Source organism: Gambusia affinis, linkage group LG20 (assembly GCF_019740435.1).
Source record: "Gambusia affinis linkage group LG20, SWU_Gaff_1.0, whole genome shotgun sequence".
NCBI classification, from domain to species: domain Eukaryota; kingdom Metazoa; phylum Chordata; class Actinopteri; order Cyprinodontiformes; family Poeciliidae; genus Gambusia; species Gambusia affinis.
In genome coordinates, this window is record NC_057887.1 from 11,118,115 (window position 1) to 11,239,833 (window position 121,719).

The following is a 121,719-nucleotide window of genomic DNA, read 5'->3' on the forward strand; positions in this document are numbered from 1 at the left end:
TGTTTGAATTTCAACACATGGGGGCAGTGCTGACTTAAAAGTATTTAATTAACATGGATATTTGAATGAGATTTTAAACCTTTCACAAGACTACACATAAAGTCCAGAAATTTGAGGTTAACTTTAAAAAAAAAAAAAAAAAAAAAAAAAAATTAGTATAGTGAAAAGTAAAACAGGTTTTGAGCCCGAATACAAAAACTGTATCTGTCCGATTGAAACATTTTATGAACAAGCATAAAAAGAAAAACCTGAACGCAAGACCAAGTTGGAATTCCCATGCATTTGAAACTGTATGACTGGACAAAATTAAATCTCTATGTAGGTAACCAGAATCTGTTTTGCAAATTGCCTCAAGGTTTGAGCTACTAAACTGGTTCTATTCATTGGTGACTGAATGGAATGTTGCTGTAAAACACAAAGACCATTTTCTGTTTGAGCGTTAATTTATTGGATGTCAGCATAAAGTTTGTCAATTTGTGGCTGGAACAGCTCTTTGAGCTCAGCTCTCTTTGCTTTCAGGGTGGGAGTCAACAGGCCGTTCTCGATGGTGAAGAGCTCAGGGTGAAGATGCACGTCTTTCACCTACAGCAGAGAAGAGAAAGGTAGGTGTTATTAAGCTACTTTGAATCCAATAACCAGATGAGTTTCAAAACTTAAGCAGTTGGAGACTTTTCGGCTTTACGAGTATGACAAAATACTTGAGACTGGTGACAGCTCAAACGTAGAATCTGCTAGGACAAAAAATAAATAAAAAAAATAAATCTTTACCTGCTCAAATGACTTCAGACCTGCTTCTCTTCCTAGTTTGGTCATATCTGTGATTATGGCCTTTTTAACTTCCTGAGAATAAAGCACAATTTGAATCAGTTAAACATGTCTTTCAGTCCACTGAGAGACGCTGCTCTGCTTCCAGTAAATGTAATTTGCAGACATGTACTTCGAGTTGCACAGCATGCCAACTTCTCCAACTGGCAGCTTTTAGTGTTAATGATCACATTTCCTACAGATTCTTGACTTTGGACATTTGTCTAAAACACTGGAGAGAATAAACTTACACATTACAGAAACCTACTGTGTTCTTGCAGAGTTCTTCAATGGAGCCTTGGATGCCAAGACTTTTTGCAAAACCCGGCAGGACATCAGCATCAGGTACCACAATGGCAATCAGACTTGACTACATGGATAGGAGAGGGGAAAAAAAAAAAAAAAGATAGAAAGAAAAACAAACAAAAGAGACAAATTGTTCAGATTAAGCAGCTGGAAATGTACAGCGAGAGAGAAAAAATAAAAAAAATATATCAAGTTACCTGCAGACTGTCTCCATGCACAAACACTTGGGCCACTGGGCCGCAGCGGACATACACATTCTCAATCTTCTCTGGTGCAATGTACTCCCCCTGAGCCAGCTTGAAGATGTTCTTTTTACGGTCAATAATCTTCAAGACTCCACTCTGTCGCAAAACCCACAAGGCAAAACTTTTATAACTTCATAACTCAGTGACAATTTTACAAATAAGACAAGAGGGTGTAGTTCTTTGGAAGTTTGGGGAATAGAGGACAATCAAAAAAAACAACCTTTAAAATTCCAACTGGTTTTATCTTAAGTAAATTAGGAATCAATGCCAAAGGAAAAACTACATTTATAATATTAGTGGTGATATACATGTGAAAATGTGTTTTTGTTTTTTTTTAACCATGATGCCTAGTGTATATCACCACTATTACACACATGCATCACATGGTGTTTTCACCCAAGTAAATTGGGAATGAGTGTATACATGTGCTTTTTCACATCTGAATATTTGTATGGACCACATGTGAATTTTACATGTGGTGCAAGATTTTCACATATGATTTTTAAATGAGACATGATTTTTTCCGTAAGCATCGTGTTCAGGTGACGGTTCAAATTTGGTTCACATTGTAACACTTTCACCTGCATCCTACACACACATACATGACTGATTTCACTCTTCATATTAGAAACTCTCTTTAAATCATAATTTCTGTTGAACTTTTTGCAAAAATCTTTTACAGGATGTCTCTTTTTGTTGTGGCCTTTGAGCTATGCACATTTTTCCTTCCATACGATTATGCATCAGTTTTTGTTGGTCCATCACATAAAATTTCATTAGAATACACAAAAGTTTGTAATTTTAAGACGACAGTATTTTGAAAGCTGCATTCAGTTTGTGGGGAACATCAAACCAATTATATCCATTTTCTTCACAATGCAGGGAAATGAGTGAATCTTACCGGAAGCCATTTACCAATATCACCAGTGTGAAGCCAGCCATCCTTGTCCAAGACCTCTGCAGTCTTTTCTGGGTCTTTCAAGTAGCCCTTAAATACATTTGTGCCCTTAATGCACACCTGTAAAACAATAAAATAAAAATCACAAGGCAAAAAATAAAATCCTGGTAATGTTTAAGCAATTTGCTGTTTTTACATTGTGAACTGTCACCATCACTAAAACATAAGCCCTTAGGTAATATTAATTTTCCATTAGTTTTGTGTGAACCAGTTTTTTTTTTCTTCTGAGCATGGTTGAACAGAAAGGAATACATCAGGCCTCAAAGTGGCAGCCGATTATATTAAAGTGAAACTGTGCGAGTTACAACTTTCATTTTTGGTCTAAAGAACTGTTCTGACTGCTAGACAAGAATCTCTCCAAACTGATTTAATTCAGATTCCTTGTGGTGCAAGACTTTAACATCCCCAGATGTAAACAGATGTCAGATTAACCAACCTCTCCTTCTCCGTTTGAAGCAAAGTAGTTCATCTCTTCCACATCAACCAACTTCACAAAATTGCAAGGCAGAGGCACACCAACATGACCTGAAGTTAATTAATAAATAAATTGTGAATAGGCTTACTTTTCCTTTTGAATCCCACTTCACATTTCTCCCCTGATCAAATGCGGAGCATTTGTTAACTTTACAAGTAAAATGTTTTTTGTTTAAACAAATCTTTACTAAAGATTGTCTTGAACCCAAAAAGGTGGTGCTGCTACCGTTGTTGTTACAGTTTGCTTAGCTACATACCAGCAGTGGCATCTCCTGGTAAGGTGAAAGTGCAGGCAGCTGCACACTCTGTCTGACCGTATCCTTCAAAGATCTGAGAGAACCAGAGAGCAGCATAAACATCTAAACAGGAACCAGCATCAGTGTTGTGCAATTGTTCCTCCTAAACACCAACATTACTGCATCTGTATCCATTTACAGCAAGCTCCTTTGAGATTAGAAAACTTCAAACCCTCAGGATTTATTTACAAATGTTTTAAAGTGAAGGTACAGAGGAGTCATCTCCAAGAGGGTGGCATATTTTGATGCAAAATGTTAGATTTTCTGTAACATTGTTTATTTATGCTTCTATAATAAATTAATGCAACATGTTGACAGCCAATTCAAATGTAAAAGAAACTTGCGTGTGTATTGTAAACACATCGTGAGACCAAACAAATACCACTGATTTGTTGCAGAGCTCTGTTTTTATGTACTTGTGGTAAAACAAACTTTGTGGTTATTGGTCACGGAGATGTGACCGATAACTTAAGAGGACCAACAAAAAACAGAATGTTTCAGAGTAGTCAAAAAGAAAAGAAGCAGTCTCATTTAACAGAGAATGGGACATTTATGTTTGCAGGGGAAAACCTAAGTCTAATTAAGATTCTGTTTACTGAGGATTAAAGGTTTATTACCTGGCAGCCTAGAGCAGCCCTGAGGAAGCTGAGAACAGATGGTGATATGGGTGCAGCGCCAGTCACCATCATCCTCACACGGCCCCCCAGAGACTCCTGAGTTAGGGATGAGAACATTTAGAACCACCATAAAATGTATTTTTAAAAGTACATTTAACAACAACAAAAAAAAAAAACCACAAAACAAACTGCTATTGAGCAAATCTCCTTACATAAAAGTATGATACAAAATTAAAACAATATATGAAGTGAATAACCAAACAACTGTGTATCAGGATTGACAGTTTAACATCTAAAAAGATCATTGGGAACTTTTATAGAGTACAGAAAGTTGCAGGAAAACTGACGGGTACACCAGGCACAGCTATAGAGTGCCCAATTATTTAATGGTAAAGTTATAGGACTATACCGCAAAATGTACAACTTGTGACAAAGCTCAACAGTGGAGGAACGTAGCTGTCACAACATTTTTAACTAACCGAAGCCATCAAGAAACCAGTTTGGTCAACGCCAACATAAAAACAACAAGAGATTTACAATAATCCAGCTGGGATGGAATAAATGCTTTGATACCTCTTTAAAAATCTCTGGTAGAGAAAAGTCTCAACAGGAAAAAAAAAAAACAAAAAAAAAAACAAAAAAACAGTACAAGGACTTCCCTCATGAATGGAGCACAATGCTGATGGATCAGGCCCTCAACTGATGTAATGCAGCCAATATTACAAAATGTAATGGTTAAGAAAGGAGCAAAAACAAAGCCTAAAAACACAAGAATGAGATTTCAGAAACAAGCAGTCGATGTACAGTAAAGCCACTGTTCTTCTACATCATCAGAAGTAGTAAGTCAGTTAAGGAGGTTTGGCTCAGGATGCCTCCTGGACTCCTTCCTTTAATAATTTTCTAAGCAGGTTCCACTGGGTGAGACCCCAGAGCAGATCCTTGCAAACAAAGATTTGGTTAATTCAAGCAAATATACAGTTAAAAAAAAAAAAAAAAAAAAAAAAAAAAAAGTTTGCAAAACACTCAAGGTGTTGCTGTCATTTCCAAGTAAAGTGTCAGACCCAATAACCTTAGCTTCCAGCAGAAAATGGAAAATGTTCTTTATTACATCAGAACTACAACAGGTTACAAATGAAGTACCTGGACTTTGTGGAAAATGAGTTTGTCCCATATGCTGTTTTTCCTGACGATGCCATCCTTCACCTCAGCGTACTTGCTCTCTGCTGCAAAGTTCAGCAGCCATTTCTTAAAGGGAGACGTGGCTTCACACTGAATCTGGTTATAAAGAGATTTTAAAAATTAAAGAAAAAAAAAATACTGTAGCAAAAGTTTAATATCTTTATGAAAAAAAAAAATCCAATTTACTCACTTTGTCATAGATTCGATTGAGGAGTCTAGGCACCACCGGGAAAACTGTGGGCTGCAGAGTTTTCATGTCATCCGGCAGCAGCCGAATGTCCCCCTGGAAGAACCCAACTTTGGCCCCAGCACCGTAGATCACCGTCTGAAACATTTCAGAAAACAGATGCAAGACACCCTCAGATCTTCTGAGCAATCACTGGAGCTCAATAAGACCTTTTTTTCTTACCTGTACAATCCTCTCAAACATGTGTGCTAAAGGCAGAAAGGAAATGCTGACATCCTCAGGAACTGGAACTAAGGAAGACTGAAAAAAAAAATGTATGCTTTACTGGATGAAAAATGCACTAAAATAAAATTTTTAGTAAAGGTCCAGTTTTATTCTCATGTACCTCAAAGGTTTTGAGGACAGCTGCAGCATCAGCAACCACATTCTCATGCGTCAACATAGCCCCTTTTGGGTTTCCTTTAGAAAGGGAAAAAAAAAAAAATTCAGCACTGCAACAGTAATACTTTAAAAAAATCTTAAAATGGAAATCAGGCCAGAGTAACTGCCATGTGTCCTGCTAATCTGAATATTCTGAAAACCACAGATGATCACCTGTAGTGCCACTGGTGAAGCAGACAATGCTGAGGTCCTCTGGCTTCGGCAGCTGTTGGAACATAAAATCAGCACCTCAGGATTGACAGCTTATTATTGCATAATAATAAAAAAAAAAAAAAAAATCTAGAAGCATTCATAACTTACTACTGGCTTTTGAAGGTTATTTTTTCCCAGTGCCTGGAGTTGCCAGAAAAAAAAAAATAAAAAAATTACTTACTGATGTTTTTAAAGTTTACATTTAACTCTGTTCTGCGTTTGGAGAGCATCATTACCTCCAAGTCCTCCATGGATACGATGTTCACCCCACACTTCCTTCCTCGCTCGATCAACTCGGGGCTGAATGAGTCCATGAGCGCAACAGTTTTGAGAACTGGAGTTTGGCCTTTTTCGTGGTTCAGAAGCAGTACTTCCGCTTTCTTCTGGTTGTCACAGAGCACTGTAGAGATCCCAGCTTATGGGAAATAAAAAAAATATATCTATGTATATCTTTTTAGAAATGGTTTAAAAAAAAAACAAAAACAAAAAAAAACTCCAAGGCAGAATATATTCAATTTGCCCTTATAATCAAACTTTCCATCAGCAAATTTACACAAACTCATTGGAAAAAAAAAAAAAAAAAAAAGTAGATGAGATTAAAAGTCTCTTGACAGACTCCTATGGGAACAGAGTTACTGGACGTCTGCTTGTTTCCACAATTAGTAGCATTAGCGAGAGAAGTAAAGCTCCAATTACCTTGGTTGATAATGAAGACGAGAGCCTCAGGACCCAGAGTGTCGTACAGGGGAACTGCTACCATGGAGTACGTGTAACACGCCATCTCACCAATAATCCACTGCAAGTTGATTTAATGAAGAGACAGCAGAAGTTAATAGATACTCGCACAATAGAACAACGAAAAAAATCTGTTAAGACTCCTTTTTACCTCTGGTCTGTTCTGAGCAAAGATGCCAATGAATGTTTCAGAATTGGGCTTCAAACCTTTGTGAAGGAGTCCTGACCCCAGATACTGTGCCCTGTCAGACACCTTCAGAGAAAATAGGAAGTCAGGTTGGAGAGAAAACAATATCGCTATCAATTTTTCAAATACTTGTTAAAAAAAAAAATTCTGAGGAAAACAGCATTTAAAAAAAAGAAAGAAATCTGTCAGACGTTGGGGGGGGAAGTAGTTTTAAAAACTCTGTGAAGAGTATGATAAAGAAAGTGAGGTCAGGATCAGACAGCCTGAAACAAAGTTCTACTTTATCCTTCAAAAATACAAATATTGTATTAAGAGTTAAACGTTTCTCCTCAAAAATAACCTTTTAAGATAAAGTTCATTCAACATATTTTATTTCCTCAGCGTCTGCAGCCTCACCTCTACCCTCATGCTACAGTGCTGATGGGATCAGATGCTTTTTTTTACCCAGAAAGGTCCAGAATAGTGATTTACTGTACCATTTAACCATAATGTTTCTAAATCACCGCCACTGTGCTGTACCTGTTTGTACTTCAGCCACTGGTAAGGCTTCCCAGGTTTTCTGTAGCCCAAACACGGTCCATTACCTAGAAAATAAAATGGTTCTGATGTCAAGTCCTGCCCAGTGGTTTGACTGACCTTTAACTATGCAGCAGCTTTTGTTTTTGCCAGATCATTTGATGACAAGAGGCATCATTTGGTTTGTCTTTATTAGTTCCAGTTTAATCTAACACCATGCAGCATAACTTGTCTAGCTACTAAGGTTCACCGTCACTTCAAGTGTATTTGAAATTCAGTCTGATTTTTAATCAAGCAAATGTACTCATTTTAAAACTCTTATTGGCTTATGATACAAAATCTAAGCTAATTTTACATAGTTTTAAACAATTTAAATACCTGAAACTCTAAGGCCCCTTTGAAAGACCTCATATAGGGTTTTTGCATCATTGTAGCGATACGACATCAGGTTGTTGTTGTCCTCCAACAAGGCTGTTTTTCTTGCACCACCCTGAAAAAAAATGTTAAAATTAAACAAAAAAGGTTACAGTTACCGAAGGGAAGTGTCAGGTCATCACCATCCCGCCTCAGGCACCTATTAATTTATAAAACATTTCTGCAGATCTCACCTTGACCCCCAGAGTCTGGCGGTTGAGGTCGGGTAGGCTGCGGACCGGACTGGGCCGGGCGTTGAGGTAAAACAGGATCGCAACACCGGCCGCGATCAGGGAAATGACCACTGGGGTCGGAAGAGGCGAGAACAGCAACTGGAAGATGACATCCATCATGCTGGGTCAGCTGCGACGGGAAATCAGAACAAATGGTGAGTTTATCAAAATGTTAAGACTGGGATGTATGAGATCAGAAACAGCATATCTAACCTGGGAACGCAAAATTTACACAACACAAGTACATTGCCAGGTTCTCTTTTTAATCCCAAACACTGTTTATGAGAAATGAATAGCTACTTGATGGCATAGCTATAATCCCTCTGCCCCTTAATTACTTTATTGATTCAATGATTCAATCTTTTTGCCTCCCAATCTCAATTTCTCCCTTGTGCCTCACCAAAGTTCTTCAAATCAGATGCGAAACTGTAAACATCTCACAAAAAGTGATTGAAAGAATTAGAATTGTAGGTTTTTCTTGAATTCCAACTATTCAGCCAAATTTCTAAGGATCCATGTCACACTATACAAAGGAGAAGTGTTGAAATTAACAGGGGCATATATACGTTTTGAACCAACCATCCACCAAAGAGTTTCTTCAATTTACTGTTGACAGTTTCTTCAATAACTCCAGGTCAAAGTTAACATAAATTGTGCAACAATTTCTCTTATAGATAAGATGCACCACACATTACAGTGCATGGTTTGCATGCATTTCTAATGAGGAAAGCAAGGCAAATGTACAGTGGAAGGAGCAGCTTGCTTGACTTCACTTTTGTTTTTCTTCTTAATTTGTACCAACACACCATTTGTCAATTTTCTTCTCATTTATAAAGGCTAATGTCAATTGTTGGATGAGGCTTTTACTTTGCATATTTGGCAACAGTTCCTGACCGTTGTTTTGTGTCCATTTGATCAAAGCTATTCTCTCCCTTTACTGTTGTTGAGTTGGAGAAACAAAGATTCCAATGTGTTTATACTATACTCTATCAGTGCAAATGGTAATTAACTCTATTCTAAAGGCATAATGTTCCAAATGCAACATTTTCTTGTAATCCGATAGATCAGAGTGACAGTACCCTAGTCATGGGACAATCATTGTTATACTGAACAACAAATTAGATAAACATTAAACAAAACACACACTAAAAAAAGTCTGACAAACAAAATCTTTATAATGAGCTCAGACATATAGAAAAATAAAACAATAATCTTAGATGCAATGCCTACCTGCTGCTAGCCGTCTCGGGTGTGTGGCGAGTGTACAGATCCTGTTCCTCTGCTCTAAGAAGGAAACGCATCAAGGACAAGAGCTGATAAAACAGCTGATGGACTGACCAAGGATCTTTGAACTTTGGCCAGCATATTACTTCCACTGATAAAAGACAACACGGCCATCGAAATATTCTTGGTTTGTAGGTCTCAATATTAAAGTTGTGCAATAGATTAAGATACTTCAAAGGGTTCTTGTCACCCAACTCTTCTGATTTTAATCCAGAAAGATAAAATATGTTATCAGTGGCAATGACAGAGAGGGGAAAAAAAGCTCAAGATGTTGCACCTGATGAAAGGTCAGTGTGCTTATCTGCAAGTTAGCATGTTCGAAGAACAAATATTTAAAATACTCAAAAGACAAAAAAAATAATAATAATAATAATATTTAGGAACAAATCCATGTTATTTATTATTCTCAACCATGAAGAAACATGCAGCCACATTTACTGAGATGCATAGCTTTAGAATGATTCCTATTAATGTTCGAGCTCATTTAAGCAAACCATCCTCTGCAGATATCAATCAGACGATTATCTGAAAGGTGAAAAAGCACATCTTCAATTAGACTAAAGCAGCAGAGTCCAAAGTCAAGCCTCAAGGGCCGGTATCCTGCACCTTTTAGTTTTGTCCCTGGTTCAACACACCTGAATCAAATGATAGTTCATTACCCACCTGCAGATGAGGTAGTTGCACCTTTGAGTAAACTGTGTTGGAACAGAGACACCAGTTGAAGTCTATATAGCTGGACATCCATGAGTTAAAGTTAAAAAATACCATCCGAAATTTACTGGACTGCAGCCACATAACAAACATGGGGTAAAAGATCTGAGCCAGTTCAAATTAGTCAGTACTAAAGCTCAATATTATAACAGCAAAAAAAAAAAAAGCTAAGGGATAAATTAATAAACATATGACCTGTGCACTAATTTAGCAAAACATGTGCACAGTGCTGATCCTCTGTGTATGTGTGTGTGTGTATTTTTTTTTAAGTTGGTTTCTCTTGAGAGTCAAATAACACAAGAATCTTGATTAAGGGACATTACCTGGTGGAATAAGCATCAGCAGTAGCACCAGCAGCAGGTTGGGATCAGGCTGAGCAGGGCTCTCCTGAGGAACAAACACCCAAAGCCAGCAACACCACAGATGTACAGTCTGCTTGCCTGAAGTAATTAGCGCCTCAAACTGCACACAGGTGTGACGCTCCTCAGCACCGGTCAAGGCTCAACCTGCCACCTCTGCTCTCTGCAGATAACACACCCAGGAGACCTGCAACAACTCTCACCTTGTTTGCTGTATTTACTTATTGGGAGTGTTGTTTTTTTTTGTCTTTATCTGTTCACAGTCCTTCATAAATATGTCCCTTTTAGCTTTTATTCATTTTTGTGTATCTTTTAGCTTGGAATTGAAGATTGTCCCTTAAGACAATGATGGCCTCTCCAATTTGATTTATGGGAGTCAGGGATAGCTAAAGATAAAATCCCAGCACCTTTGGAGTGACCTCTGGTTGTTAAGCCATAATCTGAACATTTACTCCTTTAAATGTCTGTCAGTGATATCTGAAGAGGTAAAGTTAAATCATCCTGTAATAAAACTGATTTGGGTTGTAAGGAATGAGGCAGGTTAACTAGTAAAAATGGGACAATCTGTGCAAAGACAAAAATGAAAATGATATTCAAAGAAAAAAGACATGTAAAGACAAATAAACCTACAGTACGTCAGACACTCAATTTGCATAAAGAAAGATGAAAGGTTTCCATTAAAGAAACACCACTCTTACTTTGGAGGATGCGGCGATGATTATTTCCACTATGTTGTCCTTCTTTGTAAAAAAAATATAACAGACAATTCGCCTAAGTTTATAGGGCATGTATGTTAGTTGTTTAGTAGAAAGTGTGCAAACACAATACTTCTAAAGACATCTCTGTTTCCTGACTCATTTAAGGAATGTTTTCTGTGTAGAAGACTATTAACGTTATAAAACGCTGCAAAGTACAGCAGCTGTTTCTGGATTCCCAAACAGATTTTAAGTGGAATTTCCCTGATCTCCCACTGCATGCAGGGATTTTCCCTCGGTACTCCATCAGTCCAGAAACAGAAACGTTAGACTAATTGCTCTTGCTAAACACGGGGAAGAACAGGACTTGTTTGAGTCACGCTAACTTAATCCTTCTGCACCTCCTGGTTCTACTTATCTCAAGAGTTCTTGCTTTTATCACGTTTCTTTTTTCAAGTATCATTCCCTTGTGGCTCAGTAAAACAGAATATTATTCAAAGTGAAATAATCTCAGAAAAGTTGGTTTAAAAAGTGAAACTCAGACATCACCTAGATTCTTTGCACACAGAATAACATATTTCATGTCTATTTTCGTACATTGTCATAATTATGGCTTACAGCAACAGAAAATCTAAAATTTAGAAAGTCATAAAATTATGTAAAATCTATAAAGAGGAAAGGACCACGGGTTATAACTGCTGCTTTTGTAGTTTTTAAAAATGCACCTTATCCTTCCACTTGATTTTCCATTAATACACTATTCTGCAAAGAATACTGGGCCATCCCTTCAAATCAAAGGTCAAAGGTTAAAATATCCATATTTTAGATGGAGTTACTGAAATGATTCAATTTCAAATTATATTGTAATATACTGAGATGCACCTGTATTTCATCCATCTTCTCATTGCTCCTTTCAGATTTTCACACATTCCCATCTCTGTACTTTATCCATCAAACCTTCCTACAGCAACCTCTCTTTCTGACCAATCAGTGCAAGTCTTTTTCTCAACAAAAAAAAAAAATACTGTCCTGGGTTCTGTACCTCCTACTCTCTCCTCCACCTATTTACATTTTCTCCTCCCTACCCAACTGTCCAGCATCAGCAAGGTTGTTGAGTATTTAAGCCTTGTTCATCCAGAAACTGACAGGATGAGAGCAGGTACTCGTTTTCTCCAGCATGAGCCACGTACTTTTGCTCCACCTCACACTTTTCACAACTGCTGCCGCCATGACCATCCATAACAGCAGCAGCAATGGTACTCCAAATCACAAGCTGCTCATTGCCTTCCAGGCTCCCTGGAACGTGTCCTTCCCCTTCAGTGCTCGCCGGCTGGGCTCGGCCATACAGATAGCCGTGGAGAAGGTGAACAACAACCCCTCCTTCCTGGGCAACTACAGTCTGGATTTTGTGTACAAGGACACCGACTGCAATCCCAAGGAGTCTCTGGGAGGATTCATCCACCAAGTGTGGAGAGAAAACGTGACGGCTCTGTTTGGTCCAGCGTGTCCTGAGGAAGCCGAGGTAACGGTTCGGACCATATTTTTACCCTCATTTTCTTTGTAGGTTGACAAGGAATGAATTCATGTTCGGTTGGTAGCGTGAAATATTTTCTGAAAAGTGGATGGAATATGTTTAAGTTGTTTAAACATGTTTAGGTCTCAAAAACAGTGTTTTGCATTCTGAGGCATAGACTTAAATAAACAAAGCTGACAGATTTAATCTAAAAACAAAGCTTCTGTTTATTTTTTGATAATTTCTTTAATATTTTTTCATGCATTCTTGTTAAGATAGGAAGACAAACAAACTATATGTGGGTCATTCTGCAGGTGTGACCTTATTTTTTCTCCGCTAAAATCAAACCCTGGTAGATGTTTCTAAAAATATATTTTTATATGCTAAGGCGTTTATTGGGTTAAGGAAATTGCACAGAGATGATAATGATGTCTTATTACTTATTTTTTATAAAATTGAATTGATATAAAACACACTAAATCTAGTGATGTGATTTGCATTAATAAATATAGAATGTTTAAATGTAAAATATCCATAATAATATTCTAAAATACTAAACAACCAAAAAAAATCTATATAGTAAAAATATCTTTAATTGATCATTTGTTTGAATCCTATTTATTGGTGGGATATTGGTGGGATCACTTTTTCCTAGACTGCCGACCTGTCCAGAGTGACCCTGCCTCTCGCCCGTTGACAGCTGGAGATAGGATAGATAGATAAGAAAATGGATGGATGGATGGTTGGATTTCTTTTTCCTGTTAAGTTCAAATCAGCTTTGTCCATAAAATATTAATATTAATTGAAAAATGCAAATCATCTTTCAGCCAATAGTTGGACACAGAGAGGAACAGAGGTACTGTAAGTGAGAATAAAAAATAAAAAAACATGGCTTCTCTGTTTACTCAGTCATGTTACACATCAAATGTAACAACATTAATACTGGACTTCAAAAGAAGTCTACGTACATGTAAGAATTAATTGAATAAATTTTTTATTTTGATTGACATCCTTCAGCCTATGGAAGGATTTAGCACAAAATTTGAAAATAATTCATCATAATTGTATAATAATTGGAGAATTTCTTGACCTGCTACGATGAATTAATTAAACTTTGAACGTTTCAGGTCACTGGCCTCATTGCATCAACGTGGCACATCCCCATGTTCGGCTACATGGGCCAGTCTTCCAAACTGGAAGACGGGGAAATGTATGATTCGTATATAAAAATCATGCCTCCTTTTAAACGGATCTCAGAGGTTCTGGTGAAGACCCTGGAGTTCTTCGGGTGGAGTCACGTGGCGATGATTGGAGGGGGGTTGAAGACGAACACCTGGGACCAGGTGGATGCTTTGTGGAAGACTGTGGAGAATCCCCTCAGAACGCATTTCAAATTGACTGCGGAACTGAAGTTTGACACCAGTAATCCTGATCTCCTTTATCAGAACATCAAGTACATCTCGACAGTCGCCAGAGGTAAGGGAGGTCTTCACTGAAACATGCACAACCACAATCACTTGTGGATTTTCACAAACTTAAATTTTCGCAAAGCCGGCAAGAAACCAACTACCTAAATCAACTCTGCTATTTCTGATAGGAAGATGGAACCATTTGTCCAAATACAAACATGATTGTATTAACATACTTGAGCCTGTATGAATAATTGCTACAGTGTTTCAGTTAGAAAAAAAATAAAACTTGTGCTCCTACATTCATTAACACGAACACCTGGGACAAATGTTGGATAATTAATCCACCATGGAAAACTCAAATTAACTTAAAATGATCACACCAGTGATGAGTGGATATAAACTTCTGACCATCATGTCGATTACATTTTCGTTTTACCCTTATTTTTTTGCTTCTTTTCAATACAGCTCTACATTTGTTGTTGTTCCTCTGCAGTAAAACTGTTCAAAAATCTGTTCTCTAGTTATTGTGGTGCTAACAAACAGAGAGGACTCCATGGCTCTGCTGCTGGAGGCTGAGCGCCAGGGTCTGATGAATGGTGACTACGTGTTCTTCTTGATGCAGCATTTTGAGGTCAGTGAAGGAAAACAAATCAACAGCCGGCCATATATTCAACCATACAGACAGCAGAGAAGATTGCATAGCAAAGAGAGGCAGACTTCCCTGATCTTGCTTGAAAATATCACCGGGTAGAAGAGAAACAGTGGAAGGAATCTCTAAGTTCAGTTTATTATGGAAGTCAGATAGACAATAATGTTGTGCTTTTTCTGCATTTCATCTATTCACCCATTGAACATCATGTTCACAACTTAAACAGCACACACTGTATATCTAAATAAATGACACTTTCCCTCAAAGCATGCTATATCACACTTATTTAATTCAGTTTGTTTGTACTGTAACAACTAACAAACCAAAGGAATTCAAAAATCCAATTTATATCCAAAAATAGATGCACATAAACAAGATTTCTTTGATCTTCCTTATATGCATATCAGTTCTTAAAGCAACGACACACGAGAGATTCAAATTAAGTTTTATCATTTCAATAGCTAAAAGGTTTTCTATCTAAGGAAAACCAACTGATTGCACCATCTTACGTTTTCTTTCAGAAAAGAACATGTAGCTACGGCAGTTAGGCATTTTCTTAACACTCCAGACATCCATCATACCCAGCATGCACGTAGCATAAATTCAGAGGAGAGCTCTCCTTTAACAGGAAGAAGCCTCCAGCAGAACCTGGCTCAGATTTAATCTTATCCAAGACAGATTGGTAGGGGTAACATGTTGTCCTCATTTTTTTCCGCAGTTATGAAGTATTTTAATGGCACTAATAAATATTGGTGTAGTATTAATAAAAGTAAATGAGATCCCCTGTCCAACTCATGTTCTGTGTTTCTTACTGTTTTCTTCTGAACAGGATAACTGGTGGAAAACTGCCCTGAGCAGTAGAGTAAACCAGGATGGAACAAAAACTTTTGACATGACATTCATTATTGGTCAGAAGTCCTACGAAGGATATGAGTACTATGATTTCTTCAGACAGGTTTTTCAAAGACTGAAAGGACATCCTTTTTGGAGTAACCTGACATCTGAAAGTGAGGTACGCTGTAAACAGAGTTAGCAAAAAATACTTAAGGATAATGTGACCAATCATATGTGACTATATATATATATTTTTTCTTTTTAATAAATCTCAGGTTAGCCCCTACTCAGCCTATCTCCATGATGCAGTACTTCTGTATGTGATAGGACTGAAGGAAGTTCTAAAAGAAGGAAAAGATCCTCATGACGGCCGGCAGCTTCTGGAGAAACTGAAAATCAGAGATAAAATTCGATTTCACGGTAACTATAAATTCTGCTCATAATCACAAACCCATTGCGCTGTTTTACCAAAGGTTTTGTTTCACAACTATTCAGCCAGCTTCTTTTTACAATAGCCTTTAGTGGATTTCCCCTCCCCGTGTGGTAATAACTGTCTGCTGGATGTCTGCAGTCTTTCACAGGATTTTAATGGTTGTAAAACTCTTCAACTCTTGGGAGCAAATACTCACAATCTGTGGAAAGAAAGCAGAACAAGTAGTAGTAACATAATCTAACACAAATACTGAGGGATGTCTTTTAAATTTGCAGGAGCCTCTGGACTGGTTCACTTTGATGAAGAGGGGGAGAGATGTATGGACTATTCTATTTATGACTTGCAGCATGTAGAAGGCACCAACATGTTTGTACCCATCCTGAATTTTGAAAGTCAAACCAAAAGTGTCAGGTAAAATAAACAAATTAAAATTATTTACACACAATTTAAAGAAAACACATTGATATTAGGGGTTGTGACATGATGAAAAGTGAAAACTCTAAGGTTTTGATACGTTTACAAAGCGGGAATAATCAATATAATTTCAGTCTCTGTAACAGAATCATTTCATCTCATGCAGACCAACATCTATGTTTGCTTCTGTTATTTGGCCAAAAGGAAAGCCACCATCCGACATCCCTGAATGTGGTTTTAATGACGAGCTCTGCGAGTGGCTGGCCAATGGTAAAGTGCAATTTAGAATTGAGACGTACAAAAGAATAATAAATAAGTACATCAAATCTTTTCAGTACACATTATTTACTGTGGTCATTTTCCTGAGACACAGAAATTGCCCTGCTGGCTGTCCTTGTGACCTTCCCCCTCATCGGTGTAGTGGCAGTTTTGTGGATTGGGGTCCTCATGCTTCAAAAGTTTCAGCTCCAGATGAGGCTGGATGACTCCAACTGGTGGATAATCAACTACGGCGACATCACCATCATCAGGGAGCCTTCAGTGCGAGCGCTCAAATAGTTAAAGAATCAAAAAAGATGGAATGTCTCCTTCACTGTTGTTTAGTTTCCAGTTTGTTTGCGTGTCTACTTTTGCCCAGTTTCTGTTATTATCTCCCCCAGGGAAACCAGGGTGTATCTCAGAGCTATACAGGTAGTCACAGCGGGAGCAGCAGCTGTCAGAGCACATTCTCCAGCCACAGTTATAACCTGAGGGACAAAACTGGCAGAGAGCACATCTACACAACCATAGGACTCTACCAGGTGAAACTTTCTCCTGTCGGAAAAATAAATGGAAAGGACATAATTATTTGACTACGATGAGCAAAAATCATCCACTTAAGTTGAGTAATTCCTGAACAAACTGGCTTAGCGATTGATTCTTACAAACAAAATGACTTTGGAAATTTTATGAGAGACTTTTCCAAATTACTTAATCTCACAAAAAGGGAGTATGTGTCTTTCTATTGACATAACTTCTTCTTGTTAACACAGGGAAATCAAGTGGCCATCAAGTACATCAAGAACCCTATAAACTGTAATTTCCAGAAGCCTTCAGTGATTGAAGAATTCAATCTGGTAAAGTTCCTCATGTTCTTTTGGATTTTATATATATATTGTTCTGTGCATTAAGACTAAATAGGTGAATTGATTTGAAATAGACTGAGAAATTTGTAGTAAGCAATTCTTTACATATGTCACAATTTTACATTTACAAACAGGAAAGTAGTTAAGTTTACATATCTGTCTTCTTTCAAAAATATATACATTGGAAAACCACAAAATTACACCTGCTGTGTGCCTAACCATCTTAAATATTTTAAGATAGATGAAGGAAATGAAACATGAAAACCTGGTCCAGTTCTTTGGCGTGTGCATTGAGCCACCGAACATCTGTCTGGTCATTCAGTACTGCAAGAAAGGCAGCCTCAAGGTAAGTAGAAAATCTCAATATCTTCATGTCACACTAAGTTCAGAAGCAAATTAAAGAAAATCCTCCAACATAATTTTATTCTGTTTCTAAAGGATATTTTTGGGTCTTCAGATGTTGATTTGGAATGGATGTTTAAGCTTTCGTTTGCTTATGACATTGTCAATGTAAGTATGTTTATTTTTGAAGGTTCTAAAGTGCCGCAAGCTTTGTAGGGGCTTTGCTAATACCGAGTGTTATTGACATCGTTGTCATAAAAAATCTCTTTTATTATTCAGTTATATTATCTTTGACTATTATTATTTTATTCTATTTTTGTTTTTACTATTGAAATGTGTTTGTAATTCAGGGAATGGACTTCATCCACAACAGCACCCTTAAATTTCATGGAAATCTGAAGCCCAGTACATGTCTGGTGGACAGCAGACTACAAATCAAGCTCTCTGGTTTTGGATTATGGGAGTTTAAATATGGAGGAAAAAACAAGCCCGGTCCAATGGAAAATCCTGATTATGAAGGTAAATCTGACCTGAAATCAAATTTATGATATGATAAAGGAGCATGATATTGCACATGAGGTTACATGAGTTTGTCTCAGATCTGTACTGGACAGCCCCCGAGCTCCTGAGACAAATCAGACTTCCATGTAATGGGACACCCAAAGGAGACGTCTACAGCTTTGCAATCATTATGTGGGAGCTCATGTATAACTCTAAAGGAGGTCCATACCAAGACATTAACCTGGATCCAAAAGGTTAGTTTTTTTTGGTTTTGTTTTGTTTTTTTGGGCAATATAGCTGACACATTAAGCATCAAACATCTAATGCAATACATAATAGAACTTACAGCTTCTTTTTGCAACTTAGAGATTACTTTGTACAGCTAACCAGTTACTGTACGAAGTAACTGGTTCAGACTCAATACTGAATCCACTAAGTATTGAGTCAGTTGACTCAGAATCAACTGAGTATTTTGAAGAACTTCAATGTTTTTCTGGGTACTTTATTAGAACTGAATTTTCAACAAACTTAGTAGTTACTTCCCCACAAATTTCATAATAAACCGAGTGCCATTTAGAAGATACAGGTCACATTTTAGGGTTTACATCCTACTTTTCAAAGCTAACAAATTTATTTTAAGATTTAATAGATAACTTTTCTAGAAATAAACTTTGCTTACACAATAAAATAAGAGTTCTGTTTTGAAACCCAGATGGTACTTTCTTGCAACACACAAGTTACTTCTACAAACAGACGACTGACATGCTGAAACAAACAGGTTACAAGTGCAAAGTTACAAGGCACTTTCCCATACCAGAGAAAGCTGTTCTTTTAAGCTAACAGGTAAATCTCTTGTAATTTATAGGTCATATTTCAGAACACACAGGTAATCTTCTGAAACGTTTTCACTATTAGATCTTTAAGATTTTTTCCATTAACTTTCATTTACACTGATTGTCATTTGGTGAGGGTTTCTTCTGTTAAGAGGTGGCCACCATTATAAATGTAACAGTGTCTACAGTGTCTCATTGACTTGCTCAGTTAATGGGAGAGATGCTTTTAGAGAACCTTGGATCATGTCACACTGACACTGTGAAATCAATTATAAAACATCCAAATCACAAAATGTTTGAAATATTTAATGTCTAATAAATAAAAGTCAAAGAGTTGAGTCAAATTAAAGAAAAAAGGAAAAAGGAAAACCAACTAATTTGACACGTTTACCATTCTTCCTGTCTCTGTCTAAATGTTTCTGGTGAATAAACAGCAGGAACTTTATTGGGGAAAATATTTATCCTTGTAACCTTTTGCACTTGTAAATGAAGCGGAAAGGCAAGGTAATGATGATGGCCCAAGAAAATTAAACAATTTACTGGAAAATCATCCTGTTGTGGAAAAGCAACTCAAAGGTGGGGCATTATGAAAATCCACTTTTCTGGGCTTGTTATTTAGAAGTTACTGAGACAAAAAACTTGTATTTTGTAGGATATCGAAGGGTAATCTGAAACTATAAAAAAAAAAGTGAATTATTCTTGTTCTTTTGTCATTATTATTTCTGTAAATAAACGCGTTGTAAACTTGCATGTTCCAAGAAATTATAATGCAGTTGCGGACGCCTTTCCAAGGGGAACCTCTCAGACCAGTGCTGTGCGAGCAGCTGTGTGATGAGAAGGTCAATGCCTTGCTCAAAGCCTGTTGGAGCGAAAACCCTGACCACCGGCCACCTTTTGGGTCTATACGCAGGAGACTGAAGGACATAAGTCCGGAGAGGTATGTTGCCACATTGTTTTTTTTGTTTTTTTTTTAGCAAAATCCATAGTACAGTTTTGATAATAACTGATACAAACAGAGGATATACAAAGGCTACACACCCTGACTAAATAGCGGGTGTTTGTCATGTAAAAAAGTAATTTCATAACTTTTTTAACATTTATGGTGACATGTTGGCTGTATAATTCAATTCAAACAAATCTGTATAAGAAAAAAAAATTTTTTTTTTTATTTATAAAGGTGCATCAACGTGGTTGCACAAGTATGACCCCTTTCAGTATCTGTTCTATTATTTATCCGTTTCCAGGATAAATAGTGTTTATCCTTTTCAGGATAAATAGTAAAACATGTTTTATAGTTGAAAACCTGTTTACAGTCATAAGGATGTAAATACATGTAAATACAGAATTTGATAGAAAAGAAAACATCAGGATCTGACTAAAACCTCCTAAACATTGTAAAAGAATGCACACCATTTGGACACCATTCATAAAGAAAACATAGCAGCATCATACTCAGGAGTTAGATTTCTGATAGAATTACTTTAAATTATTAAAGGACTAAATACTGGTCAGTTTGGATGCAAACCCTTCAAAATGTTAGAGATGCGTTTAAACTTTTAGTATCTTCATGTCTAAATATAGGCAGCAGCCACATTAACATAAGAATTACCTTCCAAAAAAAAAAAAAAAAAAAAAACATTTTGGAATGAGAAAGCAGATCATCATCATTTTATCTTTTATAGTCATGTGAATATCCTCGATAACATGGTGGACAAGTTGGAGAAGTATGCAAATCACCTTGAGGAAGTAGTGGAGGAGCGGACCAACCAGCTAACAGCAGAGAAAGCCAGAGCAGACAAGCTTCTCTCCAGCATGTTACCAAAGTATCACATACACACACATCTAATCCTTTTATGTTAACTTTTTTTCTAATCAGGACTCTTAGCCTTACCATGTCTCTTTGCCTTTAGATACATTGCAGAGCAGCTGATGGCAGGGAAGTCAGTGGAGCCACAAAGCTACGATATGGTGACCATCTTCTTCTCAGATATTGTGGGTTTCACCTCCATGTGTTCTTCCAGCTCAGCAATGGAGGTGGTAACTTTCCTCAACGAGCTCTACAGCCTGTTTGATGGCATCATCAAGATGTATGATGTCTACAAAGTAAGAACCATTCACTATGCGACGAAAGAGCAGAATAGTTGCTTAGCATAGCATCCAGTTTCTTGACCATGAAACTACTGTAGTAACTTTTTGCTGGTTCTGCTTTGCCGGTAGCATTCACTTAGCTTAAGTTCATGCTACGTATTTGATGATGTAATATGTACTGTAAAACTACAAAACAGAATTTCATTTCCAGTAATGAAATTGATTGGGTATTGGTTGATATAGATGTTAAGTTTAGTATAACAGAAGTCAAAAGTCTAATAAAATATTTAAGCCACTGCCTTACACAAACCAAAAAAAAGACGGAGAGTTGGCATCTGTTATGGGTGGAAGAAATGAAAGGTGGTTTATAAAATCCAAAGGAAAATTGGAGAAATGAGAAGAACAGAAAGGAGCAGGAGAGAAGAGACAATTATTTCATGACTCAGAATTGGGCACACTAAACTGAATATCACATTATTTTTAATAGGGAAATATCAGACAGGGAAATGTGAGTCTGGGAAAGGTGAGACAATTGGACCTATTATTTTGCACTGCAGGAATTACTAGTTTCAGACAAACAAGTTAGTTAAGAATCATAATAGCATAGCTATCTTCAGATATTTTCTAAGTACCGTAATTTGCATAATAGGATCAAATTAATTAATTAATTAATTAACAAATTAATTAATTAATGTATTTATTTATGTGGTCCACACACCTTACCGGTTGGTGGGGGTAGTCAGTTACTTTCCAACTGCCAATCAAAATAAAGGAGAAGAAGTAAATTTGGAACAAACATTTAGCTTAGCTAAGCATGTGTTTCAAAATCTTTGTTGCAACAACTATCATCTATCCAATTTTATCAGGTGGAAACCATTGGTGATGCTTACATGGTAGCAAGTGGCCTTCCTATCAGCAATGGCCCCAAGCATGCCTTGGAGATTTCCATGATGGCTCTGCACTTCCTGGGTGCCATTCAGGTCTTCAGAATCCCTCACAAGCCAGATGAGATCCTTGCAATTCGCATTGGCATACACTCTGGTAACAGACTGCATCAACAGAAACACCTCCATTTAGCTTTTGTATCTTTTAGTTTTGTCACTTGTCAAACAATTTGTATGTCACCATCACAAATCGCAACATGTTTTATGTGAAAATGAGACATAGTTTTTAACAATATTTGCAAATAAAATTATATGTGTGTTGTGCATTTACATTCAGCATCATTAATACTCTGCTTGCCCGATTAATGAGTCTGGTTGGTAGGTCAGAAGTTGTGCTATGCTCTTTCAGGACAATGTATTGAACATTGAATGGTCTCTACGATAACAAAAGCTTTGCGTGTTTTATAACCCTGCTTTGAGCTTCCCCACAACTAATGATCTCTAACAAATCTCAGAGGCCTTCGCTAAACATTTTGACTCGCACTGGGATTAAATTAAATACAGCTGGACACTGTTTACTTATTAAATGACTTCTGAAGAAAACTGGTTCCTCTGGATCTTGATTAGGGGTATCAGACCAAATGAGAGAGATACATATAAGCAATCTTTACGTTCTGATCTTTATTTGTAAAAACACATAAAAAGAAAATGAGACTTTTTGCAATACAGCTATTGTGTTAGTATGCATTGTTAAATGACAGTGCAGCAACTGTTGCAACTGTTTGACATTTGTAAATGTAAACTGAATATTTAGGAAGAATCCCAACACAAAAAAAAATGACTGGTTTGAGTTTATTATTACAAATGTTTAACTAAGGTTTAGAACTACTGGGAAATAACATGAGTAATTTCCACACAAACATTTCTTGAACTTGTCTGGTTCATGTAGGTCCAGTGGTTGCTGGAGTGGTGGGAACCACTATGCCTCGCTACTGCCTCTTTGGAGATACAGTAAACACAGCCTCACGCATGGAGAGTAACAGCCTACGTAAGTTAAGTCTTCGGCAAGTTACACACAATCCTTTTCCACAGATGAGGGAGCTGCAAATTATTGTTTTACTTTCTTGTAATGGAGATGCTCTAGCAGTCTCTGAGAGGGAGCAAAATGGAAGAATTTGAGTTAGCTGCAATTTGGTACATGTGCTAACAAACTGTCTGTAAATTTCATTTACAAGATGGTTCTTTAAAAGAAAGGGAAATGTTTCCCCTAAGATGGCATAAAAAAAACCCACTAGTAAAACTCTTAAACCACCAGATAAAATGTTTTTACCACAGATTATTTTAGGACTGACATTGCATTGATATTAAGGCATAGACTTACTGTAGCTATACCTCAAATTTATTGAATAAGACAACACATTCACAATGAAGTGTTGCACAATAATCAATACATTCCACTACAACAAAGTATGAATAAAATCAAACATTCTATATTTTGCAATTTTAAAAAAAGCTTTTGATACTCACTCCAACTTGAATCTTGATAACAAAACTCAAGATCCTGTTTGTTTGTATGTAGTGCTACCATTTAAACAGTATTAATAAAAGTTTAAAGAGAAGTCATTCAATGTCAACTAGGATCCTTATTTTACATTACCCAACTTAAACTAAAATGCTGCCAATGGTTTGTGTTTTATTTTGCGCAAACATAATTTTGTAATTTTCAAAATATTAAGGGCATTCAAAGGTTAAAGTAACCCCTGGTGGTCAGAAACACAAGCTCACTTTATTTTTCCTTTTTATTCTTTATTATACCTAAAATAATGGTGGTACAGATAGAAAAGAGAGACGTGGATTGATCACTTTTTGTTTGACAACGCCTGCTTGTGCCGTGTTATCTTTAAAATAACAATGACAACAAAAATGTTTGTGCACAATTGTTTGACACCAGATTTGCTGGATTTTAAGAATGTATGAAAAGTAATGTCTGAAGTATCTACATAATAAACGTGACAATATCTTCTAGGCTTATCAGCTTAAATCCTTCTAGAAATTCATTTAACGTATTTTCCAGACTATGAGCCGCACCCACAAAGTTTAAAAAAAACTTTTAAAAAACTGGAAACGTACATATATAAGCTGCACCGGGCTATAAGCCTCTGGTATCTCCGCCACTCTCAGTTTTCCACAAGGAAGCAGCTGAGGGCTGCGTCCCTGCATCTCCAATGCCGAACCAAAGATTGGTTCACGCCGAGTTTACGTGCAGCGGCTATTGATCTGTACTGCCTGATCGATAGCCTTCAACTTAAAAGCTGCATCATATGAACTTCTTCGTGTGGTTTCCATGATGAGGGGTTATGAGTTTAGAAACATTTCTAGCATGTGCTTGTTCTAAATGAAAATCAGCGTTTTCTTCTTTGATTTCCAATTTTGACTTCTAATGATTCACTTCCTGCTAAAGAGCCCCCTGGCGACTGAAGAAAAAAAACACAGAAAAGCCCCACCGGGCTTTAAGCCGCATGGTTCAAAACGTGGGAAAAAAGTAGCAGCTGATGGTCCGAAAAATACAGCACTCTATTTTGTCTAAGAGCTTGACCTCTTTCCACTTGCTTGCTCTTAAATCTGCCAAGGACATAGATGCTGAATAGACTGTTAATAAGTTAACATTTACATCTCGGTTACCAGACAATAGTAAAATTCAAAGGACCTGATGAAACTAGACAAAGTTATTGATTTGATATTACAGATATTTATTCTTTAATGAGTATAAATTCTAATTTGATGACATTCAGATGTATTCCTGTTACTATTTCATCGAGTGATGGTTTAGTAACCCAAGCCATTCTTTTTATTGCATACAGCACTAAGGATTCACATATCTCAGTCCACAGCTGACATTCTTGTTCAAGCTGGATCCTTTGAGTTGAAAGAAAGAGGGGACATTGAAATTAAGGTGACTTGTCAACATTTTGTGTGTGTGTTTTTTTTAAGGTGTGCATTGCTTGCTTTATGAACAGAATACAATTTTCTGCCAGGGTAAGGGAGTCCAGAAGACCTACTGGCTGCTGAACAAAGCTGGATTTAATCCTACTCTGAATTCCCTGAGCTCACTACAAGGCGACAGTCTCAAGGTGCAAATGGAGGTAGGTTGAAAGAAAAATGTTGAGTATTAATCAGTTCCTTATTTTTTTTTTTTTAATGATTCAATTTACAACACAAATTCAACTTAAATTGTTAAAAACAGTGTTTAAATAGAATCAGGGTTTCCAGCACTTTTTAATCATCCACTTCTCATGCTGTAGGATCTATCACTGGCTGCACTGCTTTTAAATGCAGACACATTTTAACAGCAATTGGTCAAAATAAGAGCTTATTTTCTAACTACTGGTAATTCCCACCTCTAACATGCAAAGACATGAGGAAAGGTGCTTTACAAATATGCATTGCATGTGTTTGGTTTGTCTCATGAGATCCTAGAGCATGTCAGAGTACAATCACAAATTTCAGTGTATTTCAATAAGCACTGAAATTTGTGGTGGTACTCCAAAATACTGTACAAAAGTTGAACTGGAAAAAAAATATTTTGCATGGCAACATCTGCCCAGCATGTATAGACTCCTGAATGCTTTGCTCGTTTATATTTTTGCTATTTCTCCCTTCCAAAGAAACAAGAAGTGATGAGATCTACAGTTGCAAGGTCCCAATTACTCCAGCCCAAATCCTCGATGACCACAGTGCAAGTTTAGGTGTTGTAAGAAGAAGCAGGATGGGGTTCACTGTCTCACACAGTTTCACAAAGTGATTTTTTTTCCATGTACTTGTTGCAAGAATAACGATATATTGATGACATCTTCGACAGTAGAAAGAGCCGATATTTAGATGTTTGCAGATATTTACTTTTCTTTTTTTTTTTTACAAGGGAAGCACAATGTATCACCAACAACATTGCTATAGGTGCTGATGCAAGACATTTCTTTTTTACATATTGGTCTGACAAGTAAAAGTATTTCTATCTTGTTGCTGTTTCAGTTTTGGGAGGGGGTTAGCCAGGTGGTATTTTTTGGACATGTGGCAGTAATAGTGATGCAGTGCAGGATTGTGGCATTTTAACTAAAACTAAGAAGTATCATCCAAGGTCTGGTCATTTATCATAGTTTCGACAGGCTCGTGAAATGTAAGTTATATCGGTAACTATTGTAAATTGGCCAAAGCAGCAACCGGATATCGATACAGACTCAAATTGTCATATGGGTACATACCTAATTTCAACTCATATGATATTGATTCTTATAATTCTATAAGAAACATACAGGTATTTTTGAGTCGACAGCAAAAATCAACTCTTAAAATTAATGCTCACTGTGACAAAAAGAAAGCCTCTCTTTATTCTCAACTAAAAGTACAGATAATGAAGCGATCATCTCATAAATGACAGAAAGTTCTGTCCTGACCTGAAGGTTTGTGAAGTTTTGACAGTTTGGTTTCATGTTGCAGAATTAGAAAGCAAGAAAACATACTGCAGAAAGATATAATATTGTGAAATATTGTGGCTAAAATGAATTATGTTTTTTTTGTTTTTCTCTATTGCATCAGCACTTCTGTTTTATCTACCTCATTTATGTTCTTGATTTGGTTGTATTCTTGTGCCTGAAATTTTATTATTTACCAGTAACAAGAAAATACTAACAATAAAGTTTTCTGCCTTCAAGAAAACAGAACAATATTTTCAATTATCTTTATTGGAAATAAAAGTACACTTTTTTATGCCTTTCTAAATATACTAAATGCAAATCAGTCCTTTAACTGGGGAATGTATTCATACGCTCCCTGAGTCTTGGGGTGACACTTTGCTTTGTGATTGAACATATGTTGACGGTTTGCATACTCAACGGATATTTATTGTTTTATATTTTTGATGCATTTACTAAATCGAAGAAAATGTTCACCGCGATCATAAGTGGGATGAGAAGAGAGGTCCCTGAAGAGACAAAAAAAAAAAAAACTATTACAAACAAACTAAGAAACGATGAACAGTTTTCACAACATGTTTGCCAGTACATTTCTTCCCCTTTAAACCCAGTTTTAAAATATAATATTTAAACATAATGCAGAACATAAAAATAAAACACAACAATTAATCTTTGTTGAAATTCAAAAGTTTCATTCTAAAAAATGAAAAAAAGAGAGAAAAAGATAGACCAGAATGTCACTGTTCAAGCACATTTCAGCCAGGTATTGTTACTAACTATGTTTACCTGTTGTGTGCCCATTATTAGAAGACTCGCTGGCTGTTAAGAAATCAAGACAGTAGTGTGTAAATTATTAGCTATTTTATTTTATTTCATTTTATTTCAGTTTCAGTTGGGTTATTCTATTATATAAACATATGATAGAATAACCCAATTTACTGAAAATACAGATAAAAAGATTTAAAGTACCTTTAATCTGAAACTCAGTGGTGAGGATCCCTCCACTCGGTTCTGTTTCTGATGACAGGGACCTCTTAGAGCATGGACTCTTGAGAGAAAAGAAACAATATTAACTTTGGACGATGTTAACAATGAGTTCCATTTAATCTACATGGTGACTAAAAACCCACCTGTTTAGAGTTTCCTTTGTACCATAATAAATCAAACACAAACTTGAAAAAATGCAATATTTCAATTGTTGAATTATGTGTTTTTATGATGTAAATCAGTGGTCCCCAACCTTTTTATTACCGTGGCCCGGTCAAGACTTGGCTTCTGGAATCGGGATGCCCGTGAGTGGAATCGGTTCGTGTGTGGTGTGTTGCTCCTGCCGTGTGGCTGGACACATGAACCGATCGAACCTGTTGTACGTTTATCAGCTCCTGTGATCACAGAGGTTTGGAAAATCGTCCGACAATCCTTAAATCGTGCCGTGTGAACCAGAGCTAAACTCACAAGCTCTACTCCTTTCATCTCGTCTTGTCTTGACCACTGCCCTAATGCTCTCTGACTCTGGTCGCTATGGTAACATTTACATATCCCTTCAAAATAAGATAGAGATGCGACTCAAAAAACGAACATTTTACTTTAGTGAAAATTTTAACTCACGATAATGACTAATGGGAGCCCTGAGCTTGTTTCTCTGCAACCAGACGGTTCCAACTGGGAATGATGAGAGACAATGACACCCGAAGTGTTGCTTATGCACAGGGTGCTTGGTCTCTAGTGGCGAAGCAGTTTGAAGCTTCATTGCCTCATTAGTGAGCCGGTCACCACGTCATGCAGAGCGGGCTTGGAATGTGGGAATCACCTACCGGGATAAATCCATTCTCCTGTCTCTTCTCTGGGCCATTTCCCCTTCGCAAAGAAACTTCCCAAAGACATCTGATCTGTTTCTTACTCATTTTGCTGCTTGTGGGCTCAATGGACCTTACCAAGCTCTGCCCACAACCGACCTAGAAAATCCCACGTGGCCGCAAGTCTCACAAACAAAGCCTCACGTTGTTTCTATGTAAACATGCCGTCTTCCACTTTGACTGATTCTCTGCAGTTTATTTCTGACTCAATTAGTGCATAATTTCTACCGGATTTTCACAATATATCAGCTACTACAATGGACAGAAGCACTAAGAAGTTCATGTCATCTTTTTTGGATGAGATAAAGGTGTTTGAGCCACGCGATGCCTCCAACATTGTGCACGTCCCAGCAAAATGCTTTCGCTCGATGAGGAAAACGGCAGATCCACACACCCTCTATATCAAGGCTGGGTAAGTTGGGCGTTCATTGTTTTGTAGATTACTTTCAAAATCAGTGGGTGATTCCTGTGGTTTGTTGGCAAATGTTTGAGTGTGCCTAGGCCTGATACACTGTACTTGGTGCTAGAGTGGCTAACACGAGTAACAGTTTAGTCCAAAGCCTTTTCTGCTAAATTAAAATCTTTAGTGTATGTCAGATACAGTACACATTGCATATTAATCTGTTTAGCTAACGTAAGACTGTGTAGCAGTCAAGGTGTAGCCTGTCAGTATCAGTACTGCCATTATGCTGTACTTAGCTAACAGGAAGCGTGTGTTTGTGAGACGGCCACGCACGTTATAGCCGCACTACTACGTAGAATGGGCATCAGCCAATGAAAAGCGGCCCCTGTGGTAAGGTCCATGTTGGCGCAAGACATAACTGAGAGAATCCGTTTAAAGGATTTTCAAAATAAAAGACCCTCCTAACTCAAATAATACATAAAATGGAAATATTAAATTATTTCCGTTTTATGTATTTATGTATTACCAATTGGTCCACGGACCAGTACCGGTCCGCAGCCCCGGGGTTGGGGACCACTGATATAAATCACTTTGATCGGTCTTGTTGCTGAAAAATGCTATGCAAATAAACTTAATTAAGAAATGTTTGTATTCCGACTATAAAAGGGGAAGAACATTATTAAAGTCCTTTCATGTTTGTGATTACATATTTGTAATGTACTCACAGGCTGACAGACCAGCCTCTCTGCATCACAGATGTGGACCTCACAGTGAAGCCACACAGTGGACACCTTCTCCAGTCGCTGGAAGCGGAAAGAGTTGAACTTGAATGTGGAGCGGCTGTCTTTGGCGTTATCGAAAATGGTCACCGTGTAGTCAGCAGGACAGCTGGTAGAAAACAAGAATGTAGAGGTTATTACACAAACAAATATCTTCAAGGAATGGATCCTTTTCAAGAGACACTAAATGTGTAGGCACCTGTTGATAATAAGACTCCACCTCTTTCTGTCTGTTGAGTAAGGAGTTGGAGTCGCCCAGCAGTTGTTGATAACAACTTTAAACCTGATGGTTTAAATACAGTTGGATTCAGCATTTGGCATTGTGGATATATATTACTTCAAGTTTAATCATTAAAGAAAATGCTTGTATACCTATTACTTAGACCTTTTGCTTCAATACCGATAAAAACTTCAGAGCCAATTTCAGAGGTGTCAATCACGTAGGGAGCGTCCTTAGCATACAGGAACTTAGAGTTCTATGAAATACAGGATTTTTGGTGTCCTTTTCATCATGCAGTCATTTTAAATGAAAAAAAATAAAAACTCATGCCCACAAAAAAGGTGTTTCCAGAAAGAAATTTTTGTATTGAATTTCAGAAGTGTCGTCCAGGAGAGAAGCGGAAGCTATAATGCGGCAACTCACCGTGAACACGTTCATAGACAACTGTGATCTAAAAGTCCCTAAGCTCCCATTGTTGACATAAACTGTAGCAACTCTAGAAAAAGCAGAGGGTTTAGTAAAAACACTACAAGTCATTGTGTCAGCATGCACAGATGCTTCAGAGTATTTTTGGTTGAATGGTGTCTTGAGCTGGTTCTTACCTCTGACTGAAGACTGCGTTATTTACCAGATAGGCTGCTCGGTACACACAGCTGAAGGTGTAGTTGACTGGCTGGTTTCTGACAGTCAGCGAAGTATCGTTGGATACGATGGAGTTGTAGAAGATGTACTTGGCATCTTTGCCTGGCATATACTGAATTAAAAGAACACCAGGAAAAGCGTGGAATGACCTTATCGTCAGCATTGCTTTTCTTCTTCTGCATGTGCCTTACCTCAGATTGTGTGCCACAGTACGAATGGTTTCTTGGTGTTAGATCTGGTATAATAAAGCGGTAGTACCCTGGGCTGTGTATTCCAGTGTAACACACTCCACCCAGGGACAGCTGGTCTATCTCCCAGCCATAAGGACACTCTGGCACATTGGCAATGATGGCATTAGGAAAACAGGAGACTACAACATAGTCTGGAATACAAATCAAACAGACTTAAAATGTACCAGGTATTCGGTAACAACTTTTGTAATGACCTAATTTTCCACTTTAAAAGTGTACATACTAAAAGAACAGATAATGTACAAGTGTCACAACATAACTTTTTTTTTTTTTTTTAAACATGGCTTATTCTCAGTTTCTTGACAAGAGTTTTGTTTCTTTAATTTACTTTAGTCTAACTTCAACACTAAGCTACAAAAGAAAGACAAAAAAAATCTGCTCTCACTTTTAAAATCAACCCTGAATGACTTTGTATTTTGGATTGAAATGACATAACATGTAAAAAAATGTCAGGAGCATTTTCAATTTTAGGAATTTGCAGCAGTTCTGGATGAGTCTCATAAGAACGTGAAAGCATATATGAGCCTCTTGACAAATCTGGTCTTTACCTGCTTTTTGTGGCGCGCATGTCAGTGCAACAGGTAAACTCAGTAACAGTGCAACAAATGAAGCCATGGTGAGATGCTGCAAAAGAAGATTGAGAATTTGTTTAAAAAAAATAAACATATTTTAGGATAAGATAAAGTCTCTAAAAAAGAAATTGTGTCTCACCTTATGAAGCTAACACCTTTAGCCCGCTGAATGTCAGAGGATCACCATATCTCTTTTGCAGGTTGTCTGTAAACTAGCTCTGAGTCAACTCAAGGAGGCATTTTATACCGTGGTAGATAAGGGTAAATGGCTTTCAATCATTCTCCTGTCTCCAATTTTCCCACTGGCATGACTGGTTTAAGAGGTCCATTGTGGAGCTTTTCACAAAAGCCTTCTGTGCTCCTTAGACTGAAGACTCTTAAATGACCATTAGTGTTACCTATTCTGCAGATTGGTGAAAAGAAATGTCCAAGGTTCATACAATGGTTACTGAAAGGTTTTGAATTAAAGGATGACAATAAAGGATGGGATGAAAAAGACTCAAAGTGTGACATTTTAGAAGTGAAGTCACGCATTTGGTAAAAACGCAATACTATATCAATATTCACATTACAAAAAAGATAAACTGTTGACTGGATAAAAGTTATTTCAACATCTGTAGCTTTCCTAATGCTTCAGCGGTTTATTTTCAGTGTTTTATAAGAAATTCTCTTTTTTATACAATTTCTTTTTTAACACACAACTTTACATGCAAACTTCTAATTTTTGGTGTTAAATAGGTCATTACGAAAGGCACAACTGTCTTATCTGTTTATTACAGAGAACTGAAAACGTTTTTGCCCCCTAAATTTATTCTGGAATCCAGGAATAATCCATTGTGATGGACCGAGCTAAAAACAGGAGGAGTCACAGGACATATTAGAAAAATGTTTGAATGACAAAGATAAACTGAGCTCATAAAAGAGGTGCCACCATGTCAAATTGATAAATTGTTGAAAATAGAACTTTTCTGATAACAAGACAAGATCTCAAAAAGCAGAAAATATTGACATCTATCAGTCTCAGGGGTCTTGGGAAGCCATCTCTCAGTGTTGGAATGCCATCAAACACCAATTAAGACACAATAGGGTAACTAAACAGAATACAATTACAAATGACATAAAACAAATAACAGTACAGCTAAGTTTGGCTAAAATGAAGACCCAAAAATGAAAATCAAAAAATATTAAACTTTAAATACTACTATTTACTTAAATACAAAACTTTTGAGCTCATAAACAAAGAAACTGAACTCAGGCAAAAATATAAACTGTGCCTGCACAAATAAACATGCTGAGCCCTGGCCCCATACTTTTGTCTAGACCAATTAAGACCAAGGCAGGTAAGAGTTAATCTTAAGCAAACAAAATTAACTTTAAGTTGATATAAAAAGATATGCTAACTAAAAGTGTGCACTAACAAATAGAACAAATGTATCCAAATTAACTAATAAATCTTTTTACTGAAACTAAAGTGTTGTGTTTGTATGAAAAAATAAATTGTGCATAAAAAGAGTTACTGACATAGCAGTGTGGCCATGGATTTGGCCATCATCCTAATTGATGAGGGAGAATATCCAGTCTTCAATTCATGACTTCAAACTTAAGCTAACTTGGGATACACAGCAAAATAATAATAATTAAAAAAAAGATCCAAAGCACAGCAGCAGGTAATTAGAGGGGCTCAAAAACAGAAATACAAAATAAAAAAATTATAAGTTCTCATCTGGAATCAGCACTTTGCATGTTTAGTTTTGACTGCCACTTATTTTGATGAAACATGGAAGAAACTAGAAAAATAGTCAAATAAATCCTGTTTTCATGACCTGTATGTGTCCAAACAGAACTAGTGCTTAATCGAGGGCGATACCATTCAATTCTAAATACACAGTGATTTTTCTTTTTTTTACTACACACTTAAACGCTTAACAGCCTATTTTATTTCACCAGTACCTCTTTATGAGATTGTTAAAAAGAGAAACATGCGGAGAGGGTTCTACATCTGGGTCCTGTTGGCCTCCATCACACGAGAACCCTTAAAGTTGCAAATTGAATGGTGTAGTCTCTTATTAATCCCACAGTGGATCAAACAGACATGTAAAGATACTCTAAAATGTGATGCTAGCTCAGTTACGATGAGGCATACACAGAGAGTAGTGTTCTAAAGTTCAGGTGATAGGCCTCTAGTTTTGTACCACTGACTAATATCAGGTTCCTCACAGTCTTGTGCTATTAGATATCACTTTTGTTTGGCCTGGCTTTCTTGTGCGTGTGAAATCTGCTTCCTTAGTGGCCTGTTTTTAAGCTATATACTAGCTGTCTTGTGGTTTTCTTATTGGTCATTCCAGCTAATAATTTGTAATATTGGCTTATGCCTTAGAATGGATGTGTTGCATTGTTTCTCAATTATATTTGTTAAGACATTACATACCTGCTATTTACACCAGACTTTCACTTCTAAGCTTTAAGGCATTTGTTTTGCCTCAATATCAAAACCTACCATACCATTATTTTTTTTTTTGATAAACTCTGAACAATAAGAAGAAAACAGACTAGACACTAAGGTTGTTCACAGAAAAACTGCACTCAGTAACCTTTCATCTGAAAGAGTCGAGCTACAGATAATTAGCATCTAAATGGAGCTACTGGGGGAATGGTAAAGGTTTGACTGAAGAAGATACGGATCTATGAGAGCGTAATGGGACAGCTAGTGTTTCAAGCACCTGTTGATGCTAACAATTGAGAGTTGCTGGATTCCTCCGTGTTATGCAACTGGACCATGGGACCCAAAAACCTGCTTCAAGAAATGTGCTTAGAAAGGAGACAAAGTAATTGTTCATGTCTTTTCTTGCAGAGAACAGTGGGCAGCATTTTGAGTCTGTAGATGTGTCAGGCTGGTAGAGACATACCCAAATAAAAGTTGTATCTGTCATGAAAAGTGTTTCCACAAAATATTTAATCGGGGGTCTGATTACAAATACATACCACACTTTTATTTTTCAATCAAAGCATCACTAAATACACAAAGCAGGTATTTTATGAGAAGGACGTCTTGCTCAACCCAGCTACATGGAGCAGAGTAGTGCTTTTGTAAATATTCACTACATTAATCTAACAGAATCTCTCAAAACAGCATATGGAAATTCTTACATTTATTCTGTACATCATATTTACATAATAAATAGATTGAATCTTGAGGTCTTATGTTAAGGTTTGGACCCTTGGCAGGTCCATCTTGTCCGTTCTGGTTGGTAAGTAAAGTCCCTCCTGAAAGACAAAGAGGAATAAGTTATGTTTTGATTATTTTTCCTCCAAAATAAATTAAATAAAATCTAAAGAATATAGTAAGAAGAGTAAAGACAGTACGTTTCACAACACAAACATATCTCAATAAATTGTAAAGTATGTTAACTAGAGGTGCTGCTTCTAAAATTATCCAACTGAAAAAAAACCCAACAGTTTTATTTCTGTCATTTTAGACATATATTTTGTTATTGTATCAAATGAAAACTTAGCAAATATTTATGCTAATATTTAAGTGGATTTTTAAATATGGGTAAGTAAAACCTTAAGCTTTGGGAACATTTTTTACAAATTTTTTGCCTTTTCATGTGATTCATTGTCTGTTGAGGGAACCACTTCAATTTAAATGGGAGCTCTCACTCTCTGCGGTTCTGCCTGCTGTTTTCCCGACACAGCAGACCTTCCTCGCACGGGCAAATCTGGTTGATGCTGAACGCCAGGCCACCATCAGGAACATAACAACTCTCATCGCGAGCCAGGCGCTTTTTGCACACCATCTCGCCATGATGTCGAGCGCAACACATCAAAGGCCCACAGTCTCTGTCAGCTTTACACCTGGAGCCTGATTCAGAAAACAAAGGAATTAGACAGCAGGTTAACTACGCTTTTGTCAAAATGTTTTGAGACTAAACTTTGCAGGGTTTGTAGGACTTTATGTTCTTTTCAAAATTTAAAATACCAAAGTTCACTATGAAAATACATAGACATTTCTACTGCTTTAAATATGAAGCTCGACTGAAAAAACTTCAAAGAAGGGAGCACGTTAAGAAGATAAGAAAAAAGGACATATAGAAGGAAAGACGCAAAGATAGAAGGAAATGTGGAAAATATAGAAGTAAAGAAGGAAGAAAGGAATTAAGCAGAAAAGGCTACATGGAAGGAAAGGAGGACACAAAGAATGAAAGAAAAAGGACTCAATAAAGGAAAGAGCAAAAGAACACAAAGAAAAAGAATGATGGAAGGACAAAAAGAAGGAAAGGAAAAATGAGGAAAGGAAGAAACTTATCCAGACCTGGAAAATACTGAAATCAAACCTCATACTTTCCTTGAAAAGGTTTTAAGATTTGATTTCATGTTCATATCCTTACCCTCTTGTCCATTGGGAATGCTGCGATGACACTTCCCAAACATGCAAAGGAGTCCACGGACACACTGAGTATCCCTCCTACAGTACTGACCCTCTCCACGTAAAGGCACACAAAGACCAAAGTGACGGTCACACGAGAAACCGCGTCCACAAGTTCTGTCACTGTCGCACACAGTCTGCAGACAAAATAAAATAAACTTTTAAAAAAATTCCTGTTCAAGATGTTTAACGGAGTACTTTTACACTATAACACATTAAAACAAAGGTTAGAAATTCTTACTGTGAGTGCTTTGGCCACAGGAGAGTTCTCTCCAAGAGGTTTAGCTCCATCTTTGGGAGGGCCGTGAGGCATGTTGAGCATCCAGGCCCAAATACGAGCGTCCGTACAGGAGAAACACACAAACAGGAGAACCAGATTCATTTCCCCCAACATCCCAAAGATGCAAAAAGATAAGTTCAGGCTGCCTCAGAATTAGGAAAAGAGAAACTTCAAGAAGGCCCCAGTTTTATTTCTCAGGAACGACTGAGGAGATCCATGCAGTGACACTTGCCATCTCCTCTACCCGTACGACCTTTATAGGCCAACAAAGCTCAACTTCCCCCTCTCTACACTGTTTGTCCAAGCAACAGGGTAGGAGGAGACAATTAGTTTTTGATAGATTAACTTATTGCCTGAGCTACCCCCTGCAGGCAGAAAATACTGGCCAAATGTCAAGTAGCAAAGCAGCAAATGAGGGGAGATGGGGCATTTACAAGAGTTTTTGACAATGCTGCCAAGACAAGCACCACCTCTATGTGGTTATCTCAGCCAGACAAACAAACAAGGAGGACAAAAGAAGACAAATGCATGACATGTTTCACTGCTCTCTGAGTGACAAGTGCTGCCACTAAAGGTCCTGGCCCCGAAACGCTAAGCAAACAGCTCTGGGCCCCTACCTTTACCCCCCAACCCTACCCTGCTTCAGACCCCTCGCTGGGAGCAATTTGGAGAAACACACCCAGCAGACAACCCCGTGATCTCATTAAGAGTAATTACCATCAACCATTAGTTCTCACAGGCAAGAAAGCTGTGAATGCTAATGAAAACCAATATTTATTCCTACACATTTTTCTCCAAGAAGAGGAGAGCCACAGACACTCACTGTAATCTTTCAAGAAACACGCAATGCCAATATAAGTGATGATCACCGCAAAAGTGAAGTGAAAACCTTTCTCCAATCACACTTTGCAGAAAGTCTCTGACAAAGTAGCTTTTTTTTAACAGATGATTTTGTGTTTCAAAGTATCATCCACATATTTTTTTGGATTTCTCCACCAATTTTTTAAAACATTAACAGTTAAGTCCACTCAGTTAATCTCAGCAACAGTAACTTCAAATATTTTCTGGCGTTGAATATTGTGCCTGTTTGGAGATCTTGATAAATATGAACCTAGGTCTTAAATATGGACTTAGGTGAACCCATTTCTAACAGCTGCACTGGTGCATGACAATGTAAATTGAACGTTGCTGTTTTCATTTCACATGCAAATTCTGCTACAGCAGAACAAGCTTCATTTGGAGTTTGTCCCATTTGGCATCTGAAAGGACAGACCTTTAAAATCGGGGTGAACAAAATGGAAGTTCCAAGCATTTCCTTTTAGAGAATCCCTTCAATTCCTGTGCTGTTTTAACACACAGGGCCCCTGGCTTAACATCAAACTGTGATTTCATAACCTTACATAATATTTACAATTGATTCTGAGCCTAACATCAACAGCTACCATGTCATTGTAAATCCAGAGCTGCAAACAATGGCCGCAGGGTCTGTTCAGCCAACATAATCCTTTACTCTGCAATAGGGTTAACGCTTTACAAAAAGATCTGAAAATGAAAAAAAAAAATCACCAAAATCTTTTATATTCCTAAAACCCTGACTCTCAGTCAGAGCAACGGTGGGCAATATTTTTATTTCATCGAGGCCATTTTGGAAATTTTATTTCTGTAACTGCTTATTGAATTGACCATGGAGACAGTATACCACATCCACCATGTATAATTAATAATCTTCCAAGTATAATCAGTCAAAGAAATACTTGCTCTCTTTATATGTTTGTTGCAGTATCACAATTTGTTGAGAGTTTTGTATGTAATATTCTATGTTGGACAACATAGGATGTTACATGTTTTACTTCCTATTCCAGGGATGACAAGTTCACTGTGGCATCAGTGGTTTGTTTCCAGCATATGTGAAAGTAAATATATCTTCGCTGTTGCTAAAAAACTGCATTTGTATTGTCTTTCATATAGATTCAGCAGCGTGAAAGAAACATTGGTCTAAGACTTTTCTCCATGCTGAAATGACAGCGTCACATAGTTGCTGCAGATTTATCTGATTTACATCCATAATACAAATTTCATATTCCACCACATGTCAAAAGTGCTCACCTGATTGAGATGGTTTGAGTTTTTTTTAGCATTATCTTGCTGTAAGTAGCCATTAGAATATGCTACTATGCTGTTTACTGCAAATTCTGACCATTCCTGACCATCTGAATGATGCAGTTGAATTGAGACTTGTAAGACCAGGCAGCAATTTTCCATACTGTCACTGCAAAATGTTTGACACCGTGTGAATTGTATTTCTTCTTGCTGCTGTAGACCATCAGCTTCAAGATTAGACATGTGTTAAGAGGTGATATTCTGTGCCCATATGGAACTTGTTTATTGTAGTTTTTGTGTATTTCAATGAAGTGTGAGCCATAGGAACAAGACTGGTTATAATTTAACTAATTCTCTAACTAAATTAGTATTCAATGTTTTCAATCCATTGTAGTTTTGAATTTACATGGTCTGAGTGTCAGACGTGACATATCAGACAGAAATATTTAATATCTCACCTCCGGTTCTTAAACTAATGCCTCAGCTGGCTGCCCATTCTTTTATTATGTGTACAACAGCAATGATTGCTGTATGCAAATCTGTGTGGGGCAAGATAACAGACTTATCTAAAGTACATTGCTGTATTTACTTAAATTATAAAGAAAGTGGGAGTATAAGCCCAATGTTTTGCTGGATAAGAACCACAATGTAATTAACATTATCTATACTTATGTTCTTACAAACTTACATTGTTGTTGAAAGTCACTATTTACAAGAAGAAATCCAGCTTTATTACTGGATTCCAAGAACGGATAAAGGTCTCCAATCAGTGGTCAATATTTCCTCTCAGTGTTAATGACTCTGCTAATGACGCTTGTAATGAATGTAAAAACTGTCAGAATCAACATTGCTGTCAGTGTCGCATTAAGGACTAAAAGAAACAATAGCTAAGCTGACGTCTCTTCATTGTAATGGACCTTTGCCCCCTGTGGACAGCTCTCAACAACTTACAATTACTTACTTACCATTAAGACGCTATGAGACTGGGAACGAACTGAGGCCCAGTGTTATCCCAGTTTACTCTTAACCTTAACAAGAACTAGGTTCCCCTTGCACAAATGAATTGTCTGGCATTTGCAAAATACCTAACAAGTGTTTTGTCCACTCCAACGTTCTTCACATAAACTGCATTTCATAAGTAGCAAAACTCCAAAAAGGAAGATTAAAATCAGACAAATTACTTGACCTTATAACTGTTTTCACTCGGGACATACACATTAGCTGTAACTTGCATGTTTGTGAAAAGGAGCTCAAAGGGATCCAACTGGATAACATTATGCCACCCTAGTTATTAGAATTTTATGTCCTCAGGGGAAAATAATGACACATTTCCTCTGAATAAGCTTCTGTGAACATTCATCTCCACATGACATTTTTATATTCAGTTCTCGGATTTGTTTTTTTTGTTTTTTTAATGATTTTCACTTCCCACATATTCCTTGTTTCCCGTTTGTAGTGTATTTCTTTAGCCAACCAGTGGGAAACCAAAGAAGGCAGATGGCATTTATGACATCACATTGCAACGTGTCTGTTGCTGCTACTAGAAGAAAAAAAAAAGTATACTACATCCTGGTAACGTAGTATACTCTGGCAGAGTGGTCATTTGCATTAAGTATTGTGACAAAGAGTTGATTTAAAGACTTTGAAAGACACAAGAACAAAGAAATTAGTTATTTTGCTCAAGGCTGTAAGGACAACAACAAAGTTCTTCTTAATGGTAAGAACATTTCACTCTAAATAACCACCAAAATGCAGACTTCCCAGGAAATCTTTACGGGTTTCTCAAACTGCAGCACACACACTTAATGTTTCTCAGACACTACACAAGAAAAATGTTCTGCCCAGAATATGAATCAATAACAAGCTACAAGAGCTCCCTAACCATGGCTGTAAGAAATGACGCAAATGTCTTGTTGCCCTGGAAAAGAGAACACATCTCTCTGTTGCTATGAAGAAAATGCTGGGATTTCATCATTTTGCCACGTCGTGCTTTAGAATATTCCCCCAGACAGAAGCTTCTGGGACTCGCCAGCAGCTGAAGCAGAAGATGGAGCTCTACTTCAACAGACTTTGTTCATGTTTAATCTTTAAAGAAAAGGACGACTCCCTCGTAAACACAGAAAAACAACACAGAGAAACACAGACGTGTTTGTTACCCTCGAAAATGTCCTCAATATTTTAGCACTTAAATGTATTATTCTCATAAAACAATTGGCTTTTATAGTTTGCTAATGCAGCAATTTTAGCTCCAGGAAAAGTTCAACACGATGCTACATTAAAGAGCTGCAGAACACTCCAAAATTAGACAAATCATTTGCTCAGTAAAAATACTTAAGTTAGACATTACTACCCTAAGATGAATTTGGGGTTCCATATTATGTTGGTGTAAGCTGTTTAAAATGAGTTTCTTGTTAAGCTTAAATCATCTTTTCTAACCTGCTTCAAAATGGAAAAACACTGAAAGGTTTGAGTTCACCAATAATGAGAAACAGATCTGTTTCTCGACGGGTCGAACAAAGAAGAAGCTATTAGCTGAACTGGAGACGAGGGTCCCTGGGAATGAGTCATCAAATCTATCACTGTAACTGTTTCCCAAGAAATTTTCTGCAAGCTCTGCTAACTTCAAAAACAGCATGAGTTTAGAATTAGGGGGGGGATTCTTTCCTAAGCATCATAAGACTCAAAGTAACCAGGAAATCCCAACATTAATGTTCAATAAAGTCTTATGATCACATTTTTCTAATCATCATTAAATCCCAGTGCCAGATTCCACACACTGATGGCAAATTTGTTGTTTTTCCCCAACTATCAAGTGAAATTCTCTGAGCTCTTGCCCTCCTTTGAACGGTGCTATCATCTCAATCCAAATAAGTGCAAACAACACAGTTTTTTTGTGTTTTTTTTTGCGGTTATTGAGTGTATGTTATATTTTCCAAATAAATTTACACTTCAAACCAATTCCGCAAGGGTTCATTTCCAAATTTGGATTGAACAAGCGGATCTGTGCTATAAACACACATTAGGGCCCATTTTCCATGATGTAAACATTTGTTTCCCCAAACACACTTTGCTTAAAATGTAGTAAGTCGATTTAGCAAAAGGTGTTTATATAAATCTATCCGGGTTTATAATAAGGGGAGTGGAGGGAACAACACCACCTTCTCATTCAACAGCTTGTAGAACAGTTCATCTCGGTCTTTACGGTCCTGTTTATAGGCCCTGTTTACATGGAGCCGCTCTTCATTAAAACCACAACATTTTTGCTGCAATCCACATGTCCAGAAAGCTTTACAAGTCTTCCGGGATCGGAGTGTCTCACATCGGAACATTTGAAAGCCGGTCTCAGAGTGGAACGTTGCGGGAACAGCCTCCGCAGAGGTGTGAAGTATTCTGCCGGTGTGAACGCACACATGTGCTGAACACACAGCTGCAGGGTTTCGTCTACAATTGCACGGCAGATAACAAGGCAGAGCTTTGGATAAATACGCAGTGCATTGTACGAGCAAGCACTTACTCTCCCCACGAATGGCTGCCATAGGAGATTTATGAATTCCACAAGCATGCTGGAAAGAATCAAAGCAACACTACAAGTATCTGTTTAATTAGAGAATATCATAATGACATGAAATGAAGGTCAGAAAAGTCAATTTTACATGATATCCCCCAATTACAGTGATTTTCTACATTATGCTCATTGTCCTCTGTAGGGGAATGAGGATATGAGATTCCAGTCGATAATACCTTGCAGCATTAGGTCAATTAGAAGGTTAAATTTGATTACGGGTTCTAATTAGTCCTATTTTATATATATATTGGTGGTCTCAACCACAGAACCAACGCTGAAAATCAATCGGATGGGCCCCATTTTAAAAAAATTCTAAATAAAGAATAAACTGCTAATTATTTGGGCATGTGTAAAAATCTGTCATTTTGCACAGGTAAGAAATGGATGTAGAAAATAGCCAAATGGCAATGCAAGCATATGAAAAGTGGGTATTAAATTGGCAGAGGGCTTTATTAAGATAGAGTTCCCTGAATAATAAATGAAAAAAAACAACAAAAACAACAATTTAAACTGATTCTTGTAACCAAACAACGTACATTTATGTAAACCTAATTAGGCGTGCAATAAAAACACCTAAATTGAGAATAAACCAAGGTTTTCAACAAGACGACTGCATTCAAATAAAAACACACCCTTGTTGATTATTTTTTACAGTGTTTTATATGGTCACATCCAGCAATGTTTCTTTGTTCTAACTGACATGCTGTCAGGACCAAGATTATTAACTAATGTTGGACACAATTGTGCATTTAACTCATGTCTTAAGTTTCATGTAAAAAAAAAAAAATTTAAATCCACTAGATAAACAGATTCCAACTTGGACAGTCAGATGTTTTTCAGTAATCCTGTGGTGAGTTGCAGGAATAAATCTTTTTTTTTTTTTTTTTTTGCACTCTTGTCAGTTACACGTGTCTCTGATATACCCTGCATCTCGGAAACTGTGTGCAAACACAGCTGAAATACTGGTCATTAAATTAAAAGCTAAGGTCAAAGTTTATGGAACAGACAGAACCTTTCTTGCATATTTTGTCATTAAATTCAAAGCACAGAGCAAAGTTTATGGAACAGACAGAACCTTTCCCGAACATTTTATCTCAACGCAATTAACTGGAACCACATTGAAATGTTTTGAGCAAAGTTACCAATGAGTCATATCAAAACAGAGCAAACACTAATCTAGCATTTCAACATTATTTTGGTAAAAGTAGTAAGGTGTCAGCAAGTGCAAGGCTCAAGTTTAAAGACAAATTCAGCCTGTTTAGAAACAAATGTTTTATCTAGATGAACTTGTCTTAATTGATTTGAAAAACTGTCCCTTTCCTATGCTTTGAATGTTTGTCAGTCACATTTTAGTGATTTAGAACATCAAACCAATTTAAACATTAGTAAAAAAAGAAGCACCACAGGTATTCAGAGAAAAAAAATTCAAACCTACAGTGCACCTGTGTAAAAAACTAAATAACTCATCCAAAACACACCAGTTACCTACTTCTGACTTGCTGAAGAAGAACAAAATGAAGACTTTGGAGTGGCCCTGACAAAGTCCTGACCGTAGTCTTATTGAGATGCTGTAGGATGACCCTAAAACGGTTGTTCATGCTCAAAAATCCCCAAATATTTTTTTTACAGCTGCAGAAAATCAATTGCAAGTTATTACAAATGCTTGATTGCGGTTGTCAATGCTATGAGTGGCCCAACATTAGGTTTAGGGGACAATTACCTTTTCACACATTGTATTCTTCCTTTTATTAAGGAAGAATATGTCTTATTCTTCCTTAATAAAAACATATTCATTTAATACCTGCGTTCTGCGTTTACTTGTGTTATCATTGACTAATATTTAAATAGGTTTGATGTTCTAAAACACTTACGTGTGACAAATATGCAAAAAAAAAAAAAAAAAAAAAAGGAAATTAGCAAAGGGCCCAACACTTTTCCACACAACTGTTAATCATCCAGAAACAAAAATTCATCAGGCCAAGAAAGAAATTTATTTTTTTGTCTTTGTTACTAGTGGTGGTTAACCTGATCTTAACACTGAATTACATTTAGTTCTCAAACTTGGAATCACAAAAATGCCTTATATTTAATGCCTCATATAACGTTATTGTTATTAAAACGTGTCTTAATAACAATTACAGATGTTCTAAAATCCATCCATCCATCACTTATACATGCATATTCATGCAGGGCTGCAGGTTGAAAGATTTCTCTCTCCAGTGGTCATTGGGCTGCATCCTGGACTGGTTGCCAGACCACCAAAGGGCAATACAGAAACACCATGCACACACAGTCATGCCAAAGTGCAGTTAAAAACAGACTAAATGCTCTGACTGTGGGAGAAAGCCGGAGTACCCAGAGAGAACCCACATGTGGAAGGAAAACACGCCAAGATATCAGGCAGGGATTCAAACCCAGAACCTTTGCTGCAAGGCAACAGTGCTAACCACTGACTCTGCAGCCCACACACATTAGAACACTGCATACATGTTGCAGAGCTGTTTATGCTTCCTGTTATTTTAATTTGTGTATATTTCATCGATGATTTCTGCCAAATGTCAAAAGTATCTCCAATTCAGGGGTGAAGAGCAACAAAGTCATCTCAGTCTTTGTACCATTGTTAAAGGAGACATGTTTATAGAGTTGCCACATCATTACTGACTCAGCAGGGCATTTTAAATGTTGGCAAGACTGTTAATGGATAAATTTAGCAAATCTGTTTTAATGTACTTTTTACAGTAAAGGAAATAGGCTAATTACTCATCTGGAATAAATTTATCTGGTTTCTGAGCCAGTAAAATATCCTACGTGTTTGTGTTGAAAGGAAGGAAAATGAACATCATGCAGGGAAACAAGACCCAAGGTATTTTAGACAATCAACTAGAAAATTTCGGAAGAAATTTAAATGGGGCCTGCCAAAGCGCATGCGTCGGTCTGGACCCGGCGTTCCGACGCTGAAAGTTAGCGTCGACGCCATAGAAAGCTGCAGCGCGATCGAGAACGTAAATATGGCTGGAACTCTTAATTCATTGTCATTCTTTTTTCTTTTTTTTTTTAAATACACAAGGTGCAGAATTCCAGAACACTGTCAAAGGTCACCATGGACAATCCTATGATGTCACAAGACGTGTTGTGATGTCACTACAGAACTTCACTTGAAGTTCAGTCGATTAGTTCTCTTGGTAGTCAGAAAGCAGAAGGTCAAGTGGAGACAGCTTCTAGAGATATCACTGTTTGGATCATTTGCAGCATATTTTCAAAACGTTTTTTGAGAGAAATGGAGATTCAGATGAAGGAATTCTTCGAAGAGGAGGCTCAATGCCAGGAAGATGGACGGAAGAACAGTCAAAATCAGGATGCCGGTAATTCTTCTGAGGAGGAAGTTAACAGACTAAAGACTCTCTTGGATGCAGAAAGAGCCAAATTTATTGAGGAACACCAGAGAGCAAATGATTTGGAAGAGGAGCTGCAAAGAGTAAAACTGAAGCTAGAAAAATGCGAGTTTAATGGAAACGACGTTGACTTATGTAGTGAGGCAAACAAAGGAACGAATAAACTTCTTATGGAAAATAAAGCCCTCCAAGAAGTTCTTGCCAAGCTTGAAACCGACATTGTTAATCTAGCAGAACAGGTGGAAACGTTACAGGAAGAGCTGGAGATAGAAAAATCTGCTAACACTCAAACAAAGACAAACAACAGTTTTTTTAAGATCCTGAAAGGTGAAAATCCAGCTCAGACTACAGAAATAAAGAAGGCCTTGACACTGCTGAAGAAGACGTCTGCAGAGAAGGAGAGACATCTGAAAGAAGAACTGAAAAAGATGACAGATTCTTACCAAGACTTACAATCCAACTATGATACTTCTGTTAAAACCCTTGGACAACAAGTGGAGTCATTACAGATGAACCTTAGAGACAATGAAGAAGCACATGCTGAAGTTTTGAAAATGAACCAGATGCTTTATTCAGATTTAGAATCAGAAAATGAGGCTCTTCGTGGACAATTGTCATCTCTGCAAAATGCCACCACAGAGAAAGAGACATGTCTCCAGAGAGAACTGGACCAAATGAAAGAGGAAAACCTGGAAATGACCAAAAAATTAGAGACAGATGTTTTAACCCTTAAAAAACGGGTATGTTCGCTGGAGCGGGAGCTGAAGGATGACAAAGAAGCTCATGATGAGATGGCAAAAATTAACAAACTGCTTTATGCACAGTTACAGGCAGAGAATGAAACGCTTCATCAAAAATTGGATTCAACGCAAGATGCTTCCAAAGAGGCAGAGAGATGCATCCAGAAAGAGCTGGACCAAGTCAAAGATGCGACTCTAGAAATGGTCCAAAAATATGAAGTTGATATTTTAGCCCTTAGGGAGGAAATACAATCAATGGAGCAAGAACATAGAGACGAGAGATATCGTCATGCGGAGGTTGAGATAAGGAACGGGAAGAGAGCAAAATTCCTCCATGCTGAGAAGAACCTGCTGCAAAAGGAACTGGACGAAGTGAAACGAAAGCTCTTCTTAAACGAGGTAAAGCACAAAGAAGAACTGGATGCATCGACTGCTGAGATTGAACGGCAACTTGCACGCAATCATCAGATCTCAGAGGAGCTAAAACAGAAGGATCAGGAGATTGCAGAAGCAAAGGCTCCCCTCCCAGTGAAGAAGTCATTAATGAAAAAGTTTCGCCATGCTCTGGGTTTGAGAAAACCAGAAAAATGGAAGAGAAAGAAGGCATCTGAAGAAACCGTGTAACACTTGTTCACGTTACAGGTCAAAACCTTATAAGCTTAAGATATAAGCTTAAAGATTTAGAAAAGAAGGCATGATGCACAGTGGCGCAGTTGGTAGAACTGTTGCCTTGCAGAAAGAAGGTTCTGGGTTCAATTCCAGGCCTTTTTTCTGCATGGAGTTTGCATGTTCTCCCTGTGCAGGTGTGGGTTCTCTCCGGGTACTCCGGCTTCCCCCCACAGTCCAAAAACATGAGTGTCAGGTTAATTGGTTTCTCTAAATTCTCCTTAGGTCGGTGTGTGAGTGTGTGTGCATGATTGTTTGTCATGTTAGAAGGGGATGAAAGGATGAAGGGATGGAAGGATGAAGGGACGATTTAAACCCTAGTGGCGTTCTGGACTTCTGTGCTCGTCATTAATTATCCGTGACATCATGTTCAATCATAAGGGTTGAACATGATGTCATATGTGCTCTTGACAACAGAACCCCAGGCTGCAGTTGGATGACTGACTTTTTTGTGGTCTCATCTGATCTGTGGCTGCAGGTCTTGGACAATCGGAGCATTGCCAAACAGACATTATGCCAACACCCTTAACAGACCATAAAGCAATTGTACTAACTTTAAATAGACCACCAAAACAAAAAAAGAGAGGTGAATATAACTTCATAGCTGAACTTCCTCTTCCTCCATTTTGCAGAGTGCTTGATGGTGTTTTTCAAAAAACTCAACATGATTTTGCGGTTGGAAGCCATATAATTGACAGTATAACACTTGTCTTACTACTCAGATTTAATATCAGGAAATAGTTTTATTCTCTTTCTTGACTTCCATGAGCGATATTGTCATGCAAAGGTTGAGATACGTCCCGGTAAGAGAGCCAAATTCCTCCAGAATGAGAAGAACCTGCCACAGAAGAAACTGGAGGAAGTTAAACACAAGTTCTTTTTAAAAGAGGTAAAATAGAATAGAAAGTAGAAAATTTCTTAAGAAATTTAAACAGGGCCTGCCAAAGTCCCCGTCGGTCTGGACCCGGCGTTCCGACGCTGAAAGTTAGCGTCGACACCATAGAAAGCTGCAGCGCGATCGACGGCATGAGGAGAATTGCGAGAACGTCAACTGACACGGACTTGTCAGGTTAGGAAACTGCTCAAGGCAGTTTCCTAACCTGAGAGAAGAATATAATGCATTCTAATATTATTGCACCGCCTATGGTGGTGCAATAATATTAGAATGCATTATATTCTAATATTAGAATGCCTATGGTGGTGCATTAACCTGAGGGGAGTTAGTCAGTCACTGCTCTCCTTATGCATTGCTATGGGCAGGCCCCAATAAATGTCACTATTTTTAAACTCAGTAAATAAAATTTTAATTTGCTTTATTTGACTTTTCATCAACTTTCATTTGCCTTTTCTGTAGAACCTTGGCATTATAATGTCAATTCCAGACTGAGCTCCAGGGAACATAGAGGACAAACAAACCCGAGAAAACTGAGAAATATTTAATAGTCGCAGTAAAAACCCATAACAACCTTGAGATTAAGGAGACCACACTCCATACACTGGCTGCACTTGTTCAAAGCTCATCTGTTCATGTGCAAATACAAGCTTCAGTAGTTGCCAGACATTAAAAAAAAAAAAAATAAATAAATAAACTACATAGAGTAGCACAACTACAAATTATTTTTAAACCCTAATGTTTACCTTGTTTAAAAATATGTTTTCATCAAAACTGGATCCTCCTACATTCCAGCCCACAGAAAAATTCAGAACCGAGAGATATGGTGCTGCAGGGGTTTCAGAAAGGAAAACAGGAAATCCTTTGAAAAGACCAACAAAAACAATGGAATTACATTAGCAAGTTGGCAGAGCCAGGGATGTTTCTATTCTATGAGCAACAGTGCTAAAAATTAAATAAAGCAATGACTAAAATTAAAAGATGAGTCACACTGCTGCAATGAGAGACAAGCTGAATTATCACAAACACACTGAAGTTCCCCGTGCTTAATTTTGTTGCTCTAATTCTCACCACCAGGTGTGAAATAATCTGTACTTGTAAACAGTTCACAAGAAATCCTAATTATCTTAGTACTACAGTGAAATAAAACACTTTCACTGCCATTGCAAAAGGAAAGTGACTTAAGAATTTTTTTTAAAAAGGCATTAATTAAGGGTTATATCTCTTACACATTATGTTGAAGACCAAATCATGTAGGTAGGTTACAAATGTGAAAATATGAAGTCTAATGTCAATGCGTGAAGTCAGAGAACCACAGAAGCAATGCATGCCTGAAATAAAGAAATTCACAGCAGGAGTATAAATATTGCGAAGGGTGATGCCTGAATGGGGAACAGCTGGGCAAATTAACTGATGAAATACAGCTGTGAGAGCAACAAGAGCCTGGCTGAACAGTCATTCATCTGTCATCATGTCCATCCATCCATCCATCCACTTGGCCAATTTTGTCTGATACTCACTGGGAATGTTTGCACTCATTTTTTAAATATTGGACAAATAAATCAATGGAGAACTCCTTAGATCTGATCCCGTACGAATGTCCAACATATTGGAATTAAAATGTGTAGAAAGACACAATTTAACTTAAGTATAGACTTTATTTTCCGTCTATACTGACGAAAGCATAATTAAAATGTTCTTAAGAATTTGTCTCACCATTAAAAAACTGTTTTTTAAAACAACCCACAGGGGAAGTACTTTTCAAGACGTGAGCTACGGTTTCAGCCGTGCAACAGTTTCAGCGTGCTTCCACGTGGGGGAGACATGCACATTCCACCAAACACTCTTTAAATTAGAGCAAAGTAAAACTGAAGAAATGTCTGAATATGTCCTTATTAGAAAAGTGTTGCTCAAATCTGGAACACTTTCTCTGAAACGGTCAGGAATTCAAGCACAGGGAGAAAAACGACAGCCTTAAGAGAGAGTGGGAGTGGAGAGAAGAGGAGAGGAGAGACCTCACACTGAAGCTTCCAGCTGTTTATCATCTCCTTTGCAACCATGGATTCATCACCACAAGATTTACTCTGAGGGCCTGAAGAGGACGCAGGCTAGAGAAGGGAGATAGACAGAGGAGGGAGAAAAGCAGGAACCCCTGGGTGAAGTGAGGAGAAAGCAGCTGTGAGAAGGAGGAGAACAAACAGCAAGGAAAGGTAGGGGACAGCAGGAGCGAGGCGTCCGTTTTTCCACGCAACACAGGAAGACAAACGGAAAAAGAAGGAGAGGGGCGATAAAAGTAAGGGACGGAGGGAGAAGAGCTGTCCTGACATGGGGCTTTGTGCTGTTCTTCTCATCTGTCTATCCCAGGCTGAGCTCGGGAGAGTCTGGGCCCAAGAGTGTAAAGGTAAGCCAAATAACTTAATATTTTAACTGACTTCCTGTGAAAGCAGACAGTTCGCTGCTGCAGAGGACAGCTTTAAAAATCTCTGGAAGCAGAAATAAAAAAATACAACAAATACTTGATTTCAAACTGCCACAACCTCGGAAATCAGGTCTATTTTAAAACACCCTTTGAGACTTTTTGTTGATTTGCATATATGAGAATTTGCCAAGGGTTTACAGGTCCCAGCATATATTTCCTTCAAATTGCCACGATAAGCTGCTTGTAAGGCTATGCTTAACGTCAAGATTTTGCTCCAGAAACAGAAAAAAGTGTTGTGTGAAATATTCTCTGAGGTTAACCAGTAATTTCAGGAATTGAGGTTCACTGCAAAGGAAGGAAGCTTAGAAGGAGCAGCATCCGAGCTGATCATTATTATATCTGCAGTTTCTTACTGTTTTGTTTTGCTGAATTTCATAATAAAATCCTCACCTGTTCTGTGCATTGTGCTTTATACTCCTCTCTCATCCTGTCAGCGAGTGTCAGTAAGTGTGTACATGTGCATGCATGTATTTCTGTTCTCCTTAGAGGTACATTATTTTTAGCCAGCCCCCGTTCCTCCGCTGCTGTTCCTACGCTGACAATCAGCGGTGCTCCAGTTTTTCTGGCCTCTCCTGTAGTCCCAGTTTCTCTGATCAAGGGCCCAGCTCTGCAGAGGACGACCCAATGCACAGAGACACCCCCTCCACATATACAGAACCTCGAGAAAGTTCATAACTCTTAAAGTAGCTCACTGGGATTTGATGTGGTGGGACAACACAAAGAAGTGTGCAATTCCGATAAAGAAAGACGATACATAGTTTTCAACATATTTTACAACTAAAAATTTCAAAGTGTGGCATGCATTGCTTGTTGATATTTTGTAGAAGAACCTTTTGCTGGAGTTCCAGATGGAAGTCTTTTGAAGTATGTCTCTGTCAGGTATGCATATTTTGAGACTGAAATTTGTGCCCATTCTTTTTTACTTAACCGAAGTCAAATTGGATGATGTGCATCTTTGAAGAGCAGCTTTCAAGTACAACCAGAGGTTTCAGACTATAGACCTGGACTTTGATTTGATCATTTTAACACTTGAACATACTTTGATTGTTATTTCTGGCTGTTTGCTTAGAATGGCTATTCTGCCTCAAGTCTCAAGTATTTTGCCACCTCCAGCATGATTTTGCCCAGGATTTTTCTGTATTTAGCTCCATCCGTCTGTTCATCAGCTCTGATCAGCTCCCTGAAGGTCCTCAAGAAAAGCATCCCGTCAGCATAATATAATCACTCACCATGTTTCACTGAAGGGATTGTGTGTTCAAGTTGATTCAGAGAGCCGTTGTCCACATCAGGCGTGGATGATGACACTCAAATTTAGTAACTAGCATATAAAGATTAAATTGCACTTCTTGCGGTTTTACATCAACACTGACTTTCTTCAAGAACTCCAGATTTGAGGATTGCACAACTATTGTGGAGTGCATGACTAACAACCTGTTAACAGATTTTCCCACCACAGTTGGGGATTTCTCCAGGTCCTCCAGAGTTACCATGTGCCTCTTGGCTGCTTTTCAGATAAATGTTCTTCTGGTCTTGGCAGATTTGCAGCGGTGCCATGTTGCTCCTGATTTTTGGATAATGGATTGAACAGTGCTCTGTGCAATGTTCAGACCTTGGAATCATGCCTTATTGCTGAACCCTGCTTTAGACATCTCCATAACTTTAATCCTAACCCGTTTGTTGTGTTCCTTGGTCTTCTTGATGCCGTTAGTTCACTTATGTTCTCTAGCAAACATTTGAGGCCTTCACAGATCAGCTATACTCATTCTGAGATTAATTTATCTACAGTCAGACTACTGGGTGACTTTTGAAGGCAGTTGGTTGCTCTTGATTTTTTTTTTTTTTTTTATGGGTATCAGAGCAAATGGCATTGAATACGTGAGCCCCACTTTTGAGATTTTGTATTTGTTACATTAAGAAAATCATGCATATTTTGTATCTGGTCCAGAGTACTTCACTACTTTGTCACTTGGAATCTTGAGGAAAATACACTTACGTGTGGTGTGATGTGAAAACTTTAAGCCAGTATAAGTAATTTTAAAGACACATTGAGACAAAACTGAAATCTATTGTGCTTTCTAAACTAATGTTATTGCCAGCCAAACCTGTGTAGTTTTTACAAATGCTTGTCTCTTAGTTTGATATATATATATATATATATATATATATATATATATATATATATATATATATATATATATTAGTGTCTGCTACTGACATTGCTAATAATAGGTAATCAGCTGAAATCCCAGTAATCAGTAATTGATTTCTGTCCCTTCACAGATGACTGCAGTTTAAGCTAGATGTCTTTTACAAATCATTTAATTCTCCAGCTGGGTAACAGAAAAGCGATAGCAGAACTGGACTGAACCATTAAGACAGGCTGCACATCTGCAATTGATCAGCCGTAAAAAATGCAACAGTGAAAGGTTCACCAGAGGGCAACTCTCTATGCACCAGTTCAGGCAGACTGTCTCGTTTTACTGATACAGATAGGCCTTCTGATCGTTGTGATTCGGCTGAAACCATCTGATTCGGCTATCATGCTTGGTTTTTCAAGAATGTTCCGTCATGCCCTGCACATGCTAGTCATGTGTGTTCGAACTGATATCCCGTTTGCGAGTTAAAACGTTGACTTTATTTGAAAAAGCTGTTAGAATTGCAAGAAGATGGAAAATGTAGTGCTGCACTGCTTTCAGCTAACTGCTAACATGTGCACGGCAGTATGCTGTAGTAGTCTCATAGCAATAATAGTTTATTACAGTAAGCACATACTTTTATTGTGTTGCTAGTTGCACATCAGCAATAATCATTATGAACCTCCTGGGCTACCAGGAGTGCCATCTGATCTGCAGACATTTGGCCTCACACCAAAGTGTGACACAAATCAGAGAAAAGAAACAAAGCAACAGGCTGAAGTTTACCATCACTGGAGGTCTTTCTTTCCAAATTAGCTTAAATGTATTGCTCTCTGTTGATAATTTTTCTTTAGTGTCTTTCTTTAAGTTAGAAAGACACTAAATATAAAAACACAAGTCTTGTCCTAAATTCAAGAGCAGTATTCTAGTAAATTGCTCCTTTCTACTGTTACACCAATGTGCAGCTGGCCACCTTGATTTATCTGCCGGTAATAAAATACTAGTTTTCCACCTTGTGTTTATGCAATCAAGACTTCAGTGGTTTGGCAGATAGGATTGTTATTGCTTGCAGTGCCTTCCACCTTTATGGGCACTCCTGGTAAGGATGTGTAAAAAAAAAAAAAAAAAAAGCTAATTTTTATGATTGAAATCTCAAACTGCATAATTTACCAAAATCCAACTGTGAGTGTATTCATTAATTGTTAGGATTATTACAGTGTCACCTGTTATTTCATGGGAGGTATTAAACAACATTGACCAATGATTTGTCAGAAAAAAAGTGAACCTCTCTTTTGAGGTCAGATGTTTAGCCATTGCCTGCATAGTTTGTGTGGTAACAATAGGATGAATTTTGAGATGAATAGATTGGAGCCTTGTTTGCCCTAATGTTACTCTGATCTGTGTACCTCTTAATTTATTGGCCTGTCAAACTCTCTCACCAGTGGTTATGAGACATGGGTAATGATCAAAACAATAAGATCAATAAAGATTTTGATAGATTTGATAAGGGCAACATAGTGTTTTTCCTACTTTAAACTATCTCATCTGATAGGAATGAAAGGATTACTGCTCTTAATGGTTATAAAGCTATTACTACTACTATTTAATTATTATTCATTAAATTAGGATGAAAACTGTATTTAATTACATTTAAAAAATCTAATGTTGCATCAAACACATTTTATAAGATGTGCTCTGCCATTAATCTCTAATGTGCAGCAACTGCTAAAGCAATCAGCAGTCAGTATGAAACTTTTATAAGGAATGTTTTTTACAGATTTGTGTCTGAATAAATGCGCCGCTTCCAACCAAAAACAACCAATCAGAGCCAGGAGGAGGGGTTTAACGCTGTCACTTAACGTTAAATGTAACATACTCGCTGCTCAATGTGCTAATCGGGCAGAAACAACTTACCATTAAAGGCAAATCATATATCCACCATCATCGGTGGCCATACTGGCTAGCATGAGTATTCACAACAGGATCTGCTGACAGGACAAAGCTGTAGCGGTAGCAGAGAGCGAGGAGGAAAACAGAAAGAGGATGAGCGGCGCCACAAAAGAGTGTGACTGGCAGGTGCCAAGACCCGCCTCCGGGCTCTGATTGGTTATTTCTAGTTAGAATTGAGAGCACTGGGAGAAGCCAGAGGAACTTGATTGTTTTTCACAGAATATTTGTCTTACGGTAGAGTTTGAATAAAATTTAATTTTTAATTTTTTTATTAAAGTTACATACTGCAGCTGTGAGTCTTGTTGCACTTTACACATGTGCAATGAAGGCTTTTTGAAGTTGGAAATGTCGTGGCTAGTCCTCTGTCTACAGCAGCTTCAATATGCTAAGAAAGGCAACTTTTAATCAGATGTCTGCTGTAGTCAAAGCTGCTTATTTCTTTGTTTAACTCATTACCAGCTTGTTAGATTTCTGGGTACTAACATACATGTTTTTGGACTGCGGGGAGGAAGCCATGGTACCCAAGGAAAACATGTATGTTTTCACAGACTAACCACAGAAAAAAATTTAACCTGATACTTAAAGATATCTGATACATAAAGATACATTATCTTTATGTGCTTTCAACTATGATACTGTGCAATCATCGTCACACTTTTCCACATAAGATTCCAAAAAGATAAGCCTGACATGAGTAGAGTTATATGTTGAAAAAATTACAAAGCTTCTCTACAAGATTCTCTTGATTGTTTCTACTGAAACATAAATCAGAAATTTTGCAGGAAAAAAGGACTTCAGTTCTGCTTTAGGGATTAAATCTGAAAGTAAACAGCAGTTATCAAAATACCATTTATTTGATGATTTATTACCTGTAGTTTAAATTTATAGTTGTTTTAAACGGCACATTCTGATCTATTACTGCTCTGCACCCATTTGCACGTTGGAATCCCATCCTTAGCATTAAAAAAAATGATGATCATCTCCAAATCAGAATAGAAAACAGTTCAGTTCATCATTTAAATCAGATGGCTTCTAAACTCTGAGTGTGATTGATTTACACATTTGTGGACGTCATTTTTCCATCTTCTCTTTTTGGTTCCTTATCATTCCAGCTGCTCGTCTTTGTGATTGTGTGTTGTGGATACTGCTGTTTCTGAGCACACGGTGCCAAATGGATTCCTCCTACACTACGAGCTCCAATCTGATTTCAACACTTATCATCATTTTGAAATCTAAAACAATACACATAATCACCCTTTTAGACACTAATAAAACAGGAGTATTGTGTACTGCAATGTCAAACTTGTAGGTAACTCATTGCAATACAATTCCCAAAAGTAAAAGCTACTGAAAGAAAATTACTGCCACAAGAATCCAGATTGTGTTTTTATCTTCAGATTGACTAATATCTCCACTTCAAAATGTGAACAGTGTGCAATGACCTTTTGTCAGCAAAAATACAGGCCCTTTTGTTTTCTTTTGATAGTTCTGCAGATAATTCCAATTTCCCTTCCAAGTGCATTCCTTTATTCCCTGTTCCCTCACTTAAATGTGTTGTGAATTTACTGATAAAAGATTACTTTCAGAAGGAATACGTTTGGATAAAGGACGCTGTCTAGTTGACCAGACTGAAAGGCCATCAGGTTTTGTGTTAGTTTAGGAACATAAAAATCCAGTTTTTGTTTAGTCTTCACCAGCTGGGGTCTGGTTTTCACATACTGCTTTCAAGTTAAACTCACTAGCCAGTTTATTAGACACACACCAGAATGGACGCATTTGCCTTCAAAATTGCCTTAATTCTTTGGATTCAATAAGGTGTCAGAGATATTTCTTCAGAGATTTTGCTCCACACTCACGTGATAGCATCACAGTTTTCTAAGCTACACATCAATGGTGTGAACCTCCTGTTTTGTCACACTCTAAATGTGCTCCATTGGACTTAGATCAGGTGTCTGTTGAGGTCATTGGAGTACGGTGAACTCATCCTCATTTTCAAGAAATCAATTTGAGATTATTTCCGATAGTTTTGCGGCATTGTGTTTTATCTCGCACCCATTATAAGCCAGGTAAGCTGTGGTTAAAAAGGAATGGACATGTTCAGCAACCAAACTGGCACCGAGGGTTAACGTTTTATTTAATGACCACTGGCCTGAGCTGTTTATACAAGAATGGATACATGCTTTCATTTTTAACCAGATGCTGACCCTACCATCCAAATGAAATAAATCGGACCAAACAACATTTTTCTATTTAGTTCATGCCAATTTTAGTGATCCTGTATGACTCTACCCTCAGTTTTCTGTTTTTAGTTGTCAGGAGTAATATTTATTATGGTCTTTTACAGCTGTTGCGCATCTGCTTCGAGGTTCAACGTGTTGTACATCCAAATATTCAGCAAACCCTGGTTTTAACAGCAGGTTATGCGAGCTGCTGTTATCTTCCTATCATCTAAGACTTTTGTCCTCTGACCACTGACATCAATAAGGCATGTAATTTAGCTTTATGATTTAGGTGTGTTGGAGCAGGGATGCATCTAAAAGTTACAGGACAGTGGGTTTGAAGGACTGAAGTTGCAGACTTGCTCTATAAACCCACAAGATGGCTGTGTGTCAAAGTTTTAAATGGTTATTAGATTTTGAAATACTTTTTCTGGCACCAACAAACATGCCATGCTGAAAGTCACTTAAAACACCTTTCTTCCAGTTCTAATGCTCAGTTTGAACTTTAGTAAGTCATCTTGAGACCGTGGGATTGGCTCATTCGCCATTTCTGTTTGCAGACAAATAAATGGGTGTACTTAATAAAGTGGACAGTGACTGTCAGGCCTATAAAGTTGATCAGATGTTTATTAAATTAACATTCTGAAAAAGAAACATTAAACAGAGATTTTGAAGAAAGCCAGAGCATAAGGTCTGGAGTGAATAACCAGAATGTGTACATTTATAGCTGCTGTATATGGCTGAACATGCCGTGTCCCACTTTGATGCGAGTCCCAACACCCACTAGATTTGTAAGTCGGTTGCTGCATTGCAGACACATCTGAGGAGGCCGATAAAATGGACACCGCTGCCACGCAGGTGACTCAAAATAGCTAATGCACATTTGTAATCACACCATATAAGCCTGGAGGATTAGAGCTTTGATTCCCAGTTAGGTCAGCACTCCTGGCACACAGAGATATGTTGGAAATCAAAAAAAAAGGGAAAAATCTGGCATTGTGCTGCTGTAAAAGCATATATCTTAGCCACATTGCCAGTTTTTATGAGTGCTCTGAATGTAGAGAGAAAAAAAAAAATCATGCATTTAATAGCAGCAACATCACAGAGTGCATATTTACAGTGCACATATTTGCAACTTACCAGCAGAATTGTTCCATCTGTCATTTGAATTATTAGGCTTCCAGGACTTGATTCCGCTGCACCAGGATGTTTTTATATTTTCAACAGTTTGCACATTCTCCATGCAGCGTCCATATGCACATGTGTCTGCCAGACCTCAAGCTACTAAAGTCTTATCAAGTCTAGTCAAAGAAGGGCTCGTTCTTGGTCTTTTCGTAGATGTGTTTTTGATAGAAGTTTCCCCAAGCAGTAAGATGGATTTGGGTTTATTTCAAAGCAAAAATGAAGTTCAGTCCCTGCAAAGTTTAGAAAACCACTTAAAGAAACCCTTTAAATGAACGCATTACTATATGAGGGCCATTAGAATATAGTCAAAAGGAGTCTTTTGAAAGAAAGTGACATATATCCTGTAAGAAGAAATTTACTGTGCCTGATCTACCACTTTTAGTGTCCGTTCTTCTTAAAAGTCCACTTCATCTTTTTTCTGTGTTGTTTGACATCTTCAAAGTTCTTCAGTGACGGTGAAGTGTGTCAATCTGACCCAATTAGGAAACCTCATGCTCTGAAGCTGGGCAAAAAAGCTTCCACTGTATCATGATCATACAAGACTTCTCATTAAAGTCTTCTCCCCTGAGTCCATGGCAGCCTCTCTACATTTCATTTTCTTGTCCCATTTTGTCTCTTGGAGAGCCCTCATTATACTAATTTACCGGTTTATTGTATTTTATTTTATTTTTGAGTGTCCCTTTGTTCCTTTTAGATGTGGAAATTAAGTGGCAGGAACACGGTGAAACAAAGAGTCATGCTGTAATATTATTTTCAGATAATAGGTTTTTTTTCCTAACAATCCTTCCAAATAGGACATGCTTGTTCAATTTGTTTTCAATTGTCACTTGGGAATTATCTTTCATACTTTTGAATTTTTAACTTTAATCTGAATCTGATCTGAATCAAGTGCAATACATATATTTGTTTATATAGGACAGACACTATTTTCGTGAATGAAAAATACCTTCATAGCTGGGCAACGGGCAACCTCGTCTGGAAATGGGAAAATGCGACACCTTTCTGGATCCGGGAGAAACAGGGTTTTGTCTTCAGGCCAGGAACTGTGCGAAAAGGCAACAAAAGACCATCTTCACAACACCTGCAAGAAGAAGAGTAGAAGAAGAGAGATTGGATAGTGTGAGCCTGGTGGCAAGTGAGGACACAATCCTAGGCATGCTGGTTCTGAGCTTCATAATACTATGGGTTTGGATATAGTATCTGAATATGATGTAAAAAGGTAGTTCAGTCATGGGTTAATCTTTAGTGATATGAAGAGAATCTCCGTTATCTAAGGGGGAGCTCGTAATAGAGTCTTTAATTCTCTATATCGAAAGGTGTCAGATAAGATTGTTCCAGTATCTGATCAGCATGCCACCTGGGTGCTTCCTTCTGGGGGATTTCTGAATATGTTGAACCAGTGGACACCCCAGACCAGCCCTGGGGTGTCCACTGCACTATGCCTGCTCTATGCCTGCAGAACAGCAGACATAGTACCTGCTGGTGTGCATGCACTATATTTTCCTTTAGAGCTGGACACGATCTGAATGTATACTGGTTTTAATTTTTGTCCTGCTCTCTGTCAGTACAAAATATCTGCAAATTACCTGAAGTTGATAACTGCTTTCTCAAAAGAAAGGATTCTTCTGCATGTCTGGCTACAATGTTAGCTTCAGTTTAAACTTGTTTTCCCTCCTTGTTGGAATCAATCAAAGCAAAGAGTGTTTGACAGTAGCTGCAGTTTGACTGTATATTTTGCATCGCCCTTCATTTACCATATGTGTAGCATTAGACTTAAGTGATGTTTTAGGGATACACCTTATGTTGAGAGAAATCTCACTAAAGATAAACCTACAGAGTTTAAGTAAAGCAAGACACATATCTTCTAAATCATGCTTAGAAGATATTTCTAAGAAGATATTTATGAGAAGAAAAATTATGCTACTGCAAAGCTTTGGCAGATGCTTTGCTGTAGTGTAGTTAAACCCTTTCATCTTCTGATTGTGGAACCACAAAGCTGCTGGTCTACAACATTTCTCCAGACTTCTGCTCCTCCCTGAATAAAACATCACATAAATTTTTCTTTTAATTTCTCAATTTATGCCATGGAATTCAATGTAAACTAAAAAGCATGAGCATAACTGAGTGCCTTGAACTATTGTTCAACAATTTGTTGTATGTTCCAACAGGTAAAACCGGAAGAGTAAGGTTGACGTGGGAAAAAGTTTCCTTTTGGAGCAAACCTTGTACATTTTTTTTACACTAATATTCTTCAAGAGACACAACAAAGCTGTGTTTTTCTGTTGCTGTTTTTTTTTTTTTTTTTTACAAACATACAATCTTGTTAAGACTGGAAAGACCAAAGACCAGAGTATCACCAAATAATACAGTGAGCACATTTTAAGTGGTACACACAGGCCTACTCCAGGGGTCTCTGCCTCCAGATCTCTAGAGCCTCTGTACAGCAATTTTGAGAGGCATCTCAACTCCACCACTTCTAAACTAAATGGCTGGATTACTTTCACAGCATGTCATTTAGTTTTACAGAGGCCTGGTAATTAGCAAATAATTAGCTTCAGGTGTGTTGGAAAAGCCATGTCTCTAAAAGTTTCAGGATAGATGCTCTCAGGGATCAGAGTTGGGTATCCTAACCGAAGGAGGGTACCCAACTCATTCTTGTCATAACCACACGCACCTCTGTCAAAATTCATTCAGCCAATTTATCAATCAACAAGCAGCACAAATAAGTGAGGAAACTAAATATAATCCCTAAGCCTTTCAGTGAACACTGGAGAGATATTCACCCAGTAGGACCAGTGGTTGAATCTACTAGTCTTGAACGATGAGTCATGGATCTGTCCATCCATCCATTTTCTGTTCACCCTTGTCCCTAATGGGGTCAGGAGGGTTGCTGGTGTTTATCTCCAGCTACGTTCCGGGCAAGAAGCGGGGTTCACCCTGGACAGGTCGCCAGTCTGTCGCAGGGCAACACAGGAACATACAGGACACACAACCATTCACACACACACTCACACCTAGGGAGAATTTAGAGAGCCCAATTAACCTGACAGTCATGTTTTTGGACTATGGGAGGAAGCCGGAGAACCCGGAGAGAACCCACGCATGCACAGGGAGAAAGACCCCGGGCCGGGAATCGAACCCAGGACCTTCTTGCTGCTAGGCAACATCTCTACCAACTGCTCCACTGTGCAGCCTCATGGATCTGCTGGAAATAAATCTAAGCATCCAGCTACAATCTGTTGAGCAGATGTCATGAAAATACAAACTATTGTTGGTGGTCAGCAAATATTTTAATCCATACACTGTAGTATTTTTTAGAATCTGTTTGGTGCATAAAAGCCTTGTTTCGACAAAACTAAACAGCAAATATCTGAGGCTTGAATGAGGTCAATGCTACGTTGTTAGGTAAGATGTATTAGTTAAAAATGAATCATGACCCATTCTGCTTGACAGATGGAAAGATATGTCACTGTGTTTTGTTTTGTTTTTTTCTCCATTTGTGCAGTTTGTTGCTAGAAGATCTGTAAACGTAGATTTTATTTTTCCTGGGAAAGTTGGCCCATAAGTGATCCATATCTTGGTAACTAATAAAGTCCAGATGTGAGCGCAGGATGTGAAAGCCAAACTTGTTTAACGTGAATCCTTCTGTGTTGATACAGTTCAGTCACTATAATTCGAGTCTTGTTCTAGATGCATATAGAGGGACTGCTCTGAGGACGGATGGAGACACAGCCAGTTTTCAACGAACCAGGGGAGACCGGCAGAACCAACACAAACACAGAGAAGCCCGCAACGCACAGGCTGAAGGAGGAGGAGGAGTTGATATCAGTCCCCTTCCAGACAACATGACCCGTATAGTGGTGAGATGCTCCTAGCCCTGCATTTTGAACATCCATTTTCTCATAAATTATCTAGGAATTGGGTGCATAATCTTTTTAGGTTTTCCATTATGGGGACATTCCTCAGAAGGCTGAGAAAAGCACTGCAGGAAATTACTAAAAATACTGACCAGTGATCCACCAATCAGTTGGCTAGAGAAGTGAGAAGTTTTCTCAGGTCAGACCTGTCATCTGATCAGCAGGTCAAAATCTGAAAAGTTAACAAATGCATCAAATAACTTGCATTATTTTCTGTCTTTAAATACATAAACAAACATCATACAAGTCAGATAAAGATCAGGTTGCTTCAGAAATAAATTGGTCCATTTTCTGTTTAAGCTTAATCCTGTATAGGGTAAAATAAATCATTGTGCATCACAAAAACGAAATAAAAGACAAACAAGATAATCTACAAACAACATCTATTAATTTATTTAAAGAACACAATAGTAAAAGTGTGGTGTATTCACACAATTTTCTGTTATGATAGTGCATTTATTTATAGGAGTATTGCAACAAATAAGACAGGGTGAATTTAGAATCCTACTTTAGCTCTGCTGCCCACTTCTGGTTAAATATGTAACTTTATGGAAACTTTACAAAAACGATTCACATTTCAACAGCTTAAATTGAAAAATGAAATCGCAGGTGTCACCTTATGCGATGTCTAATTGAAGTATAACTGAATGGTAAATGGGGATTATACGTATCAATCTTTGAAAATGTGATAGTGTGATGAAAAGTGAGGTGGCAGCTTTAAACTTTGATCAAAACCATTGATATTTAAAAAAAAACAACATTCTGCTATTAACAATAAAAGGTGGACAATATTGACAACTAAAAATTAAAGAAGGAAAAATTTTCTCTTAATTTAAAAGAATAACTACAATTATTTGCTAATTGACAAATGAAATGAAAAATGAATGGAAAGATCTTAATTTTAATGGAGATACCAAAGATAAAAATATCACATTTCTTCAGTTATCAGCAGATTAGTACCCTCTTTACTTGGAAAGCTAAGACTTCGGTTAAGCTAATCTTGAAACAGCTAATAAATACCTGCTTCATTCAATCTGTGCATACCTGATGTGGTTTAATTTGTGTCTGATGTGCTGGACTCATCCTTCACCCCAGTCGGCCTCAGTAAGATTCAATCCAAATAAAATACACCGTTTGTTCCTCCCTTTCTTTTCATTTCAAATTGAAAACAGACAAACTCCTCAACCTGCCAACTTGCACTGTTTATTTTAAGCGTGGTCGCCCACCAGAATGTGTAGCCGTGCAAATGCATGGTTGTAAAAAACTCACTCAGACAAGTTCACAAGAGCTCCTGCTGTTCTGTTTCTGTTTGCGATTCCTGAGACATAACGGACCTTATTTACCTAGAGCCACCATTTTGTTCTTATGTGATATTAAGTTGTTAAAAATACAATGTTTCTTAAGTATTTATTGAAAAGCACAAATCAAAAAAAAATGTCAATGTTTATTAAAAAAGAACAAACAAATATATCTCCTACTGCAAACATATTATTTAAGATATCCCAATTTAATCTAAATTAATATGTAAATTATTATTCCGAATACACAAACTTAGAAATACACATTTAGTATTAGTTATTAGTTATTACTCTTCTGTTATTCTGATAATGTACTACAAGTACGTCAAGCTTAAAATAGCTGCCTAATTAACTGGGCTATCTAGTCAAGTTACCAGTCGGCCTCCAGCTACTTAACAGAGATGCCACTCATAGTTTCAGAAAACATTAATAATAGTGAGCAGTGGTACTCATTTCATTTTCTCAACATATATTTCCAAGCAAACAAACTGCCTTCTCTCATCCAGCTGACTAGCAGTGTTTAGCAAAAGTATATTACAATATATTACTGCATTCTCCACTCAAAACTTCCAAGGACTTTCTCTGGCATTTCTTTAGAAGCGGCACAAACCCTAGAAACAGTCTGATGGGAAATTCTAGTGCTACTTCAAAAACCAAACTCTTTAAAGCCAGGGTTCTGCTAACCAGCCCAAACCACCACAAGTCCAAACCAGGGTTATTTAAGAAATCCGTCAGCTGTGTATATTATTCATTTCCCCACCTAGAAAATACAAACACCACCCACAAAAAATAAATAAATAAAAAAACAGGCCGGTGTCAGGCAGTGAAGATGAATGCTAAAAGTGGGTCGCTTGCTGTATGTGGAGCAGCCGGAGAGGTTGGGAGAGCTCTGCATTTAACTGCTCCACTTTCTGAGCCAAGACTAAACCCCAGAACCATTGCTCTCTGTCACCTTGAAGTGCACCATACATTAATAATGCCATCAGTGCTGGAGATCTGTGCGGAGACATGAGGTATGTTGACGTAGCTATTTGTGTAAAGTGTACACAGCTCCCCCATGTGGAGTTCAAAATTCAGAAGACAAATAATAAGAAATCATAATTAGTTTACAACGAAATTCATACAGAAGTTAATTTCCTAAAATAATTCAGCCTAAACCTGCTTTAAGTAACTTCAAAGAAAGCAACCTTTTCGCTTAAATTCAAATGATTTTTTTGTTTGTTTTCTTTCAGGAGGACTCTCAAAAATACTACATATGGGAGAGTTTTGGTCCAACAGACAGAAAAACTGAACTGTTGTGGGTTGACCTGAACAATCTGCATAAAAGTCAAGTCAGAATCCACGGCATCCTGTCCAACACACACCGACAGGCTGCGGTGAGATGGCCACATCCTCATGTAAATAATTTCCTCCCGTGAGTTCAACCGGAACTGAGACTTTTATTTTTCAATTTTCACAGAGAGTGGCACTCTCCTTTGATTTCCCTTTCTATGGACACAACATAAGACAAATTATTGTAGCAACGGGGGGTAAGTATGATGTTGCTGTAACGCCAAATGTCAACAAATGCATGGTCATACCTGTGATAAATGTTTGTTGGGTGATTCATCCAACAACATTAAGTAGTAACACATTTCAGTGCTTAATGTGAGACTTGCTTCTTTCAATCTGTTCTCATCGTAAGGGTTCATGTTCATGGGCGAGATAACTCATCGGATGCTGACTGCAACACAGTATGTAGCGCCCCTTATGGCCAACTTTGACCCCAGCTTCTCTAAAAACTCCACAGTGAGGTATATGGACAATGGTAGGTAGGAGTTTTTCAAAGAGACAGATGATGCTCAAGAGCTTTTTCAGATCCTCTAATGGCTGGACTTGTTCTTTGGATGTGCTCAGGTACTCTGTTTGTGGTGCAGTGGGACAAGGTGCGACTAAAGGACAGAGAAAATGAAGGACCCTTTACTTTTCAGGCAGCCCTCCACAGTAATGGGAGTATTATTTTCAACTACAGAGAGGTAACTTCAGGACTTCAACTCGTTAGATTTCATTTTCTTACTTAATGCTTAATGCTTATGCCAAGCTTCAGATATTTTGAAGCTAAAACAAACCATTGCCGTTTCTTTGAAGGTTCCTGTACCAGTGGAGAAGATTAACTCCACAGAGCATCCAGTTAAAGTCGGACTGTCTGATGCTTTCATGGCAATCCTCCCTGCTTCACAGCTCTCAGGTACTTTCCTAATCATGAGCATTCATAAGCTTACTGTTTACACAAAAGCATATAGTGCAACTCTGCTTATCTTTTAAAGTTATTTTCTGATACCAGGCTTTTGCAGGCTGATTAAGAGGGTCACCAAACCAATCAAAGCAGCTACCTTAAACAAGCTCCAACATTAGCATTAACATTAGGGCTGCACAATATAAGAAAAGCAAGAAATTGTAATAATATTGTTAAATGTAGCTATTCACAAATGCCATGACTGAGCTAGAGGTATTTTTGCAAATAAGGACAGGCAGAAACATCAGTCTTGAGATGTGCAAAGGTGACACCCTAGAAGACGTGAAGCTTTGATTGGAGAAAAATATGGATCAAGAAAGGCTATCTATTTGACATGAGAATTGTTATCATTCATCTTGCAGATGCAAAGCAGCGTACCATCTATGAGTATCATCGTGTTGAGATTGACACCACAAAAATAGTCAGTGGGTCTGCCTTTGAATTCACCCCTCTGCCGAGTAAGAACTGTTTTAAATCTGACTCTGTGTAATGGCACAGCATCATTATTCTATGTTCTAACTGTGGACTCCTGTGTCTGATTCCCCTAGCTTGTCTACAGCACACATCCTGTGAACTCTGCCTAACATCCAACTTGACAACTGGTTGTGGATGGTGCAACACACTCCAACGGTGAGTTAAAGCACAATTTATTGATTTTTGTTGCCACAGAGATCCAGTTTGTTCTAATTTGATTGTTTTTCAATTTCAGATGTTCTGATGGCATTGACCGGCATAGACAAGAGTGGCTGGATTACAACTGCCCTGAGGAGGTGAGATTCCCAAAGAGTCATTACATCCCAGAGGTGAGTAGGGTGTGTATCGGTTTATTTCACTCCTGTGTGTGTTAATACAGTCTAAAGGTAAATGTGAAGACTACAACCCTATGCTGCCTGAGGCAACTATGAGCTCGTTCAATAACTTGTCCCCCGAATCAACAACTTCCTTAGCAGACCTCGAAGAGCAGCCAGTCACTAGAGGTGAGTAGGTGTTTTGCAAATTTTAAGTATACGGCAGGAGGTGCAAAGTGTGGAGAAAGCTAAACCACTTTACACCTGATCTTAGTCTGGTCAGTCCAAACTGACCACATGATGGCATTAGAAATCCGACAAAATGAGAAGGGTCTCCTAAAATACATCTGTAAGACTGCAAAAGAAAATACTTGTACTTAATGACGAATAAGACAGTGGAAAGGGAGGAGGGAAAAAAACACATTTAAACCCTGTGAATATATTTAAAACCAATGAGAGGCATAGCTGTTCAAAAACAACTTCATACTTCAGATCATTATGGTGATGAGCTCATAGTGATTGGTTAAAAATACATACTGAATTTTGCATGAAGGATTCCTTCGCTAAGCTCTCAAAACACAGGAGCAGGTTAAAATTACAGCTTAGACTGGCCCACTTTACAGTGGAGAGGACTTTGTCCAGAAACCTTCCTACATTTAAAAGGGAAGTTTCTATAAAAATCAATGGCTGGGGGAGTCAGGAACTTAGTACTGGGTAGCAGAGTACTGGAATACAAGTCAGTAAATCAGAGCATCATAAAAATTGACCCAGCTTAGTACTTGAGGTAATAAAAAAAAAAGTGAAACTCATATATAGACTCATTACAAACAGAAATAATTTCAATTGTTTGCACCCATATGTACACATCAGTAATGTTTCTCTCAATCTAATTTATTCCACAGACATATTTTTAGAAAAAAATTTTTTTTTTTCTCCATATTCTCAGATATAGAGCCCAGTTCTCCTAACCATAGGGGGATAACAGAGAACACAGCCATCATAGCAGGGGTGGTGGCTGCCTTAGTTTTGCTGGTAACGCTGACATTACTGGCAGTTTACTACATCAACACACACCCCACAGTTGCTCCACCATTCTACCTCATGCAGGTGAGAGAAAAATAAATAAATCCAACAGATTATTAAGAACAAAATTATTGTTTACTGATCATCAACTGTTGTTGTCTCTTTTCTTTTTTTTTTTCTTTTTTTTTTAGCGACGCACAAATAACTACTGGCCCTCCATGAAGTTTCGTAACCAGAGCTGTCACTCCACCTACGCTGAAGTCGAACTTGGCGTTCATGAGAAGGAAGGTTTCATCGAAGCAGAGCACTGCTGCTAAATGTCTGGAACTTTTAAAGGGAGCGTGCCATCTTAAGCAATGTAATGGTACAAAATAAGGAATAAAACACCAACAGACTTTCAGGCAGATTATTGACACGAGATGTCCTTACTCCAGTCGTTGTGGCTGGACAGTGTTTACTGTACCTGCTCTTGTAGCTCTTCCCAGCTTTCTTTATTTGTTTTTGCTGTCCTGCCATCACACAGCCATGTGATCCAATGGTTGGGAGGTTTAACAAGATGAAGATGATCTTCTAGACCTATTGATGGAAATGACCGTCAGGGAATGAATCGAACAAGCCTTTATACTGCAAACCAATGTACAGCTCATCTTAATCTGTGTTTTTCATCATCCATTTTATGGAGTGTTTTTGTTTGATGAAGCTTCTACGCAAGATTTGACTGGTTCATACTGATGCTATGTGGACTTCTCTACAACAGATATCTAGCTATTCAAGTGATAGTGAACTTATTGAACATCTGAGATTTTTCTTGACAACTATTGTATGAATGGATTTTAGAGTAACCAATGTATGAGAGTTTTCTCTAAAACTTTCTGTTTAAGTGTCTTCTAATAAAAGCTGCGGGACAATGTGGATCTTGATTGCATGTTTAATGAAAACAAGGACAACACATTTATTACTCAGACATGGAGCAATATGAACAGGTGAGTACTGAAGGGAAATGTGTTTTAAGATAGACAAGCCTGTAGGATAAATGTGAGCCTTTATGGAAATCTAAGCTTTGACAGCTAAAGGTTTACTTGTAATGCACATATAAAATCAAGTAGGCTATTGTGAAATTCACACAACCTTCCCTTGGATATAATTTTACAGAGATAAATTACAAATCGGTAAAATTACATCTACGTAATTGTTTGAATAACATGGAATAACAATATAACATGATATAAAACACAAAAAACCTGATTTTACATATTAACCCCCTTTAATAGATTTTTAAACACTTGGCTATATTTTACTCAAAAACAAGACTGATTTGGGTCCATCTTGTTCCACCAGATGAGGCAAATAAGCACAATCTGAAAAAAATAGAAACAATGATTATAATGTATTTAACTAAAGAACAAATATATTCTTCATGATTACCGAGCAGTTTTTCATAGTCCTGCTTCTTTACTACAGCATCTAAAAATTGGGAGCCATACTAAAAAAAACAACACATTTTTTTAATGTGTTTTGCTTATACAAACATGCAGCCTATACTGTACTATTTGGATATCACAATTAGATATGAAACTACTTTAATGCTGCTTTCAGAAGTGTTTAGAAATGGCAAAAACGCATCTGATCGGAAAGCACACATTATTTGATTTTGCAACAGAAATGCACCTGGCATAAATATTTATTGGTATTAAGAGCTAAAAAATTCATTGGGCCCTTTGTAAAATGCTACAACAAATTAAATATGAGTTGTTTATGTAAAAATAAGAACAAATACTGTAAGTGTATATTTAGTCAAGCGTCTCCCGAAGAAGATTAAGAACTCATGCATATTTTTAAAAACAGGGGGCACCCGGATTTGAACCGGGGACCTCTTGATCTGCAGTCAAATGCTCTACCACTGAGCTATACCCCCGCGCTCCTAAATTGTCAAACCACGTGTTTAAGATACTACGACACCATCTGGTAGTTATTGCTGTGGTATAGTACAATTTCCAAATATATGTATTTCTTACGTAAATGTATATTTTACCTCGTGCTCATCATAGAAATCACTTTGACTACATTACTGATAGACACGTCGCGTCAGCGTTTCCTTCATATTGTGAGTGGCAATTTTGCCTCAGAAGACAGCACTATATTGTCGAACAATATACACTCCCAATAAAGAAAAACATTGCATTTCACATTTAACTCATTTTGCTGATTACGTTTTACACACTATAATCATGCTAATTATAGTATCTATAATTATTATCACTGAAACAAAAGTTAATCTTTCTGCAAATCGAAATAAGTTTTGAACGATAACATGCTTAAAATACATTGAAACTTACCTTAATTAAACTCTGTCAATGCATCAAACAAAATCTATTTCATATAATTCAATTGTAATAGTTAATCCGTTTTGCATGTTTCATCTTTTTGCCCGCGTTTCACCAAAAATGCCAACGTTCGGTGCGAGAACAACATGGCGGACTCGGTTGTTATTATGTTGTTTTCCAGCAGATGGAGCCATTTAGTCACAGAGGATTAGATTTTCAATACTACGGCACAACCTATCCACTTTTCGAATACATATTTTGATATTACGTTCTAAGATGCTCTATTTGCATGCAAACTGTCGTTACTTACTGTAAGAACTCAATAATAGTTAGCTATGATAAATATTTCAAACACGTGATTGATTGAAATTCGTTTTCAAAATAAATCGTTTCTCTTAAAATTAATTTTTCTATATCTTCTGTAATAGATATAGAATATTAGATTTTCCTACACTTAAGTATATATATTGTTTTTCATCTGGGATCTTCTTGCATCTTATCGTCACATTGTGTTGTGTGTCGCCAATGCAGCTAGTTTTGTGTCATTTATGTGCATAAAATACGACCTATATGTGTACATTAGATATACATCGTCCAGTACAAATTTGACTACTCTTTTAACCGCTTGAATGGAGATGATGCTGCATTCAGGTGCAGGGGGAAAAAACAAGTCAAATTATTTGTTGTAATCGACCAATAAATTAGCCCACAATAATCCGCAATATGAGTAATGCGACATAATAAAATATAGACATTAAGTTCAAATCCAACCAGCGTTTGTATTTGATTATAAAAAATTTAATAATTGCAGAAAAAAATCCTAATAATAAGAACTCTGAAACTAGTGCTGGTATTAATTTATGCTTTTAATGGTCATACAATTTTAATGATATCTTATAGTCCTCCTGCTAGTTTTGCATTCTCATAAAATGCGGTAAATTTCAGTCTTACGAGGATAAGTGAACGCTCCAGGCAGATTTAACTCCTCCTTGACATCGGGTGTAGTATATTACCAGAAATGTCTTCATACAAAACGCAGGAACAGTAACTGTTTTTGCTGCCCATCAATGTTTCATTAAAAGGTTTTGCATTATTATTTTTTGATCAGAGATTTTGTTGTTGTTTAAGTGTGAAGAATCGCTGTGCTGCCATGAATCCACCGTGTGGGAGATGCAATAAGCCAGTTTATCCAACAGAAAAAATAAACTGCCTTGATAAGGTAAGATGGAAGTCTAACTTTATTCTCTTATGACTCTGTTGTTCAGAGCTGACATTTGTTGACCCAGTCTTTGGTGATATTCTGAATTTGATACTCTTATGCCAATCTCTGCATCTCCAACGAAGTGCTTGAATAAATCAAATAACTCTAACATACAACTTTACTGTAGGGATAACTTCTTCCTTTAGCTGTTTTTGGACACATTCAGTTTTGCTTGTTATTTATAATTTTAAATCCGGAGAAATGTTCTTTGCGGGATTGGAGTTTGATCCGGATGGCTTTCTATATTTGTCACAAACAATGCACCCTGAGGGAGTACAGCAACCATGTCCGGTTCCTCAAAAGCCTCTAGAAGTCAGTAAAGTAAGAGGGATCATATAGCAGGTACAAGGAGACAATATCATAATTTAAAAAAACAATTTTATTGTTACTGAAGGAAGAGTTTTAATTTTTAATGATGATGATGATAATGTTGAACGTGTTGTTTTTCTAGAGCTTTGCAAACCTTTTTATTTTGCTTGCCCCCCAGTACTGGCACAAAGGTTGTTTCAGCTGTGAAGTCTGCAAGATGGCCCTGAGTATGAACAACTACAAAGGCTTTGAGAAGAAACCCTACTGTACTATGTGAGTGTATTCATAGTGAACAATAAAAGTTGAAGACTATAAGCAAGTAATTTAAGTTCTTGAATAATTTCACAATACCTAAACGGAGCAGAGGCTGAATACTCAAGAATTGAAAGCTGGAGTTGTTGTACTCGTTCTTAGACTTCACTCACGTTCTCTTTTATTTATAGTTCACCAGAGAGAAAACTGATATTTTAGTAAAAACTTGGCATACAAGTGAACATCGGTTGAAGGAGGATACATCTTTCAGGCCCTGTGTTGGTCTTTCACGGGATTTATTTTCCTTTTAGTTGTTTTGAGAAAAACAAAAAACAGTCTCAATACAAAAAACAATATCGTATACTTTTTCTTTGACTTCTTAATTACGCACTAATTATTTGTTGGTCTATAACTTCCTTTGAACATATTTTTAAAATGAACAAGTTTAATATTTATAATAAAATTTATATGAAGGATGAATTATCCCAGTCAGAAAGCTAAGAAATCACAAACGTGAATAATGACACTTATGTATATGTATATGTATATGTATATGTATATGTATATGTATATGTATATGTATATGTATATGTATATGTATTGGAAATAAAATTTATTCACAAAAGAAATTTCTACATGCAATCATAGATAACATTTGTTGCTAATCAAACTGCCTTCTATTTCCCAGTTGTCTATATCTGCCCATATCTACCTGTTTAGTCCAAAATAGCAAATTTGAAGAAATCTACAGAGAAATTTGTAAAGGCTTCAACTAACAATTACAAGATTATTAACTAAGTTTATTTGATGAATAACATTTATTTATGTTTCCGGTCTCTCTCTTGAGTTTAAAGAAAGGGGCTGATTGCTTCCTTTTCAGCTAACCTAATACTGTATTATTCAAGGATTTAAAAGTTTGGAAGAAGAAGAAAATTTAATTTGAAGGAGGACGACCAGAAGTTCTGCAAATATCAATGCAATTCCCATTTCTCAGCATGACATCTTTTCTAATGGTTCTGCCCATTGGATGTTTATGTGATTTCTCACGTTGGATTCAGAACAAATTATTCAAACTGGAGTTATCTCCCCTTGGTTAAAGAAAAGCCATGTGGGAATAGTGCACGAAGTACCAAAGTTCAGATGTTTCTGAATCTTTCTTAGATTCCCGTCATTCACACGCCTACAGTTATGACGTATCTCGACTTAATATTGATAATTTTAGAAGATTTTCCGAACTTCTAAACAAGAACAATAGTGTAATTCCCTTCAATGTAGCATGTTGAACGACTCTGTGGGACAACACGTTAATTTGACCTGTATTAAGTCATGGAAACTTAAATTTATTACCACCAATTACTTTGGTGGTAATAAATGTGCGTGACGGGTCAGATATTATGTGTTTATATGCACTTCAATATAGATAAACTGAACTGAATCTTCTAACCCCAAAAAACAAGGTCATGTATTTCTTCTTAACTTCTTCTGTGACTTTAAATTAATTTATACAGAAAATGCATGTGAATTTACTTAATTTATTCAACACCTTTAATGTTTTGATTTTATGTATTCATTTATTAGGCATTATCCCAAAACCTCCTTCACCATTGTGACCGACACCCCTGAGAATCTACGTCTGAAACAACAGAGCCTGCTCAACAGCCAGGTGAGACCAGGCATCTCTCATCTCATTTCATTAGTGAGGCTTGCTGTAACTTTCTCTTTTTAATCGTCTCACTCGTTCAGCTCCATCTTTGCTCCAGCAGGTAAAAGCAGACTTATCTTTCAGTTCGTCAGTGTTCTCTTTAACTTGTCTTCTTTTACAGGCCGACTAAATCCTAGATTTTTGCGTCTTAGCTGCTGTTAACATTGACAGATTTTCTTCCAAAACCCAGTTTATGTCAGTGAACTGCTCTTTAAGCCCCTCTGTACCTTCCCTGTTCTTAAGCTCTAATCTAATCACACTGTTCCTGCCAGCTAATTAACCTGAGCTCAGGGATAAGACCTCCAAGTCACGCAAATTCAAAAAGATTCCCTTGCAGCGTAACTTTGGAGACTCTCCTGTCTCGCAACATGATTAAAAACGCTATGTCCATTTAAGGTTGCGGTTTCATAAGACTGAAAACCACTTGTGCTTCTCAGTTACAATCTTTTAAATTGACACAGAGGATAGCTGGATGAATACTCATACACTGATCAGGCAGTGTAACATTATGCCTAACAATGTGTTGGTCCGCCCTTAACCTCCAAAATAGACCTGACAAAAAACATTTAAAGTTGATCATAACACTGTGAAACTCACTTTCACCAACATAAAAGCCTAACATGAACTGATGCAGTGGTGGAAGGGGCTAATCTGAAGGTCATCTGAGGGTACTGCATTGAGTATCAAAAGGATAAATGAGTTGGCAGTACAGGCACACAGCTGGTCCCAGTTCAGCATGGTGTGGCCCTCCACTGGTCCTGAACACAAGGGGAGTCAAACAGCTGTGGGATCCTCTCCAGCAGCTGTCCGTCTGGAGATGCCTGTTGATGTCTGAGACGAAGAAGGCTTAACGCGGGAAGAATAGGAGAAAACTTGAGTTTAACATTATGCAAGTGGGGTAGAGATTTATGGTCTCTAACCATAAATCTCAGTTTGTTTTATTGGCATTTTATGCCACCTTGTGATCAGGATGATATGCAGTTTTTGTTTTTCCCCTCAAATAGTGTTTGTTTGTAGTCCTAAAACCTCTTCACCTGTTTGTTTTTGGCCCCTAAGTGCCTTTCACTAAAATGTGTTTCATTATGATTTTATGTGTTATTTGTCAAGTTGTAGCCTGAAATATATATATATATATATATATTTATACAAAAAAGCTCAAAGTGGGGGGGAGGGCAATTTTTTATTTTATTCAATTCCATCTCAGCTTTAATTCACCAGAAAACATTCTGCCAAGATTTTAAAAGCTCTTTAACAAGAGGATCAAAGACCGAACCACAGGAATGGCTTTAAATGAAATTGCCAACAGAGGCATAGAATAAATAAAGAACTGTGGCAACTAGAGTTTTAGCGCTATACACATGATAAATATTTTTGACCCACACTGAGGTTTACTCATGACTGCTTTTTGGGAAGAGCGGACAAACCACAAAAGCCTGTTCAAACGATTATTATTTTCATACCAGCTGCAACAACACAAAGAATCCCAGGAGGAGATCTATTTTGGTTACAAATGAGTCCTAAGAGCCAAGTAAAGTAATTGTTGTCATACTACGAAGCCATAAGGATCAAATGTAAAGCCGAAGAGTTGTCCTTCTCTGTTTCTCTGGACGAAGCGGATCGCGTCTTTGTTTATAACCATAAAAGTCTCTGCAGTTGAACTCACTCGCAGCGGCATATTCCTCATAGCAAGAACATGACTCATTTGTGTTCATGCCTTTGTTGATGTGCGCGTGTGCAGAGTGCAGGGATCTCAGATTTTTAGTTTCAAATGAACATTTCGACTTCAATGTAAAATGTTCCCCGCAGGGAACTGCGACAAATTGGCACTTAGATCACAGCTCAACTGTGTTTTTCTCTGCATTCATCATCTACTTCAATTATGAAATATTTGATTTAGTTATGCTTTTGTTGGCATTCCGATGAATACGTTCATTTTCACCACTAAAGGTTAAGTTTTGTTTTAATAAACCCTTCATTGGGGTTACGGATCAAGTTTTGTAAATGACAGGCGAATTGCTTACAGTTTGTTCTTAAAGGAGATAAACCATACTTGCTTCTTTTTTTTTTGCACGTACTTATATTTCTCCAGAAATATGTGAAAAAAGAAAAAAATTAAATTTACATGACAATATATCTGGTGAGAAAGTCTGGAGAACTATTTCTTCAACAAATTCAGTTGAAAAGCCCCTTTTGTCCCACACAATAACAATTTACATGAGCAAAAATGTTTGAATTTTAATCAATTTTTATATCACTAAATGTCACAAGTCAACCAAAGTTCTTTAAGAAATTAGAAAAACATACAGCAGACCAATGGTATCGTAGAAGTTAGCTGAAATCCATAAATACTTAAGAGCCCCTCTAAAAGTGCCTAATTGTCTATTTTAATGATTCAAACACCAGATATGTTTGAACCATGTAGCATATTACACTAATATAGTTAGTATGCATTCACCGTGGAAACGGCATTACTGCAGAAGTTAGCATAATCTTTTTTCATTCTTGGGGCTACAGTAAATCAGTGCCTGGGAAAATAAATGGTGCTCCTGGATTTATATACACTAGCCAATCATGTGTCAACATTGTGACTATGTATTTTAGCTTCCCAAGTTCCATTTGCTTTCATATATTTTAAGATATTTGCTATGAAAATAGGTGAATCTGCAAATGCTGAGTTGTGAACCTAACCTGAACTTAAACCCAACTGTGGGTGTGCAGCCTGTGTATCCAGTATGTTAGATAATAACTGCTCGTATCTACTCCGCACAACTTTGTGTCAAAGAAGCCGACTGTCCCACTTGATGTTAGCTGGAAATAAACTTCAACAAGATGAAAATAATACTTTCAATGTTCTAGAGGAGAAAGTATTTTATAGTAAAGGTAAAGGTAATTTTATTTATGTAGCACATTTTCAGCAACAAGTGAAAGTGCGGATGCTGAAGAGCTTCGTGACACTTGGCAACAAATAAAGCAGCTTTTCATCTGAAAGCCGATCGGTGTTTGCAGGCCCTTTACAAGGAGGACTTTGAGAAGAACAAGGGGAAAGGCTTCAGCGTGGTGGTTGACACACCAGAGATGCAGAGACTGAAGAAGACGCAAGACCAGATTAGCAACGTGAGTGCAGTTTTTACTTTAACACCAGATCTTCTAATCCACAAACACATAGTCAAGCCAAATGCCACCCAGGATGGTCGACGTAGGAAGCAAAACTGAAAAATAAAGTAGAGTTCAAGTTTGACCTTCTTTCCAGGTCTAGTCATGTGTACTTCCAGACTTTGTTTCCTGTCTTATTCTCTGGAATTGTCCATTCATCACCTCCTTGCAGTGTTCGGTGTTAGTAGATTCCATTTTCATAGTGAGCTTTTGTGTTAAAACTTTAAAATGGCTCACATGCACAGATTTCTGAATGAAATCTGTGCGTGGAAAAGTGGAATCTTGACATGTAAAAAGTGCAGGAACCCTGCAGATGGCAGCGAAGGAACTCAGAGTGCAATCCTGCAGAATCACAAAGGCACATTTCTGACATTTCTCCTCGTCCGCTGTGGAGCAGCTGCCCTATATGGCCAAAATCTCTCAGCTGTGGACATAAACTAAACTGCTCTACACACACACACACATGGACACACACACTTTCTCTTTTCTCTCATGAGAGCATTTGTTACAGATAGGAATGATGGGTATTAAGCTGCATGTCAAAAGGCCATAATCTTTTTTTCCTTCTCCTTTTTCTTTTTTCCCACATTGTTCTGCACGTTCTCCTGCAGATCTTTAACTATGGCATTAGCTCCCTCTTCATAATTCTCCTTACGCTCTCTGTAGGCTGAAGCTGCCGCACCTGAGTTACAGTGCAAATATTTTTGCTCTTCTTGCCATGTCCTAAAATGGTGAACTGTTCACACTAAAGCAAAACCTGCCGAGAGGGAAACAGTTCAGTGTAAGCATTTACTGCCCTCTTGTGGATTAAATGTGCATTTGTTTGTGCAGATTAAGTACCATGAAGAGTTTGAGAAAAGTAAGACTCGAAGTGATGCGCCTCCTCCTGAAAACAGACAAGGTGAGATGTTTCTGTTTGTTATGACTTTGTTTTTTTGTTGTTTTTTTTTAAAAAAAAAAAAACAAGCATCGTTATTTAATGTCTGTGTCTGAACAGAACAAGAATTGCAAGCATCAAACTCTGAAAGATCCAACCAGCCTGCTGGACAGATGCGCCAAGCTGTCGTGTCGCCACCTACTGGAGGGGTAAGGCAATAACATCAGTGTGTGTTCAAATCAGAGTGGGAGGCTATCAGCTGATCTTAAGCAATCAAATAATAAATTAGACTGTGAGACTGTTTCTGCAGATTTCATAGTAAAAGTATTTATCCTGCTATGAATTTCTCATTTCATCACAATGTTCAATATAATTTCTTTGGATTTTTGGGAGACGGCCCCAAAAAGGTGCGTTAACAAAATGGTACGTGGTTTTTACTTTAACAATAAAATCTGAAAAGTGTGGCATACAATTAATCTGAATCTGGCACAGCTTCAAAATTATGCCATGGTTACTCAAAGAGGATTAAAAAGAGAAGGAGCCAAGAGGCCCGTGGTAACTCTGGAGGAGCTGCAGAGATTCACAACTCTGGGAGAATTTGCTGACTGCCATTTGTAGCGCCTTTCAGAAATATGACCTTTATGGAAGATAAAGAAGAAAGCCACTGCTGCAACAAGGCTATGGGACTTCCACTTTTCTGTAAGCCATGAAGGGGTTTAAGTAAATATGTGGAAGATGATTAAATGAGACAAGGGACATTTATGGGCCTATTTGCAAAGCAATCATGAGGCAAAAATAAACACTACACATCATTCTGAGCTCATCAGCCACAGTCAAATATGACAGCACTGTGGCGTGTGGATGCTTTTCTTCAGGATGGACAGGGAAGCTTGCCACGAGTTGGAAGGAAGAGCAAACTTGGTAGAAAACCTTTTTGAGGTCAAAACATTTAGAAATCCATCCCAGAAATGTCAAGCAAAACTGTCTTTGCTTATTTGAACATCTGTGGGTGTGCACACCTGAATGAACATTGTTGCAACAGTCTATCCTCTTTTCTCCGGTAGGGAAATCAAATGCAAATCAATCCATTTCAACTCAGGTTTGATGTTGCATGCCATGTCTATTCTTCCCAATCTCACGTCCTTCTCTCATTCAGAAGCGTTACCAGGCCTTGTACAGCTACGTGGCAGCAGAGGCAGATGAAGTTTCTCTGCAGGAAGGTGATCTGGTCTCGGATGTCGAGCCAATCGACGAGGGCTGGCTGTTCGGATGCAACCAGCGTACCGGGAAGAGGGGAATGCTGCCGGCCAATTATGTCCGACCTATTTGAGAAACTTTTAATATACATGTAAACCAGGCAAAGCAGGAGGACAAACTTCTGTAATGTGGATTTAGACTGACTGCTATATGTTGAAGAGTTTGTTTTTCAGGCAATTTGACTTTTGGTATTTTTCAGTAAAGTGGAACTGCTCTCTACCCTCAATAAAACAAAACAAAAAAGAAAAAGTAAATTTCAATATAATATTCAATTTAACCACAGTTGCAGGCTGTAGCTTCATGATGCATTCATTTCTGAAATATAAGTGTTTATTTTTGCTTAAAACTTCAATTTTGCTTCTCTGCCAATCTGTGCCTTCTAAGGTTGGAAAAGAAAATAAGAAATAAAAGCAGCTTTATTCAAAAAAAATGTATCATGTCACAGTAAAATTTTACCCAAACATTTTAAAACAAAGACTTTTTTTTTTTTACAAATCATGTTGAAGTTAAAAAAACAAAAAAACAAAACCAAAGCACCATCTTAAAGTCATCAAAAAAAGACCTGCCACGGACAAAAATGATCGGCAGGGATGGAGGTAGAGTTGCTGTAAAAACAGTCCTTCACGCTGTAGGCGTCAGCTTCATGGCAGACAAACATGCAGCTCTTCTGCTGATTTTTTTATGTAGCTTTGACGGCAACAAGTCGAGTCTGAAGAGCTCAGAGTTTCTGCTGATGAAATCTTCACACAACCTGGAACAAAGAAAGTCTATCGATTAAATGCTACATATGCTCAGAACAGTCTACTCTGCTTAAGCTGTGAAACAAACAGCTAATTGTGAGAAAAAGAAATTAAAAAGTAATTTTTAAAAAGCTAATTTTTTTTTAAAGAAATTTGAAGACAAAGGCCAGCAAGAGCTCAATTCCTGGAGTACATAGCCTATGACGATAAAGATTAATCTCAACTTAACATTCATTATAAACAAATATGTGAAGGAACTAATCTGCCATATATACTTAAACTGTTATAAACTAATGCATAAATTATTTCAGATGGTTTTTAACCAAAAGCCTTTTCTGGGATGTAAAATTTGACCAGATTCACATCAGGCTTAAGAAAAACAGTCTTTATAAAGTTTTTGTTAAATTTCTATTTCACATATAAATATTGTTTGTTTTTTTTTTTGCCATTCTATATTTTACCTCTTGTTGAATGCATGTTGGTCAATTTTAGACATTCATTTGATTTATATTATGTAAACACTGACCACATGCTGGATGATTTCAACACTGGCAGAAGTAACTTTCATTGTTCAGGGCGTAAAAAGTTTAAAAATAAATCTTTAATCTGACTTGTACTCAAACACAGCGTAGCGTGATGCCATTATTAACCAACAATAAGCTCATTAGCTTAGCTCCAACTCCTCAGTTGCAAATGGACCAACACAGGCTGAGGGTGAAAGCAGTAAAGGCTCAGCTTCCCCTCAAATTTACTGTACACAACATGCAGGGGTGACAACATACAGAGAATTGGAGGCCAGGCTGGGATTTTATTACTGGGTTTTTAAGTGAGGGTTTGCAGTACCTGCAGAGAGAGTATGGCTGCGTCTGGAAAATTAAAACATCCCTGCAGTGATGTTGCTTTGGAGCCCTCATAACAGACACCTGGAAAAGGTAGAAGCATTAACGCCTCATTACACATTAAGCATTTGAAAACATAAACTGTATGAGCAGCAAGGGACAAAAATAAATAAATAAAAATGACATCTGACGTGTGAGGCACGACTCAAAAGAGAATGCATACAAAGCTCAGCGGATCAAACTATGGTTATGTTTTTCACTTTAGAACATGTATGTCACTTAACACAACAGACTGCCTAGTTTATTAAAGATGTAAAAATCTAACAACATAGCTCATAATATGAAGCATTAAACCGCTTAAAGTGAATTATGCAACTGCTTTGATTTGCTGTTGATGCATTTGTTATATACATGTTGTATACATTTGTTGATGCTGTGTGTAAGGGGTAAGATATAGTTTGCATATATGAACATGTTGTGAAACAGGAGAAATAAGGTTGGGAGTTGGATCAATATTTTTTCCACATACAGAGTCCACAAGGACGCAGAAGTCACTGTTTCCCCCAAAGACGACAACATCACCGTCACTTCCCAGGCAGGCAGTGTGGCAAACCCTGAAAAAAGAAGGAAAAACTAACAGAATCTTTAGCTGAAAGTCTTTAGAAAATGGTTGATAAAAAGTGAAAGAACCTGACAACCAGTTTTTGGTAAATTTACTATTTTATACCTTTTCAGCCATTAGCTCTCTGGCAGTATCCCTAGTAATTTGCTTCTTATAGATTCAAACTGAAAGACTCAACAAATTGAGGACAGACATCTGGCAAAAGAAAATAAAAATTTTATTTAATGTTAGTTAGAGCTCAGCTAAATGTTGGATTCTGGAATTTGGGAGCATTTTCCCTCCCAACTGATTAAAGCGATCAGGATCCCAAGTGCTAATTCTACAGAACTGAAACTGTCCAGGAAATCCTTCGGAGCAAACAGATCGGTTACCTGGGCTTATCTTTGTGTGGGTGCTTCACCTTTGTCCACTCTCTCTTCTGTGTGTTAAACAACCAGGCATCATCTGGAAGTGATTTTATAAAACGGTGTTTTGCAGTGAACATGAAACCCAATCAGAAGGAAACAAACTTTACAGTCCTCAAGTTAGTCAGACTTACTCAGGGTTTTCCCATCCATGCCGAGGCCACCGTATACGAACAGAGTTTGGTCCGACACAGAGTTCATAGTGTGCATGAAGCGCCCCGGGGGTGAACCATAAGGCAAGTTGTCACTGAGTAAATCAGAACAACAAAAAAAGGCAGTTAAATTATAAGATGGGCATTTCATAAAGAGGTATAGTCAATCCATATGAGCAAGAAGATATTTACAATCTACTCCAAGTCCAGGTCTCGAGGTCCAAGCAGAAAATGTCCAACTCTCCAGTTTCCTGCAAACAAAAGGACGGTACATCATTTTTGTGGGCCACTGAAACACTTTCTTTTAGCATCGAGCAGAAATGACCAATCTACTGCTCTAACAGATGCATTTTTTGTTAAATAACAGGAACTTTAGTGGGGTCTAGCTTTGGTTAAAAGTGACCAAGTCAAGTTCTAATTTGTCTCAAAGTTTCTAGAGGTGACAGGGAAAGACATGGGCTCAAAGAAGAACCATTTATCACAGGATCTGCATTTGTGGATGGGGCCCACTGTCCCATCACAACAGGAAAGAACTACTGAAACAGGAAAGGGCTTTACCCAAACTGTCACTACCAGGAGGGAAGCCTTATCCCATACAAAGCTATCTGGATCATCACAACATGTTGTAGCATGAAAGTTTTTCCTAGAAGGACTAGCTAAAGAATGTCTGCTGCAATGAGAAGATTGCTTCAGTTGAGTTTTTCCAGTTGCTTTGAAAAAACTCACCTCACCACCAGTGATGTAACCTTTGTGTCCTAGTACGGCGCTGGCATGGCAGCCTCTGGGAGAAGGAGCAGGACCCTGGATAAGATTAAAAGAAAATATTCATGTTAACATTTAGACACCAGACAGGCAGAACATGCACATATTTTTGTCAGACATTGATTAAATTCACTGCTAGGCAGCAAAACCCTTGAAAGTACTAGAATTATGGAAATTATAGCCATGCTGTTACAGTGTATGCAGCCTGTTTGCCTTCTTTACATCCAACATGGAGACTTCCAGCTGTTCATGTGCAAAACAAAACAGTAAGACCTTTGTTGCAGCATTTCATCTGGATGGTTGTGTAGCTAACGAAAACACAAGATTTAGTTTCTCAAAAAATTGGAGTATCACCTTAGACACACACTTCTTATTTTTCCCCCACAAAAAATTAAAAATCCAACAAAAACATTTTATGACAGATTACCTGTCCGCCATTTGGAGTCGGCTAACGCACAACATAGTCAGGGGTGCATCGATTTTAAAGGTAGGGAATGGGTCATAAATTCATATAGTCAGCAAAGGGGAGAAGGAAATATTTTCAGTGAGGGATCCACACAGAGTCCTCATCACTGAAGGGTAAAGTAAAAAAAAAAATAATCTGTTTTTATTTTAGCTTTTATCTCTTTATAAGTTTAGTCTCCTCTGTCGACAGGATTGTGCAAAGTTTAAATTTGTTCCACAAAAGTTTTTGTTTTTTATCCCAAGTTCTCCACAAAAAAACTAAGCGTGATCCTCCATACACAACACACACACAAAAGACGACTTCAAGAACCAGAATTAAATTTCATCTTCAGGCACTTCATTACTAAGAGCCTGATGCTGTCTTAGTAATGCTTGCAGACAAAATAAAATTTTTTTAACCATCCACCATATTCCACCTCACCTGAGTCGCGGGTGCGCTCCACGTAGAGGACTGCGTGTCAAAGACGCAGACCTCGTTGTTCCATCCCCAGCACCGAAACAAAGTGTTTCCGATCATTGCCTAGAAGAGGGAGAGAAAAGGGAATCTTGCTTAAGAAAAATAATCCAAAGCAACAAAATGTTGAAATTTGCCAGGCTGGGTGTTTACCCAGGACATCTCTTCTACGATGAAGTTTGATGATGATGTGTTCTGTGCCTCTGCTACGGTCTTACAGCCATATCCCCCAAAGTAGATCAGTCTGCAAGAACAATAAGCTGCAATCAATAAGGAACACTGAAAGAAACCCAACTGAAAAACAGCCTTTAAGCAGTCTAATTCATCCCTTAATGGAATGTAAAACAGTAAATAAATAAATGGTGGAGTGTAAAGAACTGGTGCTGCTCATGTCACCGAGTGCAGGATCCCCTGAGTAAGTTGATTTATAGAAAAATTGGGTGGTTAAAAATTTCAACAGATTTACTGCACACAAAGCAATAAAATTTTTTAGATGTTATTTATGAGGAGTATGGCTTATAGCTAATGAAGAGACAAAATTTTGCCTCAGAAAAAAAAATAGAACACTGCATAAGACTGATGAAGGTTTTTAAAACATCAATGATACACACACTTGTCCAGGTGACATTTATTGACAACTCGGAAAGGTGAGTGGAAGGAAAAAAATGAATGAAAAACCTGAAAGTGCACAAGCAGAGACAACCTCAGCCAATTCTGAAAATCAAGAGTAGAATCCACAAATTAGAGGAAATGAATAGTTAGGATAGTACTGCAAAATAAAACCATAAGATACAAAAGATTATAATTAGTCATTTTGTGGACATTTTATGTCTTTTCACCACTCTCCATGAGATCCAATCTCTTAGCCAGACAAAATCTAAAAAATGTTTTAATTGCGGGCATTGAGAAAAGGTTAGAGTACATTTAAACAGCCCAATTATATTATTCAAACACTGAAAAATGACAAAATACTGTAATCCACTGCAGTGAACATATCACCCACACCGAAATTGCTGTGACAGTTGAGATCTAGAATTAAATTTATTTAGGCAGCCATATCTTCTCCTGCATCTCAGGTCAAAAGTCAATGCAACTATCCAACAGGAAATTTTTGTAGCCCTTTATGCTTTCTTCTGGTGACGAGCTTTATGGAGGTGGCACCAGCACACATTGCTCAGCATATAAACATAGAAAAACCACATCACTATGTTGGAAGAATTGTAAAGAGGAACAAACGACAGTAGAGCCAACAAGCAATCTGGGCTTCCTGAACATTTCATCAGCTACTACAAGCTGATCACTTGCATTCCACTCTGATGTAATTCACGCCACTAGAGGCCCCATTAAGGATCAAGTTCATTCACTATAAGGAGACTTTCATAGGTTGGGTGACATTTTCTTGCCTTTATTAGCAGCAAGCTGCAACAGGAGGTGGAGTTGCTACGGGCTGAACTGACCTGCCTCTGTGCACCCAGCAGGAGTGATTGTCACGGGGTGAGGGCGTCACTCCCTTTGTGTCGGTGACTCTCGTCCAGGAGAAGCACGGCTGAGCAACGTCCACGCTGAACATCTGCAAACAGAAACGGGCCGCATTCCTCGCAGTCAAATATTTAGCTCTAAATTTTACAACTGATTTAATCTTTTAAATCAGTCAAGTCCATTTGAGCAAAAGCTCTGGACCCAGCCGGCGCTTAATCTCCACTGTCAGCACAGTCTGGTATGAGATTGAAATGACCGCATTTCTTAACCAAACACACGGAACTTGTAAAAACCCACAAGGCAAACTTCATCCAGCTTTTTCAAACATCATTATGAAACTTTACCGACTGGATATAGATGCTACAGTTAGTCAGGCACCATTTCTAGCAATCAGAAACTTCTCTGGATTTCTGTGACTTCTATGGATTTTTTTATTTTAACCTGCAAATGGGAGACATTCACACTTTGATGTCCGAGCGCCTCACCTGGTTGGAGTATCCGTCAGAATCGCATCCTCCAAAGATGTACAGAGTGCTGTTAATATTGGAGCCACAGAACCCAGATAAGCCTGTGGGACTCTCTCCAGTGATCTCCTTACGCTCCCTATTTCACCAAAAAGAAAAGGGTTAAAGTACGGTAGTCATTGCCTAGGGCTGGTTACAGCTTTAGCAAAACTGACTGCAGTTTTCTGAACTGCAAAGGCAATATTTTTTCTGATTCTACAACCAGCCTTTTCAGTCTCTGGTTTCATTTCTATCAAAATGAAACCTCCTGGTTTGCATTCCTAACTTTAAGGTCAAAATGACACAGCTTTAACGTTGGCTGCTGCATGGCCTTGAATCTCACCACTTCCCACTGTCCAGATCACAGAGGCATATCTCACTACTGGGCAACACAACATCCTGTCCAGCAACTACCTGCAAGGAAACAAAGCAAAGCCAGTTAGACAGACCTCAATGTTCCTTTTATCTTCTGAGAAAGGTTACAAAGATGATGCAAGACTGAAGTGTGCAGTGATTCCGATATGGTATCAAGGATACTTTGACACTATTTATAGTGTGCAAGATATGCATGATTCATCCATTCTCGCACTTTTCACTAGTTTCAGTGTCAAAGGATCACAAGTTCCATGTAAATTTCAGCTTCCAACTTGCACTAGTTTCAACGATCATTTCTGCGTCATTTAGAGATGCTTTTAATCTTCTTCCAGATCAACTCCTTTTCATGTGCAAATCTGATGTCAAATATACTTTCTAATAGTCTCATAGACCACAATGTCAAATACTTACAAACACTTGTAAATACATACGTACAAAAAAATTTTTATCTGCTAAGTTTTAGTTAAAGCATGCTTTTACTTTTTACCATCACTCCAAAAGTGTTGTGTGAACATTAAGCACTTTTAAAACTCCTAATTTCTGACCTAAATGGTCACCTTGATGTGATTTCATTAATTTAATCTTCTGAAAATTGCTGGACTACAATACATTTCAATAGTGCATAAAGTAACATAATATACAGCTACAAAATGTACAGTTAAAAGAGACCACCAAAGACTAAAAGAAGATTCTGTACGTTTGGGATGCTCAAGTCTAGTCCTGCTATTCCACAACTTTTAAATGCATCTCTTCAACACAATGGCTGAATTTCCCCAGCAGCATTTCATTCAGCTCTTTAGGAGCCAGGTAACAAGTCATTCATTTGATTCAGGTGTGTTGGAGAAGAGTTGCTTCTAGCGGTTGCAACATCCCTGCTCCATAAATGCACTACTGTGTCATCAGTATATTGGGGAGTGTATATTTTGTGAAGATGATTTATTCATATACTGAGAAAAAGAGAAACGACAACTCAAAGTTGATCTGTTTATTCCAGATCTATTCATCTGTGCTGGGGCAGCTGTGGTGTGGTGAACGGAAGGGACATGAAGGGTGGGGGGGTCGGGAAGGTGTTAACAGCACAACTGCGCTTCTACTGATGCTACAATATATACTCCACTGAAACTTATAGAGACAGGTGTGCAACGCAGATAGGATACATCTTACTTAATCCCCCCCAAAATATGCAACATTTAAATTCAAAGTATTCCCTAAACACCCGACGTTGCACACTCCTGAATATTCGGCAAAAATAATACCGAGACGCATTTATAGTTCGTTCCTCCTACCTGCACAGGTAACCAACACCCGCCGTTTCTCACCTGGTGACCTCCCCACACATACAGAGTGTTGCTGTGTATGAACGCCGTGTGGCTGCTCCTCTCCAGCCGCTTCACAGAAGCCTCCCTCCGGGCTAAATCCATCCCCGGTCGCGGGCTCTGCGCTGATACACCGCCCAATGCGCTCAGTTAAAAACAAGTAAAAACTGCCGTCAGTGGAGAGGATTTAAAGCTGAAATAAAAGGCTTAGAGAGACACCGACAGACTGGTGGTGGCTGCCTGCGGCTGAGAGAGAACAGCTGACCGTGTTAAAGAATTTGGCTAAACGTGTTTTTCAGGCTTGCTCTCCTGTTTTATACTCCTCCCATTAGGGAGATATTTAACGCAAGCTCACCTCTGCAGGCGAAACCATGCTGCGCGCAGGGGGAGTAGATCTGAACTCAATTAGAAAGAATCCCTCATTTTAATGCTCTTTATTGTATTGCTGAAGACTACCAGATAGCTCTCAGGTTCATCTTCTAAACTAATAATGCTATCCGATATTAGAAAAACTTTGAAAACAACAGTATGGATGTAAATACCTGTTGAGTTTGAGTAAAAGTTTTGAGATCAATAACAAAAAACTCAGATAATTTACAAAATGTATATTTATTTATATCTATATATATATAATATAACACACATATATATATATATATATATATATATATATATATATATATATATATATATATATATATAAATGCCTTTATGTAATTAAAAATAAATAAATAAATAAACATATTACTAAAGAGATAAAACCGTATCAGTATGTATCTGTCTCTTGGTCACGCCCAGGGCCTGTGGAACATAAATAAACTCATTTAGTACGTCAGTTTTGCCAAGCAGAAAGCTTCAGTTAACCAAAGTCAGCTTTTATTTGACATCCAACATTTAAGTTTTATTCATGGTGCTTTCCGACATAGAAGCAATTGCCTACATAATGAAGAAATGACTTTACCAAACGAGGTAAAATTTGAATTGCTTAATTTTATAAATTTTCAAAATTAAGACATTTAGCAAATGTGGATGCATTTGTTTGTTAATATTGATTATATTTAATTATGTAATAAAGAATGTAATTTTGGCCCTTTGATGGACTAGTAATCTGTCCAGGGTGTAGCCCCTAGTGACAGCTGGAGATAGGTACCAGCCCCCCTGCAAGGACCAGTGGGTATAGATAATGAATTTATTAAGGCAAAAATAAATACTGCAATTATTTTATTTTTACAAATAAATAAAACTATTCACTGAGATTGCATTTCATTTGTTAATGCAAATTGTTTTTACCAATAATTTAAATCATCACATTTAAAATATTAACATTTAATCGGCACCTTCAGATCTCCATAGGAATAGACACGCCATTGTTATAGCGACTCAAATTAATGAGCCCATAATAAACACAAGCTTTCCCAATTTCTCATTGCAATAGACTTTTATTTCAGTATGGTCATTTATACATCACACGAGATAAAATAAGTACAATCTGTCAAAAACAGTAGTGCTGTATTTTCCATGCTCCTCGTAAATGCAATACGTTATGCATATATCAAAATTATTTTTTTGTTCTTGGCAATTTTGAGTCATTTACTGGTATTTCAGCACACTAAAGACATTGAAAGAAAGTAGCAAAAATTGAGAATATACAAAAAAAATCAAAACAAAAAAAAAAGTTTGCGCAGTAAGAGAACTAAAGATATTGCAGCTACATTCTGGAGGAATATCCAACTTTGATAAAGTGCAAGTATGCTAAATATCGTAAATCAAAATCAACTCAAGATCTTCTGCATATTTATTTACGGTACTTTATTTAATCTAATCCAGAGTCCAAGCACCAAATCAAACAATTCATAAATTTAAGTAAAGTATGATAAAGAAGAGTTATGTGTCCTAAATTAAAGAGATTTAGCTAAATGATTTTCATTACAATAAATTTAATGGTTACTGTTCAACACAAACAGCTTTGTTCTGCATTTTGGCCCTGCGATGGCTTTAAATCAACAGGAAATGATTGAGTTATTAGAGTGGCAAGCTTGAAAATAAACACAAGGCACAACTAAGATCATTAGCTCATTTCAAGTCCAGCTTTTTAATGGTTTCAAATATTTCATCCTCACTACTGAGCATCATATCAGGACAAACACTGAACGGAGATTAGCATGTCAAATAACAGTTAAGAGAAGTGAATTTGACTCAGTGAAGGTGTACAAGTGAGTTGAATATTCTTTGTGGCAGGTGCCGTCACCTCTGTCCTGCATTTTTCTTGATGCCGTGGCTGAATCAGTGTTTGTAGAAGTAACAAATTCACTGGTCATTATTATTTGGTTGCATCCATTCTGTATGTTGGCCTCTAAATAGTGCAAAGTTTTAGTCACTGTAACGTGGCGACCCCTTCATCGCATCTCTTGTCAGTGTTTAGTCAGTTGGGAAAGGCTCATTGTTCTAGTAATTGCACTTTAGGTTACTTCTTATAAAAGATCAACTTCTCTTTTTCGTTAGCAATTAAATAGTTCAGTGGGAGTCCTGTAGATCTCTCTCCAGGTATTTCTTCATTCGCTGACAGCGAGGACAAGAGTTCTTTTCAGTCTTGCAGAAAAGGTGAAACACTGCTTTACAATCTTTACATCTGCACCAAAAAAAAGAAAAGCATTGAAAACAATTTGAGTTAAGAAGGGCATTTACACTCCCTGAGGAAAACAGGTGAGCTTGAACTGAAAACCTGAAATCATGCAACCTTCAATTTAACTCAGAGAACAGATAAGGTAGGGAGAAAGTGGTGGAGAAGTCTAATGATATACCTGGTGGTGCTGTTGAACTGGAAGGGGAACAGGATGTCATTAGAGTGGCATATCTGACAAATGAAACCTCGCTGTGTGCACAGGTCGCTCAGATTCGATTAGAGGCTCACCAGAGGTCAGGAACCCAACTCCATCTGCATCTGACTTTCAGCAAAAGCCCAGGTCTGCTGGGGCTACAGATGGGTGGAGAAACATTAAAAGATAAAGAAATAACATAAAACAATACCTGTCTTAAATCCTGAACACTGTACAGGTGCCTTGACTCCAACAGATAAGTTCGCTGTCCCATTCTGGAAACAAGACGAAGATGAAGTAAACATTAAAATAAAATGCAAAATGAAATAATCATATGTCTGAATTAACCTCAAGTTACATTTTACTGGACTGAAAACCATCAAATAAATGCCAAAATCAGGTCAGAGTGAAAGTAGGCCCTGATCAAGTCGCAAACTCACCTGGCATGGAGTTTCTTGCAGGCTCCGCTGCGGCAGGTCAGCAGGTAGTCGCCCAGCAGGCGCAGCCTCTCTCGCAGGCTGTGGGCCTGAGCCATGGATTCTGCATGGCTCATCAGATCAGGATTCAGCAGCTCCAGGTTCATCAGAGGCTCCCTCTCTATCTGAGCCAACAGACGCAGAGCGTTCTTTGACACCTGAACAGAGAAAAACCCATAAATAACACATTCTAAGGAAGGAACAGATTTTATACATCACGGCAGGCCATGCAGCTTAGCACAAAAAAATTCTAAATTATTGACTTCTCCACTACAGAGACATTTAAAGTTATGCCTGACTCTTAACGTTTCTAATTGACATTTTTATTTAAAATTTTATTTTAACGTTTTCCATCTCTTCCTTTTCAACGCAGTTCAGGCTGATAGCTAACAATAGTTCTATCCAATAGAAATATGTATAAAAAAAGGAAAGAAAAGCTTAAAGCAGAAGTCCTTTGGAGAAGTAACAAATCAGTCCCCCACCCAAAAAAACGACCACAGTAGCCGATGACCATTTGACACAAAAATGTGTAAAAAAAAACAAACAATAAAAAAAACCCCCACCAAGTTAAGTCAGATAACGTGAGACAATTCATTGTTGTTTTTTTTCATTCTTTTTTACGACTTATAAAATCTAACAATTCAATTTACAAACAAATGCTTAATTTAATGAAAGTCACATTTGCCAGATTTCTGATGGGGCCATTTCCTGTATAAAAAGTGATCTGAATAACTTTCTTGTACCTCTCTTTGGGTGAGATCCCAGTTGTGCACCATGCGCGACGGGATGATGGTGGTGTCCCCCTTGTGGCAGGCCTCACAGTAGTACTGGCCTGAAAACTCACACAGCCGGGCTCTTCCTCGGGACGGGCCAATCTGCTGATGGCAGCCTGTGAATGATGCAGTCACAACACGTTCAATTGATTAACATTCTCCAATCAAACACACAAGGGATCATCAATAATGCTCAGTAGTTTACATTTGTTTTTGTTAAACACAGAGCCTAGTTCACATCACATTGGATCATGTCAAATCTTTTACTACTTAGGAAAACAAAATGTAAGACTTTTTCCTTGTAGGCAGCTGAGAAACAATCCGCAGCAGCATGAGCAAAACATGCAAACGTAAAAACAAACCTGAGCATTTAAAGCTCTGAGCGTCCAGTCCCTTTTCTGATGGAACTGTGTAGAGGTGTGCCAGAAGTGGTCCATTTTCTTTCAGTCTATGTTGCACCAGTCTATGCAGATTACCATTCACTCCAGTGCTCCAGACTGGAGGAGGTTCCTCAGAAATTACATCCTCTCCGCTCTCCAAATACGAGTCCAAAGCTCCACGGATCAAAACCCTCCAGGACCGAGCCTCCTCGGGATTCTCTGCTCTGAATCTTAGCGTCTCTCTCACTGTAAGGACTTTAAAAAAGGCTGGTCCTCCCAAGGAGACATCTGGAACAACATCCCTGATTTCAGCAATGGGATGGTTTAGCCACAACACCTTCCTTTCCTCCTGTACCCGAAAGCCTTTCAGGGCCTCCAGAGAAAGGGAAACAACCAGAGGTGCCCAAGTTCTGGCTTCAGAATCTTTGGAGAGATACAGAACAGCTTCTTTGAGAGCATCCCTTTCCAAGACAGTAGTTCGAGACCAGTCAAACTCCTGGACAGGAGGAACCGTCTCGCTCGAGTCAGAGGACGACAAGCGTCGCTCGGGGCTCGAGAGAGCAGAGGAAGCAGATGAAACTGAACGCTCATCCGCTCCATTTTCCGCTCCATTTCCCTGCAACACTTCCCAGTGCTCATCGTCGTGTGGCGTTGGTCGGCATTTGTTTACAGCCTCAAATATACGGTCCACCCAATCCTCTGCTTCATCCTGATTGGCTGCTCGGAGGTAAAGCCGTTTCCCCGGAAAGGCCAATTCGAATCGGCCCTCCGACGATGTGATACGAATGTCTTCGCATCGCAGGAGGGAGCAGTTGTCGAAACATTCGCGATCTTCCGCATTCAGGTACATCCGGAACTCAAAGGGTGAGAGTTCGCAGTAGTAGTCGCGCCATATTCCCATTCCGCCTCGTCGCTCCAAGTGGCCGAGCTTCAGCAGGCCTCGAAAGGGGTTGGAAAGCCCTACGACAAAAAAACAGAAAGAAGAGAGGCTCAACACTTACTCCTGAAACCACTGTATAAAAAAATAAAAACATGTACCTTTTTTCTTGATGCCTGACATTAAATCGGACAATTTTTGTTCTTGTTTTAGATTTAGTTTGAATTGCCGAAAGTATTTCTACTTGCCAAATCCCTGAATAATGAGAATCTACTACAGAATTACTTTCTCCAAATCAGATCTCCCAAACATTAAAATTACTGTCCTTAAAGAATTCTGGAAAGCCTAAATGGTCTCATGGCTTTGTAAGTCTCCTATAGCTTCACATTTGACTTTAAATCGTAGTCAAACACACTGTTTCCACGTATGACATCATGAGAAAGTCCAAAAGTATCAACAACTTTTGGTCAACCTTGAAAGCAATTTCCAGATTCCTGAAAGTCTCAGGTTCACCTGTTCAATCACATGCAAACATAAACACCGTGGGAATGACCAGCCATCTAACTGATCAAGAAGTAGGTGGGTTCTGTTTCCTTGAAAGTTTTTAAGTGTGTGCATCAACCCAAGAGCAAAAAAAACAAAAATCTTGAATATATGCTGGGTGAAGTAAATCAGGAGGGGTTGTCATCAGTAAACAAAATCCTGCACATGTCCTGTAATCTGATGAAAGTAAAACGGAACTTTTTCACCATAATAATAGTTGTTGGTATATTTGGAGGAAAAAGACAGAAGTACAGGGATGATGGTATTATGTTGTTGGGGTGTTATGTTACAGAAGGGACTGGTGGACCTCACTAAAAAGATGACAGAGCAGTAAGAACATTTTGTGGAAATTTCTAGACATCAGCCACCTCTGTTAACCTCACTGAAAATGACTGGAAAAGGCCAACTAATTCCTGGGATTTCATTTTTTCAACTGAATGTGCAGCCGACTAACACAGGTGACGTCTCGCAACAAAAACTTTCATCAAATTGTATTGCAATGTGCTCACTCCTGTAATTACGAAGCAAAGGTTGATTTATGGTACAAGGCCAGATGGAATTTACATTGGACTATTTTAGTTCAGGGTTTGGCTCCAATGTCATTCCACAGATTCCATTGCTGTCGGCTTTCTTCACCCTTTTGTTGGAGTGACAAAAAATACAACAGCTCCATCCACATGTATTAGTACAATTGGTAAAGATGTGTTAAAAATGTATCTCTCTTTTCTTATAATTAAATAATTTAATACTGATTAAAAAATAGAAAAAAAATCTAAACTTTAATATATGTACATTTACTTAGCTATGTGTCAGTGCCATAATTACAAACACCCCTAACAATTTCCAAAAGACAAAAGCAACTGAAGTTTGTTATATAACAATAAATACTTTTGACAATGAAGTTTTTTTTAATCTTTCAATTATAGTTGATGACATCCCGTTTTTCTTAGCCACACTTAATTTGGAAAAGTCATGAACATGGCATTTGAGCCAGGTAGGTGTGACTTAAAACACAGGTAGGTGTGTGTTGATCAGAAAGTGGCTAAGATTAAACAGATCCTTAAGTAAGCTTGCTAAACTGGACTGTTTTGGTAAAAAAAAATGGGTCCTGAATGTAGATGTACTGATATGTTTGTGACCTTTGGGGTTTCAGTTACTAAAACTGTGGAAAATACCTATTTGTCTGCGATGGACGACACTGGGAGGAGACTGGGAAGCCTTCAGGTCAGCTGTGGGAGACACCTCCTCATTATCGGGCACCTCTGCCAAATCAGGCTTGTAAATGTCATCCTCAGAAATCCAAGAACGCGAGTGCTGCAAAACAAAAATATTTTTATTCTGAGTTATAAAACTGTATAAAACTGCAATGTCCCCACAGCTATTTGAAAAAGAACCATCCACTCAGCATCATGTGAAGAAAACATCAGGACAGACATTTGAGCAAACCGCTGCGAAATTTGTTCCCGTTAAATCATGTGTCTGAGGTTTGTTTATGAAACTTTGACAAAGTGCATGCATATTTGTCAGCCCTGTCTAACTTTGGCAGAACTGCCAAGGTGAAGCAACAAAAGCACAACTTCTCTGTTTTGGGGAAAACGTTACAGCACGTCCTGCAGTCGTCTCTGTTTGGAGAGAGATAACATGAAATAAAGGGTTTAGACTTTTACAGCAGTTATTCTAGAGTGCAACAGAGTAAGTTTCTGTCCTGCCACAGAAGCAGTTTCATTTCTGATCAGCACGGTGATAGCATGCCGACTGAGACTTTCATGGTTTTATCAGCAACAGGAAGGTTTTTAGGGAGATTTTGTTTTGTCCAACAGACTAAGACTAGTGAGACTATTCAAAATCTTCTGGAGGCAGAACCAACATTTTCCATGTTTTTTCAGGAGCTATTTTGATTTTTTTCACCATGACACACTGACGTTCCATAAATTACAGTCAAACATCCTGTTTGCCATTTCCTCATAAACCAACAGTGAGCAAAGCTTATTTTCAATAAGTTTTAATTCATTAAAGCTACGATACTTGAATATGGATCCATCTGAATTGATAGTTCGTAACATGAAACAACTTTGGCACCTAACTTTTTCATTTCCAAAGAGACTATCCTTTTCTTCCTGATTCAAATGACCTGCTAGAATTTCTTATATAGGCAAAAATAAACAGCTTAATTTTTGTTTTTTTTTGTTTTTAAAGTACCGTACTAAGCGCATTAATCCTAGCCTCTGAAAATAGCGATGCCTTTCTCACATTTTGAACTGTTGGTTCATATAAAACCACCTGCAGCTACCGAGAAAAAAACATGATTATTAAGCTTATTCGCTTTATTCCCTTTAAAATAAAATAATCAATTATTAATCATGATAATGTCCAATGCTACATATGCCTGTCAAAATTATGTTTGTGGCACTGCTTTCATCTTGTGAAATAATTATGTTAAAATATGTTTATTGTGAAAAGCAACTCAAAATAACAATAGATGCATGTATGTATATATATATATATATATATATATATATATATATATATATATAAAACACACGATTTAGCTGGAACAAATGTTATGTGCATATTTTAAAGAGAGACTTGATATTTGTAGCTTTACTTTATCTGTGATTCTCATGTGAGATTATTTTTTGTTTTTTTAGTTTCTTACTGAGAATGAATCTGTAGACAGTTTCCTGCTGATGATGCTTGTTGAGCGTTGTGAGCCTTTGCTTGTTTGTGACTCAAAGCTTCTCTTCTCTGAAGCACCTGTTTCCTTCATTTCCTGAACTGGCTCTGCGCTCTTCGGAACAACAGCCACATGTTCTTCTTCCACAGGCTCAGAAGGTTTGACAACAGAGATCACAGCTGTGTCAGAGCATAATTCAGAAGAGGAACTACCGCACATTTCATGTGCTGCTTGGACATCAAGTTGTTCATCACAGGATGGGATCTGGTCAGAGGGTGGAGGTGGCTCTGGGTCAGGATTTTGGAGTTGTTCTTCGGGGTCTTGTGCCGACATATCCTGACCCTGGTTCTCGCTGTCTGAGCCGCTGAATGTTGTGCTCTCCGAGAAAAGTTCGCCTCCTGTGCTGGAGACGAATGAGTCTTCACGCATCGAGTCCTGACTGCACTGTCCACTCTCTCGGAAATCAGACTGCACACTGAAAAAATACACAAGTCAGGGCAGATTCAGTTAACATTTAGGATATAATTATATATGTATACTGTCAATGCTGTCACAAGTTTGAATATATGGAATGACAGAATATATATGGAATGACTAGCCTGGGAGTAGTGAATAAAAGTCAATCTGACACAATAAAGTAAGTGTGTTGATTTTGATAGAAATTAGGACAGGCTCTGTCATTGGAAAATAGTATATTATACAAAACTTAACCAAAAATTAGTGTAGGTTTCAAAAATATTTCATTTCATACTTAAATAATATGTTTTTTATTTGTTTAGAATTTGAGTTTTCATGTATACAAAACTGCTAAATTATGTTGTGATATTTTGAATTGAAGTGCAATAAAGTTTTTCAGAAAATAACTGCAGTGTTGTAAGTCAACATGACTCTTTAAAGTTAATGAAGACAATCCAAACTTTCCTATAACATTGTATGTAAATGAATTTTTACGTACCGGTAGATTCAGTCCTCTATGTACCCAAACCAGGTTTTACAGAAAATTTTAAACATCTATTTGTAATACTGTGGTTGAACCGATTCAATTTTTTGTGGACAGACAAGCTTGAAGTCATCAATGTTTGCGTGTATTTTTTAGGGAACCCTTCATGCATGTTGTATTAAATTCCAGTATTTATCATCTCTCTTTATTAGATTGAGGAAGTTGCATATACAAATAATTATTGTTGAATATTCAGCCAATCCAAAAAAAGAGGTTGGATAAGTTCCACCTCACCCGCAAGATTTCCTCTACTCAGCTTCCACATCTCAATAAAGTTCCGTAACATTTGGCTTGGTAGTTTTGTTGCTTAAAATATCACTTAAAAGTTGCAATCACCAACCATGACAAAAAACAGAAGTATTCATGTCTGCTCTAACATTTAACCTGATGTTTGAGTTGATGGCTTATTAAGGAAAATGTTTAGTACCTTTAAATAAGTATGTAAACAGGCTCTTTTAGCTCCATTTTACATGTGATGGTTGGTTGATTTCCTTTGCTGCCATCACAGTGAGTCCAAGTCCAGTTGGGATTCTGAATTTGACAATATGTGGAGCTGAGTGAAGTGATCTGTGTTCAAGATCTTACAGTTTTCCAATAGAGTGGTCCATAAATTGTCAACTAGACATGTGGAGAGCTGGAACACTTCTAACAAATGTAATGGAATCAAAGAGTATTAATTTAATGTTGTGCCACTTTACACAATCAGGCTACTGCACTATTATTAGTTTCACCCCTTAGAGTCTAGTTGATTGTATAATCGTGTTAAAGGTGGGCTTTTTTTAATAGTCTCACATCATTGCAGAAGAATAACTTCTTTGAACAGAGTTGTATAAACACTACAAATGTTTGATTGATTTAGATAATTGCTGCTCCTTTTAGTTTTGCCATTCCAAAAAATGTTATCAAAATAGGTAAAACTTCCACTCTTCCAGTTAAATGCCTCCCTAAACCTCATTCTTCCACGTAACCAAGGAATAGCAAACCAAACATACTCTTTCTGGTGCCTTTTGGTGTAGTTTCTGACAATAATGGGGGCGTCCAGGTCGCCTGAAGACCACTGCTCTCCGTTCAGGCTGCGGGGGTCCTGTCCCTGCAGGTAACTGTCGGAGCTCAAGCTGGAGGAGAGCTGGGAGGACCCCGTGGTGTCCAGACTCAAATTAGATGAGTACAGCACCGCCTTTTCTCCTTGTAAAACCTCTCCGCCAGGAGGAGACATCGTGTTGACTCTCTGCACATCCATTGCATCTGATGAACTTGATGACTGAGACGCAGTGTCCCACGATTCCTTGCGGGGGGCCTTCGAGGCAAGTTGGCTTGCACCATTGAGCATGTCCGACTGGGACAGTGGGCAGAGTCCCGCCAGAACCAGAGGTGTGGTGGTCCATTCGTTAAGGACAGCGGACTTGTAGGACAGGTTGAATGTGAGTGAGGCCAGACCCTGGAGGTAGCTGAGCAGAACTTCTCGCTCCTCTGCATTCAGGAGCAAGGCACTGGGCTGATAGTGAGCATGCAGCTTGGAGTCCTCCCGAAACAGAGACGCGAGGTAGCACTCTAGAAGGCCGTGGTTCAGGGCCAGTCGCAGCCACGCTCTGCAGCGGCCCACCTCTGTGCCGAGGTAGCTGATCTTCTCCAGCTCCGTGATCACGTCACTGCAATTTTTATTTTTTATTTTTACAAACAGGTGTAAGAATTTTTCAGATAGCAACTTTTTTTCAATAAATTAATCTGTTTAGTGTTTTCACATTCAGTTGTGAATGATTTACTTCTCTATTTCTGCTTACCGGTGTGTGACCGTCTTGAGGAGGCTCCAGAAATAAGGCTGAGGGAGGACTCCTCGGTCACCCTTCCTATTCCGGCCTCCAGCTTCGGAGCGGATATACTTGCTCTTGATCCCATGAATGAAAATAGCCTCCAGAGCGGAGCAAAGGAGATTAGCATTCTCGTCTTCACTGGTGACCACGGCGTCTGATGTCACGTATCGTTTCTGGAGGGCTTTAAGAGACTGGGCCAACTTGTCTTTGATCTAGGTGAGAACATAGAACAGACAAAAACATCAACTTTTTCCCCCCCTGAGATAAAATCAAAATTATGCTGATGTGAGGCAGGTTGCTTTACATCCTTTGCACAGAACTGTACTCTGGATTAGAGTTTGTCAACAAAGTTGTACTCTTATAAAACCCAGGCCACAGGTTTTCTAATTCCATATCTCAGCTGACATAGACGGAAGGAGATCATAACATTATAAAATCTAAAGCAATGTTGCGCAACACTTTGTGGAAAAAGCGGATTCTTTTAAACAGCTTTGAAATCGGTGACAGCTTTTCACTCTGAGCACTGCAGAGGCTTCCTGCTGCTCCTAAAAGAACACTTAATTTATGTTTGTTATTTCGAAACATACATCTTGCAAAAGTATTCATACGGCTTGAACATTTTAGTCATTTAGCTGCAGGTATTTTATTGGGATTTAATGTGGTAGACCATCAGAAAGTAGATCAAAATGCTGGAAAAGAGGGAGAGAGTATACCTCTCTGATTAATACTCCATCAATTTAGCTGGATACTTTGAAGTCAGTGAGTCATACCAACATAATACATTACTCTTTTTCTCTGCTTCATAAAGAGGTAAACACAAAGAGTTTATAGAGAGTACCCTATGCTATTTTGATGAACCTAATAAAGAAAAGAAACTAAAACTGATGCATCTGCACACTGCAAAAGACACTAATGGACTGAAGCTGCTTTAAAGATAATATCACAGCTTTCCTCTTTAGCAGATCATTAACTTGTTTTTAATCCACACAGTGAAATATCTGCATACACTCCACTGCTACATATGACATGCAAGAGCAGAATCATAAAATGTTTACATTTATGTTGAAATAATATCATGGTACTGAAGCCGAATTACAGAAATACAATGGAGTTATTCCTGCATAAATAGCAAGTGCCCATCACAATAAATTCTGCTGAACAACATCTTTAACAAATGAGAACTGTCACATTTACTCAGTTCCCTTCTGACAACTAAAATAAACCCAAAGAAGGTTTTCTTTCTCACAAGAGAGGATCACCGTGACCCTGTTGGACAATCAAAACTTTATGCCCGGAAAACATGGAATTGGGAAGTTCAACACGGATTGCACAAGTAAAGAATATTTCTGACAAAAATGTGGCGCATTACAAAAGCATTAATCAAAAAAAAAAAAGGTCAAATATTTCCAAATCAATAAATATGCAGAACTTTGCCAAAAACAAACTTTTTAGAAAAATGCTGTTGAAGTGAATATGCTTCATGAAGCGCTGCGTATACAACAAAGTAGAAATAATACTAAAACCCAGCTTAACCACAAAGTTATGAATGCTTCCTGCTATCTCACACAAGCGTCACTTCGGATCTTCACAAAAAATAGTTACAGACAGCATGCCAATTTAAGGAACCTGTAAAGTAACAGTGAATAAATGACTTAAACTAAGAAGATCAGAGATTTCACTTATGTTGGACAGCTTTGGAAAAAAAAAAGAAAGCAAAAATTTTTTGTGAGCTATAGTTTCATATAACAAATGACAAAGTATAAAGTATATCTTTTAGTTGGGTTTCATAAGTACAGAAACCTCTGTTCTAGAAGCTCGAGGGTTCCACTGTATCAATAGAAATCAGAGACAGCTCTAATTTTGGGTTGTTTTTGAGAAATCCTTATTTTATTTCACCATAATACCTGTAATGCAAAGACAACGCATTCCTTCATTTATCACAAAAACAGCAAAAAATAATAAACTTTTGGTATGATCAGTTCTTACAGAGAAATCAAGATAACCTAGCAGTTGTATTAGGAAGTCAGATCGATGCATTTCTGCTTGAAAAATGCATAGCGGCTCAGTTAGATAAGCAGTTCTGTGAAAGCTATAAGCAGGAAGCACACGATGCTACTAGTGGATAAAAACTTAACTATCTGTATGTTATATTGGTCACACTGTAATGAGAATATGGGTTCATTCTAAGAATTATTGACTAATCAAAGACTGTTCTGACATCTCTTATGATGTACTTTTGCAGCATTCATTAGTTATCAACTTTGCACCCAGTAATGTTTGTTTAACAGTGTTTCTGCTGGTCTCAGATAACATTTGAACCTTTTAAAAATATTTATAGGGCAATCATGATTTAAAATTAAGACCAATAAGTGAATTCTCAAAAATAAGTGAATTGTATAACTTAATAACTTGTGTTGTATACAGTAGGGATGCTCCAATCAGGTTTTTGCTGCCGATTCCGATAACCCATGAGGCCGATCTCTGCCGATCGCCTGGATTGACTGTTTATTTTCCGCGTTAGTTATAAATGACACTATGTGATCTGGCAAAATTTTAAAAATGATCTGGTAACAAATTCACCTAATTAACGTAAACATACAACATACTTGCAGGTAAGATACAGCAGCTACTCAGTCAAAAGAACTGAAAAACCTGAAACCAATTAAACAACATTTAACAGTGAGATTCTCTGTACCCTAAATTATACGAGTCAAATAAGTCTCACAACACTGCCTACATCAAATAATGCCTAGTAAAAAAGGGAAACAATCATTCAAAGTCAAAAGCAGGTTGCATCAAAATAAACAATCCTAAGTTAGAAAATCAAAACTTCCTAAAACCACAGCTAGCTGATTAATGCTGGTTCTGATTGGCTGTTTCTGACTGAGCGGAGTAATTCTGCGGAACACAGGCGGAGGGAGAGATCGATTATTATTTACTTATTTTTTCACCTGCTAAATGGTCATTCTGGATGTCATTTTTTTCTGCCTTGAGCCTCGATCTGGCCTAAACTCTGTCAAGTGCTTGTTTATTAATTGTCATATTAGATTTGTTGGGTTGATGCATTTTGACGTGCTTCACCTCCGAGATAATTTTCTGTCGCAACACACAAACTTCCCCATTCAGTCTCAGAGCGTTATAGTTCCACACGACAGACAGAGACAGTGATCAGCGATCACCAATCATACACTTTTTCACGAATTCTGCAGATTCTGATTGGTGGTCGATGATCGGCACATCTCTAGTCAGGGATGAGAGTAGTTTTAAATTCTTGGGGGTACTATGACAAATGTGCAAATGTCATAATTGCACAACTGCTTCTTTGTGTGCTTTGGAGTTTCTGTGCTGATTAATTTTTTTTGCGAAGCGATAAAAGCTGGGTAGCTCTTGAACTGCTACAAAATGGAGCTGTATTTCCCTCAGCCCAATGTTGAGATCGAAAGATGGCAGGAGACCTAAATTCTGAACATCATGGCACGATGTGCATCCCAGTTTTCCATGTCTGGCATATAACCATTCATTTTAGTTTTTAAACTGGTTATATTGATCCTGTGTCCAGAGGGATAATCAGTAGGCCTGGCATCATGACCTGTTTGTTCCAAAGACCTTGCAGCTTCCACTTCATCTTCCTAACATGGTGCCTTCTCACCTCTGACTTTCATACTGATAGGAGAAACCACAGTGCACTGTTAAGATAAAAGCACACCTTCAAAAGTTGGGATATTTTTCCTCCAATAGGTTTCTGAGGAATCACCTCAAACCAGATGTTGGACTGGATTTTATTTAAATGTCATTTGTGAATGTTGGAGCCTCATTTTCAACAGTGGAGCTATAAAGATTGAAAAAGGTTATCATTTTGCAGAAAGTCTCATCAATCAATATTTCCACTAATTGAGAGACAAGAAAATTGTTTGATAGAGGAAAAGCCTCAGAATCTGAGCTCAAAGCGAGATGCCCAAACAATTTTATATATATATATATATATATATATATATATATATATATATATATATATATATATATATTAGACAATTAATTAAATTTCACATAATTATCGTGGTAGTCAGAGGAGAACGTGCTGATCTCAGCGTCCAGGCGCCGCTCAGTTTGTCACCTAGCGCCGAGATCAACTCCAAACCTCCGCGATCGACCTATTGCAACTCTGCTCTAACAAAGTACAAACAGTTCAGAAACAATATGAAATGGGTGTTGGAACTATTTATGCTTTATTTCTTTATCCATTTGAATTTAGTTTGTTTATTCTTAAATGTCTTTATTATTTACAGAGTTTATTTGCAGGTCAATAATTGTTGATTATTTTTTGCTTTATTATTTTTTCTTTTTTTTAAAGTAAGACAAGAAGAAATGTGGGTGTAAAGGACCAGAAGGCATTTGGGTTTGGGCCATATGGTTGTTACCAGAGCAAGAGGGGTAGCAGACAGAACAAAGGAAAGTTTGAACTCTGTAATTGCTTGCTGAAATGGGAAAATAAATCATCCAAAACAATCAACAAGTTTGGACATTGAACCTTCTTTTGTCTTCGTACAGAAACTTGCCCCCAGTGCCTTAGTATTGGCTTGATGGAAATTTTATTGGATGTTTGGCTTGACAAACTATTACCACTAAACTGCGGAAAGAGGCTACTTATTAAGTGATTAAATTGTGTATTAGATTGTTCTTGAAAAACTTATCAGTCACAACTGATTAGTGGGTGCATTCACAGCTGCACAGTGCACCTATGGATTTTTTACAGCAGACAGCCGCTCCCTGCTCTTGCAGGAACTGCATATCCCCGCTAAATCTTTTAGGGGTATGCAGTACCCAGCCGTACCAGCCTACTTTCACCCCTGCCTCTAGTATACAGCTAGATTTTGCAGACAATTTATTTAGTAGGTTTGTAAGAAAGGCTGAGCATCGGATGATAAATTTCTTCTGACAGGTTTGGTTGTTGCCCTGATTTAGGGGTGCACAATATCTTTGTCCTGAATTATTATAGTTTTATCAGAGTGTGAAAGCACCCATATTAATTCATCAGAGGAACATACTGAGTAAATGACTGTTGCCAGTACATTTCAATAGCAAACAAAAAAGAAAAAGCAAAGATATACCAACTTTAAAAGTAACAGATCAGTTGAAATACGAATTGAAAATCTGGACAGTTTAAGGTGTTCAATTGAGAAGTTTATATATGAGACTTTGCAAGACATTCAAGACATTCCAGTGATAACACAGCAAATAAGTCATACTGAGACAGAAGTCCTCGTAAGGCTTCCCGAATGTTCTCGAGCATAATTAGAGCAACAAAATTTACAAACGGTTTTCCTGAGTGTCACAATCACTTCACAAGAAGCAGCTTTAAAAGAAGTGAGAGAACATTGACATCAAGCCTTCAACCGGATATGAAAATATTTTTGATTTTTACCTGTTTGACATCTTTGGCCTCTGGTAGAGTTTCTGGCATCTGTGTGGCAAGCATGGCACGTCAAGGGAAGGTTTATTCTCACATGGCACCTTAAAACACACGAAAACCAAGTCTAAACACTCACTTACAGTAACTGTGGTTCACCAACTGTCTCAAGTACATCTGATATCCAAATTTACTAAAGAAGAAGAGCCGGTTTCTTTCTTTTAAATCACTTGTTCCTGGTAGAAGACTATATTTGTGTTTCCTTATCACGGGACTCTGCACTCTTACATTGCTGCAGTTTCATGGTCTTTGTGAGTAACCGCTTTGTAACTGTCATGTGAGGCACTGATTAATGACAGTGTCTTTCTGCAGGGAAGTAGCTACAGAAGCTTCAGAAATAACTTCCTCAATCAAATAATAAACTCTGTGAAATAAAATAAAAAATTGATTTAATACAGCAAAGCGAGTTAAATTTCCAGGCTGGATTAATTATCTGAGCTACATTGCAATCACAAAAAGGCGCAATTCCAATCAACTATAGTTTATTAATCCCAAAGGGCAACTAATGAGACAACAACAGAATAGGAAAGTGACCTAAAAGGTCTTGCATAGTTTTTCAAATAAATAATAGAAGCTTGTTTAAACTGGTTCCACATATCTGTGTTCAGCTATGTGACTTTATGCATATCAACAAAACAGAGAAAGTCGCTTACTAAACCTAGAGAACACTAAAATACTCTGTCTAGTCTGTGGCCAACATACTAAGGACGTTAGGCGATAAAAACATTGTCCTAGCTGTAACCTACAAGCGGCTTTAGAGCTGCAAACCAGCGTTAAATTAGCACATCGGTTGGCTAACTTACCGAAACAGTTTGGCTAACCTCTCTCCAGACTCCCCAAAACACGTCGGTATTCTTCGGGAACTTGATGTAAACTCACTCAAAGGACATCATTTTACTAAACGAATCTCAGTCCGTACAGTTGTTTTCCACAGTTTTCTGTCAAAGCACTGTAACGCAGAAAAACACACACCCGTAAACCTCTAACACAACCGACTCCTCCTCCTGTTGCAGTCTAACCGAAAACCGATGCATCATGGGAAGTCAAGCGATCTGTGATGCCTTCAATGAACTTCCTAAAAGGAGTAAACCTGAGTGCCGTGCACGAGAGAAACATTTACCTTTTAAAAACATTTTGAACATGTCTACTATCTTCTATGGTCAAATACACTAATATCTTTTTACGGAATTCTGTGGTGGAACTAGAATTTCATGTCTTTATTATGAAATTTATATTTATAGTAACATTTATATGTTACTATCAACCACGAGCTCATGGTTAGTTTAACAAACCTACAAAACATTCCTATCCTCCAAACTTGGCTGCTTAAATAAACTAAATAAGCTAAATAAAGGTTTAATTTTAAAATGCACGATGATATTGAACTATATTGGAAGCGACAAAGCAAAAAAAAAAAAGAGTTACTTTTTAAAGATAATAGAACCTTACGAGTGACACCTAAAAGACTCACCTGAGCTGCATTGTTTAAGGGGTCAAATGAATAATCTGGAGAATGTGGCAATTTCTTTTATATGCTTAATTGGCATAAATAATTACTATAACATTTGTTACTTTTTTGCCCTAGAAATTTCTTCTACTTTTATGAGATTCTGATTCTTTTGCAAGTGGGAAAAAATAATTATTACAAAAGTTTATTGTTATAATTTATTAAGTGCTTTCCATAACTTTTTCAAAGGGTTGAGGTCAATTTACTCTGATCCCCAGAACCAGAACCACATGCTCTCTCTCATTCTGGCTGTGTAAAGGCAGACATCTGGGGTTTTATCTTTATTCTTTTTCCTCTTACATTGCCACAGCAACCCAACGTTTATCTGAGTTCATGTTGCTGGTTTGTTGTTGTTTCTCCTCCTGATCCTGTAAAACATTTTGAGTTACCTTGCTGCAGAAAATGTGCTGTAGAAATAAATCTGCCTTGCCTTAGGTCAGGCCAATAGGCTTTGCCGAAAAATGCATCCCTCTGCTAACATGGAGAAATAGAGTTAAGAGTGAAATAACTTTTTGTTCTATTTACTGCTGGTATAACTTTTATATCAATAGAATAATATTTGGGGGAAATATAGGGCCTGCATATATTGGCAAAGTAATAATTTGCTATGCCAAAAAATGCATTTAAGAAATGAAGAGTTAAGAGGGATTTCACCTTTTCTACGTAACTTGTTCTCTGAGCTACTGCTGTATAAGCTCTGTGACAGGCAAAAACTCATTTTGTTGTACTCACGCTCGACAACCTAAATTTATCTAGCATTAATAATAAATTAAGTCATCATTGCTTTTTATCAAGTATAAATATCTGTCATATACTAAATAACATACTGATTAGATAAACACAAGATGTTAGTCAAATTAATGAACGTACGCTTATTAAATAATAATTAGGTATAATGATGATAGATTAATTAATTTATTGTTAATTAGATAGGCGTTAATTATATAATAACTACAAGAGATTATCTATAAATTTGACTGTGGCATATTACTATTTGCTAAATAAGAACCCCAAAATGTTGAAAGTTATTTTTAAACTATTTCCAAAGTTAGGTTTTGAAGCTTGGTTGCAGGTTTGGCTTTAGCAGTATAAGTATGAATTATAAAGAGGAACCATTAATGTCATATAAACCAAAACGAAGTTGACAACAAGTGTCTTGGGATTAGCATGATCAACTCATTTGACTTTGGCCTTAGAGATATCAATAAAGTAGAATAAGAACTTAAATTGTTCAAATTGGAACTTTCTACAATTATAAGTCTAATAATATTACTAACTTTTACAAAAATGACACATTCATTCATAATAAAATTTATGTAAAATTATCATCAGCCCTCCTGGATGATCAAAACAACAGTGAATCAACATTTTAGTCACACACATTTTAGTCACAGTACATTGTTCTGGTGCAATGTACCCAAATTTGTCAGAATTTTGCCGTCACGTTTGCAAGCAAATATGATCGATTAACATCAAAACAATGTCAAACATTTGCTTTTCCAAATTCCTTCTCCTCGCGCAACGTAATCAGGCTTATAAATGCGGGCTCATCCCTTTCGGATTCGTAACACGAGCTTCCGGTGTTAACCCAAATTGTGTGCCACGTGCTTTAAATATCCACGAATTATCTGTGATCGATCAAAATTAAGAGAACATAAATATTCTTTAAATAAAGTAATTAACAATTGAGTGTGGTGACGTCGTTGCCGAAATTTCTAAGTCAGACACTCACTTAAACTAAACAAAGACCTGAATATCTAACACCAACAAACGATAACAAAGTCGCAGGGTATTGACAACATGATATCAATAAAGCTCAATAAGCGCACACTTCACTGTATTTAATCTCTATATAAATTATAACAAGGTATTATTTTTCTTACCACTTCACATTATGTAATAGTTTGTCTAAAAAAAACCCTAACATCATGCGTTTAAGTTTGGAGTTGTAATACAAACGATGTGGAAAGCTGTGTCAGTATGGATTTTGCAAGTCACTGCACATTCCGAAAAGGTTTCGTGGTAAAAGATTTACAAAGTCGCTTTTAAGCTGAGAAAACATTTCCTTGATTAGGAGATCATTTTATTTTTTTTAATTTGTTTTAACAGTGTATTATGATTATTTTTAAATGATTTACAATGATTTGAAAACAAATGGAAATACATAAAATGCCAACATAGATAATAAATAAATAAATAAATAAATAAATAAATAAAAGTTATTATGAAAGGTAATAATGCAAAGTAATCAAAAGATGGGAGAGATAAAATAAAAATAGAGAAATTTCACAAATAATAAAAAATATCAGTGTCTTCACAGTCATAAAACACACAATAATTTTGAAATAAATAAATAAATTAATTATGCGACATGTATGTTCAATATTTTAGTTGGAGGGGAGCAGAGAGGAAACCAGGTGGTCTGCTTTCATTAGACAGACTTTGACTTCCCTCCTGATCAGCTCCCAGGCGTCAGCACTGTGGCCCTGAAGACACAACAATGTTATGATTACATTATGCAGTTTTGAAACATGACATGCTTAGTAGCAGACAGAGAATGTCAACTGACCATTTTCGCCAGGATTTCATTGGATAATCTCTTGAAATACAAGTGCAGCTTGGTGTTCCTCTTCCTCATGTGGCTATGGCCTTTAATCTGAAATAATTAGAGAGAAAAAAAAAATCCAGGTTTAAACATTATGTTTTCTAAATTTGCTGTGAGATGTGTTTATATTAAATTGTTATGAAACGTATCCAGTCAGAGTCGAGGTGAACTTACACAGGAGTGAAGCTCATCAGCCTGTTTGTTGACAACATTGAGAAAGTTCTCCACTGTGACCTCCTGCCATGATGAAGAGCTTTGATCTTCCTCAAACAGGGCAGAAACCTCCTTCAGGATGTGAACTGCGAAGGAAAGTTTACCTTCAGCCTGGAACAAGAGGAAGAATAGGAAAACTATGAGATGACTCAAAGAATCATTGCTGGCTCATCTACAATAGATCATAAGCAGCAGCTGTAGAGGACTTACTGATGCTTTGGATGCCTGACTGTACAGATGATCAGGGAAGGCCACAGTGTTCTCTTCATCCTCAGTGCTGTTCGTAATGTTATTCGCCTGCAGCACAAACAGACGCACACGTCACACATTAAATACATTTTTACACATTAGATGAACTACAAAAAGCCTTAAAATCTGGTCTCTTACCATCATATCCAGCAGATTCAAAGAGTTTCCGCTGTACTGTCTGAATTTATGCTCCATCCACCTGCAGCTCAGCGCGGAGGAGAACAGACCGAGAAACACACAAGCGAAGAAAATCCTGTTCAGCATCTTGACTTTGTCTTTTAATTAAACAATAAATCTTCTTTGTATGCGAACTCTGATGTCTCCTGGTGTTGTTGTGTGGACGCAGAGCCGCAGCGCAGCTTTTAAGCCAAGCCAGCCAGATTTCACTTTCCAGATTCACGTTGGGAAAAGCCGGCGAAGGAGAACGGCTTTCATGGAGGTAGAAAACGAACAATTGTTTACCTGTGGTGTAAATCCGTGTGAACGAGTGAAATAATCTTGCCAAACAGGCTGTGGTCTGAAACAGTTGAAACATTTCAGATCACAAAAGCTGGAGTGAACATTTCAAAACAAGATGAACGTGGCGACTTTAATTGAAATACATTTATAGGCATGTTTATACGTCAATTAGCCTGATAATAAACCCAACTTTGTTCTTGGATTTATTCAATATCCATTAGAAACAACTATTTAGATACTAATTTCTAAGGTACGGAATGAAGTTTCCTAAGATAAAAGTTACATGATCCAAACTCGGGGTCAGGTAAGAAACAGAGACAGACAGCGGTGTGAAGTAACGAGCTAGTACGTTTAATACGTTTCGAACCCGTATTTTGTTCAGGTGCTGCAGGACATTTGGTACCGTGTCAGATCCTGACCACCTCATTAGCACAGGCAGTGAAATTGTCTGAACTTTCTTTCATTGTGTCTGTATGTTTTTTTTTCTTTTTCAGTAGAAATATTTTAAAAATAGTTTTTTTGTTTTCTTTGTTGTTGACTCTTCGTTTTTACATCTAAAAAAAAAAATCTTTATCTACCTCACCCTGGAGAAAATGACGTTAGATAAGTAAATGTGTAAAAACACGATAAGTGTCAATTTCAAACATGAACTGAATTGTTCTAAATAAATAAAACCCATTTTTAGAGCTGCCTTGGATTAGTAATAATTGGAAAGTTGGTCAACATATTTGATTTGTATTTGCTTGATGATTTTGATGATGACGTTTGAGAAAATGTGACGTTCTGTATATTGCTTGTTGCCTAATTTATTACTGCACTATGTTTTTATGATGTAACACACTTTGAACTGCCTTGTTGCTGAAATGTGCTGTGCAAATAAACTTGACATGAGTTAGATAACTGATTTCGACATGAATGACAACACAACTAGAAGGTGTCTCGGAGTTGTTTGAATTGCATCATTCCTCAATGTGAATGAACTGATAGCAGCGAAACAGGGAAAGTTGGAGAGAAACTGAAAGCGGCTCTGACGCTCACTATGATATTTCATCTTTGTTTTAGCTGGAACAAGCGGCTGTGGGCATGCTATTCTCAATTATTCGCAATTAAATTTAAACTTATCTATCTCGCACTAATAGCATTTTTTAGCGCAAGCTCCTTAGTATAGCCACAAGGTTAAATCAACTAACATTAACCAAGAAAACAAATAACAGACTTTACCCAACAAATATCATTCAGCAAAAGCTTGCCATAAGACACACAACTCTGTAGGATCAAAAAACTAAAGACTTCGTTTGTTAATTATTCAATTAGTACTTTCCCCTGTCTATTGTAGAATATTAGTAGTTGCGACTATTTATTAAAATTTCCTCCATGTGCGACTAAAAAAACTAAAACAATTTCCATTCTATAATAATAATGGTTATTATTATTATTATTATTATTATTATTATTATTATTATTATTATTATTATTATTATTATTATTATTATTATTATTATTATTATTATTATTATTATTATTATTATTATATACATTTTTCAAACCTGAAGTCGGCCAAATTGACCTGAAAACCGCAGGAGTGCGGTTTGGTGAAACATTAAGAAAATGAAATGTCTTCGCACTGGTTTAAAAGCTCCGCTGTGGCTCTGCGTCCACACAACAACACCAGGAGACATTGGAGTCCATACAGAGAAGCTTTACAATTAATTTAAAAGACAAAGTCAAGATGCTGAACAGGATTTTCTTCGCTTGTGTGTTTCTCGGTCTGTTCTCCTCCGCGCTGAGCTGCAGGTGGATGGAGCATAAATTCAGACAGTACAGCGGAAACTCTTTGAATCTGCTGGATATGATGGTAAGAGACCAGATCTTAAGGCTTTTTGTAGTTCATCTAATGTGTAAAAATGTATTTAATGTGTGACGTGTGCGTCTGTTTGTGCTGCAGGCGAATAACATTACGAACAGCACTGAGGATGAAGAGAACACTGTGGCCTTCCCTGATCATCTGTACAGTCAGGCATCCAAAGCATCAGTAAGTCCTCTACAGCTGCTGCTTATGATCTATTGTAGATGAGCCAGCAATGATTCTTTGAGTCATCTCATAGTTTTCCTATTCTTCCTCTTGTTCCAGGCTGAAGGTAAACTTTCCTTCGCAGTTCACATCCTGAAGGAGGTTTCTGCCCTGTTTGAGGAAGATCAAAGCTCTTCATCATGGCAGGAGGTCACAGTGGAGAACTTTCTCAATGTTGTCAACAAACAGGCTGATGAGCTTCACTCCTGTGTAAGTTCACCTCGACTCTGACTGGATACGTTTCATAACAATTTAATATAAACACATCTCACAACAAATTTAGAAAACATAATGTTTAAACCTGGATTTTTTTCTCTCTAATTATTTCAGATTAAAGGCCATAGCCACATGAGGAAGAGGAACACCAAGCTGCACTTGTATTTCAAGAGATTATCCAATGAAATTCTGGTGAAAATGGTCAGTTGACATTCTTTGTCTGCTACTATGCATGTCATGTTTCAAAACTGCATAATGTAATCATAACATTGTTGTGTCTTCAGGGCCACAGTGCTGACGCCTGGGAGCTGATCAGGAGGGAAGTCAAAGTCTGTCTAATGAAAGCAGACCACCTGGTTTCCTCTCTGCTCCCCTCCAACCAAAACTCATGAACATGGCCGAACCTTTAATTTATTATTTAAGTATTTATTCACCTATGTATTCCTAATTTTATTGCTTCTGCTGTAACCAAAGCTAGTATTTCCTTCTGTTTCTTTTTGTGCAAATAAAGATGATTTAAAAAGTCAAACTACAAAAATTACTGAGTTTTATTCTATCGTTTTACTTCAGTAGTATGGAAGAAGCCTTTCAGTTCCCCCAAAATGAAAACAAAATTGCAAAGAATTGTGCAACTAGAATATTTAATAAAAGAAAATATGAATATAACTGACTAAGTCACTCCAAAAGCTTAATTTGTAGATTTTTGACTGATTCTGAGGTGGAATTGCTGGTGTGCTGAGGATTACTGTCATACCTATGGTTCGCTGAGGTCGAAGTGACGGCGTCAGGATTTTCTAGATGAATTTACAATTCACACTTTCAGCAACTCATTCAAGTCCTGAAGCAGCAAAGCCCCAAACCACCTCGCTGTCAAAAATGTCTGAATGTCAATATGAAGTTTCACTTTTGTCTCAAGAGTCCACGGGATATTTTAGTTAAAAGTCTTGTGTTCCTTTTGATCAACAGTGGTTTTGCCATTGCAACTGTCCCTTGGTTGCCCTTCTTCTTGTTGAATCATATGCAGTCTGTAGTGCTTTAGCTGTTGCTATGGGTTCTTTTAAAGTCTCCTGGATAAGTTGTTGATCAGCCCTTGGAGAGATTTTGGTAGAGGTGACTCCTGGGAAGTTCCACCGCTGTCCCATAATTTGTGCATAACGTGTGGCTTTTTGAGACCTTTCAGCCTAATTCACGTTTTGAGACAGGTTGTTTTTTAAAATAAGTAGATACGCTAAATTAGTCATAAAGCTTGGACGCATTTTCTGTTCTACCAAAATGGTTAAATGTCCATGTCCCTACTTGGATTCATCATAAGACTCATGGTTTAATGGGGTGAGAATCAAAAACAAAGAAGTACACATATGTGGTTCCGAGATAAGCTAAAACAATGCTTTTTACCAAGTAAGTAATTGGTAAAAATACACTTTTAGTAGTGTTAATCTGTTTGCTTTAGAATTGATCAGAAAATATATTTTTCCAAATTTATGTAATCACTTAAAGCTTAAGCAAGTTACAACTGCATCCAGAAATTTGGTAATTAGGCCTAATGTACAGTATTAGGAATAGATTGAGAATTTGATTTTGTTTTAAATATTTCATTGATCAAAATAGGTTTATTAATTTTAAACTATGTTGTGAAAAAAGACTGGTGCCTGACTTTTGAGTAATAAATTTTAACTCTGTTTTTGCAACAGCTTGACACACTTTAAAATTTGGCTCATTTTTAATGTCATTATTTCAAATTTCAAGCTTTGTTAGTCTGGATGCGGGGTCGAATCAATCCATTTACTGTTTTTCATCACCAGAGGGCGCATGAACAAATGTATTTTTTTATTTGAAGCCCACTTAGATTGATTTCTTAAAAATATTATCTCTTATATTTGCATTTATACTGTAAAATGTGTTATTTTATTTACATTTTCACACTTCGCACACACGGTAACAAAAGTAAAACAAACAAAAAGTTGTTCATAAATTGAATGAATGAATGATGTTGAAATTAATGCGCCGAGTGCGACAATGTTGTGTAATTTGGGGTAATATGATTGAACATATTATATTTATTCTTAAAAAAAACAACAAAAAAAACCCCCCAAAACTTTTATAGAGTCTGATGGCTTCATTTTAACTAACCAGAAACTAATGTAGTTGGCCAAATCTGGAATTCAAATGTAAGCAATTGGTCATATGTTCTTTAATCTGATCATGAAAGGTGGAGTGATAAACTATTCGTCTGAAATAATTATGTTTTTTTCTTTTCACACAGCGTGTTTCAGATGGGACAATGTGAAATGTCGCCGAACGATTCCAAGAAAGGAGCGTCGACGCGCGTCACACAGCCGCAGACGCTTTCATTTCTCCGCAGGAACTTCCCGCTTATGGCACCTATGGGATTGTAAACACACCTTGTTGGTTAGCCACACAATTTTTTCTAACTAAAAAAAAAATAAAAAAATACATGTTTTGTTTTTCCTTTCACAAAACATTTTATTGACATACTATGTTTACTCAGGTTGGCAGTTTCACATATAACACAAAATAAGACATTGCTATAAGTAAAAAAAACGAACAAACACTAAATAAAACATTTATTTAAGAAGCTCATTTTTTATTATGTCATAATTTGGACTCCAAGCCTTTTTGAGTGCGTCCTGTAGTTCCTTCTATAAATATTCAAATTAATCATCAATTACGTTTTGCTAATTGAATGCGAAACGTTTTACTGCTGAGGTGAGAAATTGACGTTCCGAGTTAAGCTGCACGTATTTCGAAAATGAAATCTGTGCGCCCTAATTTAAAAGGGTCGCTGCAGGTCAGATCCACCAGAACACCCGGAGACATCTGGAACTCATTCATATTGAAAGGAAATTTGTCTTTACATAAAAATAAATAAATAAATAAATAAATAAAAATCAAGATGCTGAGCAGAGTTTTCTTCGCCTGTATTTTTCTCTGTCTGTTCTGCGCATGCTCTTCGCTGAGCTGCAGGTGGATAGAGCATAAATTCAGACAATACAGCACAAACTCATTAACTCTGCTGGATATGATGGTAAGAGACCAGATTTTATTTTATTTTTTATGTATTTAATATTTGATAAGTTCAGAGTATTTGCTGATATTTATGTCTTTTTACGATGCAGGCTTACCATCACGTGAATCAGGACCCTCTGGTGAACATTGCGCCATTCCCTAATCCTCTCTACCACCAGGCTTCAGGCGCATCTGTAAGGCATCTACAAAATCACAAATTAATGTTTATTTTTGATTATTTGCATGTAAAAACCTGTGAATGGTCTCCTCCTTGTTCCAGGCGGAGGCTAAACTTTCCTTCGCTGTCCAGATTTTGAAAGAGGTTTCTGCCCTGTTTGAGGAAGATGACAGCTCTTCATCATGGCAGGAGGTGACAATGGAGCACTTTCTCAATGTTGTCAACAAACAGGCTGATGAACTACAGCTCTGTGTAAGTACAATTCATTTGTAAACCTTTGATTTATCTTGTGGCAGTATTCACACCCGATTTTGACATAAAGTTTTGTCACGATAAAACCACATGTCTGATTGTACAATAATGTGGTTTACACGATAGACCAAAACAAAATAGCACCTAATTGTTATGTTGAAGGGAAAGGTTACAAAATGACAAATTAGCCAACAGGTTTTGATGGGACTCTGTGACTTCAACGTTTGCAGATCTACAGACTAAGATCTATTCCAATTAGTTTTTATAAGACAACCTTACCTCAGTCAAAGTAGATAGAAGGTCACTGCAAATGAGTTTCACATCTTGCAGTGCCTTATTTGAAAAATTTGAACATTACTGAAAAATGTATTTATTTCTCTAACTCCATTCACAAAGTAAAACAGTTTATATGGCTTACTTTCACATTGTTAGTTTTCTCACACAAGTATCATTTATCCATATTTGGCTAGAGGTAAATTACAAATAAGACTTCTTATGGCTTCCTTCTTTCAACAATGGCTTTCTTCTCACAACTCCTTATTAGGTTTTTCAATGACACAACAAATAGTTGTGCTGTTCAGAGATTGTCCAATCTCAGCTGTGGATCTCTGCTGCTCCTCCAGAGTTACCACGGGTTTACTTTACTTGCTAAATCGTGGATTTCTGAAGGCAGTTGGTTACACTGGATTTTACTTCAGAGTAGAGAGGCTCAATATAAATGCACAACACACTTCACACGTTCAGATCTTTGTGTGTAGGAACATTTAAAAACCATATATCATTTCACTTTTCACTTCACATTTTAGTGCTTCTTTGTGTTGGTCTATCACATAAAGGTCCAGTAAAAATGCACAGAAATTTGAAAATGTCATGAGGTAAAATACATATGAATACTGGAGCTGTTAACCCCACATAAACAGAAAGATTAACCTTAAACTTTTTATTAAGTAAATATTAATTGTATTACTTTCTTTGTTTTAGGCTGGGACCCCAAGAAGGCCAAACAGGAGGCTGCACATGTACTTTAAGAGACTCTCAAACACCGTGTTTGGACAGATGGTGAGTCTCCCTTTCTAATTAGGTGGCTAAACTTGCCACCTGTTTTATTATTTTTTCTTTGAACATAATCAACAGTTTAGATGTGTTACTTATTCCACAGGGCCACAGTGCTGAAGCCTGGGAGTTGCTCCGGAGGGAAATCAAACTCCATCTAATCAGAGCGGACCATCTGGTTTCTTCTCTGTTCATCTCTAATTGAAACATCAGCTTTTCCAACAACGATCTGTTTATTTATTTGCTTATTTATGCATCTATTTATTGCTTATTTTTGTATTAAAGAACATGGAATTGACTATCAAATATATTCTGAGACACATTTTTTAAATATATGTATTTTATTTCAAAACAATAATAATAAAAAAATCACCCTTTGAAGCAACCTGAAATCTGTTTTCTGTTACACACAGATGTTTAACATGAAGTCAGCCTCGGTGAGGCTTTAATGGAGAGCAGTTCTATGCTGATATCATGTGACAAAATGGTAACAAAATGAGATACAACAAAGTTTATCAAATAATTATATAAAGCACCAAAAAAAAAAAAAATCTGACAAAATTTCAGATGTTAGAGCAAACAATTTCTTTCACAATCAACACTAACATGTATAAAATTATCAATGCAAAAATCAGCCAAAAGCATGCTACCTGAGATTACAGTGTTCAGGTCATTAATTAAAAGACTGTATTACGGTTTTGTAAAGAATCATTTGATCATTCCTAATCCAGAATCTAAAATGATGAGACGGATCAAACTTGGCTTTACTGTTCCGATTTTTAAAAAACCCCCCATAACATTTACAAACCCACCCCGGACACAATTCCTGCATTCAAACAACTACCACCAATGAAGGTTCTTTGTTGTTGTTTGAATTGTGCGGATGTCCTTTAAATTTAGTTAGCAGTGATATTACTGTCCTGCTGGGTCACAACTGTCTGCTGCTGTTATTCTGTTGGGCAAATACTGGAAAATGTAGAAGTAAACTGTTTAAGCATATGACAAAAACTGCACCATTCTGGGGAAAACACAGATATATTCACACCCGACAGGAGGCTTGTCTGTCTGCTTTTCACTGCACAACTGAAAATTATGAATATGTACTCCACATCACTGGGGCAGCAGGAAATGTCGGTCTCACTCCCATGGGGCCTCGGCTCCTTCAACCCGAGCGTACGCCGTGAGATCTTCATAGAGACCTCCTCCACATGCCTCAATGGCCAAACCCTGAAATTGGGGATTAGATTAAATTAATCCACTTGCATATATGTGTCTGAATCCAATGTTTATTCAAAAGAGCCGACCAATATCTAAGAAAGATTTTTCTTTATCTTTGAGTACACTTTTATTTGCATGAATGACTCAGACACAAGAAATCCAGCTGGTAGGTGTCAAAAAAAAAGAAAAAAGAAATGCAGATATTAACAACAAATATGTGCATCAACTTTGATGACCTTTCTACAAAAGGTCATTCTGGGTTTTGTTTTTCATTTTGTTTTTTTCCAAGAAAATGACTCAACGATAATAAAAAGTCTACTTGGGATTGACCTACCCTTCAGCCCATGTATAAATCCCCAACATTAAACATTGTCAAAACATCGCAAAAGAAATAATAAATAAATAAATAATACTGCTAACCAAAAATGTTTTAAGACTAGTCTGTAGTTTTGGACAAGAAATCTAGAATACAATACAATGTGATGCAATATTGTAGAATAAAATTAATAGAAAAATGTATATAGTCTTTACATTGACCAAATCTTACAAATAAATAATCATTAGTAATAACAATAATATAGTTAATTTAGAATTCCCAGGAGTATTGAAGCAATGTGGATTATTACAGACTTAATTACTTTCACAGAAAAATTGCTGTATTCTCAGCAGTTCTGAGTTATAGCGTCTTATCTTTATTTTAGCTTATGTTGCATCAGATTTATGTTGCATTTTAAGAAAAACAGATAGGATAGTGTAATTAACAACAGCAGTATTAATTAACCAGAGACAACAACCACTCAATCTTAAATTAAAATATTGTTCTTGGCCTTAGTGGAATTTTACATTACAGTTACTGGTTCATATTTAAATGAGCAATGTGCAATAAATGTAACTAAATTTAACCATTTAAAACGGCAATTTTACTCAACAGTAAGTCTGTAGATCCCTAATGTTTTATAGTTTTACTGTAAAATTATATATAATTGATGCTTAATTGGATTATTATTGTTAGTGACTTCTCTTTACCTCAACAAAAAAAAAAACCCTACAGTGTATTTCTTAGTCTACAGATACAAATTTTAATGTTACTGTGAATCAATACTGGCGACAGAGAAAGCGTAGCCAACAGACACAAAGCTGCCAGCAGCTCCAACAAAAGATGAAGAACAAACAAAGCAGTTGTGGTTAAGAGGTTAATGATGCAGGGAGACAGAGCTTCCTGTTGGCTGTCAAGATTACACTTGTACTTGTTATGCAAAAGAGGCACATCTGTGAAGAGTTTTGAACGTGACATGGCTTTATTAAAAATTAATGAACAAAGGAAATGTACAACCAGGTTAGACAAACCTCATAGATGTGGTCAGTTTCAGGCTCTTCATATAAGCTGTCGCTATCTTTCACCTGTATGCAAGGGAAGAAAGCAACGACGTTAGATATTTGGCATGACATTAATGACTACTTTAAATAGATATATCCATCCATGTATTTTCAAAAAAAGAGCTCTATTTTGTGTAATTATTATTATTATGAAGAAAAGAGAACCTCTGGAGCACAATCAAGGACAGAATTCATAAACAAATGCCTCCCCCCAAAAAAGGAAAAAAACAACAACTGGGCACACACATCATTCAACTAGACATAAACCTACACATATATCTTGTTTTTAAACTCCAATGAAGTTCACTTTACATTTCAGGTTGCAACAAAACACACTACAAATCATCTTTACAGTAAAACACTTTTCATACACTTACACAACACCACCATTGAGTGACCCTGACACTAGATTAAATAGTACCCCTAGTTGTATTAATCTAATTTGTATTAATCTAGGTAGGCAGAAGTACCTGAGTGTTGTTGCTAAATACGTCTATCCCTTTATGACCAGATCTTCTGATGGCTACGGCCAGCAGGATAATACATAATGCCACAAAGCTCAGATCATCTCTCGCTAGATTATTGTCATAATAAAGAGTTCACTCTACGCCAGTGCCCTCCAAAGTCTCTAGATTTCAATCTGTGATGATGGTTATATGAAACTACCAAATTAAAAACTGTTTTTCTCTTTTTCTAACCTATTTACGTCTGATTGTTGGGGGGGAAATAATAATTTCCCTTATAGTGCATATGCTTTTGTTGTTGAGTTAAGAACAGTGTGATGAAAGCAATTCGTACCAGATTTTGTCTACGCAGCAGATAAGCACCGATACAAACACCCAATAGCAGGCCCTGCAGGACAATAAGGCCATCCTTCATCTGGCTTCTGTACTGGGCTTTGATGGGGTCTAAGGGCCCTATCAAGGAGAGAAAAATGAGAAGTTAGAGGTGTGTTTTGACTGTGTATTATTTATAACGATCACAAAGAGTCTTGTCCACTTACTGACTACTTGTACTTCAGTTCCTGGGCCAAAAGTGCCATTTACTGAGCAGTAATACACTCCGCTGTCCTCTACTTTGAGGTCCATGAAGTAAAGCAAAGCGTTTTGGATCATAAGTCGACTTTCAAACCGAATCCTTTCATTAGGCACAATCTTATTCTTGTCTGCGCCATATTTGTCAGCTTTGTGCCACTCCACTGTGCCTTTCAGATTTTTATCTGAGACTAGGCAGTAAATAGGCGCTGTCGCACGAGTTCTTAATCCGTAGAACCTGGGTTTCTGGGTGATCTGCAGGGCGACTGAGCAGACAACAGAAAAAGTTACAAGAAATTGAAAAAGACAGAGTTTGCCATTCCACTTAGCCTCAAGAGATCTGTCTCATTTTTGTATACAGTTTACTTGGGCACAAGAAAATAATTTACTTGGGCAAATTTTGTATTTGGATATCTAATTCTTAGGACTAGTTATCGTCTGAGGTAATCCTGGTGTAAGCGCTGTGAAAATGTAAAGTCCAAGTGTATTTTTATGCTTCTGACATGCAATTATTCTGGTTGTAAAAGTCCTAACCTGAACTTAGGAACTGAGGGAAAAATGACTAGTGACTGCCAAGATGAATAATCAGGGACCTGAGGAAAAATAAACAGAGGGAGTCCGAAACATTAGTAACTACAACATAAATCACTTTCTAAATACACAAAAAAATACAAAATACAACTGAACTGACAACTATAAATAGAATGCCAGAGGAGACAAGAAAAAATAATTTTAAAAAACCCAAAACGGTAAATAGCTAAAGAAACTCAGAAATCCAAGACACTGGGCTTATATCTAATTTAATCCAGAGAAACAATAATAACTTGAAGCATCGATTTAAAAGCTTTTTGATCACCTGTATTTAGTCCTGGGATATAAGCACCTGGGATAATTTGTCAGTTTAAGAATTAATCAAAATTATTTGATTAATTCTGTTGAGAAAATCCACAAGAATCCTCTATCCAAGTATTGGGGGTAATTTTTTCAATTAATGTGAATAAGAAAAAGATGACTAATCCCATATGTATCCACTTTTTAATTGTAAAAAATTACCATTTCTGATAATTTAAAACTAAATTTGTTTTACCAATGTTCAACCAAATATTCAATTAACAGAGCAGTTTACTAAAGCAGCAAGACTTGTAAGCAACATCGATGTTCAAAGCTTATTATTAAAATTAAGCATTTTCTGAAACAATTAAACAAACAAAAAGTCTTGCAAAAGTCCATGTTACCAAAATGGACTTTTTGGTAAAGTCCATTTTACCAAAATGGTAAAATGGACTTTTGCTAAATTGTATTTAGCAAAAGCAAAAATACAAACATTTCTCAATAAAATTATTTTACTCCATAAATGATTAGTTGTTGAATGGACTCGAAAGCATGAGGACTTTCTTTTATGTGAATTCTTTAAATGATAACTTGACACAGATATGCATGATGTCTAATAGTTCAAAGAAAATGATGCAAGTTTTATCCTGTATTTTATTTACAGAGTGAATCAAAGCTGAGGAAAACAATCACCAATTAAGTGACAATAAATACAACAGAGTTTGTAGAGAGAACAAAATGAGTTCCTTGTTTCCCTTACAGGATAAAAAAGGCTTTCAACAAAGTTCTTCAGTTACTGTAAAATAATTTTTAAGAAGCTCATCAACATGACAATAACATAATATTCTTTGTCTCAGACAAGAACTTCCTCTTTTCTCCTCCAGATGGCCAGGAAGTAACGGTAAAAATAACATGCAAAACTCCTGTGTGCCTGGTAGCTGTGGTTAAACAGACCAAAAAACCTGATTATATGACATTGTAGTTCTAAAAACACACAACTATTACTGGAACAAGATTAATTTTGCTAACATTGATCACAGGTGCTGCAGAAAATTACAGGTCCTACAAGTTTTTTCGAGTTTGCTAACAAGTGAAATGAATCATGTGACAAAAGTTTATAATTACCTGATATACTTATCAACACAAATCCAAAGCATCCAGCTAGGGTCCAACGCATGATGACATGCAAAAGGAAGAACTGACTTAACAGTTGACACCGCGAGTGAGTGGAAGTCTCTCTGCAGTCTGAAAAAGAATTAAGCCGTTACTGCAGTGGGTGTGGAGTCTGTCTGACAAGCTTCAGCCTCATGCAAATGAGGGAAGGAGAGCAGCAAACCAAAATAACTTAGAACAATGCACTTTCAATATTACAGCCGGAAAAAAATAAGTTCCTTTAAAACTCAAAGTAAATTATGATAGCCTTTGAATCTAGGAAATCTAAAAAACAAAAATGTTTTTGAGCCTTTTGGTGTAGATAGCAACTTGACTTTAAGTTGTTTTGACTGGCAATGAGTCTTTTACACCACTGTGGAGGGATATTCAGCCTCTTCTTTGCAGAATTATTTTTAATCAGTCACACTGGAAGGCTTTCAAGCATGAGTGGCCTGTTTAAGGTCAAAGCCTCTTAATCACAATCAACTTTGGCCTCTGACTATTCTACTTCACGGTCTTCATGATCATTTTGTTTTAGCCATTTGGAGCTGGAGATGCTGGCGTGCCTTGGATCATTGGCCTGCTACAAAGGTCATTAAGGCATGAAGTATTTTCTGTTTTTCCTTTTGGCCTGTACAATCTATCACTGTTAAAGTATTCTTTTAAAAAACAACCACATTGCAACAAACATTTTGAGTTTCATAAATATTCACTAAATATTCTATGGTTTAAAGCTCACTACTACAGTGAGAAAGTTGGTGAGGTTTGCCGTTTGTTGCGGTGGAACACGTTTAAGGAGGTAAGGTGTTCTGATAAAGTCATTAGGGAACTACAGCAAACAGCAGATGTTATCAGATGCAATCATTTTAATAAACTATGTTGATATAATTAAAATAATTAGTTCAATTTATTAAAGCTAAATAAGTAGTAATATGTAGAAACAACAGAAAAAATGCTAGGAGAATAACACAGAGTGGTCTTGAACAACATGATTGTATTCCTTTTGGCACCTGAACTTCGCCCTACAGAGGGAATCCCCCTGTGAATGCATTTCCTTCATATAACGTGAATGTGTATGTATGGGTGTGCATGCAAGCATGCAAGCAGATAAAAGAGATAGAGCAAAGACACCGAATCATATATCCTGAACAATATATAGACTAGTTATTATCTGCAATCTGTGTTTGCAGAAAGACATGCTTTACCTAAATATTTAGTTGCTTATTGGAATTCATACTGTCATATTCAACAGCATTCATCAACTTCACCTGGCATGTATCACATTGCACATTTTATTAATATTGTGCGCTCCTGTGTCCTTTCAGCATTTCCTGACAGAGAGCAGGTTCTGGCCAGCCAAATAATGATCTGAACCAGTTTAGCACAGTTCTGGACAAACCCACCCTCTTCTCTATCTGTCACCAGCAGCATGAGGTATCCAGGCACCATATCCTCCATGGCTACCTCCTCTTCTTCCTCTCCTAAAAAGCTTTTATAATTAAAACAAAGTACTGTTGCCAGGGTCCTGAACAAGAACACCAACCCCTGACATGCGGACAGTCCAAAAATCCCATGTAAGCAGTTAAGAATCCCATAATCATCAGAGAACTACTTGTTAAGGAACTAAGCAAGGGAAGACAGCATCTATTATCTATGCTTAAAAGTTGGGAGCTATTATCAGTTTTTTAAATCGGTTATTTTTGTGTTACATTATTGTTTTACTGCTTCTCTCAAGCCATGCTTGGACTATTTGTATACAAGCTTGCCTTGCGTATGAATTCTGGCACAGAAACATGTTTACCTGAAAACTGGTAGGTTTGTTATGCAAGAGC

General features: G+C 37.4%; 13 protein-coding genes, 1 long non-coding RNA gene and 1 other non-coding gene across 20 annotated transcripts; 6 read left to right on the plus strand and 9 right to left on the minus strand.

The window, feature by feature from the left end:
- Nucleotides 1–424: 424 nt before the first annotated feature.
- Nucleotides 425–7,904, minus strand: acsl5 (acyl-CoA synthetase long chain family member 5). The gene is made up of 20 exons (XM_044102329.1): nt 7,746–7,904; nt 7,516–7,627; nt 7,141–7,205; nt 6,586–6,687; nt 6,396–6,495; nt 5,936–6,114; nt 5,808–5,840; nt 5,661–5,712; nt 5,452–5,525; nt 5,289–5,366; nt 5,070–5,204; nt 4,841–4,975; nt 3,701–3,796; nt 3,045–3,117; nt 2,750–2,838; nt 2,257–2,373; nt 1,308–1,451; nt 1,073–1,174; nt 769–840; nt 425–582 (listed from the first exon to the last, which is right to left on the minus strand). The coding sequence occupies exons 1-20, from the start codon at nt 7,902–7,904 to the stop codon at nt 445–447; spliced, it is 2,055 nt and encodes a 684-aa protein (XP_043958264.1). The 3' UTR covers nt 425–444.
- Nucleotides 7,905–12,010: 4,106 nt separating this feature from the next.
- gucy2g (guanylate cyclase 2g) lies at nt 12,011–26,616 on the plus strand. 3 transcript variants are annotated; one of them, XM_044102326.1, is made up of 22 exons: nt 12,011–12,355; nt 13,474–13,822; nt 14,280–14,389; nt 15,237–15,419; nt 15,517–15,661; nt 15,950–16,085; nt 16,255–16,358; nt 16,462–16,628; nt 16,748–16,888; nt 17,120–17,203; nt 17,454–17,558; nt 17,651–17,722; nt 17,905–18,073; nt 18,154–18,309; nt 19,648–19,825; nt 20,571–20,711; nt 20,799–20,991; nt 21,843–22,017; nt 22,810–22,908; nt 24,722–24,813; nt 24,896–25,003; nt 25,526–26,616. In XM_044102326.1, exons 1-22 carry the CDS (start codon nt 12,011–12,013, stop codon nt 25,604–25,606), a joined length of 3,333 nt encoding a protein of 1,110 aa, XP_043958261.1. In that variant the 3' UTR covers nt 25,607–26,616. The 3 variants fall into 3 exon arrangements, with proteins under 3 accessions (XP_043958261.1, XP_043958262.1, XP_043958263.1); XM_044102327.1 differs by having other exon boundaries at nt 12,047–12,355; nt 19,681–19,825; XM_044102328.1 differs by having other exon boundaries at nt 12,047–12,355; nt 16,510–16,628.
- A 6-nt stretch (nt 26,617–26,622) lies between these two features.
- On the minus strand, nt 26,623–31,146 carry tectb (tectorin beta). The gene is made up of 10 exons (XM_044102331.1): nt 31,029–31,146; nt 30,421–30,611; nt 30,190–30,341; nt 30,011–30,083; nt 29,740–29,843; nt 29,567–29,650; nt 29,314–29,476; nt 27,299–27,377; nt 27,116–27,148; nt 26,623–26,838 (listed from the first exon to the last, which is right to left on the minus strand). The coding sequence occupies exons 1-10, from the start codon at nt 31,144–31,146 to the stop codon at nt 26,765–26,767; spliced, it is 1,071 nt and encodes a 356-aa protein (XP_043958266.1). The 3' UTR covers nt 26,623–26,764.
- Nucleotides 31,147–33,850: 2,704 nt separating this feature from the next.
- LOC122823082 (dickkopf-related protein 3-like) lies at nt 33,851–36,322 on the minus strand. 2 transcript variants are annotated; one of them, XM_044102332.1, is made up of 4 exons: nt 35,720–36,322; nt 35,441–35,615; nt 34,713–34,914; nt 33,851–34,316 (listed from the first exon to the last, which is right to left on the minus strand). In XM_044102332.1, the coding sequence occupies exons 1-4, from the start codon at nt 35,870–35,872 to the stop codon at nt 34,256–34,258; spliced, it is 591 nt and encodes a 196-aa protein (XP_043958267.1). In that variant the 5' UTR covers nt 35,873–36,322; the 3' UTR covers nt 33,851–34,255. The 2 variants fall into 2 exon arrangements, with proteins under 2 accessions (XP_043958267.1, XP_043958268.1); XM_044102333.1 differs by lacking the exon at nt 33,851–34,316 and having other exon boundaries at nt 34,709–34,914.
- An 8,251-nt stretch (nt 36,323–44,573) lies between these two features.
- On the plus strand, nt 44,574–46,260 carry LOC122823083 (CAP-Gly domain-containing linker protein 1-like). Its single transcript, XM_044102334.1, has one exon. It carries the CDS (start codon nt 44,701–44,703, stop codon nt 46,177–46,179), a length of 1,479 nt encoding a protein of 492 aa, XP_043958269.1. The 5' UTR covers nt 44,574–44,700; the 3' UTR covers nt 46,180–46,260.
- Nucleotides 46,261–48,848: 2,588 nt separating this feature from the next.
- On the plus strand, nt 48,849–67,296 carry LOC122823084 (plexin domain-containing protein 1-like). 3 transcript variants are annotated; one of them, XM_044102337.1, is made up of 14 exons: nt 60,248–60,486; nt 60,587–60,681; nt 60,772–60,941; nt 63,529–63,672; nt 63,756–63,825; nt 63,981–64,103; nt 64,193–64,311; nt 64,424–64,523; nt 64,934–65,029; nt 65,120–65,201; nt 65,281–65,341; nt 65,425–65,548; nt 66,306–66,466; nt 66,574–67,296. In XM_044102337.1, exons 3-14 carry the CDS (start codon nt 60,927–60,929, stop codon nt 66,697–66,699), a joined length of 1,221 nt encoding a protein of 406 aa, XP_043958272.1. In that variant the 5' UTR covers nt 60,248–60,486; nt 60,587–60,681; nt 60,772–60,926; the 3' UTR covers nt 66,700–67,296. The 3 variants fall into 3 exon arrangements, with proteins under 3 accessions (XP_043958270.1, XP_043958272.1, XP_043958271.1); XM_044102335.1 differs by lacking the exons at nt 60,248–60,486; nt 60,587–60,681 and adding an exon at nt 48,849–49,514; XM_044102336.1 differs by having other exon boundaries at nt 60,248–60,681.
- A 929-nt stretch (nt 67,297–68,225) lies between these two features.
- On the minus strand, nt 68,226–68,297 carry trnac-gca. The gene has a single exon. It is a non-coding gene; the product is annotated as a tRNA-Cys (tRNA).
- Nucleotides 68,298–69,691: 1,394 nt separating this feature from the next.
- On the plus strand, nt 69,692–77,947 carry LOC122823087 (LIM and SH3 domain protein 1-like). Its single transcript, XM_044102339.1, has 7 exons — nt 69,692–69,925; nt 70,455–70,549; nt 72,107–72,191; nt 75,237–75,344; nt 76,215–76,284; nt 76,381–76,469; nt 77,417–77,947. Exons 1-7 carry the CDS (start codon nt 69,857–69,859, stop codon nt 77,588–77,590), a joined length of 690 nt encoding a protein of 229 aa, XP_043958274.1. The 5' UTR covers nt 69,692–69,856; the 3' UTR covers nt 77,591–77,947.
- On the minus strand, nt 77,557–85,943 carry LOC122823085 (kelch domain-containing protein 1-like). The gene is made up of 13 exons (XM_044102338.1): nt 85,632–85,943; nt 84,281–84,351; nt 83,920–84,037; nt 83,413–83,525; nt 82,109–82,199; nt 81,923–82,021; nt 81,001–81,075; nt 80,467–80,525; nt 80,257–80,369; nt 80,090–80,162; nt 79,626–79,710; nt 79,101–79,180; nt 77,557–78,268 (listed from the first exon to the last, which is right to left on the minus strand). The coding sequence occupies exons 1-13, from the start codon at nt 85,731–85,733 to the stop codon at nt 78,139–78,141; spliced, it is 1,209 nt and encodes a 402-aa protein (XP_043958273.1). The 5' UTR covers nt 85,734–85,943; the 3' UTR covers nt 77,557–78,138.
- Nucleotides 85,944–87,047: 1,104 nt separating this feature from the next.
- On the minus strand, nt 87,048–88,535 carry LOC122823088. The gene is made up of 2 exons (XR_006369278.1): nt 88,430–88,535; nt 87,048–88,257 (listed from the first exon to the last, which is right to left on the minus strand). It is a non-coding gene; the product is annotated as an uncharacterized LOC122823088 (long non-coding RNA).
- plekhm1 (pleckstrin homology domain containing, family M (with RUN domain) member 1) lies at nt 88,536–103,493 on the minus strand. The gene is made up of 11 exons (XM_044103139.1): nt 103,418–103,493; nt 103,249–103,323; nt 102,401–102,489; nt 96,949–97,190; nt 96,160–96,816; nt 94,150–94,642; nt 92,669–92,807; nt 90,056–91,033; nt 89,664–89,809; nt 88,885–89,078; nt 88,536–88,719 (listed from the first exon to the last, which is right to left on the minus strand). The coding sequence occupies exons 3-11, from the start codon at nt 102,452–102,454 to the stop codon at nt 88,536–88,538; spliced, it is 3,087 nt and encodes a 1,028-aa protein (XP_043959074.1). The 5' UTR covers nt 102,455–102,489; nt 103,249–103,323; nt 103,418–103,493.
- A 2,846-nt stretch (nt 103,494–106,339) lies between these two features.
- On the minus strand, nt 106,340–107,283 carry LOC122823089 (interferon a3-like). The gene is made up of 5 exons (XM_044102340.1): nt 107,158–107,283; nt 106,981–107,067; nt 106,732–106,881; nt 106,522–106,608; nt 106,340–106,438 (listed from the first exon to the last, which is right to left on the minus strand). The coding sequence occupies exons 1-5, from the start codon at nt 107,281–107,283 to the stop codon at nt 106,340–106,342; spliced, it is 549 nt and encodes a 182-aa protein (XP_043958275.1).
- Nucleotides 107,284–109,207: 1,924 nt separating this feature from the next.
- On the plus strand, nt 109,208–110,157 carry LOC122823475 (interferon a3-like). Its single transcript, XM_044103140.1, has 5 exons — nt 109,208–109,333; nt 109,424–109,510; nt 109,610–109,759; nt 109,880–109,966; nt 110,050–110,157. Exons 1-5 carry the CDS (start codon nt 109,208–109,210, stop codon nt 110,155–110,157), a joined length of 558 nt encoding a protein of 185 aa, XP_043959075.1.
- A 2,522-nt stretch (nt 110,158–112,679) lies between these two features.
- LOC122823091 (interferon a3-like) lies at nt 112,680–114,480 on the plus strand. The gene is made up of 5 exons (XM_044102343.1): nt 112,680–112,811; nt 112,903–112,986; nt 113,073–113,222; nt 114,204–114,281; nt 114,382–114,480. The coding sequence occupies exons 1-5, from the start codon at nt 112,680–112,682 to the stop codon at nt 114,478–114,480; spliced, it is 543 nt and encodes a 180-aa protein (XP_043958278.1).
- Nucleotides 114,481–114,602: 122 nt separating this feature from the next.
- On the minus strand, nt 114,603–119,987 carry cd79b (CD79b molecule, immunoglobulin-associated beta). The gene is made up of 5 exons (XM_044102341.1): nt 119,861–119,987; nt 117,874–118,170; nt 117,669–117,787; nt 116,841–116,894; nt 114,603–115,502 (listed from the first exon to the last, which is right to left on the minus strand). Exons 1-5 carry the CDS (start codon nt 119,910–119,912, stop codon nt 115,413–115,415), a joined length of 612 nt encoding a protein of 203 aa, XP_043958276.1. The 5' UTR covers nt 119,913–119,987; the 3' UTR covers nt 114,603–115,412.
- Nucleotides 119,988–121,719: the final 1,732 nt, after the last annotated feature.

Excerpts from the sequence above, each read along its gene's own strand:
- acsl5 (XM_044102329.1), bottom strand. The coding sequence starts at position 7,904 with ATGATGGATGTCATCTTCCAGTTGCTGTTCTCGCCTCTTCCGACCCCA. Across the intron at positions 7,206-7,515 it reads AAGGGGCCTTAGAGTTTCAG|GTAATGGACCGTGTTTGGGC; the intron begins GTATTTAAATTG and ends TTTATTTTCTAG. Across the intron at positions 5,205-5,288 it reads TGTTTGAGAGGATTGTACAG|ACGGTGATCTACGGTGCTGG; the intron begins GTAAGAAAAAAA and ends GAAATGTTTCAG.
- gucy2g (XM_044102326.1), top strand. The coding sequence starts at position 12,011 with ATGAGCCACGTACTTTTGCTCCACCTCACACTTTTCACAACTGCTGCC. Across the intron at positions 18,310-19,647 it reads CATTAACCTGGATCCAAAAG|AAATTATAATGCAGTTGCGG; the intron begins GTTAGTTTTTTT and ends GCATGTTCCAAG. Across the intron at positions 22,909-24,721 it reads CATGGAGAGTAACAGCCTAC|CACTAAGGATTCACATATCT; the intron begins GTAAGTTAAGTC and ends TATTGCATACAG.
- tectb (XM_044102331.1), bottom strand. The coding sequence starts at position 31,146 with ATGTTTATTTTTTTTAAACAAATTCTCAATCTTCTTTTGCAGCATCTC. Across the intron at positions 29,477-29,566 it reads TGGAGTCTTATTATCAACAG|CTGTCCTGCTGACTACACGG; the intron begins GTGCCTACACAT and ends GTTTTCTACCAG. Across the intron at positions 27,149-27,298 it reads CACTGAGTTTCAGATTAAAG|CCAGCGAGTCTTCTAATAAT; the intron begins GTACTTTAAATC and ends ATTTCTTAACAG.
- LOC122823082 (XM_044102332.1), bottom strand. The coding sequence starts at position 35,872 with ATGTTGGGGGAAATGAATCTGGTTCTCCTGTTTGTGTGTTTCTCCTGT. Across the intron at positions 34,915-35,440 it reads CATTCCCAATGGACAAGAGG|GCTCCAGGTGTAAAGCTGAC; the intron begins GTAAGGATATGA and ends TTTCTGAATCAG. Across the intron at positions 34,317-34,712 it reads AGCAGGCAGAACCGCAGAGA|GAGGGACTTTACTTACCAAC; the intron begins GTGAGAGCTCCC and ends TTTGTCTTTCAG.
- LOC122823083 (XM_044102334.1), top strand. The coding sequence starts at position 44,701 with ATGGAGATTCAGATGAAGGAATTCTTCGAAGAGGAGGCTCAATGCCAG.
- LOC122823084 (XM_044102335.1), top strand. The coding sequence starts at position 49,439 with ATGGGGCTTTGTGCTGTTCTTCTCATCTGTCTATCCCAGGCTGAGCTC. Across the intron at positions 63,673-63,755 it reads ACACACACCGACAGGCTGCG|AGAGTGGCACTCTCCTTTGA; the intron begins GTGAGATGGCCA and ends CAATTTTCACAG. Across the intron at positions 65,342-65,424 it reads ATTACAACTGCCCTGAGGAG|TCTAAAGGTAAATGTGAAGA; the intron begins GTGAGATTCCCA and ends GTGTTAATACAG.
- LOC122823087 (XM_044102339.1), top strand. The coding sequence starts at position 69,857 with ATGAATCCACCGTGTGGGAGATGCAATAAGCCAGTTTATCCAACAGAA. Across the intron at positions 70,550-72,106 it reads AAGAAACCCTACTGTACTAT|GCATTATCCCAAAACCTCCT; the intron begins GTGAGTGTATTC and ends TTCATTTATTAG. Across the intron at positions 76,285-76,380 it reads TCCTCCTGAAAACAGACAAG|AACAAGAATTGCAAGCATCA; the intron begins GTGAGATGTTTC and ends GTGTCTGAACAG.
- LOC122823085 (XM_044102338.1), bottom strand. The coding sequence starts at position 85,733 with ATGGATTTAGCCCGGAGGGAGGCTTCTGTGAAGCGGCTGGAGAGGAGC. Across the intron at positions 80,526-81,000 it reads GTTACATCACTGGTGGTGAG|GAAACTGGAGAGTTGGACAT; the intron begins GTGAGTTTTTTC and ends TTTTGTTTGCAG. Across the intron at positions 79,711-80,089 it reads CCACACAAAGATAAGCCCAG|GGTTTGCCACACTGCCTGCC; the intron begins GTAACCGATCTG and ends TTCTTTTTTCAG.
- plekhm1 (XM_044103139.1), bottom strand. The coding sequence starts at position 102,454 with ATGCTTGCCACACAGATGCCAGAAACTCTACCAGAGGCCAAAGATGTC. Across the intron at positions 97,191-102,400 it reads AGGCCAAAGATGTCAAACAG|ATCAAAGACAAGTTGGCCCA; the intron begins GTAAAAATCAAA and ends GTTCTCACCTAG. Across the intron at positions 89,810-90,055 it reads TCAGAGCTTTAAATGCTCAG|GCTGCCATCAGCAGATTGGC; the intron begins GTTTGTTTTTAC and ends CATCATTCACAG.
- LOC122823089 (XM_044102340.1), bottom strand. The coding sequence starts at position 107,283 with ATGCTGAACAGGATTTTCTTCGCTTGTGTGTTTCTCGGTCTGTTCTCC. Across the intron at positions 106,882-106,980 it reads GTCAGGCATCCAAAGCATCA|GCTGAAGGTAAACTTTCCTT; the intron begins GTAAGTCCTCTA and ends CTCTTGTTCCAG. Across the intron at positions 106,609-106,731 it reads CTGATGAGCTTCACTCCTGT|ATTAAAGGCCATAGCCACAT; the intron begins GTAAGTTCACCT and ends TAATTATTTCAG.
- LOC122823475 (XM_044103140.1), top strand. The coding sequence starts at position 109,208 with ATGCTGAACAGGATTTTCTTCGCTTGTGTGTTTCTCGGTCTGTTCTCC. Across the intron at positions 109,334-109,423 it reads TGAATCTGCTGGATATGATG|GCGAATAACATTACGAACAG; the intron begins GTAAGAGACCAG and ends TTTGTGCTGCAG. Across the intron at positions 109,760-109,879 it reads CTGATGAGCTTCACTCCTGT|ATTAAAGGCCATAGCCACAT; the intron begins GTAAGTTCACCT and ends TAATTATTTCAG.
- LOC122823091 (XM_044102343.1), top strand. The coding sequence starts at position 112,680 with ATGCTGAGCAGAGTTTTCTTCGCCTGTATTTTTCTCTGTCTGTTCTGC. Across the intron at positions 112,812-112,902 it reads TAACTCTGCTGGATATGATG|GCTTACCATCACGTGAATCA; the intron begins GTAAGAGACCAG and ends TTTACGATGCAG. Across the intron at positions 114,282-114,381 it reads ACACCGTGTTTGGACAGATG|GGCCACAGTGCTGAAGCCTG; the intron begins GTGAGTCTCCCT and ends CTTATTCCACAG.
- cd79b (XM_044102341.1), bottom strand. The coding sequence starts at position 119,912 with ATGCGTTGGACCCTAGCTGGATGCTTTGGATTTGTGTTGATAAGTATA. Across the intron at positions 117,788-117,873 it reads AACTGAAGTACAAGTAGTCA|GGCCCTTAGACCCCATCAAA; the intron begins GTAAGTGGACAA and ends TCTCCTTGATAG. Across the intron at positions 115,503-116,840 it reads AAACTGACCACATCTATGAG|GGTTTGGCCATTGAGGCATG; the intron begins GTTTGTCTAACC and ends CCCCAATTTCAG.